This window comes from Anoplolepis gracilipes, chromosome 13 (assembly GCF_047496725.1).
Source record: "Anoplolepis gracilipes chromosome 13, ASM4749672v1, whole genome shotgun sequence".
NCBI classification, from domain to species: Eukaryota; Metazoa; Arthropoda; class Insecta; order Hymenoptera; family Formicidae; genus Anoplolepis; species Anoplolepis gracilipes.
In genome coordinates, this window is record NC_132982.1 from 1,905,016 (window position 1) to 2,025,826 (window position 120,811).

Consider the following 120,811-nt stretch of genomic DNA (forward strand, 5'->3'; position numbering starts at 1 on the left):
ACTATTATTTCTTATGTTTTCCGGAAATGACAAAATTGTCTGCAAGATATCGTAATCCCATACTTTTGCTGGAGAAGACTGACTGCATTTTATTTTTCTCTTTATTTGTTGTTGCTCAACTACTTTGTTTTATCCTCATGGATATAAATCGTTGAATGAGAACTTGTGGAATTGCGTGGCACGTTGGAAGTGTGTCGCATCTTTAATAATATTTGAAACTTTCTGCAGACAATATTGTTGATTGTTCACATGGAGAGAAGGGAGTTCATGCTCAAATGTCTGCACTTCCTTTTCACATGGCAGTAGGAGCTTGAAGACAGCATCAGGGGCTTCACAGAGAGCATCTTCAACAAAATTGGTGAGACGTGTCAGTAGCCCATATTGATGAGGTTCGTCTCCAATGTGCATGAAATATGATGAACAAATTTGACATGCAGATATCTGAGCATTTTCTTTCTTAATCTTGTGCACAATGTACCCACAAACTCTGTAAAAAAAGTATTTCTGCTCTTCAATTAGTTCTGATGATTGCATAAAAGTTGTATGGAGCGAAGTTGAGTTCCAGTCGAAAACATTCTTCACCGCTACCTCAGAATCTTAATTTTTATCGCTTTCATCTTCACTGAATTTTTTCACAATGTTATCTTTACCAATTATAATATTTTTAAAAAATCGACAAGTTCTAAGTAATCATCAAAATCATAGCAAGATTTTGGAGTAGGTTTCAAAAATTGGAATACTGAAGCTGCTTTAAGACGTGATTTAAGAAGTGATTTAAAAGAAACTGGCCTAGGCTTAGGATTGTGATAACGAATTACAGAAAACAAATTTTCTACAATGTCTTGATTGACCCTTCCAGGCATAAAGAGGTTGAATTTCTTTTCATTCAAATAAAGTTCACCGAGATCCAGAATACACTATGTTGATGACTTCACTCCTGCTTGGCAGGGTTTCGACTCATTTCCTGCTCTTAAATTTTGGGAGACGCGGATCACCAGCTTTAAACAATCTGTGGCCTTTTGGTAGGCGTCTATATAATGCCTGCTCAAAGCCAGCTGAGGTGTTCGGGCTGTCATGTACTTAAACCAATTACTCACTAGGTTGTCACAAACCAAGCAGTTGTTTGCATATTAAGGTTTTCCTTCGACGAGGTTGCAAGAAAATTCAAGGTTGCCGCTGTCTTGATGTTGAATACTGCAGTAGTCGTGCCAACTTTCATTTTGTTGAAATGATTTTTCTTTAAATGAGCTTCCTGCAATTTTGGAGCAAGCTTCCAACGCATATTTGCTTGAAAGAAACATAAATCGGACAGATCCTTTAATTTAACCATGTTGGATGGTAACCCAAACTCTTCAATTGTACCATTGTCAAGATAGATGATTCCGTTACTCCGGAGCATTTCCATGATTGCCTTGAAGACGTGCACAGGATCAGGTGTTACCCAAAGTTTTTGAGATAAATCGCATGGATGTGGAATCCAATTCACATTGGAAGAAGGTCCAACATTTATCTGAAATGCTTTCCATACATGTCTACAGCCCATATCACTCACAATAATTCGACACATAAGGCCCACGTTGTGAATTTGTTTCAAAATGGCAATCAGTTACATAGTAATTTCTCCATCGAAAGACTTCTCAGTGAAATGATAAGCCACTGTTTGTTTCCAGCGTTGCTTTATTCCACCAAGTACAAAGACCAGTGCCTTTTCAGCCACAGATTGTAAACTCCTCAAATGAATTTCTGTTTTAGCATGTTCAATAAGTTGTGTGTCATTTCCATACTGAGCCTTTTCAGACTTATAAATTTTTTATTTCGCAGCAGGAAGAGTGCAAAGTCCCAGAGTTGTCATTGTATTCTTGTCGAAATCTTTTTATCCTTGGATGGCCATCTCATCAAAGCAAAGCATACACTCTCTGTAATCGGGTTTCATAACGTTTACTTTCAGAGGTAAAATTTTCATAATCTCGATAAGAATGCCAGGACGAAATTTGATACTTTGCAAACGTTCATTTAAAGTTTATATGGATGGTAAAGGCATCTGACTATGAGAAACAAGATCATACCCAGCTGGTCGTGTAGCGAATAGAATACGTATTGCTTTCATTACAGTTTCAGATGATCACTTCGTACCTCTAGAATGTCCATGTGTAAGAGCATTAAGCTGATCTTTGTCAAATCGTTTCTTCAAATTCTCACTTAAAACATCATATCGTTTCAGAAAACGAGTGGATCTGATTTTGTTAAATACTATTTCATCTTTCAACTGTTGTACTTGTCTTCTCAGTTTTCTGATTTCCGTATCCTTATAATCATCTTCTTTGCGTTTCACAGGTGATTTAAGAGGTGAGCAAAGCGAAACATCTGCATTAGTTTCTGTCAAAGTATGCAGGACAACAGCATCATCCGTAAAATTGTCTGTAAAATTAGAAATCAATATATCATTTATTAGGATATTTATATATATCATTTATGTAGGATATTGGCCAGGCTCAGAAATAACCAGCACTACATACTTACACGTGTCTTTATCAACATCAAGGCAGTTTTTGTTGTACTTTGAGCTATCCGGAGCTATCAATTCTATGCGAAGTACATCCTTGAATTAGAAGAAAACATCGTATAATCATGATCAGTACTACTTTTCACTTTCATAGAACAAGAATCTTGATGAGTGACAAGGTTTTTAGGAGGTCTTCTTCTTGGCTGAGTAAAGAAAACTGTATTTTCTTTCCTCTTTTTTGTTGGAGACTCTAAAGAAAGGTTGTAGGAGTGGTCTAAAACAATATTATCCCGAGCTTGGGGCCGTCTTTTCAGAGAACAGCGACAGAAAATAGTAAGAACCGCATCACTTCTAAGTTTCTTTAAATTGTAATCTTTCCACTCAGATCGAGCAAAGTGAAACTACAAAATAAATGGAGACATAAGTAAAGTTTTTACTTTTTCTTCTTACTATAGAACAAAAGGAGCAGATTATACCTCACAAAGGTAGCTATTCGGGCCAAAAAAATAATTGGGTCTATCAATTTTGGCAATCCATTTTTGCCTGTATTCTTCTTTTTTTGGCAGAATTTTTAAGGCAATGTTATTGCCACTTCGACTAGAGCAGTTTATTGCACAACACAACACCTGTAAAAAACATAATAAGACTAACCTAAAAAAGGCTAATAAAGATTTATTTACTTTGGATGACATACACAAGATAAGGAAATACTAAAATAAAAAAAATTGCAGTGCTCACCATAGTGAAAAGAAATAAAATTTGTTATTTAATTAAAGATTAATTAAAGGTAGCATTAGGTTATTGATGGGAAGTTGGGAGTTAACGAAATTACATACTAAATTAACACAGCACCTGTAAGCGAAGAGAAGAATGTAAAGATATTAAAATGCAGTCACAATCTATAATATATACATGACAAATTAACAATCTTATAACATTATTAAAAAAAATAATATTAGATAAAACTTTTATGTTAAAGTATATATTGTTGCGTACGCCCCCGTATTCTTTTGCTACTGTATTTAACGTATAGAAGTTGGCTGAGTAAGAGGATCATCTTCGAGCGTGTCGTCAAGAAAGTGATTGATTGACAACGGAGTGTTGTTGTCTGACAGCTGTCGAATTACGCGGATATATTTTTCCGGTTCTTTCTGTTGAATGCATTTATTCTTATTGCTTGCTGAGTTGGCTTATATTTACATCCTAATAAAGTTCCTTTACTTATTACGTGCTCTCCTTCATTTCGCGACATGAGATTGTGAGGGACTGAGTAGCGAGTTATCAGGAAAACGTCCGACGGGCATAACATTTTGGGGGCTCGTCTGGGATCATTCGGACTACATTGGTTAATGATGACAACCGTACATTTTCCGAGAACACGTTCCCAGACGTCATCGAATATTATTCCGTCAAACAAGACAACGACGACGACAGGAAGTACGGCGCTTTAAGCTGCGATGAAAGAGATACGGCAGCTACGAGAGGAGCGGTTACAACAGACAGAATTCGAATCTCAATTGCGTCAGCGAGATGAAATACTTCGTAGATCAAAGGAGAGACTACAAGCTTCTACTTCTAACCAGCTAAGTCGCTCCGATTATTTTAATAATGATTGCGCTGCTGACGGTATCGAAAATAGATCTATAGAAGTATCTCGGGATTCTATTAACAAAGAATTAGGGTTTAAATTAAAATCGGATATTTTTGATGATACCGTTCCGCTACGAGAGTTCTTCTCACAATTTGAGTTAATTGCGCGGGCTAATCATTAGAATGACGCTACAAAAACGGTAGCCTTGGTTTCGTGTTTAAGAGGGAAGGCACGGTCCGTTTTAGAATGTGTCCAAGAAATTGAAAATCTTAACTATGCAGAGTTAAAATGTAAATTAAAGCTCCGTTTGGGGAAAGTTATTTATCTCAATCTTACTATTCGCAATTTACCAATAGAAAACAAAAATCGGGAGAAGATGAGGCTACTCTCGGTTCAGATATAGAATGACTTTCTCAGTTAGCGTATCCGGAATGCTCGCATCAAGTACAGAACAAAATAGCGTGTGCCCAATTTGTTTCGGTGTTGTCAGATAGATTTGTGAGAAAGATTCTCCAATTGGAAGGGGTAACATCTTTGAAAATGGCTGTTCAAAAGGCAATGGTGGTCAGGGTTATTCAAGAGAGTAATTATAGTAATTTTGAAAAAAAAAGAAGTATAATAATTATAATAACAATAATAATTATGACAATAATTATAGAAATTTTAGTAAAGAAAAAGAAAAATCTTATAATGTTGAAAAAAAAATTTACGGCGATAGTAACAAAAACAAAAGTGGAAATGATACAAATAATCAAAATAAATTTAAATTTGGGGAAAGGATGGCACAAGAATGTTGGCAATGTGGACAGAAAGGCCATTTTCGTGCAGAATGTCCCTCTTTAAAGGAAATTTCTAAGGAAAACTAAATTTTGTCGAACTAATTGGGGCGAGTTTGGCGAGAGGACGGGAAGCCCCAATAGAATTGAGAAATATTTTTAATTGCAAAAGAATTGATATTAAAAAAAGGAAAAATTATTTTGTTTTAAAGGATTTATTAATAAACTTAATTGTGTGTTGAGAATTGATTCAGGCTCAGATGTATCGTTAATTAGTAGTGAATTGTTTAAAAAAAGTAATCTACGAGCTTTGTTTACTGACTGCAATCATTTGAAATATCCTACAGGCGAGAAAGTTCCTGTTAAATGTAAAACCATTGTTTTAGTCGAATTAGGGAGTTGTTCAGTGAAACTTCCAGTTTTTGTAATTGATTTTAAGAAAGATTGTTTGCTAGGGACAGATTTCCTTTCAGCGATTAATTTGGAAAATATTTTTGAACCAATTTTCGGGAAAAATATTCAAGATAAGGAAGGAGGGTTTGCATGTTCTAGAATACAGAATTTTGGTGGGGATGTTCCTCCATTCTTAAAAGAACTTTTTGAAAAAAAATCACAAGAACTAGATGAGAATCAAAGAGGTCCTTTTGCTCAATTTTTGAATGAATTTCAGGATATCTTTCAGAAGAGGTATTAGCTGGAAATTGCAAGATCGAAGAACATAGAATTAATGTAGAAAATTCAAATCCGATCAAACAAGTTTCTCGACGAATTTCCTTAAGAATGCGTGATGAAGTTAATGAGATTATTAAAGACATGAAATTCAAGGGGTAATAGAGGAGTCGCAGAGTCCTTGGGTCTCCAGCAGTTATGGTTAAGAAAAAGGATGGGTCGATCAGGTTTAGTGTAGACTAGAGAAAATTAAACGCTGTTACTATTAAGGATTTTTATCCGTTACCTCGTATCGATGACATACTTGACAGTTATCTGGAAACTCATGGTTTTCTATTCTAGACTTAAAGAGTGGATATTGGCAAGTGAGGATTCGTCCAGAAGATAAGGAGAAAACGGCTTTCTCGATTGGGAATGGTCTTTGGCAGTTTACTGTCATGCCTTTTGGACTCTGCAATGCTCCTGCTACTTTTGAACGCTTGATAGAGAAGGTCTTACAGCAGTTGTTATATAAGATTTGTTTAGTGTATCTTGATGACATTATCATTTTCAGTGGAAATTTTGAAGAGATGTTAGATCGTTTGAGACAAATCTTTTTGCGTTTACACTCCGAAAAAATGTTCTTTCTTCAAAAGAAAAATTAGATATCTTGGTCATTTAATCTCTAGTGAAGGTTTGGTTACAGATCCCGAGAAGATTCTTGCTATTAGCAATTGGCCAACTCCTCGAACTAAAAAACAAGTATGAAGTTTTCTAGGATTTTGTTTAGATTATTACAGAAAATTTATAAAAGGATTTTCTTTGATAGCTAAACCATTGTTCTCGTTGACAGAAAATATAAGAAAATTCTTATGGACAGAACAATGTGAGGCAGCTTTTAAAGAATTAAAAGTATGGCTAATGACTTCTCCCATTTTATCTTTTCCAAATAATAAAAAGCAGTTTAGTTTGGACACTGACGTTTCTAATCATGGTATCGGGGCGGTGTTATCTCAGATTCAGGATGGGTCAGAAAAAGTTATAGCATATTTTAGTCGGGTATTGAATAAGTCAGAAAGAAATTATTGTGTTACTTGACGTGAATTACTAGCTGTTATGGATTCATTGAAATCGTTTCATCATTATTTATATGGGAGTAAATTTGTAGTCAGAACTTATCATATTTCATTGCGCTGGTTGATGTCATTTAGGAATTTGGAAAGGCAACTGGCACGATGGTTAGAGAAAATTCAACAATATAATTTCGAAGTTGTATATCGGAAAGGGAAGTTACATGGTAATGTTGACGGTTTGTCGAGACGCTCTTGCGAAGAATCTTTTTGTAATTATTGCACTAAAATAGATTCTAAGGATGAAGAGTTAATTGAAAGAATAATTTTAGAAGAAGATAATTTAAAAAATTGAAAAAGGGAACAAATGGAAGATCCGGCATTAGTTAAAATCTTTCTGGGAAAGGAGGTTGGTCAGCGTCCTTTTTAGCAGGAGATGGTTTTTGAAGATTCATCTGCAAAGGTTTATTGGTCGCAATGGGATTCTCTTGAATTGAAGAATGGAATTCTTTACAGGAAATGGGAATCTTTTAATTTTGGGAGTCATGTTTATCAAATGTTAATTCCTCGAAAAAAAATTCGACAAATTTTAGAAGAAGCTCATGATTCTCCTTCCGGTGAACATTTTCGCGTTAATAAAACTTTGGATAAGATAAGAAAACGGTTTTATTGGTCTTCTTGTAAACAAGATGTCGAAGATTGGATTACATCTTGTAAGGTTTGTATTACTAGGAAAGGACTTTCTGATAAGAGAAAGTCTAGTTTACAGATTTATAATGTTGGAATTCCTTTTGAGAAAGTTCAAATGGATATTCTTGGTCCATTTCCTTTGTCTTTTTTAGGAAATAAATATTTATTAGTAGTTACTGATTGTTTCACTAAATGGGTGGAAGCATTTCCGTTAAAAAATATGAAAGCTAATACTATTGCGGAGGTTAGGTTTTCGTTAATCAGGTAATTTCAAGGTATGATGTACCTGCGGAGTTACATACAAATCAAGGTAAGAGTTTTGATTCACGAATCTTTTGGGAACTATCAATTTTGTTGGGAATTAAGAAAACTAAGACAACTCCTTTTCATCCTCAATCTAATGAAGTAGTTGAACGGCAATATCAAACTTTGTTAAATTATTTAGCTAAATTTGTTATAGATAATCAGCGAGACTGGGATCGTTATATAGGTATGGGTTTATTGGCTTATAAAACTGCTAGACACAAAACTACGGGTATTTCCCCCGCTGAATTATGTTTTGGTCGAGATCTAAAATTGCTTTTAGATCTTCGAGGTAAACCTCCTGTAGATGAAGAAAATGGAGTTGAATCAGGTTATGTTATAAAATTAAAAGAGAAATTAGATAAAATCCATCATAAAGTAAGGCAACGATTAGATTTAAAATCTTCAAAATACAAGGCTTTTTATGATCGAAAGACTCCTGAGTTGCATTATGTTCCCGGTCAGAAAGTATGGTTATATAATCCTCGAAAGAAAATTAGAAAGTCTCCTAAATTGCAAAACAATTGGAAAGGTCCTTTTGAAGTGGTTAGGAAATTAAATGATGTGGTCTATTGCATACGGAAATCTTATAGACATAAAAATAAAATTGTTTATTTGGATAGATTAGCTTCTCATCATGAAAGACAGATTAGTTAATTTCATAAGAAATACTTTAAGATAATTTAAATTATGGTACATCTGAAGCCTAATTAGTTTACTTAAATTATAAGATACTCGTTGAAATTTTTCTTTTCTTTTAAAGATTTTTGAAGACATTTTAGGAAAGAATTATCTTAAGGATGTCTCGGAGCTATGGTTTCAATTGGAATTATTTGAGGACTGTCTCGATTATTTTGAGTTGTGGTTTTTCCCGTAGGATGAAAGACAAATGCCGAGGCAGGGACTTGAGGAATCTTTTAAAGATTTTAGGGCCACAGCAGACATTTTCCCCCCTCATGTCCGAAGATCTTGGATGGCAGAACAATTAAATTATTCAAATGAAATATTTTTGAAAACAAGAATTTAACATGCCAATAAAGTTAAGGACATCGTGTTGCTCGATATCCTGTTGCAGCAGCTCAGGTTAGGGCAAGAGATATACCCTTTTCTTGGAAGTTAACTAATTGGAGTTATGTCCGGTACGTCGGGACGACAATCTTGGAAGAGAGAAGGTAGTGTTGCGTGTGCCTCCGTATTCTTTTGCCACTGTATTTAACATATAGAAGTTGGCTGAGTAAGAGGATCATCTTCGAGCGCGTCGTCAAGGAAGTGATTGATTGACAACGGAGTGTTATCTGATAGCTATCGAATTACGCGGATATATTTTTCCGGTTCTTTCTGTTGAATGCATTTATCCTTATTATTGCTTGCTGAGTTGGCTTATATTTACATCCTAATAAAATTCATTTACTTATTACGTGCTCTTCTTCATTTCGCGACGTGAGATTGTGAGGGACTGAGTAACGAGTTATCATGAAGACGTCCGACGGGCGTAACAATATATATATTTATTTATATTAAATAATTGTTTATAATCCAGCAAAAAAGTCATGTGATTCATGTAAAAGTTATGAGCGAACTAACGCATACCATGCACACATTTTCAACAATCAATCAAAGACAAAAATACATGCCCAGATATTATTTTCAAATTGAAAGAACTCTATTTAACAAAAATAATATTTTAAAAATTATCTTACCTTGCTTTGCAAAGAAAATCCTTTTTTTCTTTTCTTCTAAATAATAGCAACTGCCGGCGCAGTCGCAATAGCAAAACAGAGCTATAATTTAGGCTGAAATTCATGGCAGTCAATGAGCGACGAGAACAGCTTTCGCGACCCTCTATTCATGAGTAAATCTTTTAATAAGAAAGTTATTGAAAGAAAGACGAGGTGCAGAATAGTAAAACGGAAGGGAAGAGAAGGAAAAGAGGAATTGGCGAGGCAGCCGATTTGGCGCCGGCCGTAAGGAGTGTTGGACGTGTGGGAAAGTCGGACATTTCCGATCAGATTGTCCAGTGGAAAAGGAAAACTCGGGTTAGTCGAGCTGTACGGGGGAGGTTTGGCTTGCGAAAGAGATTCCCCGGAAATTAATTTTAATGTTAGTAGTATAAGGACTACTTTAGGTCATTTTATTTATAAAGGAAAGATTAATGGAAAGAAGTGTTCTTTCAGGGTAGACACGGGCTCCGATGTGTCTATTGTGAGTAATAAAATTGTTGATGCAAAGAATGGAATTTTTAAGGGAAATATTAATTTAAAATATCCCACTGGAGAGAAAGTTCCTGTTAAATTTCAAACAGAAGTTAGAGTCGAATTGGGAAGATTTTCTTTACAATTGCCCATGATTATTGTTGATATAAATGACCAATGTTTGTTAGGAGTAGACTTTTTGAGAATGGTGAATTTAGAAAATGTGTTTGAATCAGTCTTTAGAGTTTCTGAAATAGAAGGAAAAATAGCTAGAATTGAAGAGCCTTTAGAGGGAGTTCCGGTTGCTTTGAAAGAACTCTTCGACAATAATTCTAAGAGATTGAATAATTTGGAAAGGGAGAATTTTATTGAATTTTTAAGGGAATTCGAAAATATATTTTCTGAGGATATTATTGCGGGAAATTGCAATTCAGTTAAACATGTTATAAATGTGCAAGATTCTCTCCCTATTAAACAGGTTCCCCGTAGAATTCCAATTCATTTGAGAGCAGAAGTGGATAGAAATATAGAGGAAATGAAAGCACGAGGAGTGATTGAGGAATCGCAGAGTCCATGGGTTTCCTCTGCTGTTATGGTGAAGAAGAAAGATGGTTCTATAAGATTTTGCGTTGATTATCGGAAGTTGAATGCGGTGACTATTAAAGATTCTTATCCCCTTCCCCGAATTGATGAAATTCTTGACCAATTAGCAGGTAATTCTTGGTTTTTTACCCTTGATCTTAAAAGCGGGTATTGGCAAATAAAGATCCGTCCTGAAGATAAAGAGAAAACGGCTTTTTCAATTGGTAAGGGACTTTGGCAATTTACAGTTATGCCTTTTGGTTTGTGTAACGCCTCTGCAACGTTTGAAAGATTAATGAAGAAAGTTTTGCGAAATTTGATATCGAAAATTTGTCTTGTTTATTTGGATGACGTAATAATTTTTGGAAAAACTTTTACTGAAATGATTAATAATCTTAAAATTGTATTTTCGAGATTAAGAGAAGCAAATTTAAAGATTAATCCAAAGAAATGTATTTTATTTGAAAATAAAGTAAAATATCTTGGTCATATTGTTTCTGTGGAGGATGTTACTACAGATCCTGAAAAGATTATTGCCGTGAAAGATTGGCCGATTTCCCATACCAGAAAACAATTGCGTAGTTTTCTCGGATTTTGCTCTTATTATAGGAAGTTTGTAAAAGGTTTCTCGTCTTTGGCTAAACCTCTGTATACATTAACAGAGAATAAAGTCAAGTTTGTGTGGGAAGAAAAATGTCAAGAGGCGTTTAAAAAGTTAAAGTCATTGATAAGTTCTTCTCCAATTCTTTCCTTTCCAAAGGAGGATGGTGAATTTATTCTAGATACAGACGCCTTGAAAATAGGGATTGGAGCAGTCTTGTCACAAAAGCAAGATGGCAGTGAAAAAGTGATTGCGTATTTTAGTCCTATGCTGAATAAATCAGAACGGAATTATTGTGTTACTCGCCGAGAGCTTTTGTCGATAGTAGACTCTATTAAATTTTTTCGTCATTATCTTTTGGGACGAAAGTTTTTGATTCGTACAGACCATGTTTCGTTACGATGGCTTATGTCTTTTAGAGATCTAGAAGGACAATTGGCTTGTTGGCTGGAGAGGCTCCAACAATATGAATTTGAAATTATTTATCGGAAAGGGCTTTCTCAGCAGAATGCCGATGGATTATCCAGACGATTGTGTGAGTTAAATGGCTGTGGATATTGTTCTAAAGTGGAAAAGAAGATGTCTGTCGCTCGAATTGTGCTGGAAGACAAGAGCCTTGGAGATTGGCGTCATGCACAACGGACGGATTTGAGCATCTCATTTATATTGCAAGGAAAAGAAGCGGGACAGAGACCAGCTCGTTCGCAAATTCCTATTGGAGATATCCCAGCACAGATTTATTGGTCATATTGAGACTTGTTAGTTTTAAAAGATAGAATTCTTTATAAAAGATGGGAAGCCCCAAATCTCAAATCCGGTTTTCTTCAATTTATAGTTCCTCGGAGTCGAGTGAAGGAGATTTTGGAGCAGGCACATGATTCTCCGTCGGAAAGTCATTTTGGGGTAAATAAGACTTTAGGGAAGATTCGAAAACGATTCTTTTGGGCGACTTGTAAGCAGGATATTGAAGAATGGTGTAGGACGTGCAAAATTTGTGTTTCGAAGAAAGGTCCTTTAGGAAAAGGGAAATCCCTTCTTCAGATTTATAACGTTGGTTCTCCGATGGAAAGGGTACAGATGGATATCCTTGGTCCTCTTCCATTAACGACATTAGGGAATAAGTATCTACTAGTCATTGTGGATTGCTTCACGAAGTGAGTAGAAGCCTACCCTATAAAGAATATTAGAGCTAAGACGGTGGCTGAGATTTTCGTTAGTCAATTTGTCTCCAGGCATGGGGTGCCCATTAAAATTCACACAGATCAAGGAAAAAATTTCAAATTTCAATTAGTCTCTGAATTAATGCATCTTCTTGGAATCAAGAAGACGAGAACAACTGCTCTGCATCCCCAATCTGATAGACAGGTTGAGCGTCAGCATCAGACAATAATAAATTATTTAGCTAAATATGTTTCAGAGAATCAGAAAGATTGGGATCGATGGATTCCTATGTTTCTGTTAGCATACAGATCTTCAAAGCATGAGACCACTGGAGTGACCCCTGCAGAATTATATTTTGCTCGAGAGCTTAGATTACCTATGGATTTATTACAGGGCAGTCCGAGATTTTATGAGGAGAGATTATCTCCTGAGAGAAATTTTGTGAAAAATTTGAAAGAGAAGTTAGAAGAGATTCATTCCGGTGTTAAAGAACGTATGGCCTTGAAATCTTTACAAATAAAGGCTCGGTATGATCGAAAAGTTAGAGGAGTTCTTTTTGAAGAGGGAGAGAGAGTCTGGCTGTTTAATCCTTGCAGAAGTAAAGGAAAAGCTCAAAAATTGCAAAGCAATTGGGAGGGTCCGTATTTAATAGTGAAGAAATTAAGCGAAGTAGTTTATTGTATTCAAAAGACACCTCGGCACAGGAAGAAAATAGTGCATGCAGATCGATTAGCTTCTTTTCTCGAAAGAACCTTAGAGTGAGGTAAATCGGAGCCCGGAATCTAATTTATGGATCGTTTGGTGTATAGTGTGTTAGGTAGAATGATTGCGTGTAGTATTAAGTAATATTAAGTTACTGTGTAATATCTTTTCTTTTCTTAGAGTCTTTGTCTTGGAAAGAGGATTGCCTTAAGGAAGGAATTCTTGACTGAAGCGGTTGAGCTGAACAGCGAGCTGAATTAAGGAGAGAGAGGGAAATTGTCATCCTAAGAAGACTGCCTCACCCATGGTTTTTGATCCGTTGTTTTCCCGTGGGTCATAGGACAAATGTCGAGGCAGGGACTTGGGGAGCCCCTTTGGGGACATTGGGTCCACGGAGAATACCTCCCTCTTGTTCGAAGACAAAGCGGACCGATGAAGACAAGAATTAAGGAAGAATTAATAAATACTACGATATTGGAACCTGCAACGACGTAGTTCGGTAACTCGGAGCAGCAGCTCGAGGTAGAACGGGTAGCGTCGTGGTTCCTGGAGTATCACAGTAAATCGGGACGACAATTCTTGTAGAATATGAAGTCGAGTGGGATCTAATTTTTATTTCAAGATGGTGTCTACCAGGGACCAAGAAAACGGCGAGGCACGGTAACCTGTAGCAGCCGCTCAGAGTAGGGCCACGGAATCGTCGTGGTACCCTAATAATGGAGCCTTAGATTGAGAAGATGGTCAACTCGTTACTTCAGTTATTGATTGTCGGGACGACAATCTAAATTTGACGGAGGGCAGTGTTGCGGCCCTGCTATTGGTGGGTTAAAGTTATCTTCAGAAGTTGTCTCGGAAAAGTCTCCGTTGTCAAGAAATTAATAAATAAATAACGATTGCCAGATTTTTGAATAGCTGTCGACCATGACGGACGTACTTTCGAACGGCTTCGCGAATTTCCCATTTGGTGTACATAATTTATTCTGGTTTATTAAAACGTTCTTATTCGTTCCTTTAAATAAGTGTTCTAATTATTTTGCGGCTCGCGAGTGTTGTGTGTGTGTGATTCGATTTTTATCGAATTGGTGGCTCGGACGCAACAATATATATATATATATATATATACAGGGTGTCCCAAAATAACCTTCCGTCCGTAAAATGACGTATTCCTGACACAATTTTAAGACAATTTTTCCTTTACCAAAATTTGATTTGAAGCTTAGTTTTTGAGTTATAAGCAAAAATAGTTAGCAAATCACACGTCGAGTACAGAAGGCAGATAGGAACGGCGCGGCACACCGCGAGCGCGGGCGCAGCTGACCGTTCGACGAGTGGTTACCGCCGCATGAGTCGCTAACTATTTTATCTTATAGCATAAAATTATGCTTTAAATAAAATTTTGGTAAAGAAGAAAATGTCTTATAATTACGTCAGGAATAAGTGTTCCTTAAAATAACGTTACTTTAATGACCAAAAGTTGTTCCGGATTGCCGGCCGTCGGACGTATACACTTTAATCGTCTCCGTGCGACGCTCCTTGAATTGTCGTCGACGAGTTCAGACCGATCGATATATTGATTTTCCGGGTCAGCTGAGAAAATGAATCAATATTTTTTCAAAAACGAACGACACAGACATCACGGACACAACACTTGATTGACACAATACAGATTACAGCAATAACGAGTTTATTATTTATTCACTCACTACCGATTCACCGATATATATATAGAAAACAGACTCTCTCTTTCTCTCTCTCTCTCTATATATATATATATATATATATATATATATATATATATATATATCGGTGAATCGGTAGTGAGTGAATAAATAATAAACTCGTTATTGCTGTAATCTGTATTGTGTCAATCAAGTGTTGTGTCCGTGATGTCTGTGTCGTTCGTTTTTGAAAAAATATTGATTCATTTTCTTAGCTGACCCGGAAAATCAATATATCGATCGGTCTGAACTCGTCGACGACAATTGAAAGAGCGTCTCTCTTTCTCTCTCTCTATATATATATATATATAGAGAGAGAACAGACTCTCTCTCTCTCTCTATATATATATATATATATATATATATATATATATATATATATAGAGTTTTCGGGCGTAACAATATATATGTATATATATATGTGTGAATGTGCGTGCGTGCGTGCGTGCGTGCGTGCGTGCGGGCGGGCGTGCGTGCGTGCGTGCGTGCGTGCGTGCGTGCGGGCGTACGTGCGTGCGTGCGGGCGTGCGGACGTGCGTGCGTGCGGGCGGGCGTGCGTGCGTGCGTGTGTGTGTGTGTGTGTGTGTGTGTGTAGGTCTTTATATCTGTCTTACTCATACGAACAATACCGTTTTTCTTTTCTTTTTATTTATTCTTTGTTTATTAATGCATTACTAGGAGACCGCGTTTTTTAACTTTTTATTTCCTTTCTATTTTTGTTTTATTAAATTATTTATTGTGGTGCCATAGCAAAGAACGCATTATTAGTCGCGATAAATATTACGATGCCTCAAAACTTGTGTCTTGAGATACGAGGTCGCATCGTCGGACAGTGGCAGGCCGGAAGAACAGTAGCGGAAAACGCTGCTGCGATTCCGTGCTTTGACAAAACTGTTCGACGATGGATACAACGATTTGCTGATGGTGGTGATCATGCTTTTCATGATCATTGTCAGCACAATCATAGGCCTTGTAAAACTAGGGCGGAAGAAGATGAGGCTATCGTTGCCGCAGCAGTTGAGCAACCCTTCGGCGCTGTCCAAGAGGCTCTCAACGCGGCGAACGTCCAAGTATAGGATCGGACCGCCCGGCGACGTCTGAACGAAGCTGGGTTACATTGCTACCGTCCAGCCCACAAAATTCCGCTGACTCCTGTTCATCGGGAACAGCGCATCGCGTTCGCTTTGGAGAACCTGATGACGAGCCGTGAGGAGTGGGAGACTGTGATCTGGACCGATGAAAAGGTCTTTGTATCATCTGTCGACCGCACACCTCATGTATGGCGACCAAGGAATCAAAGGTTGCATCCGAACCATGGTGTGCCTCTTCACAAAAGTGGAAGGATTTTGTGTGGAATGTGGGGCTGGATTTCGGGAATTGCAATCGGCAAATTGGTGCAAATTCCCTCGCGAATGAACTCTGCGGACTATATTCGCATACTGGAGGATGTTCTTCTTCCTACAGTACACGCAATTTTCCCACAGAGGATGTACTAGTTATCCGGTTAGTGCAGAATAACTCTGGAGTCCATACCTCACGTGAAACACGGGCATGGTTTCGGGATCATCCGGAGATTCAATTGGTCAACTGGCCTGCACGTTCACCAGATCTAAATTTGATCGAAAATGTGTGGGCACAAATGGTTCAACGATGGGAACCAAGACGGAAGAGGACGGTAGCAGTGTTAGTTAACCATGAGAGAGAAGTCTGGGAAGGGCTTCGGCATCGATCAGACTTTCTCGCAAACTTGATTGATGCGATACCAAATCGACTCAATCAAGTTATTGACCAGAACGAATACTGGACAGATTATTAAATAATATGCAGCTTTCGCGCTTATTCCGCGATCGGCCCTTTTCAGGGCTAATAAAACTTTCACACCGCGAGAAGAAGCGTCTATAGGCGTCTCACTCGTTCGTATACTCTGTATATATATATATATATATATATATATATAGGGAGTAACTGAAATAAGTTTACAAATTATAACAATTTAATATTATTTATTTATTTTAATATTAAACATACATTAGAAATTTGTTATGTATTATATTTTATATTTTATAAATAAATTTTGATAAAACATTTCTAATCAATACTCATTTACACAAAATTGCGTAAGATAGACAAGTATGCTATTGATGTTTTCACTATCTGTAAACAAAATGTACTGTACGAGAAATAACCATATAATGATAAAAAAATATAACATAGATACTGTTTACTAACTCACATTTGTAAATGTGTTCAATGATAATGTGTAGAATTTCCCAGCAGTCAACATTAATGGCTTCTCAGAACGATTGATACAAATAGTAAGTAACTTTGTATCCGGTGTATTATTGTACCAATTAGAATTGTAAAATGCATCACGTACTCTGGCACTCTAAATGTCATAAGGAATTTTTTCAGAAGGTTATATTGATTTTACATTGCAAGAAATAATTTATGATCTCAAGATGTTTCATACAACATAAGAAAAACTTTGTTTATCGATAGAACGATTATATTAATGGCATTGACTATATTCCATTATCGACAATTTGCATTGTATGAGACTATTATTTACAATTATCTAGAAACATTTATTATTTCATATCAGCAAAAACATGGATCGAAGTGGCATCACCACTCTGATATAACATTTTTTAATTATTCCTTTTAATCAAAATCTGTTATCATACACTACTCAAAGTAAAGTATAGGAAACACTTTTTATACGCTAAAAAATGAGCTATTTTTTAAACTATTGTAATCGGTGAAAAATCATCGTACGAAAGTTTAAAAAAAAGAACATTTTGAAGCTTTAACGTTTCAACTTTAACGCGTTATCAATAACTTTAAAATTTTTTTTATCTTTCTTGTTCTATGCTTTAAAAAAAAACACATTGTTTTATTCCTTAAATTTACGTATCTTTGACACTCTGCAGCTTGATTAGAAAAATTCTCTTGAATTAAAGTCAAGTAAAGTACAAAGTACTTTGCCTACAAAATATTTTTTTTAAATTTTCCTACTATTTGTTTTGATTGAATTACATGAAACTAAATCTATATTTTTCAGAAATATTGTCATTACTCAACGAAAAATCATTATAGTTTTTAAAAAGGCTTTTTAAAGCTTAAAGTTTCAGTTTTAATGTGCTATTGATAGTTTTTAAAATATTAGTTATTTTCTCACAAAGGAAGGATCGGAAGTATCTTTCTTTAATTTGAATAAGTTTTTAATATTTGTTTAAATCAAAATAAGAGACACATTATTCTATACGTGCCTATTTGGCCATTAAAAGGACGAAACACTTCTTTAAAAAGCAGTTTTTATATTTCTGAGCGAATATTGTCGAAACGGTAAAAGATATTTAAAAAATTTTAAATAAAAGTTTTATACTTTTAATTTATTTTATAACAGTGTAATCAAATATCAAATTTTGCAAAAATGTAATTTTTCGAAATCCCTCTCCACTCCTTAATTTTTGAAAATTTTTAAATTTATCTTCTAACAAAACTTGTAACATATTTAATAACAAATTCAACCATGATAAAGTTGTATTCTGAAAACGCATTTCTCAGAAATAAGCTAAAAAAACCTCTATATTGCTATACGCGCCTTATCCGTATTCACATATTCTCATGGCGCTTCCTACTCATGGCAACAGTTTTTTTTCGCACAGAAATAATTTTTTCTTTTCACTGAAATAACCATGAATTATCAATAAATAATTTATATATTAAAATTTTCATATTACATAGATAGATAGATAATTTTGATCTTCTAAACGTTATAATGACTTTCATTCTTCCGTTTTTACATATACACTGGAGACACTTAATAGTGCAGCGTACGAGGCTTTGTTGCACTTTCATAAGTTTATCACTTCTACTGTAGAATTCAGAGCCATGAGAATGTATCGTTTCGCCCATACATCAAAAACGTTCGCACTTTTAGTAATCAAAGATATGTAAAACACAATAACATGAATACGCACGAATACGACGGTTGAATTATGTAATATCGCGAGAGGCGTGAGCGTGAGTATACATGCTTTTTACGCAAGAGGGTACGCGTCTGCAGCTTTGTGTAAACGCTACGCTGCTGGGCCGTTATCCTTACTCATGTTACGAAGGCTGGACTTGGCGCGATTGAAGTAGGGATGTATTGCACTTTTTCGAGTCGCACTATTGAAAGTTTTCAGTATACTTTTCAAAATATTTTATAAAATCACACAGCCAAAACATAAAACATTATATATTTTACATAATAAAATATAATATATAGTATATAATAAAACAGAACATCATAAAATATACTATACAAAAAGAAAACCTCCGTCCAAGAATAACATAAGTATTCACTTAAAACTATACAAAAAATAAAAAAATTAAAAGAATACAATATAATTTTTGCAAAGTACTAATGCTCGTTGCACACACACGCGCGCGCGCGCGCACACTGCAGTGAATCTCTGTTTCCCATAGTATTTTCTCACCAGTACTATTTATGAAACTTTTTTTATTTATAACTTTCTAATAAACAACAAGTGACGGCTAAAACCTTTTGAATATAACTCAGAGTCATGACCATAACAGTTGTCAAGGTCAAGGTTATTGAAGCTGGGTCCTTTATTTGGGATTTTTACTCTTGAATATAAGAATTAATAAACATTAATCTTACTAAATACAAGTAGAAAAGTTCCTGTGCACCAATTAGTTTCGTAGAAAAATTTAATTTCTGCGAAACCGACGCACAACCATTCACGTTTGGCTCTTAGTCATTCTCTTTCAAAGTAGTTTGTAAACATTAAAAGAGCTTTATCAATCTCAATAATATACACACTATTTAGTTGGACACAAGAATATACACACAGTTCATTTGGATACAAGAATATACACACTGTTCATTTAGACACCGTTTACTTGGACATCATTTATTTGGACATTGTTTAGTTGAACACCGAAGACGAAAAGTCGCAAACCCATGTGGAACCGTATAATTACAGACTTTGTTATGGCATCCGAAGTACAAGACGAATATATGTTGTCCCTCGCTTTGCGTGAAAAGTCATAAACTCATGTAGAATCATATAATTGTAGATCTCGGTGTCCAAATGAACAGTGTGTATATTCTTGTGTCCAAATGAACAATGTATATATTCTTATATCCAAGTAAATAACGCGCAATTTTTTTCGTGTCCAAATAGACGGTGTCCAAATGAACAATATCCAAGTGAAGTATACTTTTACTTTTGTCACTCATATATATATATATATATACATATTATACGGTTCCACATGGGTTTGCGACTTTTCGTCTTCGGTGTCCAACTAAACTATGTCCAGATAAATGATATCCAAGTAAACGATGTCTAAATGAACAGTGTGTATATTCTTGTATCCAAATGAACTGTATGTATATTCTTGTGTCCAACTAAATAGTGTATATATTATTGAGATTAATAAAGCTCTTTTAATGTTTACAAACAACTACTTTGAAAGAGAAGGACTAAGAGCCAAACGTGAATGGTTGTGCGTCGGTTTCGCAGAAATTAAATTTTTCTACGAAACTAATTGGTGCACAGAACACGAATTTTTCTACTTTTGTCACTCATATATATATATATATATATATATATATATATATATGAGTGACAAAAATCGCCTACATATATATGTATATATATATATATATATATATATATATATATATATATATATGTAGGCGATTTAAAAAAAACTAAACAACGCGGAGACCGTAACGGTCGTATCTATGTTTTGATTTCGGGCCGTCTCTCTGAGTTATCACATCAAGAGTCGAAGCCCGAATGCGTAAAGTCTGACTCCTATCAACGCGCCGACAACAAATCACGGTGATCCGTGATTTGACAGGTAATTGGTCCTATTTTTGAGATGGGGGAAACCTTTTGGTACTGTTCGGTATAAAAGAGCGCGATACCGAGAAGAGACGGATCTTTTCCTGAAAGCACCGTATATTAAGAAGAACGAGAACCTCCGAACAAGATACGATTCGCAAACCTCTTAACAAGATACGATTCGCAATAAATATTAACGTTTAGAACGAAAAACCAGAATACACATTTATATACACCTATCCTCTCGAAATCCCGACAAGCAAAATCTTTCGTCTTCTTGCCGTCTACAACTTTTTCAGAAGTGCGATACGGACAAAGCGGGACAGACTTTTGGTAAGCTTTTTGGGGCATCGGGAGTGTGAAACGCGCGCGAGTATTGACTTTGACCGAGCGCGAGTTACGTTGCGGTGAGAGGAGGGACGTTGGATACCGCGGAGAGTGCGACGATGGAGTCATGTGCCGGGAAAGTATACAGAGTGATTGAAATAAAAGAGGCTCTTCAAAAACGAGGACTGTCCACGAGCGGGACAAAAACTGAGCTGATCAGGCGAATAAATGAAAGTGATCCGGGGATATGGAGTGAGCTTGCGGAGAAGCGGAAGGATGTCCTGAGCGAGGCCGATGAGGTCGACGGCGGTGAGGTGACCGAGGCGGATGGCGTGATGCCGGTGCGAGGGGAGCGTGGGAGCGTCGCGACGGACAAGATGATGGAGAGTGACGTCGCGATGAGGAGAGAGCTCATGTTCCTGCGCCGAGAAAGGGAGCTTATGGAAAGAGAACAGCAATTGCTTCGGCGGGAGTTGGAGATATTGCGAAATTCTCTCGCGATGACTGCAAACTCGACGATAAACGGTGACTGTCCATTACTCGGCGGCGTCGGGGGTATCAAGGAATTACAATTGTTAAAACAGACGTACAACTTGAACGAGAACGCGACACGGATTTTAATTAGCTCGAGATTAAAAGGGCAGTAGTGATATAAAGAGAGTTCTAACCCAGTTGCTCGAGGGTGGAACGGAGGCAGGGGGGGAACCGCGGGGGGATGACGTCACGCAGGTCCGCGACGCAGTTTGTAGACGAGGGGTACGCGGGGAGGAGGGAGAGGTCCGCGACGTGGTCGGTAGACGAGGGGTACGCGGAGAGGAGAGAGAGGTCCGCGGCGCGGCCGGTAGACGAGGGGTTTGCGGAGAGGGAAGAGAGGTCCGCGAGTAGGGAGATGGATAGAGAGAGACAGCGCGATAGACGTTCGCAACGCGGTAGACGGAGACGCGTGGTATAGGATAGGATAAGGAGAGCGCTATGTGCATTGTACATAGCATAGGACAATGAGAGCATGATGTGGTGGGATAAGGAGAAGACTACAATGGAAAGATAGTGTGAGAGAGAAAGAATGAGGATGAGGGGATAGGATAGCGGGAACGCGATAAGACAGAGGCTAAGGCGTACGCGAGAACGCAGATTAAATTTTTTTTTTTTATATTATTATATTATTATTATTATATATTATATTATTATTATTATTACTAATTATATATATTAAATATAATCTAATCAATACTAAGTGGAAGAGGAAGAAGGATGGGATAGATAATGAAGGCGCAAAACACAATACATATATTTATCGTAAACAAAATTTTTAATTATAAAAATGTGTATTTTTATACATATAGTGTGTGTGTGTGCGTGCGTGCGTGCATGCGTGCGTGCGTGTGTGCGTGCGTGTGTGCGTGCGTGCGCGTGCGTGTGCGTGTGCGTGTGCGTATGCGTGTCCTAAAATGCAGACTAATAGAAAAATGCATCACGTACTGTAACATAATACATGCTACAAGGAGAGGATAAAAAAGGTAATAACACACATGTATTGTAACAATAGTTTATTATAAATATGGATTGATCGAACCTTTATGATGATGATTCGACCACCAATTGAATAATTTAAATACATTTTGTAAAGCACAATTTCGTACATGTCTATCGCAACGCAGAGTAGTATCTAATTTATCTAAAGCAGGAACGTCATCATAGTCGTTATCCAATGTCTCGATAATAAGACCGATTCTCTCATCGTCTTCCAGTAAATTTGCCAACCATTCTCGTTTTTCATGTCCTTTGACATACACTCGAGAAGATGCATCTTTTAATGTCACGGCGTCAGTGATTAAACGTTTGGCTCTGTAATACGGAATGTTTCCATCTTCCCATTGCAGATTGTGATGTTTTCCAATCAACCATGCAACTTGAGATCTCTCAGATCTCGTGAGCAAACGGAATGGTGTAAGACTCGTAAAAATATAATGAGAGAGTACAGAGCCCTTTGTCAGAATCGCAATTTCTTTCACGATAAACTTTCCTTCAACGATAAATCCTTGGAAATCCACAAACGTTGGCACAACCATAATGAAATGATATTGGCGAGAACTACGACGGATAACTAATGTCAATCATCGAGTATCGCCAGTTTTATAATGTTATAATGTTATAACATTGGAGGGGATTATTCCTGATTCATGTAATTTTGCGAACAACATTTGTCAACGGGTTATATTCGACAATGCGATCGTGCAAGATGAGACAATATGCGTTAGTATTTGCGGGTACATCTAGCTTACATTCAAATTCTATTCTTACGTCCACGGTAGCATTTTTGACAGACTCGTTTTGTCGCGAGCAGTCAATGACTGTGAGAGGACCGCACTCTAGAAATTTTGCCATGGTAAATATACATTATCATTGATCCTGAGACATTAGAAATTCGATCACAACTAGTCAAATTAATAAATATTGATGCAAGAGACAGTAGTGCTGAAAAGTTATTCCACGCATTTAAAACTGAAATGTGGAAATTACAGATTCCTTTTGGAAATATTGTTGCCCTGTCATGCGACAATGCATCAGTAATGACAGGGAAACATTTATCGTTTAAAACTAAGTTAGAAGAGATGTGCAAACATGTATTAACATTTCCATGTCCTTGCCATTCAGCTGCGTTAGCTGCACACGCCGCATGTGCAAAAATACCGTCATTTTGTGACGAGTTTTTAAAAAAAATAACATATTATATTAATAGCAGTCCAAAACGTTCGGCAATTTTTCATGAATTTTGCTTTCAAGAAAGTTATCACAAAATTTTAAAATTAAGTGAAACGCGCTGGTTAGTCTCATCACACATGTGTCGAAAGACTTCTTGAATCATGGAACACAATTAAAAATTTTTTGCAAGAAATGGTTGTGAGCGATAAAACAAAATCTGGAGAGTATCTATTGTCTATGATGGATAATGTAGAAATGAAAGCTTATTTTCTTTTTCTTAAATATATTTTAAATTTCTTTAATGTATTCAACGCATTTTTTCAGTCAACAGAAACGAGAATCCATTTACTACCGTTAAAATCAGCTAAATTTCTCTCCCAAGTCTGCCAAAACTTTGTTAAAAAAGAATATATAAAAGATATAGCCACAAGTATCGATTTTTTGCAAAAAGAAATTCAGAAGGATATAAATGAAATTTTTGTTGGGTCAGAATGTCAAGAATATCTCAATAATTTAATAATAGAAGGTCATACAGATACAATTATAACCATTCGACAGAATTGTTTACAATTTTATATAACTGCTGCACAAGAAATACGTAAAAGATTGCCCATTAAACATAACTTTTTGACAAAATTACTAGTTTTTGACTCATCTATAGCTTTATTTAATAGTAATAGAGAATCATCATTCCAATATATTTCTTTTATTGCAAAAAGTCTTGGTGATTTCGATGAAGAATCTTTAAAAGAGTGGCTTGCATTGTCAACAGATTTAACTATGGAAGAAAAAACAAATATATCTAAATTAAAATTTGATGATATGTGGAAAGCAATCTTACAGCGTCAGTCAAATAATATTTACAAATATCCCAATTTGAGAAATCTTGTGAACGCTGTTCGAGCACTTCCTAATTCAAATACAGACCCGGAGAGAATGTTTTCGATTTTAACTGATTTAAAAACCAAAAAACGAAACAAACTATCTTCGACTAGTGTTAATGCCATTTGCGTAATAAAATCAGGAATGAAAACGAGAGGCGAAACAGCATGATAGTAACTGAACAGCATTTATCTCGTATGTCGTCTGATAAATTATATGCAGCTTGTCCTAAAAAAGAATAAAGTAGTTTAACTTTATATGCTGCAGATGAAGTTGCCAGTTCTTCATCTACAACGCAGTAATAATGTTGAAAAGAGACTAAATACTTTGTAATAATAATTTTTTATTTATTTATTATATATTTATATTTTTAAATTATATATAATTTTATTTATATTTTATATTTTATTTATTTATATTTTTAAATTATATATAATTTTATTTATATTTTATATTTTATTTATTTATATTTTTAAATTATATATATAGCTTTTCTCTCACCCTTTACAGCTTATTTATGACAAAATCTTTTTATTATATATATATATATATATATATATATATATATATACACACACACATATATTGTTAAAAAAAAATAAAGTTAATAAATAAATAAAAAAATAAAAATTCTTTTTATTGCTGCGTGTATATATATATACATATATATATATATATATTATAAACAGGGGGTTTTTAGTTGGTATTCCACCCGGGATCTAGGGTGGTCCAATATAACCCCTTCGGACCGGCCGGTGGGGTATGCATTTACAGGCATGCATTTAAATGCATTTACCCCCTGTCGCACAAAAAAAAATATCTAGAATTATTATATAATTATAGAATTATATATAATTATTTATTATTATTATTATAGAATTTATTTCGTAAGCTAAGATTGAGCAAATCATATGCATATAACATTTTATTTATGTTAACTTTGTATAAAAGTAAGTTTATTATATGTTACATATTTATAAGCTTTATTACATGTTTATTATGTATTTGGTAATCATATATATTGTCATACATATTTTAAAATGTTAAACAATATGTCGCAATATAAAATTATTCAAAAATAAATAATATTTATATTAATACAATAATTTTTTTACAATTATAACATGTATGATACAATATATAATAAACATGTAAGACGTATAAACATATAATAAACTTACTTTTATAAAAAGTTAATAATTGACAAATAAAATATTCTATGCATATGATCTGATTAATTTTGGTTTACGAAATAAATTCTACAATTTTATCAATTAATTAATATAATTAATTAATAGTATAATTAAATTAGTATAGTTTTGAAAATACGTTTAATTCTTGTATTATTGTATTATTATTTTTGCAATTTCTTTATAACTTTACATTTTAATTAATGGAAATATAAACTTGCACAATTTTATAATATAGAAATATATTAAATCAATTTACGCAACATTGTGTCGAACATTTAATGCAAATATTATAATTATTTTAACCAAAAAATTTAACCATGCATATTTTTAATTAAAATGTTATAGTGGACTTCCACACCACCTATGAGGTTTCACTATTGGCGCGTTAGGTTTTTGTAATGTGGACCTTCGCCTGGAGCCCTATTCTACCACATTTTGTTATTTTATACACATATATTTAACGTTTCTACATTTCTATTTACGAGGTGTGTCTTTTGCAGACATGGTGTCTTTTGCAGACATGGTGTCTTTTGCAGACATGGTGTATTTTGCAGACATGGTGTCTTTTGCAGACATGGTGTCTATTACAGACATTTTTATCTGAGAAAAATAAAAAATCCTACTATTTATTATATTATATAAATAACAATGTTTGTTATTCATATAATTATAAATATAATAAAATATAATATCATATAATAATAAAGAAAATAAATTCACTATCTTTTGTATATTATTATTATATATCGTTGCATGATGAGTGACCAGCAATATCATTAATTTCTGCAGCATATAATGTAAAACTGCTTTTCTGTTTTTAGGAGGCTTCTTATACAATTTATTCCACGACATGAGACGTAAATGTTTTTCATCAATTTTCATTTGTAGAACAGTTTCTTTTCTCGCTTTTAAAGCTGATTTAAAAACACAAATAGCGTTTACAGAAGTAGACAAAAGTTTATTTCGTTTTTTTGTTTTTAAATCTGTTAAAACGGAAAATATTCTTTCTGGATCAGTATTTGAATTTGGAAGACATCTAACAGCATTCAAAAGAGATTTGAGATTGGGATATTTGTCATTATTAGTGGAGTATTGGATTTGTAAAATTTGTTTCCACATATCATCAAAATTTAATTGTAATAGCTTTTCTTTTTCTGTTAATGTAAAATCTAAATGTAAATTAAGCCATTCTTTTTTTAATCCGTTTTCATCAAAACCGCCAAAAGTTTCAGCTATAAAAGAAATATCATTGAATGATGTTTCTCTATCAATACTTAATATAGCTATGTCAGGCTGAAAAACTTTTAATTTAGACAAAAATTTATTATTAATTGGCAATCTTTTACTAATTTCTTCAGCGGCAGTTACATAAAATTGCAAACAATTCTGTCTAACGTTTATAACTGTATCTGTGTGTCCTTTTTTAATTAATTCATTTAGGTATTCTTTGCAATCAAATCCTAAATAAATTTCTTCTAAAGATTTTTGATTTTCTTTTTCATCAAATTTAATATAATTGTATAACAATCTAAAAGCTTTGGTTTTAAAAAGTTTTTACAAACTGTGGTTAAAAATTGTAATGATTTTGGCTGCAATAAATGTATTCTAGTTTCTACAGCTTGGAAAAATGCATTAAATGAATTAAAAAAATTCAAAATATATTTTAAAAACAATAAATAAGCTTTTTTTATCTGCATTTTGGATTATAAACAATAAATATGTTCCGATCTTTGTCTTTTCACTTACGGTATTTTCATTCAGAAATAGCTTGACAATACCCCAAGACTCAATAAGTCTTTCAACACATGAGTGGTGAGAAAGCCACCGTGTATCAGACAACTTTAAAATTTTTCAATTTGTTTCTTGAAAAGAATTCGCTGAATTCTTGATAAATAGCCGAACGTTTTGAACTAGAGTTAATAAAATTTGTAATTTTTTTTATAAATAATCGGGTATTTTAGCACATGCGGCATGTGCAACCAATGCAGCCGAAAGGCATGGACATGCAAGTGTTATTAAATTTGTACAAATTTCTTTTAATTTTTTTTTAAACGAAAGATGTTTCCCTGTCATTACGGACGCATTGTCGCATGACAAGGCAACAATATTTTGAAAAGGAATATTTAATTTCCACATTTCATATTTAAATGCTTTAAATAATTTTTCTGCGCTGCAATCTCTGGCATCAATATTTATTAATTTTACTAATTGCGATTGAATGTTTAATGTTTCCTGCTCAACAAACCGAATAAGAAACGTCATCTATTTTTCATTAGAAATATCAGACGTTTCGTCTATGAAAATTGAAAATTTAGTATTTTGAATGCTGTTAACAACACGATTGGTCTCAACTGGACATATCACATTTGAAATTATATTAGTACATTTTGTTCGTCCCATACTCATATTTTTCAAAACATTATAATCTTTTCCTGTTTCTTGGAAAAGAGTCAGAATTTCATTTGCCGTTTGATATATTTTTATTGAAGATTAATGCAGCAAAGCGAATTTCTGCTATTTTCTTTCGCTCTTCAAATAACAAAAAAGATTCATTCATATTTATATCTTCATTGCATATATTTGTTTTACTTTTTTTTACACATTATTTGATGTTTTTCGGATTCTGCGTGACGATAGATCTGACACACTCCACCGGCAATAGACGTATTCAAAACGTGCAAAAAGATGAATTTATGTCTGATACTTCGCCATGGTTTAAACAGTTCGATGTCTAACCATTATAGAAAACGTTTTTGGATATTGTTTTATTTAAATTTTTATTATCATTATTTGATAATAATGATGTGTTTTCTTTAATATTATTTTTATGACACGCAGAATCCGCATGTCTTAAAACGTGATGTACTACACGAAAAATTTCTATTGCACACAATACAATGGAAAAGGCTTTCATTTAATGATACTTTACAAATCCAAGATTTAAATCGGTCATCACTAAGCCAAGCTTCTGAAAAGTTTCGCTTAGCTCGCTTCTTTTTAATTATATCACACATTTTTACAGAACGTAAAGATTGATAAAAGCTAAGACTGTAAGAATGAAAGAGATAAAAGTATAAATAAATTGGAGAAACTTACAATCTCGGGATAATTTAAAAATTATGAACAGATATTTAACACAAGCGCACTTATTATTATTTTACTTGCACTAAATAAAGTGACAAGGCAAAGGATATTACGATTGCGTGATAAAACAAATGCATCATAAATTTTCTATCGGTAATTCAGTGAATTATTACATTAGAAACATCATAGAACAAATTCGCCACAAATTTTCAAACGGCAAGATTAGTCAATTATAAGAAATTAAGATGTCATGATACGTTATCATTACATTATAACAATCAGGTCAGATGGCGCGCAGTGAATAAAAAAGATAAAAAGTAAATACCTTATCGAATTAGAGGACTCACAGATGGCAATAAAGTTTTAAATGGCGGATCTGGAACTGTCACGTAAGTAATACATTTAATTATTTTTCATATTTCTTACGAAAAATTGTATGTGCAGAAGCCAGACAATTATAAAAATACATATAAAAATGCAAATACATAAAAATAAATAATAAATATATTTTTTTATAGAAGAAGTTATACAACAAATAAAAGAAATGTCGTTGAAGTCTAAAATGGAGCAGCTGATGCAGCAGTTGTTGCAGCAGCAACAACAGCAACAACAACAGCAACAACAAATGCAACAACAATTGCATTTGTTGCAAGCGCAGCTGCAGCTGTCCCAGCAGCCACAATAACCGCAGCTCCAAGAATTGGAGCAAAAAACAAAGGAGCAGCCGCAAGAAGCGGAAAAGGATAAAGAAAGTATGTTCATTATGAAATATTTATTTTTTTAATATTTTAATTTATTTATGATTTACTTATATATATGTTTATTTGTAACGAGGATGTGGGCGCGGGAACTCTCGCGCCCGTTGGTATGTCCAACAGGGACGAATCCTAAAATATGCGGATGTGAGGAACAGCCAAGGCGGCCGAGGAAGCGGCCGAGGCAGTCGGGGTGGGCCGAGAGGCCGCTCCATAGTTAATAATTATTACTTTTAAAATTAAAAATTAATATTATATATATACTAATAAATAAAATAAAAATAATATAAAAAATATAACGTCATCTAATTAATTGTATAAGAATCCACACATCCCAGAAAAACAGGTGTACAAAAAATATCATGTCTGCAAAAGACACCATGTCTGCAAAAGACACCTCGTAAATAGAAATGTAGAAACGTTAAATATATGTGTATAAAATAACAAAATGTGGTACAATAAGGCTCCAGGCGAAGGTCCACATTACAAAAACCTAATGCGCCAATAGTGGAACCTCATAGGTGGTGTGGAAGTCCACTATAACATTTTAATTAAAAATATGCATGGTTAAATTTTTTGGTTAAAATAATTATAATATTTGCATTAAATGTTCGACACAATGTTGCGTAAATTGATTTAATATATTTCTATATTATAAAATTGTGCAAGTTTATATTTCCATTAATTAAAATGTAAAGTTATAAAAAAATTGCAAAAATAATAATACAATAATACAAGAATTAAACGTATTTTCAAAACTATACTAATTTAATTATACTATTAATTAATTATATTAATTAATTGATAAAATTGTAGAATTTATTTCGTAAACCAAAATTAATCAGATCATATGCATAGAATATTTTATTTGTCAATTATTAACTTTTTATAAAAGTAAGTTTATTATATGTTTATACGTCTTACATGTTTATTATATATTGTATCATACATGTTATAATTGTAAAAAAATTATTGTATTAATATAAATATTATTTATTTTTGAATAATTTTATATTGCGACATATTGTTTAACATTTTAAAATATGTATGACAATATATATGATTACCAAATACATAATAAACATGTAATAATGCTTATAAATATGTAACATATAATAAACTTACTTTTATACAAAGTTAACATAAATAAAATGTTATATGCATATGATTTGCTCAATCTTAGCTTACGAAATAAATTCTATAATAATAATAATAAATAATTATATATAATTCTATAATTATATAATAATTCTAGATATTTTTTTTTTGTGCGACAGGAGGTAAATGCATTTACGCATACCCCACCGGCCGGTCCGATGGGGTTATGTTGGACTCACCACCCTAGATCCCGGGTGGAATACCAACTAAAAACCCCCTGTTCATGATATATATATATATATATATATATATATATATATATATATATATATATATGTATATACACGCAGCAATCAAAAGAATTTTTAATTTTTTTATTTATTTATTAACTTTTTTTTAACAATATATGTGTGTATATATATATATATATATATATATATATATAATAAAAAGATTTTGTCATAAATAAGCTGCGAAGGATGAGAGAAAAGCTATACATATAAGACTTAAGACTCAGAGCGAGCCATGAGCTACGTCGTGTGATGCCGCGTTGCCTCGCGAACTCGGTAGAAAGTGAAAAGAGGACAGAAAACATATATCTGTCCTTCTCTACTTTCCGAAGTTAGCCGAGGCGCCGAGCTCACAACTACAGGGCTCGCGCTTGCGTGTGCGTCATGTGGAGCCGGGAGTCGCGTATTCGGCGTGGCATCACTGACTGACAGACGGACTTATTCCGAAATGGTTGGCAACGTATCGTTCACTACAATTCTCTTCTAAAAGAGATACAATGCGAGCACAATCCTCTTCCGATAAATAACACAGAGGCATATTATAAGAAGTAAATAAAATAATAAAATAGTGATAAAAAATGAAATACGTAAAATTTATCTAATTAAAAATATGTAACAAAGTTATCTTTGAAAAAACCGTTCATTAAATACGATAAATGATAAATCGCCAGGAAAATAATATAAAATCCACACTCAAAGCATGTCATATCATAAATTTCGACACGCGAATATGATAGGAGTACGCGGCTTTAGTATTGTAGCTAAAGTACTTTCACTTACGGGAAATATCGCCGCCTAGCGGTAAGTTCCGCAGTTTGTCCGCGAGTGCTTGCGAGAAAGTTTCCCGATAACGTTTCGCGAGCCATATTTAGCGGATCTTACTGTTCAGCATACGTTTGTGTGGTGGTCGGTAGACTTTTACATTTTTGCTGATAATTTTCAAATTTAATCAGATAAATATATATAAACCTCTCTTTTAAATTAATAAATGGAGAAAACAAAGACATAGAGCCAATAGCTCCAAAAATCGAACGTTCGCCACTAATTGCTTCTAATTATCGCCACTAATCGCTACTAATTATTTATTAATTCACGGCTGAAATTTCAATTTGTCCTATTCACACATTTATTTGTAACGAGATATTATTTGTTTAAATTAAAGTTTCTAATTAATTTTGTTTGTAACTTGCCTAGCTTTCTACCTTTGTTTCCTCCACTTATTTATTAATTTTCAAATTTTTACAAATGTTTTTAAATTTCGGTGGAGAAAAAAGTTTTTAAATGTTTCTTTCTCTTCTTGCTGACACTTACTATTAGTAAAAGTTAATGTAGTCTCGGTATATTAGAAAGCAATTGTTTGGCATTAATTGACTTTATTTTCCATTTTTTCTTACTGAAATTAAGTAATTTTACAAGTTTTTGTATATTTTGTTCGATAAAACATAGTGGCCACCATGAAAAAATTCTCATAGCTATTCGGTAATTTTTGATTAAATTCAATGTACTAAAAGATATAAAAAAACGTAAAGGATGAATTTTTATTGTTCCATGCAATTGTTTTGTGGCTTAAAAAGAAGTATGGAAAAATAGATAATTTTTACGTTATTTGTATCCATTAATAGGATATGTTTAAAAAATGTTTAAATGTTTAAAAAAAGGATATGTTTAAATGTTTAAAAAAATCTAACTATTATTCCATTTGTTAGAGCAAAGTTTCAGCTTTAAGAATCTTTTTTGCTCATAGCGGTATGATGATTTTAAACGGAGTTATGAGCAATCAAAGTTAAGGTGCTCACTTTTTATTTAATCGAAGGTAACTCAGTAAGACACAATCATAGACAAATTTTTAAAAAACGATTTTGTAAAGAAAACCTCAAGCTTTCACGTTAGAAATGTTAGAATTGTCGCAGAAAAATTTTGCATTTGGTCCAGCTCATAGTTTTCTGTATGTAAAAATTATCATACTCACAGAAATATATACAAGAATAACAGTAAGCTTTTAAAAGTAAAAAGTTCAACATTTAAAACTCTTTCTTTAAATTTCGTTTATTTTTAACGAAGTTACAGTTGATTGAATTTTGCCTATTTTTCAAGAAAATTTAGATGTTCCTGTAATTCTTGTAAGGAATTTATTAAATTTAATATTTAATAATAAACGAAAACTCAAAAAATTACAATAATATGTGGAGGATAAACTTACGAATTATTTTTTGGTATGTATTGTACGTTTGAACTGTGCGCGTTCTTAGGAATAATAGAAAAGTATAATATCCCGGCGTTCGTGATTGTTTTGATGGTCGCTCCTGTTTATGCAGATTCATGCCCGGACTCAAGTCAGAAGGAAACCGTCGTTTAAAGCAGTCACGTAACTTACATTTTACGAAACCCGCTTCTCAGGGCCTAATCCCACAATTCTAAAATACCGAATTCTCCACTTATCTTGGAAAACATCAGTTTTTAATATTTTTATCCTTCAATAATGACATAACTGTTTATATTTTTCTATTGATTTCAAAGGCAATTCTATTTCATATTGCTCCATCCAATGCATTGGACTATTTCATTGAATTTTCTCAAGTAACAATCAAGCGTACTGCTAAGATTATGTATTTCATTATGTATTAATGGCTATTTATTTTTTATTTTTTTCTGTCTTCCCGGAAACTACAATAAAAATAAAGGATAAACTTGTGAAAAAGTTTTGAGAATAGAGAAAGGTTGTGTTCTGAGTCCGATCCAGTTTGATCTATATATAGCAGACTTAGATCAATATATGTTTATAATATATAGAGACTTAGATTTAGAAAAATTTAAGGTAGAATGGGAATTGAGAGCGTTAAAATATGAAGAAAGAATAATTAAAAAATAAAAAAAAAATCTGATAAAAAAATGTTGGATAGAAAAAAAGGAATTATGCAGCAGAGAAAAGGAAAGGTATTTTAATATTTTAAAATGGGGAATCAAAACAATAGAAAAAATGCGTAGTAAAGCTTTAAGTATTAGTGATAGAATAAGAGAGAGAAAGAGAGAGGGATATACAAAGAAAGAAGATTCTAGGATAAGAAAAGCGAAATATAATATTAAATATAAAAAAGTAGATTTGAAAATAAGTTAGGGAATAAATAAACCGAGATATTTAAATTGTAAGAAATTAATTTTTTAAGCTGGATAATTTGTGATCGTTGTCAGGATAAAATAAGCTTAACAAAATTCCTAATATTATCTATTGCCGATTAGTCAGTGTAATTCATTAATATAGGGTGATCGACAAATATTACAATGGTTTCTCGAATCGTTGCAAGTATAAAACCGATAAAGGTCAAAGTCGTGCCTTTACAATTACCATCAATAATAAACTCCCGAAATTGAATTTCCGACTCTCTGAATAACGATTATCGAATCTCCAACTCCTAGATCCTTGCTCCTTAAGTATATAGCGATATGTCATCAAACATAGTGTCATGGGTGGGAATACACGAAAATGCCGAGTAATGTATACTTAGTGACCAAAAATTTCTTACAAAATTTACTTACGCCACTCTTTAGATAAAAATAGATTAGGTACGTGTATTAGTAAAGGTAAGATACGGAAATATGGAAAAAAGAAATAAATATTGGAAAGAAGAGAAATAGTAAAACATGTAGAATTTTTGAAATGAGTAAAGATAATATAGACCATTAAAAGAATGTGACGTGATAAAAGATTGGTTTAAAGATTTAGACAGAAATAATGAAGAAAAGTTAGCGAAAATATAGAATGATGATTTAAATAAGAAAAAAAGGAAGATTTTAAAAATATTAGGGAAAGAAAAAAGAAAAGAAATATTGAAAATGTGTGATATAAATGACTGTGAATAGTTTTTAGTCATATATATAGCTATAGTGATAAGGATAGTTGTATATATAGTTATAGAAGTGTAGAATGAGATGCAGTATGGATGGATGTGTGTAAAATATTTCCAAACCAAGTCTTTTCTTGGCCACAACTTGAAATAATAAATAAATAAATAAATATTTCTTCTGTTTCTCTTACAATAGATTTTAAATCTAGAAATAATGAATATAAAAACGATAAAACAATGGACAGTAATAATGTGTTATATAATTAATATGTTATATTGCAATGTAACTCATATTTACAATTTAACAAGACTATACGGTTCTATAGGAATTTGTATATTACTTGACTCGTCAATTGACTTTAATTCTACACGCCTTCATTAGAACAGCAATTTGAACCGAGTTTTTTAACAGCAAAACGTTACTTAAGACTATAGCACAGTATAAGTATACACAGTAGCGATAGTAAGCCATCCGACTCGGTATCAAATTTTCGTGCGCATGTGCAAATTCGTACATCAGTGTCATAAATAATCTTTAATTTTATTAGCTCTATGTTTTTTTATGAATTAGATTGAAATAATTTTTGTTTCTTTTTAAGATAAAATATTTATTGTTTTCTTGTGATATGTGTAATATTAAAATGAAGAGAGGCGGATATAGTTGCAGCATGAAAGGCTGCCAAAATATTTCTGGACGTCAATCTAGTCGCAGTTTTTTTTCCATTTCCCGAAAGATTCAGTTAGGTGAAAATAATTTTCATTAATAGATTTGTTGTTTATTGATTTATATCAAGTATTTTTTCATTAATATATTTTATACAAAACGTTTTTTAGAGCAAAAATTTAGTTGGAAAAATGTGATTGTAAAAATGATATGACACCAGAAAAATTATATGCAAATTATAAAGTTTGTGGTGATCATTTTACATTATCGATGTTTCTAAACAATTTGAAAAACAGATTACAACCACATGCAATTCCCATACCTGTAAAAAATGATAATAATATGGAATGTTTGGAGTCAAGCGGAAACAACAATTTGTATAATGATGAAAATATCTTATCAATTTCAAAAAATCAAGTATTTTGAACTCGTTGGAAATACCATCAAAAATGTGTTGAATATAATTACTATGTTTCAGTTGATAGTGATATTATGAAATCCAACTGTGAGAAGCAACTTGAATTTTCAGACCAGATTGAATGCCAATCAATATTAGGTAATAATTTTAGTTCACTATAGAATTATAATATTAGTAATATAAAATTTCAGTGAACCAGAAACAAAAAAAGTTACATATAATTATCATAATTTATATGTTTGTTTTTTTGTGATGAATGGAATATAATAAACAATTTTTTAGGTTTTGTAATTAATTTAATATTTTTTAATATTAGAGTTAACAATTAATTGATAATTAACGGGCAACATGAACAAATGCAAGTGGAATCAATGTTGCAATTAAAACATCAGTATACTGAAACAGAGCCAAAGTTTTCAAATCATTCTCCACGCAAAAAAATTTTGAGAGGCAGAATTCTTGCGTTACATCGGGAAGTTCGAAAATAAAAACAACTACAACAGAAAAATATTATAAAAAAATCTGCGAGAGAAATATTCTTGAAAGAATATTGTGAGACAACGGATAAATTTCTACCACCAGAAATTGTAAATTTCGTTAAAACTCAAATAGCTCTTAATAATCGTAAGTCAACCAGAGGACAAAAATATCCGCTTGCATTTAAAAAGTTTTGTTTAAATTTATTGTTTTGTGGAGGTATTAAGACTTATAATTCCTTTGCACAAAAATTTATTCTTCCTAATGTCAGAACTTTACAACGCATGATTGAAGAATGGAAATTTGCTCCCGGTTTGCATGATTTTGTTTTTGATGTCTTGAAGAAAAAGTTTGAGTCTTCTTCGTCATCTCTCGATAAATATTGTATTTTGTGCATTGATGAAGCATCAATTAAAGCAAATCTGCATTATAATGTAAGTCAGTAGTAAAATAAAGTAACACAGTAGTAAACTATAAAACAAATATAATAAGAAATCAACATAAAGAGAAAATTATAAACATAAACTGCTTACCATAGACATAAAAGTGTTCACGTAGAAAAAGACACATTGAAATGTGTGACTGTGCGTTCTCTCTTATTTTTACGCACATTAGCGCTAATACGCGTAGAGAGATAAAGAATAAGAGAGAACGCACAGTCACACATTTCAATGTGTCTTTTTCTACGTGGGACCTACCCCCACTCCTCAAATAAAGGTAAACGCTCGGTCTATACTTTTATGTCTATACTGCTCACCTTTCATTTTTTATGAAAATATTATTGTAAAGATCCAAACGTATCTACTACAGTTCTTATTTTTTGTATTTCAATTAATATAGATTGTTGCACTTCCAAAAATTGTCGTTGAATATCTAATTCCTTTTTTAACACTAATTTGGCTTCTTGAATATTTATCATTTTGGCAGACATCGATTGCTTTGAATCTGAAAAATATATTAAATATCAAATAATCTGAGAAATATTAGGACTTTAGCACAATGAAAAAAAAGAATAAGAAGACGCAATAACATAGGAAAGAAAGAGAGGGAAATATCTTCTATCTTTTTCTTTTCTACATTATTTTCTGTTTCTATTTCTTATGTTTTTTTCATTGTGCTAAAGCCCTTAAAAGCTTTATTAATAATAGGCCCGATTGTATGTTATTTTAGATTTAAACAAGACTTAAACATGTCTATCTTTATCTTATCTTTCTAAATAAATAAAGACAGACACATATTTAAGTCTCGCTTAAAGCTAAAATATTGTTGATGCAATCAGGCCTTAATCATATTATTAAAGTGTCACAAATCGTACTATTAAAATTATTTAAAACCGTACCATTTTGACATAATTTTTTATGTAGTGGCATATTTTCAGTTTCGTCACATTCAAAGTCTTGTATTTTGTTAACATTAATATATGGTTCTTGTACTAAATTATCAGAATAATGTTTTTCTTGATAATCATAATTTAAATTTTCTTGTAAATTGATTCCTCCTTGTGGAATATTTTCTAAACCTGCTGCTTCTGGGGTTAAGAAATCCAATAATTCTTCTTCTAATGGTGAAAAAGATATTTTTATTGGAGATCCTCCACCTGTTCCTTGATAATAATTTCTTCGCTTTGTTTCTTTTTTCAAAAATATACATTTTCCAATCTTTTCATGTCTACAAGTAAATTAGACAGTGTACAAGATATTAAATTGTTATTTTGTAATAATCGATATTTTTTTCTAAAATTTATTTATGTAATAGAAAATTTATAAGCACATGTTTTTGATACAGTTTTCCTTCCTTTTAATGCATTGATGTAGCGAAGGGTATCCCGTTTAGACCATCGACATTTAGAATGGACTGAGCATTGTGATAGTCAAGCGCGCGTCCGCTATCGAGAGAAAGAGACTACAGCTGAGGCCTCTTCTGTCTTTTTTGCTAGCATCTCATTGGTTATTTTGTTACTGGAAGGAGGCAAAATAACCAATGAGAAGCTAGCAAAAAAGACAGACATAGGCCTCAACTGTAGTCTCTCTCTCTAGATAGCGGACGCGCGCTTGACTATCGCAATGTCAGTCCATTCTAAATGTCGATGGTTTAAACACAGCACGATAAATGTTATATGTACTGGTAAACTTAAGAAATAAATGCATAAAAAAAGGAAAGAGATTGTATTGGAAAATAAGATTTATAAACTTTTTATTGTTATATTTTAATAAATATTAAAAATATATGAATAACTATTAATTTATCTTTATATTATAATAGTAAATATTATATTAATTATAATACCTTTAACCATTCAGAACTGGATTTAACGGGCCCTTCATTGGCTGTATTTATTACATTTGTCATTTTCTCTAGTAATTGTTTCTGAAAATGTATATATCAATGTATTTAATATATTTATATTATTAAAAAGAAATTGCAGATCAAGTAATATTTACCATTTCATTTTTATTTTCACCTTATTGTTGCAACCTTCTTCTTGCCACCTCGGGATGTAACTTCATCCATTCAAGTAATATTTTTTTTTTATTTTGTGTTGTATTCATTCTAGAAAAATTGATATATTGCATTAATATCATTAGAAATGTAAATTACCCTTATATTCGTGACTTTAATAAATTAATTATATACTATTATATAAAATAAATATGAGTAGAGATTGTACAAAAAATTTTAGATGTAACTACAATAATCTTACTCTATTTATTGCATACTTATCTTATTTTGTGTTGCAAAATGCTTTTTTCTTTTATGTTTCTCGTGAATGAATTCTTTTATTATTGGCACCAAATATACGTAGGCAAAGCACCATGCGCATACTGTTACATTATTTTTCACATTTTAACCAAGTCGTTAGATGGTTAAAACATTACGTGAAAAAGTTTACATTTGTTTGTAAAAAAAACACTTAAACGAATTTAATAAGTACATTATCGCAAGTAAAAATTCACGTGAAAATTTTTACGTTTTAATAATTCATACTAGATAAATTATAAACAATTAAACCATCGGCATTATATGCGTATTTTCTGCTTTGCTTACGAGTTAATAAATTATTATTATTTAAACAATACTGCATATATATATTTTTTTTAACTTTTTACGTGAACTTTTTCACGTGAAGTTATTATAGTGAAAAGTGTAAAATGAAAAAGTTCACGCGAAATTCATGATTGATGCCCAGAACTGAGCCAGTGCAAGCGAGAACTGAGAGTGCAGACGGGAATAGAAAACGGTGCAGTACAAAGCAGTGCAAAAATAATATGGCGCACCACATTTTAGCTGTTGAATTGATAGATTCATCAAATAAAAATGAAAATATAATAAATTATATAATATTTTAATTATAATAATATACTAATATAATATAATATATAATATAATAATATAATATTATATATTATTTATTAATATAATATATTATATATATTATATATTAATATAATATTATAATTATATTATATCTTTTGATCTAAAAAAAATTTCTAATTTTATACTTACAATTTAATAGCGATTTCGGTCATGCGCACTACATCACCTTAGTGCATATTAAAGGCTGCTATACAAGGTGTCCCAGAACAACCTTTCGTCCGTAAAATGACGTATTCCTGACACAATTTTAAGACAATTTTTCCTTTACCAAAATTTGATTTGAAGCTTAGTTTTTGAGTTATAAGCAAAAATAGTTAGCAAATCACACGTCGAGTACAGAAGGCAGATAAGAACGGCGCGGCACACCGCGAGCGCGGGCGCAGCTGACCGTTCGGCGAGTGGTTACCGCCGCATGAGTCGCTAACTCTTTTATCTTATAGCATAAAATTATGCTTTAAATAAAATTTTGGTAAAGAAGAAAATGTCTTATAATTACGTCAGGAATAAGTGTTCCTTAAAATAACGTTGGACGCTGCAGTCAGCTGATTGCTACACGCGATGTGTCTCTCAGCTGAGCCGGAAAATCAATATATCGATCAGTCTGAAGTCGTTGACGACAATGTCGATGACAATCGAAGGAGCGTCGCTGTCACGGAGGCGGTTATTTCTCTCTTTCTCTTTCTTTCACTCACTCTGTTCCTTCCTTTTACACACACACTCAGACATACATACATCGCGTGTAGCAATCAGCTGATCGCAGCGTCCGACGGCCGGCGATTCGGAACAACTTTTGGTCATTAAAGTAATGTTATTTTAATGAACACGTATTCCTGGCGTAATTATAAGACATTTTCTTCTTTACCAAAATTTTATTTAAAGCATAATTTTATGCTATAAGATAAAATAGTTAGCGACTCATGCGGCGGTAATCACCCGTCGGACGGTTAGCTGCGCCCGCGCTCGCGGTGCGCCGCGCCGCTCCTGCCTGCCTTCTATACTCGACGCATGATTTGCTAACTATTTTTGCTTATAACACAAAAACTACGCTTCAAATCAAATTTTGATAAAGGAAAAATTATCTTAGAATTGTGTCAGAAATACGTCATTTTATGGACGGAAGGTTGTTCTGGGACACCCTGTATATGAAGTATGTAAGTATAATGACGTAATATATAAACATTTTGATGATGAATAATGTAGTTCTACTAAAAAAAATGACGGACAAATATATCATGATTGAATTTTAATTCTTAAAATGTTTATATGATTTCTTTTTATTTAGATATCTTTAGCAGCCTTTAGTATGCACTAGTGCGGATGATAGAATTTGCTATAACTTTTAACTTTGTTTTAAAATTGCCGGCTATTTGGTTGCTCTACACTACTTGCACTACCTCCAGACCTAGCGCAGCCAGTTCAGTGAACTAATTGCAAGTTTTCCTGCACTGGAATAACGAACGATATTGGTTACACCAGTTCTGGAATAACAAATGCTTTAGTGTACACTTTTTGAACTAGTGTAGCCAGTGCAAGAATAAAAAACAAACCTTATGTCTCTCAATATTTTTGACAGTAGATTTCAACCGTCTTAGACCGATAAAGATCTCTGTGGCTTATTTCAATGTATAGTGAATTACCAAACTATTAGACTTGTGAGTAGAAACTAATGTACAGTTTAGTGACTTTGATTTGTTTGCTTGGTATTTATTAGTTGTCTTTCAGGATATATTGTGCACTATAAGTCAAGTCACTCTTCTCAAATAAAATGCTTCTTATCTTATCAAATATGAAGCATTTTTATTCGATCCACTTCTTTCTTGGTCTTATAACACAACTTTGTATATATTAGTTTAAGAGTGAGAGTTATTATACAGAATTATTGTAATATTAATGCGCACGACATTACACAACTTTATTACAAATTGCGATTTCTTTAAATTTACGCTAAAGAAGACCCAAAAAAGGAGCCGAAACGTTCATTCTTTCCTTCTATTATTGATTCATATTGATAAAAACGGTTTTATATATAATCAACTTTTTATTAATTAATTTAGTCCTTTCTAATCACGTTATTATTTATTACGATATATTTGCTCTCTATAGATAAGGTATGATGGTTAGTTTTATTCTTCAAGAGAGCTATTTTACATTTATTTACTAATAGTTGATATACTATTAAACTGTTATTAGCCATAATTTTTCTTAGAGCATCAATTATCTTACTATCTTATACAACCAAAAGCAAAACCGCACTTTTGTTTCTTATTTATATCTTTCATTTTCTAACAATCAACATTACGTAGAAAACTGTAATAACTGCAAGTGTTTCTATTATAGATAGTCATTAAACTTCTCAATTGTAACAATAAATACTTAGCAATATTATTTATTATAATTGCCTTTGTAAATTTCATAGAATGTAATTATTTTATACTTTGTGTCACTTAAAGAACAAAGAAAAATATTTTAATAAATTGACAGAACTAGATATTGTCTTCCTACTAGTCTAGTGTTTGATTAGTGATAAATAGTATTTGTTTATAATAATCATATATAAATATATATATATATATACAGTCTTTATATATACAGTCTATATATATACATATATACAGTCTTTCAAAAACCTACGGCATAACTTTAAGAAGTGATAGAGGAAGGCATAACAAGTATTTTTTGTTAAGCAAGACAAGGTCGCCGTCGCTTTGTCGTACCGGTAAGCGACGCGCAAATACGCACGCACGCACATATACATATATATATATATACATATATATGTGTATATATATATATATATACATATACATACATATATATATACATATACACGCAGCAAAAGAATTTTTATTTTTTTATTTATTTTTTACTTATTTATTTACTTTTTTTTAACAATATATGTGTATATATATATATATATTTTATATATACAGGATGTCTGGTAATAACCGCCTCACTGCTTATATACAGGTAGAGCAGATCAAACTGAGTAGAAAAGTCCTCTACCATTTTTCGATTTTCGAAATAATTATCGAAAAATTAATTAACAAAGATTGACAAATCTGGGTGAGTACAAGCGCGCGACGAGAAGGCCCATCCTACTGCTACGTGGTTACTAGGCGCTCATTGAATGATAGGAAGAGCGGTCTACGACTAGAAACGGATGCGTATGAGTAGCGCGCCTAGTAACCGCGTAGCGGTGAGACGGCCTTCTCGCCGCGCGCGCTTTACTCGCGCGGATTTGCCGATCTTTTTTAATTAATTTCTCGATAATTATTTCGAAAATCGAAAAATGATAGAAGACTTTTCTACTCAGTTTGACCTGCTCTACCTGTATATGAGTGGTGAGGCGGTTATTACCGGACACCCCGTATATACAGGGTGTCCCGTAACTCTCAATTAATACTTTAGAGGGTGAAAGAAGGTGGAATTTTGAGTAAAAAGTTCCTTTTCCGATTTTGGCTCAGACCATTATTTACCGAGTTATTAACAATTAAAGTTGTTAAACTAAACAGAAGGCGCGCGGCCGGAGTACTTAGAAGCGTAGGATGCCACCCTTTGTACTTACTGTACAGTTTCTCTATTAAAATTTTATTTTAAATTTTCTTATTAAATAATGAATAAATAAATAAATAAATAAATGAATAAATAAATAAAAAAGAATAAATACAATTAGAAATGTATACAAATTTCTAATTACTTTTTATTTTTTTTTTATTATTTCTTATTATTTTTTATTATTATGTATTATTTATTTATACATTTTTCATTTATACATTTATTCAATTATTTAATCCATAAATTCTCACGGCTAATCAAGCAATAATGGAAATAACTACAAGATGTTCGCCATGGGTATTTAGGAAGATTACTGACAAAAAAACATTATCATAGTAAATAAATTGTTCAAACACTTTTTTAAAAAATTGTCTTTACATGCATCATATACATATGATATTTACGTAATTTTTTTTCACACAAACGATGATGCTCTCAGTTTTTACTTAAACTAAAACTTTTTGAGAAATTTTTAAAACAATTTTATTTTATTTTTTATTTCAAGCTTATTACCCCTATTATTTTATTATTTCAAACTTATTGCCTCTCACGTTTCTCATTCTAGAAGAAAAATTCTTTTAAATAACTAGAAAATAAAATAATGATTTGAAGAATTGACGATGATTAATGATGAAATACTTACGTACTGATTAATTTTGGATTAAAATAATAGCGCTATCGAAATTGTAATATATAAAAATCCATCGAATTGTGACGAAAAAAATATTTTTTTTCATACAATCCGATGAATTTTTATGTAAGAATCATGTACGATATGCCAGAGAGGGGGAAAAGATGGTGGACGGAGAAAATGAGTGAAATGTGTGATTGGAGGAATAAGTGAGATTTTGAGAGGATGGGAAAGTTTGTGAAGGGAAAGGAAGGGCAAGAGAGGAAGTGAGAGGTCAGTGCCGGCCGGGAAAGTGGAGTGGAGTAGAAAGACAAATGTGGAAGAGAGATATATGGTCGGGAAATTTGAAGTGGCGAGACGGGAGTGATGACGTGGGACAATTGGAGAAGTAAAGAAAGGAGAGACAGAGTGGAGTAAGGAGGAAAGGAATGGACATGGGTGGTTGGAGGAGTGACGGTGAGGATAACAAAAGAGATGTGGATGAGAGGAGATAAAAGAGAAGACAAAAAGAAACGGGAGGAGAGACAAGGAGGTTAAGTGGTGGCAAGGGGGGCGAAAAGAGCTGCGGGGAGAGAGAGGTGTGACGGAGCAAGAAAGAACAAGGGGTACTGATGACGGAGGACAGATGGCGGTAGGCGGCGATCTGAACAGTGCGAAGCGGACAAGATAGCGGATAGATCGATGTTGTATGGGAGGTTGGTCGATATATCGATCCGGTAAAGTGGTCTAGAACACGTGTGTTGAGAGGTTAGAAGAAAGTTGGGAATTCAAAAGCAAGGAGAAGATAGTGGAGTGTGTGGACAGAAGGAAGTGATATAAGACAAGGAATAGGAAACAGTGGAGGTGCTGGTAGAGTGGAGGAAGAGAGTGGTGTGAAGAAAGAAGCGAAAGAGAGGAAATGAGGAAGAAGGAACAGGGAGAGATGGAAGAGCTGAAGGGGATTAGAAAAGAGATGAGAGAAACGATGGAATGCTTGTTGGAAATCTTAGTGGTGGTTAGGAAGATTTATGGAGAGATAGAGGTGAGGAGGGAGAGCAGGGAAGGAAAGGTGGAGTGTGAGGAAAGAGAAAAGGCGAGAGAGGAAAAAAGGGAGAGAGGGGCAGCGGAATGGCAGGGGGAGGAGAGAAGAGGAGGGAAGGGAGAGGAAAAAGGGTCGAGAGAAAGTGTCAAGTCAAGTGGAAAGCGAGAAGAGAAAGATGACAGGGAAGAAGAGGAGAGAGGAATGAAGCAGCGAGGGGAAGAGAGAGGAGGAGAGAAGGGACAAGAGAATGGAGAGAAAGAGTGGTCGGAAGAGAGTAGAGAAGAAGGACAGATAAACGAGAGGAGGATGAAGCATGAGGAGAAAGGGGAAGAGATGAGGGGACAGGAAGTGAATGAAAGAGAGGAGGGGGCGAGGAGAAAGTTCGGCGAAGAGCCAGAGGTGAGGAGGAAGAGTGGGGAAGGAAAAGTGGAGGATGAGAGGAGAGAAAGGATGAAAGAAGAAGAAAAGGAGAAAGGAGTGGCGGTAGGACAAGAGGAAGAGAGAGGAGGAAAGAAGAGAGAAGAGATGGGGCTGAGGGAGAAAGAGACAAGGAGAATGTGGGAAGAAGAGGGAATAGAAAGGGAGAGGAGAGAGCGGCGAGAGCAGAGCAGAAGAGAATAGAGAGAGTGAGACATGATGGAAGATGATAGAAGAGGATGAAGAGGAAGAGTGGGTGGAAGAGAAGGAAAAGGAGGAAAGAGAGAAGAAGCAAAAGAGGGAGAGCGTCTGGAAGAGGATGGAGGGAAGAGCGGAAAGAGCATGAAAGGAGAAAGAACGCAGGGATAGGGAGAGAAGAGAGAGAGCGAAAAGAGAGGAAAAGGAGAAAAGAAGGAAGAGAGAGAGAAATGTAGTAATATGGAAAGGAATAGAGAGGGCTAACCAAGAGGAAAGAAGATATATGGTGGAAGGGATCATTAGGAGGGAGTTAGGCAGGAAGTTGAAGATGAAATGGATAGAAGAAAGAAGAAGGGAGGATGGGACATGGATGATGTTAACGGAAATGGAGAAGAAAGAGTACGGGGAAGAGGTATTAGAGAAATAAGAAGAGATTAGAGGGAACTGGGGAGTGGGAGTGGATGAGGATCTGACAATGGAGGAGAGGAAGATGAGATGGAGGATCGGGGAGGCGGCAAGAAGAAAAAGAGCGAGAGGCAGGAAAGTGATAGCAACAAGCAGGGAACTGAGAGTGGATGGGAAGAGATGGAGATGGTTAGAAAAGGAGAAGAGATGGGAAGCGGAGGATGGAGAGGGGAGAAAGTTGAGAAGTAAAAGGAAAGAAGAAGAAGAAGAGGAAGAGTAGAAGAGAAGCAGGCGGAGAGAAGAGGAGGATGTCTGAGGAAGGGGGAGGAGAGAGGGTCGGAGAGAGAAGAGGGTAGAAGAGGGGGAGGGAGATAGATGGGAAGTAAGAGGAGAGAAGGAAAGGACGATTAGGAGAGGGATGGGAGGAGAGAAGAAGGTGATGATAATATGAAGGGGATGAGAAGAGGGTCAAGGGAAGAAAAGGAGAACAGCTCAGCCTGGAAGAGAGAGAGGAGAGGGAAACTGGAAGAGAGAAGAGGAGAGGACTGAGGGAGAGGAGAGACAGAGAGAGCAGAGAGAGAGATAGAGAAGAGGCGAGAGTGGAGAAGAAAAGGGGTGCAAGAGTAGCGGAAGAGAGAGAGGGAAGAAAGGGTAGAGAGGATGGGTCGTGGGGAAGGGAGAGGGAATCAGTATGTAAGGGTTGCAAATGGCCAGGGCCGCGGGGGAGGAGATTGAGGCAAAGAAGGGGAAAGGGTTTAGAAAGAGGTACGGTCTGTAAATATGTATATATGTAACAGTTAAAGATGTATTGTGGAAAGACGGTGAGGAGTTTTGTAAGGGGTTTGGTGGTCCCCTGAAAACACCCCGGAAACCTGCGGGATCCGGAATAAACCAATCAATCAATGTACGATATGCCAAAATGACGAAATAATCGAGTATTTAGGAAGATTAGTGGCAAATAAACCATTATCATAATAAATAAATTGTTTAAACAATTATAAATAAACTGTTATTTCCCAAACTATAAAAATGCTTTCCTAAACTTGCCTAAATAATTCCCAAACGAATGCAATAATAGGAAATGCTAAATATTGAATTTGTCTGCTAATTATATTGAACTAGTGTTGTGAGACAAGACCGGTTTTCTCGCGCATGCGCGGCCATGTTGTCTGTTAGGCTAGCATTAACAGACACGTATCTAGACAAAGGAGGTATAGTTCACCATTGAGGTAGAGAAGGATCATACAATTAATTTCCTTGACATAACATTCAAGACTGTTAATAATATTTTACTATTTGACTGGTATCACAAACCTACCTTTTCAGGAAGATATCTTAACTATTTTTCACATCACCCTCTCCACCAGAAACGGGTCACAATTGGATTAGTGGACAGAGCAATTTTCCTCTCAAATCCCAAATATCACAGTAAAAATTTAGACATGATCATTAGAATTCTTTTAGATAATAATTACCCATTAAAACTGATTTTTAATGTTATTCGGTCGCGTTTAAAATATATCATTAACAACAAAATCCTCATAAATGACACACCAAAGGACGTGAAACCGGTTTATTTCACGATACCTTATATACAAGGTTAACAGAAAAATTTAACAGTATAACGAAAAATTCAAGAATGAAACTTGCTTACCATAGTCTTAACAAAATGAACAAATTAATTAGAGCTGACAAAGATAATATTTCAGAATTAAAAACTAACGTCATATATAAAATTAAGTGTAACCATTGTGATGCCTCATATTGGCCAAACTTCCCGTAAGCTAAAAACCAGAATTACTGAGCATAAAAGATATATACATCATAATACTAACACAACCTCGGTAATCACTAACCACAGACGAGAATTTGACCATGATTTTGACTGGGATAACGTTAGAATCCTTGACGAGACTCCATTTTATACCAAGAGGCTTATCTCTGAGATGTTATTTATCAAAAGACAAAAGAACGGTCTGCAAACTGATACTGAAAATTTACCGAGTGTCTATCATGATATCATTAATACTCTTCCAAAAATATAGTGGTGGGAATAACATTATATAAACAGATAACTTGTATCATTTTTTGACACTATCCAAGCGAACTCCACAGTACAAGGAGTTGAGTCAACAAAGTACTATTAACCGTCACAAAATATTGTTAAAAGAGTGAGTGACCGTCCAACAGTTAGTGATTGGTGATTAATATATGCAGTTTTTTACTTTTTCCAATTCTAAACTTCATCAATTTTGCAGATTGCAACGATCATTGTTTTTTCACTAACAATATTACCAGGTCAGTGACTTCAATTTAATGTTGACTCCGCTCTCTGCTAAAACATTAATACATACTCATCGGAGATGATTTTATGCGAGTTAAGTCGAAGGCTTAGTTAAAAGTTTATGTAGATATTATTGATGTTTTCATGTAAAAAATTTTTTATTATTGTAATTTAATTATCGCGCTGAAGAAGACTCAAATTTGAGCTCGAAACGTCCGCATTATAATTAATTAGTTGTATTTTTATTTATAACTTTAAGTTTTAATTATTGTTAATATTTGTAGAATTTTTGTTCATGTAACTTTACGTCTTTGTGAAACATAATTTGTTATAATAATAGTTAGATACTGATTTTTATTGGGACTTATGTATGATTAAATGTTATAAAAATATTTTAAATAATTTTTTTCAAAAATTCTTTAATTTCATTTATAATTTACACCTAACAATGTTTAATTTTTAATTTGTATAATTTGCGTTATTTATTACTCATTCCAATGTTCATGACTCATACCTGCTCTTTATTGCCGATTATATTATTCTTATTTTATATTTAAGAGAGCACTGATTTTAATTATTTATTTATATATATATATATATTTCCATAAAATAATTTAAAAAATTATATTTTTCCTTAAATTACAAAAACTTACAAAATTATACGGGTGACCAATGATACACCTTTTTACATATGAAGATACTTCACTGATGCTACGTTCGCCGCGCATGCGCGAGAAAACCGGGCCCGTCTCACCACCACAGACTTCTATATAATACTAGACTGCTAACTCCTTATGTATAAGGCAGCTCTAATTTTATGTACAAACAAGTATGTATAACATCCCTTTCTGCGCATGCGCTGTGAAGGCGCGTGTTGCACGCATGTATATACATACTAAGTATGATAAACAAGCTTATATAAAAGATATAAAATAACTGCACATTTGTATCCCATAAATTAATATTTATATTTCTTACTTTTTTTACTAACACGACATGTGTTCTGACAAGAATTAGAGACCGAAAGCAGATTAGAAGTACATGTACTGATTATAATGGCGTCGGCACATGTCAGCGCATGCGCAGAAAGGGTTACCTTAGCGCTAATAGTATCTCCCCGAACGCGCTCTTAGTACATAAAATTCGAGGACACTTTATATAAGTAAAATTTAGGGAGTTAGCAGTCTAGTATTATATAGAAGTCTGTGCTCACAACACTGATTCCGGATAAGCTATACGACAGCAGCGCGACGATGTCCATGAAGTTGTTTCTTTATTTTATATGAATTTTTTTTAAACTTGACGTCGCGCCGCTACCGCGAACACTTAATATTTAATATGCTAATTACACGTTTAAACGTTTTTATCGTTTATAATAGCGAGCCTTAGTTTGAATGTAACGAGATAACATATATATCAGCTCGCAATTTTCTTTAGCTATCTGACGCAGTAACCGATCGATTCGAGACTTTACAACTTTACATTAGGCTTGTTATTAAATTAACTTTAAAACTTGATTTTTAATATTTGAATATTTTTTTCACAATTAATACAAAATAAGCATGCATAAAAATACAAAGCACAAAAGTTATTATTATATACATGTTAACTGCACAAATCTAAAACAAATTTTATTGTATTATTATATAAAGATTTATATGTAAATATTTTATATAATAAATAAAAAATGTTTATATTTATACAGTTGACATGTATATAACCCTTTGTGCTTTCTTTTTCATGTGTATACTGTTATTTTGTATTAACTGTGAAAAAAATTTTCAAATATTAAAAATCAAATTCTAAAGTTAATTTAATAACAAGCCTAATGAAATTTTTTATTATTACAGATCGGCGAAGAGGAAGAAGAGCGGGCGCCTCTGACAAGAGCAAAAGTTCATGCCTTTTTTATATAAAAAATTTTTATTAAAAATTAATAAATGACTTAAAAGTAGAAAAATGTAATTGGCCTCGAAATGCGAAAAATGCATACATATTTTTCGCAGAAAAAGTATAATCTACTTTATATGTATATTTTCTTTAAAATATTCCTATTTCTTTAAAATATTTCTATTTCTTTTTAGTAACTGCAAAATATATTCAAATACTGTATATTTTTTTTATTTTCAAAAAACAGTGAAATCTTCACAAAAAATTTTTACAAAAGAAAAAAAATACGTCAAGTTAAAATAAATTGTACGGCTCAAAAATAAATGAGATCTGTAGATAATACGCCAAGTGTTAAAGGTATATCAATTTTTGCAAAGTATCATTTGATGTAAAATTTATCGTAGTTTGAAACAGAATATGTTAGAAAATTATTTGTATTAATATGGGAACATTATATATATGCGTGTGTATATATATATATTACACACTTCGAGTACTTACTAGTCTCGAAATTGAAAAATTGTTACGCATCCATTCATTTTTCAATTATTATTCATTTCACTAGATAGATCCAGTACTCAAAGAATTAAAACTAAAGTGACGAACAAAAACTTGGCGTGCTCGGGTCGAGGCATTAAAAACTGATATGCATTGAACTGTATATTAGCAAATTTAAGTATATGTAAATAGAATTATCTTAAATTACCTTTATAATACAAATAAAATTAATTAAAAATATAGCATAGTTTTAGTAAAATGTAAACTATAAACAACTTACGATTTTAGAAAATTATTTAAAAATATAATAAAAATAGAGAATTATCTTGAATTATCAGTAAAATATAAATAAAATTAATTAGAAATCATTGTTGTAACATAAAATGTAAAAAATTTATTATAAATTTAATATTTATTATTAATTTTAATATTTATTGCGATTCTAAAAAATCTTATTTTAAGAATGACAAGTTCAAATAAAATATAAAGAAAGTATAAAAATATAAGGAAAGAGTATCGTAAATTATTGATTATTGATTACAATATATATATATATATATATATATATTGGTCGTTCGAGAGGGTGAGCCAATGGAAATTGAAGCTTTGGTTTCGCTGACTCTAGCCGTGAGTTGAGTGATTTTGAAGATGTTGTAATTAACGTTCAACCGGATTTCCTTCAGTGGCGTTCGAGTGGTTTACCGATAACTTTTACTGTTCACTTTCACAGAATGACGGGTTAAATTCGACTGGTGAAATTCGAGAGAGAGCTTGTGTTTGTTTTCTTCCAAAACCTCTCTTTTTTATAGTTTTTGGAGCAAGATTATCACTCATGTGATTCATATTATTTTCTATGTTCTCTGCTGATAGTTCTATCAGTTCCAATTGGAAACTCCTCTAACGTTGTCAGGACCCGTTTCCTGTCTTTTTTTGGTGCTTCCGGTGCATTTGGAAATCATATGGAAAAGGATGTGTTTCATTATTTTGTGAGAAGACTTAGACTTTGATATTAAGTGCATTATTATCATTTCCCAATAGGTTAGAGTCGTACTGCCCTTTTCCGTTTTTTATGATAAGAAGTCGTTATCGCGCGCTCATGATTTTGTGAGAGGACTTGGACTTTGATATTAAGTTGTTATAGCCCAAAACTATAACTAATTAATATAATAAAGATACAAATAAATATTATATATCGATAAAGCATAATCGTTAAGACAGCGATCGCGAAATGCTAACGAAATAAGCATTGCGATATCCGCATACCGCGATCAGGCGCATTAACCGCGCGTGCCGCTGATATAGCGAGCCACGCGCAAAACCAGAGACGAAGCCGGAACACCGCGGCGAGCGTTGCGAAAGAGTGCAAACCAGGAAATCCGACCTTTGGACCCACTGCGCTTGCACTCAGCGCGAGTGGAGCAACCCGACCAAATTTTAGGACGCTTGCTCAACAGTATAAAAAACCCACCCGCGCTCGGACGCGCGGGCAGTCACAAAGTGAACGAGTAATAATCATAATTGCAAGGAGCAGCCGTTTAAACCCATTAAGTGTAATCGAGCAGTGATAAAACCGAAGTACTACCTAAGTGCCGAGATCGCTAACGCATGCAGATACGCGCCTATCGACAGCGCCCGACGCCGCCACGCTCCTCGAATTATCTCCTGGCCGAACAAGCTCGGCCTACCCTACAACCGTTAATCGAAGGGGAAGGAACCTCTCTAAAAACAACTACAGTATATGGGTAAAAATATACTATATTCTTTTACTACAAAGATTCTACGTTATTAAAAAGAACGAAGCCTCCCTGCGCCCTGAATCCTGCTATCCTCTGCGGATCCCGAACCCAGTGCCGTACCCGCGGCACAACAAAGTATTATTATAATTCTCTAATAGATTAGAGTCGTACTGTCTTTTTCCGTTTTTTATGATAACAAGTTGTTATTGCGCGCTCGGTTATTACTACGACTCCGCGAGAATCGTTGAGGCAGTGTGCCCTAGTGAGTGACGTAGTGTAGACGATTAGTGTTAAAATTGAAAGGAAGGAATCGTGCAGTCGAGACGACGTAACAGGATCTATCTAGTGAAATGAATAATAATTGAAAAATGAATGGATGCGTAACAATTTTTCAATTTCGAAACTAGTAAGTACTCGAAGTGTGTAATATATATATATATATATATATATATATATATATATATATATATATACATATATACAGTCTTTCAAAAGCCTACGGCATAACTTTAAGAAGTGATAGAGGAAGGCATAACAAGTATTTTTTGTTAAGTAAGACAAGAGGTCGCCGTCGCTTTGTTGAACCAGTAAGCGACGCGCAAATATGCGTCGTACACACACGCACACACATATATATATAGGGAGTAACTGAAATAAGTTTACAAATTATAACAATTTAATATTATTTATTTATTTTAATATTAAACATACATTAGACATTTTGTTATGTATTATATTTTATATTTCATAAATAAATTTTGACAAAACATTTCTAATCAATACTCATTTACACAAAATTGCGTAAGATAGACAGATATGCCATTGATGTTTTCACTATCTGTAAACAAAATGTACTGTACGAGAAATAACCATATAATGATAGAAAAATATAACATAAATACTGTTTACTAACTCACATTTGTAAATGTGTTTAATGATAATGTGTAGAATTTCCCAGCAGTCAACATTAATGGTTTCTCAGAACGATTGATACAAATAGTAAGTAACTTTGTATCCGATGGTGTATTATTGTACCAATTAGAATTGTAAAATGCATCACGTACTCCGGAACTCTAAATGTCATAAGCAATTTTATCAGAAGGTTAGATTATTTTTACATTGCAAAAAATAATTTATATGAGCTCAAGATGTTTCATACAACATGGGAAAAACTTTGTTTATCGATAGAACGATTATATTAATGACATTGACTATATTCCATTATCGACAATTTGCATAATATGGGACTATTATCTACAATTATCTACAAGCATTTATTATTTCATAACAGCAAAAACATGGATCGAAGTGGCATCACCACTCTGATATAACATTTTTTAATTATTTCTTTTAATCAAAATCTGTTATCATACACTACTCAAAAGTAAAGTATAGAAAACATTTTTATACGCTAAAAAATGAGCTATTTTTTAAACTATTGTAATCAGTGAAAAATCATCGTACGAAAGTTTAAAAAAAAGAACATTTTGAAGCTTTAACATTTCAACTTTAACGCGTTATCAATAGCTTTAAAATTTTTTTTTATCTTCCTTGTTCTATGCTTTAAAAAAAGAACACATTGTTTTATTTCTTAAATTTACGTATCTTTGACACTCTGCAGCTTGAATAGAAAAATTCTCTTGAATTAAAGTCAAGTAAAGTACAAAGTATTTTTTTTTAAACTTTCCTACGATTTGTTTTGATCGAATTACATGAACTAAAGCTATATTTTTCAAAAATATTGTCATTACTCGACGAAAAATCATTATAGTTTTTAAAAAGGCTTTTTAAAGCTTAAAGTTTCAGTTTTAACGTACTATTGATAGTTTTTAAAAAATTAGTTATTTTCTCACAAAGGATTTAATATGTTGTTTAAGTCAAAATAAAAGACACATTATTCTATACGTGCCTATTTGGCCCTTAAAAGGACGAAACACTCTTTTGAAAAGCAGTTTTTATATTTCTGAGCAAATATTGTCGAAACGGTAAAAGATATTTAAAAAATTTTAAATAAAAGTTTTATACTTTTAATTTATTTTATAACAGTGTAATCAAATATCACATTTTGCAAAAATGTCATTTTTCGAACTCTCTCTCCACCCCTTAATTTTTGAAAATTTTAAAATTTATATATATCTTATATATATGTATGAGGTTTATAGTCTTTATCATTGTTTTTCTCGAAAACTATCACTCGTATAATAAAAATAGATAGAATATAAAACGTGTATTTTGAAGAGACTTACAACTTTTATTTGAAACATTTTTTTTTAATTTTCAGTATTTGATAAAATAATTGCAAAAAATGTCAATTTTTAACAAGTTTTGTATGTAACCTTTTAAGCGTTATTCAGGGTGATGACCTTGACAACATATGTCAAGATCAAGGACATTGAAGCATCCTCCCCTAAACAGGATATTTACCGAATTATGTAATATCGCGAGACGCGTGAGCGTGAGTATACATGCTTTTTACGCGAGAGGATACGCGTCTGCAGCTTTGTGTAAAACTACGCTACGCTGCCGTTATCCCTATTCATGTTACGGAGGCCGGACTTGGCGCGATGGAAAGAATGTATTGCACTTTTTCGAATCACACTATTGAAAATTTTCAGTGTACTTTTTACAAAATATTTTATAAAATCACACAGCCAAAACATAAAATATTATATATTTTACATAAAATGTAATATAGAGTATATAATAAACAGAACATCATAAAATATAATATACAAAAAGAAAACCTCCCAGGTAGCACATGTTCGTTTTATAAACGTTTTCTAAACGTATCCAATATTTTTTAACCGTCAAGCACCAATAAGAAACGTTTCAACAGAAACATTTTTAAAATTATAGTTTAAGAAACGTATTATTTACATTTCTATAAATTCTATTAAATTTCTATATATATAACAAAAATTAATTTTTTAATTCAAAATTATATATATACACATTATTAAGACGATACCCAGATAGCACAGACAATTAAAAGATGACGAAAAGATGTCTTTTTTAAGTTATCTTTCTGACAAGGCTAAAAGATGTCTAAAAGAATATCTTTCTATCTACAAAAAAAGTCATTTTTTTAAATATGTGTCTTCTAAAAGTCATAATTAATTTTAGTCGACAAAAAGATGTCTTTTTGATCATCTTTTCGACAAGACAAAAAAGATCTATTTTATAATATACGTGTTCCTTTGTTCGCCGCTACGTAGCGTGTTCAGACTTAAATAACTCGTATTCAAGTTTCCATAACATGTATATAAAGCCTAAAGGAACAGGCACTAAAACTATAATTTAAATTATGTTTTTTTTGTCAATTTGACTTCTGATGTAATCTCAACAAGAGATTCCAAACACAATGAAAATAGATGGATTATATCCATATATGCATTATTTTATTGAATCTGTGAATGAACAAATTTTTCACAAATAAAGGAAGAAAACCGTATTTTGACAGTTTCTTAAACATTTTTTTTGTTAGAAAATGACGTTTCCCTTAACGTTTTTTAAGTGGACATTTTAACCAATCAGAAACGTTTTCAAAAGCCGGTTCTAAAACGTTTCGCAGAAACATTTGTGAAACATTTTTGAAACGAATATGTGCTACTTGGGTTCCGTCCAAGAATAACATAAGTATTCACTTAAAACTATACAAAAAATAAAAAAATTAAAAGAATACAATATAATATTTGCAAAGTACTAATGTTCGCTGCACACACACGCGCGCGCGCACACTGCAGCGAATCTCTGTTTCCCATAGTATTTTCTCACCAGTACTATTTATGAAACATTTTTTATTTATAACTTTCTAATAAACAACAAGTGACGGCTAAAACCTTTTGAATATAACTCAGAGTCATGACCATAACATTTGTCAAGGTCAAGGTTATTGGAACTAGGTCCCCTATTCGGGATTTTTATCCTTGAATATAAGAATTAATAAACATTAGTCTCAGTAAATACAAGTAGAAAAGTTCGTGTCCTGTGCACCAATTAATTTCGCAGAAAAATTTAATTTCTGCGAAACCGACGCACAACCATTCACGTTTGGCTCTTAGTCGTTCTCTTTCAAAGTAGTTCTTTGTAAACATTAAAAGAGCTTTATCAATCTCAATAATATACACACTATTTAGTTGAACACAAGAATATACATGCAGTTCATTTGGACACAAGAATATACATACTGTTCATTTAGACACCGTTCACTTGAACATCATTTATTTGGACACCGAAGACGAAAAGTCGCAAACCCATATGGAACCGTATAATTACAGACCTTGTTATAGCATCCGAAGTACAAGGCGATATATGTTGTTCCTCGCTTTGCGTGAAAAATTATAAACTCATGTAGAATCATATAATTGTAGACCTCGGTGTCTAAATGAGCAGTGTGTATATTCTTGTGTCCAAATAAACAGTGTGTTTATTCTTGTGTCCAAATGAACAGTGCATATCAAGCGTCCGCGGTAGCGGCGCGACGTCAAGTTTAAAAAAAATTCATATAAAATAAAGAAACAACTTCATGGACATCGTCGCGCCACTGCCTAATAGCTTATCCGGAATTTTTATGTAATGTAAGTTTCGATTAAGATTTCTCAGAAACTATAGTCGTATTCAAAAATTTAACAGCATTTTTCTTATATAATGTCAACTCAAGCTTTCGATTGCGATCAATTTGAAAATGATTGGTGCAGTCAACCTTGAGAACTCGAAATCTCATACCCGAAAAGTACATTTTTATCATAAAGAATTTTAAGATTTAGATCACACGTACGCACATATCCAGAGCGAGTTTGTCCATAAAGGTGCATTTGTAACAGTTATATATGATCGTTTGATTGATTGTGAGTGTGCAAATATATGTATTTTAAAAGAAAAATTATATATCATTATTGATAAAAGCATAATAAATATAAATCAACTATAATTAACTAAATAAATAAATAATAAATAATTAATAATAAATATAATCCTTCTCTAAAAAACGCATGTCTCACTGTCTCGTTGTGAAGTGCGTTATGCGACTTGCTTCATTCGTGTTGTCTGCAACTGTCAAATTATCTTTCTTTCTTTCCAGAATACCATTGGTCTTTCATCTTGTTTCGCAAAACGAATCTGCATCCAATGATATTTCCTCCAGGTGATCGATCAATTATTTCCCATGTTTCGTTTTTGATTAGAGCTTTGAACTCTTCCTTGATGGCTATCATCCATTCTGTAGCTTCAGATCCTAATAATGCGTTCTTGAGAAAGATTTCGACAAAATTTGCCTCATCTTCGTTAGCGTTGATTTCCTCAATATCTTCACGATGATCTTCGTCCATAGAGTTCTCTTCGAGATTTTCATCGTTTGCTTCAACGTTTATGACATGATGAATCTTTCGCGGTCGTCCTCTTTGTCCAGTGCGAATAATGCGAGGTCTGCCAGGTCCTCTTTGAATCCCGAAAATCGGTGCTTGGTCTTCATCTTCACAATGATCATTTCCATCCTATCTTGCTTCTGCAATATTTGGATGTCAACTTCTTTACGTTGAATTCTCTCTTGCGCATCCGGGTTTGCGCCTATTTTCTTCGTAGCATTTTGCTCAAAGAACTCCTCTAATTTTCCGTTTTCCAAGAATTCAGGTAGAAACCTTACATCTCGCGACACCTCTACCTTTTTCTTTTCAGGTATCCAGATTCAATATGGACTCCTGCGAATATCCAACAAATATACCTTCACTTGAAAGAGGTTCAAACTTGCCTTTTCCGGGTACTTTATCGAGAACAAACACTTCGCTTCCGAATATCCTAAGATGACAAATGTTTGGACATTTTTTATACCATTTTTCGAATGCTGTTTTTCCGCTTAGTGATCTTGACGGACATCGATTTCGCAGATAATTTGCGGTAGCGACAGCTTCTGCCCAAAATGAAGACGGCAATCCTGATTGTATCAACTAACATCGGGTCATCTCTATCAAAGTACGATTCCGTCTTTCTGCGACGCCGTTTTGCTCTGGAGTGTGTGGAACAGTGAGCCTTTTTTTGATTCCACATTTCTTCAAATACTGATCGAAGTCTGTATTACAATATTCTTTTCCGTTGTCTGACTGTATACACTTAATTCTTTTTCCGGTTTGATTTTTCATCAAGTGCTTGACTTCTTGAAAAACGTCCAATACATCTGATTTCCTTTTTATAAATCTAACCTCGCACCAGCGTGTGTTATCGTCAATGAAGATAGCGAAGTATCTAGATCCGCCCATCGAATCGACGCGCATCGGACCACATACGTCTGTATGTATTATCTCCAATGTTTCCGTTTTTCTTGTAGATTCCTTGAACGGTGTTTGTGTGAGTTTTCCTTTCAAACAAACTTCACAAAACTGCAATTTTTCGTTGTTTGCTATTTGGATTCCAATTGCGGCTTCTTTTCATGTTAGTTCACAAATACTTCCCTCGTTCAGATGTCCGAGTCTTAAATGCCATTTCATGATATTTGACATCTTAATATCGACTTCAGCTTTCGCAGTAAATTGATCCTGTTCGTTTATGTAGTACAATCCATTGCGTCGTTCAGCCATTAACTTGACTTTTCCTTTATTATCTACAACCGAAGCTGAATTTCGATCAAAGATTACTTTATATCATTTTGACGTAATTTTTGGCATAGATATCAGGTTTGTTCTTAAATCAGGTACATTTAAAACGTCTTCTAAATTCGCTACTGTATTCTCAGTTCTGTTTGATGTGATTAATTTTACAGTACCTTTGCCATCGATTACAGTCGATGCATGACTTGCCAGGTTTACTGATCGGTGTTCCGCTCCTTTTAAATCTCGAAATTTACGTTTATCATTGCACATATGCGATGTGCAACCGCTGTCGAGACACCACTTGGCTGTGCGCTCAATTTCCGAGATTTGGAATGCTGAACTCGGTGCATCTACTTTCTCGGTAATAAGGAGGCTGACCTCTTCTTTTTTTTCGACATTTTTAGATTTTTCCTGAGATTTTTTCTTGCAGTCTACCGCTTTATGTCCTGTCCTGTGACAGTAAAAACATTTAAATTCAAAATTAGTTTTCGTGTTATCCTTTTTATCATTTCTCGAATCGGGCTTCTTCGAAATGTTCTTCGAATTTCTTCGATATCTTCCGCTGGCGATCATTGCATTTTCCGAATGTCCACTTATCTCATCGTGTGTTTCACTCTCTTCGAGAATCTTGATTTTTAGAGTGTCAAGATCGGGCAGCGTATCGCGAGTTTCTATCGCACATCTGAAAACTTCAAACTTATCAGGCAAGCTGTAAAGAAGCATGATGCTTAGTTGTTCCGGATCGAATTTTACATCCATCTCCTGAAGTTTTTCGACTGTTTTAATAAATACATTTATATGATCACGGATATTGTCCGTTTCGCGCATTTTCAATAGCGTCAATTTTTTGAATAAGTGAACTTTCTTAGCAGGACCTTTAGATTGATAAATACCTTCTAATTTCTGCCACAATTCGCGCGAAGTAGTACATGACTTTACTTGTTTTACCTCGGATGGACTTATTACCAAAATTAGCTTCGACATAGCCTTTTGATCCGTCTTGTCCCATACCGTGATTTGTGCCACATCTGTATTCGGTCGCATTGCTGCACCGCTCACATATTCCCATAAATCGTTTTCCACGAGCAAGGCCCTTGCTTGAATCTTCCAACTATTGTAGTTATCTTTTCCAAGCAGCTCAATTCGGTAGGTAAAACTCATGGGGAATCTTCTTGTCTTCAACTGAGTACGATTAATCTTACTTTCGTCTCGAAATTTTTTGCTTAATCATTCGACAATATGAGTCCTGGGCCCATAACCTATTGTTAATAACAAATAGCAATGTCGAACGGGAGAAGATAATTAACACAATTGGCTGCACTATTGTGAGAAAATAAAAGATATTTTATTAGTATGTAAACCGCACTAGGCACGGATATCGCGTACAGTTACCGATGAGAGGTTAGAGGTAAAGATTAGCGCGGTAGAGAACTAAGAATCGATAATAGTAAGTGATCGAGACAATCGATACAAATGAGCGAAGGTAGAGTGCGCAGCGCGCAGATTATAAAATGAGAATAATTTACAACAATTTTTTAAAAATATTTCTATTTCTTTTTAGGAACTGCAAAATATACTCAATTACTGTATATTTTTTATTTTCAAAAAGCAGTGAAATCTTCACAAAAAATTTTTACAAAAGAAAAAAAATACCTCATGTTAAAATCAATTATACGGCTCAAAAATAAATGAGATCACTATAGACAATACGCCAAGTGTTAAAGGTATATCAATTTTCGCAAAGTATCATTTGATGTAAAATTTATCGTAGTTTGAAACAGAATATGTTACAAAATTATTTATATTAATATGGGAACATTATATATATGCGTGTGTGTATATATATATTACACACTTCGAGTACTTACTAGTCTCGAAATTGAAAAATTGCTATGCATCCATTCATTTTTCAATTATTATTCATTTCACTAGATAGATCCAGTACTCAAAGAATTAAAACTAAAGTGACGAACAAAAACTTGGCGTGCCCAGGTCGAGGCATTAAAAACTGATGTGCATTGAACTGTATATATGTATTAGCAAATTTAAGTATATATAAATAGAATTATCTTAAATTACCTTTATAATACAAATAAAATTAATTAAAAATATAGCATAGCTTTAGTAAAATATAAACTATAAACAACTTACGATTTTAGAAAATTATTTAAAAATATAACAAAAATAGAGAATTATCTTGAATTATCAGTAAAATATAAATAAAATTAATTAGAAATCATTGCTATAGCATAAAATGTAAAAGATTGATTATAAATTTAATATTTATTATTAATTTTAATATTTATTGCGATTCTAAAAATTTTTATTTTAAGAATGACAAGTTCAAATAAAATATAAAGAAAGTATAAAAATATAAGTAAATATCGTAAATTATTGATTATTGGTACAATATATATATATATATATATATATATATAAAATAAGTAAAAGTAATTAAAAAATACAACATTGCTTTAGCATAAAAAGTAAAAATGTAAGCAAATTAATTACGATTTTAAAAAATTATTTTAAAAACGTATTGTAAGTCTAATAAATAAAGTAGAAGGAAGTAAAATTATAAAAAAAAATTTATACCGTCCAATGCCACATATTTAGACAAAAATATTATTTATTATACTCTACAAATTAATATTATAGAATCAGTTTTTAATGCCCCGGGCACGCCAAGTTTTTGTTCGTCACTTTAGTTTTAATTCTTTAAGTACTGGATCTATCTAGTGAAATGAATCATAATTGAAAATTGAATGGATGCATAGCAATTTTTCAATTTCGAGACTAGTAAGTACTCGAAATGTGTAATATATATATACACACACGCATATATATAATGTTCCCATATTAATATAAATAATTTTGTAACATATTCTGTTTCAAACTACGATAAATTTTACATCAAATGATACTTTGCGAAAATTGATATACCTTTAACACTTGGCGTATTGTCTATAGTGATCTCATTTATTTTTGAGCCGTATAATTGATTTTAACTTGACGTATTTTTTGTCTTTTGTAAAGATTTTTTGTGAAGTATTCTTATGTCCAAGTAAATAGCGTCCAATTTTTTTCGTGTCCAAATGGACGGTGTCGAAATAAACGGTGTCTAAATAAACAATATCCAAGTGAACGATCTAATTTTGCAACGTGTCCAATTGTATTGTATCCAAGTGAAGGTCACTCATATATATATATATATATATATATATATATATATATATATATATATATATTTTAATGGCCAGACAGACATGTATAAAAGCAAATAAAAATTATAAATATTATTTATCTTCCAAAATATGTTATATGTATATCACAAAAATACTGAATTATTAACATTACTTTCATATTATGTTTACGCAACAATAATTTATAAATTTTAAAATAATGCTGCTATCACAATCAAGAGAAAAATAGAATTTAACAGTTTACTCATGTATCAACCAACTCCAATTTCCTACTTCAAAGAAAGAATAAAAATTCCTGTTCAAAAGAGTCTCCTCCAATGACTTTAATCTTAGTACATGTTGTCATAGTCATGACCCTGAATAACATTTGAAAGGTTTCAGCTGTTAATCGTTATATATTAAAAAGTTATTAATAATTAAATTGTACGATAAAAACATTATGTTAAATACAATAATCTGAACTTTTTCGATTATAAGATCATTTTCAATACCTTATACATTTGAGAAGTAAATATGATCGTGTATTATACACAAATACATATATCCAACAAATAACGGAGCTTACTGTTGTTTTGATTTCTTCGATCAAATACGTTATCAATCGAATAATCAGTGTGTCTAACAGTTCTATATCAGTCGGTTGGAAGATTTTATGAAGTTTCAACATGCATTTGTATAAATTTTTTAATATAACACAATTTTTATTCTTTGTAGAATTTTATGAGAAAAAAGTCGTTCGTAGTTGAAAATCTATATGAAACTATATTTATCGTTTTTATTATCGCATGATTCCACATGAGTTTCAATTTTCCACGCAAAGCGAAATCATAAATGTTAACGCATACCAGAATAAAAATAATATGATTTTGAGTTAAGGGGTCATGCACAGTCAGAAATTTTGAAAAAAAATCGACTATTGGATTTTGACATTTTCTAGATAACACCTGGAAAATATTTCCTGTAAGTTTTAAGTTAATCCAAATAAAATTGACGGAGTTACAAGCATTCAAAGTATGCTCCGTACTCGATCGTTAGGAGCAAGTATAGTGCAGCAACTGTACGCAGAGAAGAATGCTTCATCGGCATCATCAAATTGATGTTTTAGAGGCTACAACTTCTTTCAAAAATTTATTATACAGGCCTGAAATGATTCTATGTAAGTTAAACTTTTTTAGGTGGGTATGTAAAAAATAAACATTTTATTTAAATGTAAACCTATTTTGAAAATTTAAACATATTTTTTCAATATTTCGAATATAAGGTTCTTAATATTTACAAACGAGCACCTATCAACTTGGCGAATAAGATCCATACGCGGACGTTAATGTGTAAATTACTTAGAAATTAATTTTTTCCGCGATATTTTTTCAAAACCTTATTTTTAAAATCGGTGATCAATATAGCTCGAAAACTACTGCAACAATTTATTTCAAACTTTACAGGCTTATTTTGGATATAAAAACTAGTCTTTGAACAAAGGATTTTTTCGATGTATAGGTTTTTTTTTACAAAAGACGAGCAGTTTTTTCATTGAAAATCAGAAATTTAATTTTAGACATCCACCATTTCAACCCAAATCAATATTTCGAATAACTGTTCGTTCAAGGAACTAGATAATTTAATATACTAAATAAATCTTTGAGAATTTTTTATTTTGGATGATCCAGGTTTGAGCAGCAATGGTCACCGCAAAACAAGTTTTTCAAAAAGATCTCTGAAAGAATATCATTTTTATTTATTAATATTTTTTAATAAAAAAATTATGTGAAGTATATAAAAAAATATTCTCTTCAGATATAAAAACTTTTTTTTAAGTCTTACAGTTTTTGAGAACAAAATTCCCCAAAATCACGTATTTTTCGGATTCCTGACTGAGCATGACCCTTTAAGTTAGGTCTTTTCTTTTTAGGTGGGTAAATAGAAGAAAGATCCTCTTTCTTTGCTTATACTTATACTATTTTGCACAAAAAGAGATTGAAATTAACATATTCTGGTGTGAGAATACTGTTTATTATACTGTTTATTATACCTTCTTTGTTAATAACTTTTTAATAAACAACAAGCGACGATTAAAATCTTTTAGATGTTATTCAGGTGAACACATGTCAAGATCAAGATTATTGAAAGAGGTTTTCTTAAACAGGAATTTTACTTTTTTAAAAAAGATTTCAAATTAATATAATTAAGTTGCAAAAAATTGTTGACTCTTTTTTCATTAAACTGTCTATATATATAAATGATATAATGTTTTACTTGAAATATAGTAAATACATGTATTATACTTCAATATAGATTAAAAATTATTCAATTTTATATTATTACCTCAGTGATGAGACATTCTCCTATATAGCAATATGCGAAAATTGTACAAAGTACACAACATATATATAAAAAATATAATATGACAGCTATAATGTTAGTCTCACCGCCATATTCTGAATTCTGAAATATAATTTGATTGATAATTATGAAGAAAATTAATTTATATAAAATATTACAAAATTAACAGAAAATAAATATATAAAGTATAATAAAAAAGAGGATAAAATATTGAGTCAAAATATTAAAAGTAAAATAAAATAAGAACTAAAACGCTGAAAACAAGCGTAAAAAAATGATAAATTAAACTTATATATACATGTTAAAAATAAACGATGTGGTACATTTTGTCAGCAAATTAAATAAAAAAAAATTAAAGAAAGCAAGCGCAATAGTACATTTGGCAATTAAGACCATCTTGAAATATTAATGTCCAATTATATACATGCAAGTCAAAATATAAAAAACGCTGTCCAAGGTGACTTTTTAAAAACAAATAGAACAATATAACGATATAGTTAAAGTCAAGGTCATTGGAGCATCCTCCCTTAAACAGGAGTTTTACTAAATAGATAGCTTTTTATAATATTATCATTTAATTTGAAGTTAAGTTTATTTTAACGAAATCTTAACGGCTAATTAAGCTTGGTATATTTGTTAAAATATCAAAAGAAAGATTGAAATAACTTATAATTTCTTCCAAAAAAAATAATTATAAATTAATAATTTTCTAATAATAATATTTAGGAATGTGCTGGATAGTGAATTTGCCGAATAATCAGATAATATTGCATTCATTGTTATCGGATGTTATTTGATAATTACACGAAGAGATTGAAAAAGTAAATATATAGTTATTTTTTATTAGTAAAAAAGGAAATTATAATAAGAGTTCTATATACACACGGAACATATACATATGTATTTGCTTTATGATGTGTAATTTTTTTGAAAAATGACAACACTATTTCAAAGTAGCGGAAAAATATCATTAATAGAATTAAATGCACTAGTGCGCACTGGTTCCTATATTAAAGGTTGTCGTATACAAATTTTCAATAGCATAAATAATAAAATACTTAATACTAAAAGTATTACCATTATTTGTATTGAATAACAATAATAATATGGTTTGTAGTATTAATTATTTTACTGTTTTAATTATCTATATTATTGTTTTGTCTAACTTTAAACGCAGCATACTAGAGCATCCAACCGAATTCAATATATAACAATCAATAGTTTGACGTGTTCATGTTTAATATATTATATAGATTGAGTCACACACACACACACACACACACACACACACACACACACACACACACGCACACGCACACGCACACGCACACGCACACGCACACGCACACGCACACGCACACGCACACGCACACGCACACGCACACGCACACGCACACGCACACGCACACGCACACGCACACGCACACGCACACGCACACGCACACGCACACGCACACGCACACACGCACCCACGCACCCACGCACCCACGCACCCACGCACCCACGCACCCACGCACCCACGCACCCACGCACCCACGCACCCACGCACCCACGCACACACGCAGACACGCACGCGCGCACGCACGCACGCGGGCATATGAAGCATGTACGATAATATTTTCTATCTTTATGTCATTATACTTACCGCAATTGTATGATACAAAGTTAAACAGAGCAAGAAAACGGTTCCCAGAGATTGTTGAAGAAATATCATATTAAAATTGTTTTCCAAAATCTCTGCTAACCTGTAAAATATATTGCATTATTAAAATTGTTAAAACATGGTTACATTATTTCTGACATTAAACTAAATTATCTTATTAAAATCTTAGAAGCGTTGTAGTACATAAACATAACATTTAAGGTGATTAAGTTACATTTATCAATTTTCTTAAATCTAACATATAGGCAATATTTTATAAATACCTATTTGTTTAAAATAAATATAATTATTTATCTAATTGTTTTTTTATTTCTTAATATTAGATTTGTTTATTTAATTTTTTTTTTCTGAATCTTAAAACCTTTATTAAACGACAATAGATATATATTTAAATTTAATAAAAAAAGAAAAAAGATAATTAAATGAAATGTAACTAAATATTGATATAATGTGAAAAAATTAAAGGAAGTGTAATTAAACACTGATAACTAAAATTAATTAAAATTAACTAACTCAATAAAAAAACAGACAATTTTTTAGCTTTTAAAATATTTTTATTTTTTTAAACATCAAAACTATAAGAACTCCTATACTTTATTTTATATATTAACACCGTTTTACATATAAATGTATTAATATCGTTTTATATGTAAATAAAAATCTCATATCTATAAGCACACGAATAAGAGTGTTTGCCAATTTATATTAGTAAAGTTTTATTACATTTATATTTTTAAAGATTGTATAAACTTTTATTAACTTGAGTTTATAAATGTAATACTCAATAAAAAGTATGGTAATTATATAGTTTAGAGGAGGCACCTTTAATGACTTTAAACTTGATATATGTTGTCAAGGTCATCATCCTGAATAACCTTCAAAGGATTTTAGCTGTCATTGTTTATTAAAAAGTTATAAACAAAAAAAGTTTCATAAATAGAACATAATTTTCCTACATTATATATATTTAATGAAGCGTACTTTTAATAAATTTATATATTAAAATATGATACATTAAATACGTGGGCGGGGAGGGCGCCTCCCCTATACCCCCAACCCACAAGTCAGTCGGAATAATGACCTTGACAACATATGTCAAGGTCAAGGTCATTGAAGGTGTCTCCCCTAAACTATAATTACCAAAAGTATTTATTACAATACAAAATTGTTTTATATACTGTACAGACATTTTTTGTAGTTAAAAACAAAATATTTTGTTACCAGAACAAAAAATCACATAAATATCACATTTTGTCATCTTAACAAAATTATCTAATTCTTTTAATGAAATTCTAATGAAAAACGGCAATTGTGAATAAAACTTTTTTTTGGTTGTTATTACTATAACTTTTCTCTCAGTGTAATAGTGACAAATTACAGAGTCCTTATTTTAACGTAACACACACACACACACACACACACGAGTGGATACAATTTGCCCATCGAGTTGTTCGGAATGGCCACCGTTAAATTTGACCACGTTAGAATTGACCATGTTCGGAATGGCCACGTTCGAAATAGTCACGTTTGGAATGACCACGTTCGTTTTGCCTATGTTCGGAATGGCCACGTTCGTTTTGCACACATTCGAAATAATCACGTTCAATTTGTCTACGTTCGTTTTGCCTACGTTCGGAATGACCACGGACAATATTGCACAAAATTCGAAATGGTCACGTTCAGAATGACCACGTTCGAAATGGCCACATTCGGAATGGCCACGTTCGAAATGGCCACGTTCGAAATGGCCACGTTCGGAATAAACATGATCGGCAATGGCCACAAAGTGATATGTGTTGTCTCTCACTTCGCGCGAAAAGTCGTAAACTCATGTGGAACAATAATTACAGAGCTCGTTACGCATCCGAAGCACAAAACAATATGTGTTGTTCCTCACTTTGTGGCCACTTTAAACATAATTTCTCCAAACGTGGTCATTCAAAATGTGGCCATTTCGAACTTCATGCAATATTTTCCGTGATCACTCCGAACGTGTGCAAAAGGAACGTGACCATTCCAAACGTGGGTAAAACGAACGTGGCCATTTCGAACGTGGCCATTCTGAACGTGGCCATTCCGAACGTGGACAAATCGAACATGGCTAATTCGAACGTGGTCAAATTTAACGATGGCAATTCCGAACGTGGTCAAATTTAACGGTGGCCATTGCGAACGTGAGTAATTTGAACTTCCCACGCACAAATGCACACACGCACACACGCACGCAGAATGTATCAAAGCGTTCGTACCAGACATTTTTTTAAAACCATGGCTTCTATCGAAAAATGCTTTACACAAAAATTTTGTGACTTCGAACCATAGGTTAGTACCATTGGTTTGACCTTAATTATAAATGTCAAGGTTATGAATAGGTCACCTTATTTTTTTAAACAGAACTACCAAAAATAATTGAATATCTACGTATTCAAATCACATAAATAATATCTACAAAGCACTTTTGAGCACGACTGCATACATAGGTGTAAATCCGGTATGCAGTCTCCACTTCGCATACTTTGGATCATACTAATTTCAGAGGCAACCATTGAACCATAAGTTCTTTGACGGTTCATAAATTTACTCACAAAATTTTTAATAAAAATTAATTTAACCGTACGATTTTGCCTCAACATTAATTACGAAAATATGCAATAAAAAAATAAAAATTGCTATGCAAAATGTAAAATTATTTTTAAATAACCTTTTATATGGTTTAAGGTCAAAATAATACAACTGCTAAATACAAAATCAATACTGCTAGATACAAAAATCATGTCCTATAACTTATGTTTAACATTTTTTTTTAATCCATAAATTTGTATCCGTGTATTTTATTTCTTTTATTCCCGTGCTGTATATTAGGCTGTAATTAAATATATGATAATATATGTTTTGTTAAATATACTTTTAATGTACATATACTAAAATGTATAATAAAATAATTAAATTTTATGATGTGCATAATTTATTCTCGTTGTTTGATACAATTTTCTAATCTCATCATTTTTAAGATAACGAAAAGGAATAAAATATATAAGCAACATTTCTTTACAAATTTTTACAATAGATGTGTGGATTTAGTTCTTTATTTTATTTTTTAAGTCAATTTTTTTACTTTTAATGGATACATAGAACCTCAAAAGAGTATATTTCATCACCAAAGAATATAATCCATCCTTCTACGTGCTAAGCCACAAGTTACATGCTAAGTCACTCTTTCATAATATGAAAATAAATTCAAAAGCTGAACAGCTGCACAAAACTGCAGGCATAATATCTCTCAATATCCTCTCAATATCCGACGGCATAAAGAAATTCATGCAAGTCTCTTAAATAACCATTATGCAAAACGATATCTTCTCACTTTGTTCTAAACTTAGCAGGAATGAAGGAACCTTATTAAAGTATATCAGAGCTTTATACGGTCTCTTTTGAAGTTCCAATGTATTATATATCATTATTATAATAATGTTAATACAATAAAAACAATACTGTTAGAAACGGATGCATTAATGTATGATTTAACAAAACTATTTTACAAATTATACAAATTTTATTGCTTTAAAGCTTTTGATAACTTCTACCTTTTCATTTTCAGTCCTGCAATGTAGTCAACTTCCTTAATAGGGAGAAAAAATCGCGCGCATAAAAAAAAACAATATACCTAAAAAAATAATACACTGAAACCTCGAAATAATGTACTGTACGGTAGAAATGCTAAACGGAAGCAACAGCTCGTTTCCAGCGTCTGAAAGAGATATGCTGATAATGGATGGTATATACACACTGAAGCTTGCCGAATCGTTGAGCGCACACAAATGATCCATGCTTTAGTGTGTTTATTCTTTTCAATGCATATTTTCTCCATACGCTGGAAACGTCTGCTGTTGCGTCTGCAATCTAGCATTTCTGTATGTGAGTCTAGTCTGTTATAATGAGATTATCTCCAATCCCGTCAAATTCAGTGATCGTTGAAAATCTAATATGTTTATTCGAATACTAGCCAGCAAAGAAACATCACACTCACAGATATACATGTTGCTGTACGCTTGGTTGCTGTCCTATTTGAGTCTAACACATATGTAAGAGATGTTGCTATTTTGACGTATACTATTTCAAGGTTCTAAGATATTATAATGCACATGCATAAATAAGCTAAGAACTCACATTATTAGATGCTGATGTCTCGATACGATGTTAGTGACATGGCGATGGTAATTTTTTCGATCTTTTAACAAATTGTCAATTTTGCATGATAATGCAGCAAATTGACCGCAAATATGAAGTGCCATGCCGAGTACAAAAGCATCTGTTCCAGCATAACCGCATATTATAAGTAACAAGGCTATCATCAGGTAGATACAAATACATAAATAAGTCCGCATATCCTTGATCTCAAAGAAAGGATAAACCGGATATGGTAACTCATATGAGAAATTACCGGATATCACTATACATACATATATTATATTATATTTAATTTTACATTGTCTTTATAATATATACTGAAACCTCTCTAGAACGCACTTCTCAAAAACGTATTGCATTCCTTTCACGCGCTAAGCCATTCCCCGTCCAGCAAAAAGTCATTGCTACGACTGGAAATTATAATGATATTCATTAATATAGCAACATTTTTAAGTATAGTATTTAATGATATGCAATATCATCATGGACATATTTTGACACAGAGATTTTGGTAACAAGTGCTGTGTTGAAACAACAAATGCTGTGTTGTTGTAAGCTAAATTTGCATTTACGACTTTTTCAATAATTACGTTTTTTTCAGTATTATGATGTTTTGCATAAAATTAAATCAATAATAATCCAATAATCAAAAAATTATTAATATAACGTTATTACAACAATATAAGTTCAATATAATGTTTTTCAAGATATTTTTTTCTGAATAGAGGATAAAGAATGCAAAATGTGTGATTAAATAAAAAATAATTCAATTTTAATAATTAAACATTAACAAGAGAACCTCACGAACCCGAAAATTCTGATTTTAATTAAACTTTGCACACATGTAAAGGGAGAAGAGGTAAATATTATAAATGAATTTAGAAATTTTTAGTTGTAGCGGAAGAACAGAAGTTTTTAAAGGGTGTAACCACTTCTCATATATAAGTGGCTTTTTGCTTTTTTCGATATATCTCGAAAATTATTGGAGATACCAAAAAATTTTTTATACAAAAGTTTTATGATAAAATCACCTTTATTTATCACGTTAGATAATATTAATTACATTTAATAAAATTAATGAAAAAGATTAATAAAATTATTAAAAAATAATTTTCAAAAGCTTTTTTCAAAAATCTTTGAAAAAAATTATTTTTTGTTTTAATTTTATTAATGTGATTAAATAAAGATATTTTTATCACAAAACTTTTGTACAAAACATTTTTTTACATTTGCAATATTTTCCGAAATATATCGAAAAAAGCAGAGAGTCGCTCTATATAAGGGATGGCTTCTTGCCTTTGGAATCATTTTTGAGCGACAATTAAAAATTTCTAAATTTATCTATTTAGTATCTTTACATGTGTGTAAAGTTTCATCAAAATTAGAATTTTCGGGTTTGTGAGATTTTCTTGTGACTTTTTGTTTTTAATTTCAATTAAATTTATATGAAAATCAATCTTTCTGTTTCTAACTAATGAGAACAATTACTAGTCTTTGGATTGTAAGATGTTTTTAGATAGGCAGATGAATGAGGAACATGAGAAATAAGAAATACTACTTTCGGTGTATTGAGGATCTAAAATTATTTTTTCTTAAATAACTACCATTATTATCTACAAAGTTATATACGATTAAAGATTAGGCGCGAATGGTCCAAAATGAATGAAGAGTACGGAAAAACTTAAAAGATGATACACCGTATAGCGGTAAATGAAGTTATTAATATCCAATGTTAGAAATAATTATATTGCATAAACATTAAATAATATTAAATAAATAAACATATTGCATAAACATTAAAAATAACATTAAAAAAATATTTAAAGTAATTTCTTAAATATTTTATAAATAATAGTATTGTATTATTAGGTAACATTTCGAAAATAAACATTTATAAAACATTATACATATATAGAGAGTGTAATATGATTACTAGATATTGTTTATGTAGGCAGCTTCTCTGGCCAATTGGAGACGATTTTTCCTCAGCAAAAATTTTCGAGTTATAAGAGATTGAAAAAGAAGGGTTTGACAAATTATATTTTTTTGGAGTTAATATAATTACAATTAATTCTTCAGTTAATTTCAGATGAAGTTTACTTTAATATAACTTTAATTTAAAATTTAGTTTTAAAGATATATAATGGCAAAAATTAAAAGTTTCCAAAAAATGATAACCTCTTTCAACATTTTCGAGGGAAAATTGTCTCCAAATTGGCCAGAGAATCCGCCTAAGGGATATCTGGTAATTACGGTACACCTCTTATATAATGTTTATAAAATACACATATAATCAATATTTCAAAATATTGCTTTTATATTTTTTGCTTACTGGACGATAACATGAGTAGGGGTAACAGCTCAGCAGCATTGTACAAAGCTGCGGACGCAATTATCCTCTCTCGCCGGCATAGAAAGACTATGCTCATGCAAGTCTTATAAGCGATTGTCAGAAAATAATATCTTCTATGGCCTTGAATTTAACAGAAGTGAAGATAAAAAAGAAGGTAACTTTATTAGAGAAGATCAGAGTCCGGTCTTTTGAGAGGTTCCAGTGTATTTGTAATAAACTGATCTTAATTGTATGTATGAAATATGCGCAGTTTATACACAGTGTGCTCAAGTTTTAAGAATTTTTCCTAACAGGATGTACTACTAAGATATAACACTATTTCTTAAACAACTTTGAAAGTAGGACAGATCTTCTTCTACATTTTACAATATATAAAAATTTCAACTTCAGTTAGCTCTACATGATAGAATGGAACGTGGTGTTATTGATATTTTATGATATGTTATTCCTTGTCGATGTCGCGATGTCGATTTTCAAAACTGGAGCAATGTACTGCAATTAAGTTTTGTATTAAACTTGAAAAAAGTATAGTAAAGCAAATTACGCTCGGTGATGAAATCGTGCTACGGAATTTAAATGGTTTGTACGATTTCGTGATGGTCGTGAATCGTTGGAAGACAACGCGACAAAGAAAAGACTGAAAGATCGTCGTGAAACTGTGCAAACTATTTGAACATTCATATAACGTCAGGCATCGAGCACAATTTACATCGTCACAAACGTTTGCACTTTCTCCGGATTTAAAATAAAATTTAATTGCAGCATGTTGCTCCATTTTTTGAAATCGTAACATCAACAACGCACAACACATCACAAAATCGTTTAATTCCATCACGTAGCGCTAACCGTCCAAAATTTTTTTTATTTTACAGGTGATCAGAATAATCCTGATATCCTTGCAAAGACGTATTCCATGTCGGATGGTGAGTTGTGCCTACCTTCGGTACTTGTCGCGTGATTTAGTAACTATTTTTTTTATAATTTAAAAAATAAGCTTCGGACAAAATTTTCGTAACGGAAAAATAATCTCAGAATTAACTCAGGAATACGTCTTTGCAAGGACCTCTGGGTTGTCCTGAATCACCCTGTATATATTGTAAAGGAAGCTCTGTTTTACCAAGTTCCATAGTTGTTAAAAAATAATGCTACTAGTACGTCCTACGAAAAATCAGTCCGCAAACTTTTTGTACACACTATGTATTGTTACGTCGTCTCGTCTGCACGATTCCTTCCTTTCACGGAATTTTAACACTAATCGTCTACACTACGACACTCACTAGGGCACACTGCCTCAACAACTCTCGTTGAGTCGTTGTAACAACCAAGCGCGCGATAACAACTTGTTATCATAAAAAACAGAAAAGGGCAGTACGACTCCAATCTATTAGAAAAATATAATAATACACTTAATATCAAAGTCCAAGTTGTCCCACAAAATCATGAGCGCGCGATAACAACTTGTTATCATGAAAAACGGAAAAGGGCAGTACGACTCTAATCTATTGGAAAATGATAATAATGCACTTAATACTAAAGTCTAAGTCCTCTCACAAAATCATGAAACACATTTTTTTCCATATGATTTCCAAATGCATTGGAAGCACAAAAAAACAGAAAACAGGTTCTTGACAACGTTAGAAGAGTTTCTAACCGATAGAACTATCAGCAGAGAACATAGAAAATAATATGACTCAGAACCATATGAGCGATAATCTTGCTCCAAAAACCATATAAAAGAGAGGTTTTGGAAGAAAACGAACGCAAGCTCTCTCTCGAATTTCACCAGTCTGTTTTAACCCGTCATTCTGTGAAAGTGAACAGTAAAAGTTATCGGTGAACTACTCGAACGCCACTGAAGGAAATCCGGTTGAACCCTGATCACAACATCTTCAAATTTATCACTCAACTCACGGCTAGAGTCAGCGAAATCAAAACTTCAATTACCATTGGCTCACCCTCTCAAACGACCACAATAGATTTTCCAAAGCTCCAGCTAAGATATTCCAAAGGTAAACTCAAGTCGCCATTTTTCACGATCGTATCAAAACCATCGGCCAGACAAAGCGTACTGCCCACTAAACACGAATAACATTTCCAATGAATTTAAATCCACTCCTTAACACACTTACACACTTCTTTATTTTGCATTTCTTTTTTTATTTTAATAAGATCATTGTAAACTTTTAATCAGAATTAAAAATTTAATAGTAGAGTCTCTCTCCCTTCTCTATTCTGATTGACGTCCTCCGCACTAATATAACACCCGCGATTAAAACACACACACACACACGCACACAACCACACGTACTCACGCGACATAAAATAGAAAATGATTGTAATTTAATAACAAACACATGTAAACACATACATATTATATACACATATTTATAACTAAACTTGATAATAATTTTATGTAATATACTTTTAAAAACTATGAATAAATTGATGTAAAATTAAATTCAATTCTCTCAATGACTTCTAACCCCTCAATCAGTTGAAAGATCGCACGTAGTCCTATCCTGCGTAATAAGGATTAATTTCCTTTACCAAAAAGGATCTTTCGACGAATGTCCGAAACAAGTAATAGCGATATTCATTATCGTTGACTTGTTTTTGGACCTGATAATTCGTTCGACTCGAAACCTACATCCTGACCCGCACGGTTTCGAGAGCTGACTATTACGCCTTTCCTTTTAACTCATCCTTCCCGAGTCTGGACGTAACAGTATCTACATGTAGGTATATATACACACACACACACATATATATATCCCTACATGTGTATACATAGTGTGTACAAAACGCGCTATTTATTTTGTGTATGTATATATATACACACAATGCAATATACAGGGTGTCCCCGAATTGGCGGATCAACTCTCGTGGGTAGATAGAGCGGTTGTTACTTGATACTAGGCACGCGGCAAGCATAAACGCAGAGCGCACTGTACGTGTCTCTTTCAGTACGCCCTTTGTACGTCCTTTGTATATCCTTTGTAGAGCGCTCCGCCTACTGTCTCATCGCACGCCTAGTATCAAGTAACAAGTAGGAGGCTTCTTCGCGCCGCGCGCTTATCCTAGCACGTATTGGCCGATCTTTATTAATTTATATCTCATTAATTATTGCGAATTTAGCAAAATGATATAAGATTTTTCTCTTCAGTCAACACGCTCTATCTACCCACGACAGTTGATCCGCCAATTCGGGGACACCCTGTATATAATAACATATACATACACATAATTATATACATAAATATAAGTAATTGCTTAGTTTTTATTATTGATTGTGAGTATAGTTCATAAACTGTTATTTATTATAAAATAATATGTATTATATAACATACTAGCCTTTTATTTTTTCAATTTATCTTAAATTTGTTTCGTGTTTTTTTTTTAATTTAACCAATTGATAACCAAATTATAAATATTACATTAAAAAATTAAATGAAATTAAATAAATGTGACAAAAATAAATTCTTGCAACATTATAAAATCATGTATTGCTTTATATTATATATTTTATTACATTATTTTATTTAAGCTATGTTTTTTTTATAGATTATTAATATAATACAGATATTTTTCAGATTAGAATGAAACATAGATGTGTATTTTGTTTTTAAAAAAATATTAAAAATGTGTCAAATATGTCTTTTTGAAAATTTGGATTTAAATCAATTGTATCATTAAAATTTGTATTATTAAAAAACGATATATATGTATAATATATAAATATATAAGTATATAAATACATGTATAAAAGTACATATACATACATATGCAAATTACCGAGCCTCAATTCTTATTTGTTCTGTCTATCGTTAGTAATCGTTATTATTTCGTTTACTACTACTTTTACAATAAATATTAAAATATTTTGGTAATTTATCAAAATTATATATATATATGTGCATGTAACTTTATTTTAGTAATTATACATATATATGTATGTATATATATAAAATTTATCATAATTATTATATATATACATATATAAAATTAAAGAGTAATATAAGAAAAGATTGATAAATACTAATACTAAATAAAATAAATAATTTGATTATTAATTTAAAACTACAATTTTATTTAAAAAATACGAATTAATTTTGCAAAATCTCTTGATGCAGTATTTTTTAAAGTTTGGAATTAGAATTTAGAATATGTTTATTCAATACATCTGTTTTCAAAAATTAAATAATAATTTAATACTTATGAATTATGAAGAGATAATACTTTTTAAATCATCATGAAATATAGCTTTAAATTTCGAGCGAGAAAATCTACATTAGGCACTTACTTGCTCTCCAATTATTAAAAAATATTCTGAAGTAATATAATATAGCCGCAAATGCTGACAAACTTATGGAAACTTTCATAAATATCATTGTCATGTGATTATAATAAAGAAATGCCATCTTTTCCTGAATACTACTATAAGTTTCCGTCAAGAAATCGTTCTCAATAGCTTTTAAAAACTTGGCCATTATTTTGCAACTCCGTCTGCATATGATTATCTTTCCCAATAATAGTGTAAAAAAAACGTTATCTGTTAAATTCGCAACAACGCGTTCCAGTTGACTAAAATTCTTGATCAAATGGCCCATTCCCATAATGCAATATATTATCATGTAAATAGTGAAGAATATGAATAGATATTGATTCACTTTAAGTGGCCACAATCCCAAGATAGTCAAAAACCATCTATTCCAAGTTATTACGTTTGACGCTCGAACGAGATCGTCTGTCTAAAAATGAGAGATAAAAGTTATGTATATGTGTATATATATATATATATTATATATATATATAATATTATTAATTATTAATATATATATATATATATATATATATATATATATATATATTCAATGAATGATGCATAACAAATTAATATCTATGAGGAATTAGATGAATTATGGAAGTTATTAGAAAACATAATGGTCATTGTTGAAGTAGATGTGTCACTACTGAAGTGGTTTTACTATACTGAACTATTAATGATAATTATTAAAAAAAATTATCAACAATAAGATATCACACACATATTAATATATGTATCTCAGATATTTGTAAACATATCTTAAGAAGAATTAATATAAAAATCTCATTATTATACATATTAATCATTAATCTTCGTACCTGCATGGTCTGTTTGACATCCATATAAGTTGAAAGCATACAGCGGACTAACCGCAAATATATCATACTAGCTTCAAAGTAAACTTTTCCCATCAAATAATGTTTATGTAAAATGAATAGATAACATCAATTTCCCTGCAAAATTAATAAACCAGCCGCGTATACTTTTTTATTGTCTTCTTAAATACAACATAATAAACAGGAATTATATAAGTATTCGCCCAAAATATCGCAGACAAACCATAATTATAGCTTTCCTGAAATGTTCTCTTCTTTTGCATATTACAAAAGCTCTATGAATGTTCTGACATGCAATAATACCTACCGTTCTCTGCCATTGTGGCTATTAATTACATTCGCCAAATGTTATTTTCTCAAAAAAAGATAAGATAAAACGAGAAATGTTCTTACTTATATAATTCCCGTTTATTACGTTGTATAGCCCGTACTGCAAAACTATTATACCCATACTGTAAAACACAATATTCAGTGTAGGACACATACATACAATTAGTAATTAATATATATTAATATAATAATAAAATAAAATTTAACAATATATTAATAATGTTCATTTATATATATATATATATATATATATATATATATATATATATATATTGTCATTCAGTTCTAACAAAAATGTAGTAGATATATTGTTATTAATAATTAAAAATTTACTTTAAACTAGATTATTTTATAAGTTTTATTTGATAAGAATATATATGTGTATATATATATATATATATATATATATATATATATACACATACATTTTCTTATCAAATAAAACTTATAAAATAATGTAGTTTAAAGTAAATTTTTAATTATTAATAACAATATATCTACTATATTTTTGTTAGAACTGAATGACAGTGCAAATAAATAAATAAAATCTAAATATTATCTTCTTATATATCGTGCAAGTGAATAAAGATTAAATATATTATAAATAAAAATATTGAGTTTTAAAATGACTACATATATGAAGTGCATAACAGATGAAAATGTCAACTCGTATCTTCCAAAAACGTGATAAAGAGAAACATGCTATCAGTAAATTTATAATCGTTTAAATACCAGACTAATCGAGAAATACGCAGCATCTTGCGTTTTGAATATATAAGGTAGGTCAAACAAAAACTGATTTTAAGAGATTACAGACATATCTTGCAACATTAGAGAGAAGAAATAAACATACATGATTAAAATACATAAAATAAATAATTTTATTTTTATTAAAAGGCTATTTAAATATGCTACAATTAAATTTTCAACCAAAACTTCTTTTCTTTAGGAAGATAGAGAGAATAAATGTAATAAATAAGTGATGTAAGTAAATGTAAATTTTAGAGAAGTATTTTTCTAAATATCTATTTTTAAGTATCTTTACTGTATCTTTCTAAATTTAATAAAATAATTTTTTAAAAAGTCGATTTAATTTTTAAATTTTAAGTTATCGATAGTGTAAAATATAATTTTCATAATTCATAAATTTTAATTATGTAATTGTTCAAAAAAGTTTAAAGTAATAGTTACTTTTCTAGTGTCTGATTACGTTATTTTTTCATATTTTAAAAATATTTTTTTCTATCCTCTCTTTTTCTGCTCCCCCTCTCCACACTCAGAGAAATGACTAAAATCATCTAAAGTATATTTAAAAAATTATTTTATAACAAAAAGTCATTTCTTAAATTATGTAATTTGATCTAGTAATTTTTGAGATATCTATTATAATATTTTATTTAATCTTTTGTATATAAGAAGATCATTTTATTAAAAAAATGCTATCTACATACGATATATATCTTTTGCACGAATAAGAATTTTTTTGAATATATAATTAAAAATACTTAATAATACGTAAATAATTTGTTATAACTTTTTTAAGAATATCTTTTCTTTTGAACTTAATTACCCTATATATTGCTCGATCAACTTTACCTGTGATAAGAATATGTAAAAGAACGATATGCAACATAAAATGCATGATAACGTCATTAACAGACTCGAACGTGTTCGCAGATAGACCATAAGAACTTGGAAATAATCATATCAGTCAACTACTCGACCTAGCCAATTCAGTGAGTTTAAAATAAATGAACACACACACACACACACACACACACACACACACACACACACACACACACACATATATATATATATATATATACATGGTATGTCCCAAAAATTCCTAGACTGAATTTTTAAATTCAATACTAGTGACGTGACTTGCCTGTACTTTTGGCAGCATGTTGAGGGAACTTATGGCGCACTGTGTGTAAAGTTTCACAAAAGCTACGTTCAAATTCAAGCAGTGTTTAAACATTTCGCATGAACGGTGTTTGTGATGGTGTGTTACTCATTGTAAAATGGATATTAATATGGAGCAACGTATTACAATTAAATTTGATTTTAAAGCCGGTTTGAATGCGACGGAAACGTCCGCCAGACTATTTTCTTTTTCCGAAGATAAAGTTGCAGTTGAAAAAAAAACCGATTTAACACGATTGAGGACATCCAAAAAGCAGTAACCGAGAAGCTGAAAATTCTGCAAGAAAACTTTATCCGTGCTATACAAAACTTGAAAATACGAACCGACTAATCCATAGCAATAAATGAAGACTATTTTGAATAACCAATATGCTAAATAAAGTATTTTTCAATTTTTTGAGCATCCAGAGCTTCTTGATTACTGATTACTTTCTCGATTACTATTTGCTGAAACTTTACATGGATAGCGCGATAAGTTCCCTCAATATACTCCTAAAGTACAGTCAAATCGCGCTACTAATATTGAATTTAAAAATTCAGTCGGGGAACTTTTGGCGCGTACCGTGTATAAGTATGTATGTATATATATATATATATATATATATATATATATATATATATATATATGTACATATATACTGGAGGAATTAAAATGGGACACCCTGTATATATATACAGGGTGTCCCATTTTAATTCCTCCAGTGAAATATCTCGAAAAATATGGAAAATTCGAAAAATATGTTTAAGACAAAAGTTGTATGGTTTCTAGGGGGACATAAGATGGTGCCGTTAGTTTGACCTTGAAGAGTGACATGAAGGTCACGTGAAGGTCATTTTGAATTTTTTAAATGGAACATTTTATATATTTTTGCATGTTCTTGTAGCTTATCGCGAGAGCTTTCCAAAACACTATGATAAAATGTTTTTTCATTAAACACTTTTCGAGTTATAAGGCTTCAAAGTTGCAATATTTTGACATAAAATACAAGATATCTCGTAAAATATTCATTTTTCGATTATCTTACCCTAATACTTTTATGCACAGAATTACGAGCTAAATCAATTGGCGTAATTAAAACACATAATTATGTTAAAGTAAAAATGTGTAACTGCTAGTTGCAAATTTAGATTTTTTCTTAAAGATAACTATGTGTTTTCTTTACACCAATTGATTCTCATTATTCTGTGCATAAAAGTATTAGGGTAAGATAATCGAGAAATGAATATTTTACGAGATATCTTGTATTTTATGTCAAAATATTGCAACTTTGAAGCCTTATAACTCGAAAAGTGTTTAATGAAAAAACATTTTATCATAATGTTTTGAAAAGTTCTCGAAGTCAGCTACAAGAATATGTAACAAAAAATATGGGGTGCCATTTAAAAAAATTGAGGTGACCTTCACGTGACCTTCAAATGATTTTTCAAGGTCAGACCAATGGTACCATCTTATGGCCCCCTCGAAACCATACAACTTTTGCCTGAAACATTTTTCTCTCCCAGGCTTGGTTTTCGAGATATTCGACTGGAGGAATTAAAATGGGATATACAGGGTGTCTAATAGCTCGCGCAACACCCTTTAAGGGAAGGTAGAGAGTGTTATTCTGAACAGAAAAATCCTGTATCAATTTACGATTTGCGTAATAATTATTAAACTATTAATTAAAAACGCTTAGCGAACGATATTATATATATATATATATATATATAAAGTGTCCGGTAATAATTGCCCCACCTCTCTAGGACTAATAGAGCAGGTCAAACTGAATATAAAAGTCCTCTACTATTTTGCGATTTGCGCAATAATTATTAAAATATTAATTAAAAACGCTCAGCGTATGAGCGCGCGCTGTATATAGCACTCAGCATATGCTGAGCGTTTTTAATTAATATTTTAATAATTATTGCACAAAAAAATTTTTTTTCAACTCCAGTGCACAACGAAGACAGAATGATGCTTGTGTCGACTTATGTTGCTTGCTGAAAAGCTCCAGATATATATTTATGTAAAATTAATGAAGACAAAAAATGAACACTATATTTATAAAACAGACATATTTATTATAATATTGAGGTTATGTTGTCACACTTAAGCCCAGTTCCACAATTTACTTTAACCAGAGTTTAACTAATAAAACCTGGTTTAACGCAGTTAAACCCTGTTTTTTGGGGGTTTAAACCGCATTAACCTGATTTAACGAGTTAAACTTCGGTTAAAGTAAGTTGTAAAACTAGAGAAGTGGACCTTAAAAATTGGAATGATCAGGCCTATACATACAGGAAATAACGCTAATACCGCGTGATGCCACGACACTCTCTGATTGATTATTTCATCTCCCACTTTCAAGTGCCCCCATTTTTCTAACGTTGCCGGAAATCACAATACTAGCTTCACCTCCGTGATCAAATCGCTAGCAGAGAGAACTCAATTCACTCGGCGTCGTTGGAGCCGTCTCCGCAGTGTTGTGCGGCACGGTACAGCGCGGCGTTGCGTTCATGAATTTTATTTTTTTTAACCTTGTTGCACCACTCTGATCTATTTGGCAAAAATATATGTAAAAATAGATAATTCAAAAATGTTTTTTGTAAAAATAGAGTAGGTGGCACTCAAAAATATCCCTCTAAAAAAAATTTTTTTAAATTCAAAAATTTTTTTAAATTCAAAAATTTTTTTACCAATTTTTTTTTATCAGAAAAACTTTTTAATTTTTTTAAACAATTGTTTCATTGATCTCCACAACATATATTTTTTTTTATGAAAATTGGTTTAGTCGGTTTCAAGAAAAATTACTTTTTTTATTTTTTCCCCCCTCTATAACTCACACAAAAATGCTATTTTAAGGTAAACGTTTGACATAATTTTATATTACATTGGTGTCAACTTATGATACTAATTTGGATCTAATATGTGCGGCAGATTTGTCTACCTTATCTGGACATACCCTTTAACATTAGTTATTTCTCAGCAAAAAAATTTATTTTTAAATATGTTGAAATTAACGTTTTTTGTACATTTAATTTTATTTTAATAGTTCAAATATATAAACAACAAAATTATTTTAATTAACTTCAAGTAAATTCTTAAGAATTCTAAAGAATTTGCAGTTGAAGAAAACACCCTGATCTAATGAAAAAAAAAAAAAAAAAAAAAAAAAATATTTTATATATTTTCAATAAATATAGATTTTGTTTATTATATTGTTTTAAACTTAAATATTAATTATATAAATATGATATATATATATATATATATATATATATATATATATATATACTTATAATTAACAAAATGGATTTATAAGTAACTTATATTACATTTAAGGCAAAAAATAATTTAGAAGATAAAAGTTTTTCATGTGCCACTAACATATATACAATGATTAACAATCAAAGAGAATATCCAAGAAATCCACGGCAAAACGCAAATCTAGTCTCTCTCCTTACTTTTTGGTAAGTATCATAGATTATGTTTATGAAAATAATTATATCAATATACATATATGTAATGTATATTTAATATTGTTCACGTGTGCGCATGCGTGCGTGTGTGAATGCGCATGCGTATACGAATACGAGTATATACAAACGTATCATAATAATCGCTTTAAAATGATGTATATTATACAGAATTTTTGCACTAAATCGAGTAATTTTTTCTTAAAAATATAATTGTATTTTAGTTACTCAATTTTTCAACAAAACAATTATGCTCAAATAATGATCCGCTGATCATGACACGCGTACATCTTGTTTAAAGAATAAATAATAAATGCTGTTATATAAATTATTTAACGGAAGAAAGCTATTCATTTTATTTACATTTGAAAACTATACAAGACTTTTGTAATAAGCGATTGTAAGATTAAGGATATAATAATTTATATATTTTAATAATTAGTTTTTTAATTCATTTTTATCAGTTTAATTTCTGATACAATCGCAACATAAAAAATTCAGACATTGAATTGATTAGTTAGAAATCGAATAGATAAATGTTTGACTCAATGAGAATCGTTTGTTTATTGACTAATTAAGATGTAGAGTTTCATTTTCCATATAAATAAAATTTTATAAATTAAATAATTTAAATTTAATTATGTTCAGGTGTTTTTGTCGCATAAATATATAAGGTGTCCCTTACTAATAATCGTATCTTATACACATACACGCGCGCGCGTGCGCGCACGCAAAGAGAAAACGAGGGAAGGAAAGGAAAAGGAAGGGAAAGAGAGGGGGAGAGAGAGAGAGAGAGAGAGAGAAAGAGAGAGAGAGAGAGAGATTATTTCAACAATTCGCACGATTTTAAAAGCATTTACGATAATTTGAAAAAATTAAGTTATACATAAAAATTTATATATTTTATACAAATTACAACGTTTAAATAATAAATAGAAATGTAAAACTTTTTTTCTTCTTTTATAAAAGATTTCAAGATTATTTTTATAACTATTGTTTTAATAAAATCATATCTTTTTTTATATAATATCAACAATTATTGAATAAATTCAACAATTATTGAATAAAGAGATAGATACAACTTATGTAAGTTGTACATATATGTATTGATTGTATATTGAATCCCAATTAATAATGTTCAATATTCTTTAAAAAGATTAATTAGAATTGTGTACAACTTTGAATTTAAATAGTTTAATAATTGCTATAGATAATAATTTATTGAAAAAGGAATAAAACTTTATGAAGAAGAAAGCATACAATTTAAATATTTACATAAATTGCATCTCTATCAACTCTTTCCATTTGAGAACTATATACAACATAGTATCAATAATATATCATTTTGAATACTTTGGAAAACTGACAATTAATATATAGGTGGACTCGAAAAATTTTTCAAACTGGATACAAAAAAGATTTAGAAGAAACTGATCTTTATGCCACCCTTACGCAAGACAGAACTAACCATTTAGGCAAGGTTATAGGCAAAGCTTGGGAAAAAGAAATAGAATTGGGTGCAAAAAAAGAAAGTGGCTCTAAGTCACAATTACTCAGAACATTATTGCGCTGTTTTAGAAAACCATTTCTAATAATTGGATTAGCGGAAGCAATTATGGAATTATTTTCTAGGTATATATATTTTTAGATATTTCTTAGTAAATAAAAAAATAAATTATCATGCAATCTAATATTATTATCCAAAAAAACGGAATTTTGATTGTATTGATTTTTTATTATATCTATTTTTCCTTGAAAATAAAAAACACGATAAAGAGTATATCAGATTACTTAAATATTACATAGTAATAATTACACACAAGTACATATACACAGAAGTAAGATAAATTCGAAGCGACGGTCAGTTTTTTCCTAACACTCTCAAAAAAACCTTTAAGATTAAAACCATAAAACTAATTTGAATATAAACTAATTTTTTTTCTTTGGTTAACAAAATAAATTAGACTTTGGATAATAAAATTGTTAAAAAATATAATCATCTGAATGAATAATTCCTTAGAATATTTTGTTAATCATCTTTCTCATATGGCCATCATCTCCGGAATTATCCTAGTATTTACAATATGAAATTTCCCATTATTAATAATACACAAATAGAAAGATTACATATCTTTCTTACATAAAAAAATAAGTTGAAAATGTAATAAACAAAAATTAATTTTTTATGTTGGATTTTATTTTCGAGAAAATCGGAATTTAAGAAAATTTAAAAAATCGAAAATTAATAATATATCCTGATAATCATCATCATCATCATTAACCAGCCATTGACGTCCACTGCTGAACATAGGCCTCCCTCATGGCTTGCCACCGTTGTCTGTCCTGTCCCGCCTGGATCCAGTTGTTTGCAACTCTTTTTAAGTCATCAGTCCAGCGTGTAGGCGGTTTTCCTCTATTACGCTTATCAGCGCGCAGCCTCCACTCCAATAACTTTTTTGTCTATCTATTGTCTTTCAGTCTGGTCACATGTCCGACCCAGTTCCATTTCGATATGGTTATTCGCTCAACAACATCTGTCACTCCGGTTCTACGCCTTAGGTCTTGATTAATAATATGGTTTCTCAAACTCAGTCCAAGCAATGACCTCTCCATTTTGCGTTGTACAACTTTAAGTTTCCTCGCTGATGTTATCGTTAAGGTCAGAGTTTCCGCACCATACGTGAGCATCGGCAGGATGCATTGATTGAACACTTTTCTTTTCTGACAGATAAGGAGGTCACTTTTAAACACGTGTTTCAACTTTTCGTAAGCTGCCCATCCGAGGTTGATTCTTTTGTGCAGTTCACGTTTGATTGTCTCTGGATATTCGAATTTCGTGGCCCAGGTACACGTATTTGTCGACCAATTCAATTTCGGTGTTTTCGATGTTTATACACTCACTCATAACAAGATTCGTCATGATCTTGGTTTTAAAAAAGTTCATTTTTAGGCCAACCCTGGAGCATGCATCTTCTAATTTATGAAGCATTTGTTTTGTCTCTCCCAGATCATTAGTTATTAGGACAATATCATCCGCGAAGCGGAAGTGACTGAGTTTTTAACCATCTATGGTCATTCCTCTTGTATCTCAATCGAGTTGTTTGAAGGCGTGTTCTAAGACGGTTATAAAATATTTTAGGAGACATAGTATCCTCCTGTCTTATACCTCTTCCGATTTCAATGCGATTGCTGACTTCATGTAGTTTAACTGCCATGGTAGCGTTTTTGTATATGTTGTAGATCAGTTTTGAGTATCTATAGTCTACTCGGCACTCTTGCAGGGCGTCTATTATAGCTTTCAGTTCGATCATATCAAAAGCTTTGTAAAAGTCCACAAACAGGAGAACTAGTGGTCTGTTATACTCGACGATTTTCTCTATAAGAATCTTAACACTTTGCAGATGATCATTTGTTCCAAAGCCAGGTCGAAATCCCACTTGTTCTTTTGGCTGGTAAAATTCAAATTTGTTTTCCAGTCTTAATGTATGATTCGAGTGAACAGTTTGTATAGGTGGCTAAGGAGAGCTATGGGACAATAGTTTTCTAGGTTTGTTTTGTCTCCCTCTTTATGGAGTAGTATAGTGGTTGCTTCTTGCCACTTGTCCGGGATATTATTCGTCTGCAAGCAGAGATTAAAGAGCGTTCGTATTTTCTTTAACAAGAAAAAGCCTCCTACTTTTATTGCTTCCACAACCACCTCGTCTTCACCGGGTGCTTTATTGTTTTTCATTCTTGATAGTGCCCCTTTAATTTCCTCATTAGTAATGTCTGGCTGTTCTTCAGATCCTTGATTTACGACACCTTTATCTTGTGTAAGTGTGTTAGGACTTAACCGTTCTGGGTTGTGGCTTGCATATAATTCGTGATAAAACTCTTCCACAATGCTCAGGATTTCATCTCGGTTCGTGATGTTACCCTGTTTGTTTTTTAGTTTGATTATTTCAGATTTGCCTTCTGTGAGACAATTTCGCAGTATTTTCATACTTCCATTCTTTTCTATAGTTTCTTGGGTTTTCCTACTGCGGTAGTTTCTGATGCCCCGTCTGATTGCTTTAGATATTTCCTTGTTTTTTGCTCTTAGCTCCGTGTTAGTGGTATTTTTATTTCCTCTCATTTCATTGCGTCTCAGGATCAGATTTTTCGTGGTCTGGCTGATTTTCTCTTCTCTTCTGCTATTGAGGCAGAATATGTTTTGGCTTTCCTTTAGCGTCTCGATTATTGCACAGTTTAGGCTGTTAATGTCTGTGTCTGAGTGATCCCTGTCCTGCAATGTGTTAGTAACGTGAGTCTCGAATCCCTGGGCATCGCTCAGTGCTGCCCGTGTTCTCTTGCGTGTTTTCTTTATCAGTTTGTATCTTTCTCTATCAAGCTCTATTTGAATCTTGCATCGTACCATTCTATGGTCACTGCCTGTCCTACAGTTGTTTAGTACTGTTACGTCTTTTACAATTTGTACCTTGTTTGTGATTATGAAGTCGATCTCATTCCGAGTTTTACCATCAGGGCTCTCCCATATCCATCTTCTGTGTGGCTTTTTGTAAAAGAAACTGTTCATTTGGTACAAGTTGTGTTGTAGTAAGAAGCCCAGCATGGTTTCCCCTTGAGCATTTCTTCCTTCGGATCCGAAGTTACCCAAGCATGTCTCGGATTTGTCCGCTCTCAGACCTACTTTAGCATTAAAATCTCCACAGGTTATGGTGAAGTGTGTTTTTGTATCATTTAAGGCTGTGGCTATATCTTCGTAAAAAGTGTCTACTTCTTCGTCTGTGTGGGATGTCGTCGGTGCGTAAACCTGTATAATACTATGTTTCGTGTTTAGTTTCAGGACTAGGTAAGCTACCCTGGTGGAGATTTTCTTAACGACTAGAATTTGATTTCTGAGGCGTTTATTAATAAGAAAGCCAATTTCTTCTTCCGATTTGTCGTCTTCTCCGACGTAGTAAAAAGAGTGACCGGATTTTAGTGTTATTAAATTTTCGCCTCACCTTCTGACTTCGCTAAGTGCGATAACGTCCCATTTGATCTTTTGTGTTTCCATTTCCAGTTCAGCTATATTTTCTTCAGACAAAAGCGTTCTTGCGTTGTACGTGACAACGCCCAATTTCTTAGTGTTGGTTCTCTTTTTTGATTTCGTTTTGATGATGGATTGTAATAGCGATTTTTTGCCTCCCTCAGAATCCTCGAGGCAGACCCTTTTAGGGGTGTGGGAGTTGCCATTGAATGATCTACCCACCTGGAGTACACTTCCGCTTGTTTGAAAATTCGCCATGATAGGGGGTTTCGGCAATACTTCGCCACGTTGGCCAGACGGGTTGGCAAAATCCTGATAATACCTTTTGCATATTTAAATTTAACTTACTAATTTTTAATTCTTAATTTTTCAATTATTATTAGTTTGTTACACATGAACTAATAAATATTTATAGTATAATAAAATTAATTATGGTTTTAAAAGTAAAAATTGTCCACAAATAACGCGAATATAAAATTCAAGTTAAAGTACTATTGCAGTAAATCTTGATCATTTCATCTCTAAAATTATTAAGAAATAACTTTGTAAGTTTCCGTCGTTTTTCATTCTTTAAAATTCTTTTATTAATGTAAAAAAATTTTTAATAATATAAAAGAAAAATACAATCATTTTAATCAAAATATCTGTCGTTTGGATCTATCATCTTTTGTTATTCTTCAGTCAGCATACAAATATGTTTCAACGCGACGAAAAAATTTTTCATTTTTAAATATGACAAAGTCGTCGATTTAGTTTCGAACTTTATTTCGAATATATGCATTGAAAAATCTATGCTGCATTGGTCAAAATAAATGATAATCAAACGACACAATGTCTGTAGAGCACGTTGAGTAGAAAAAGACTTGTCATTCCAAATCATAAAATGTTTGATTTCATAAATAGCACAAGGCCTCGTTTTATCGTGGAATGACTTTGTGTCGTTTTGGGCACACGCCAGCCGTTTCTCTCAAAGTGATTGATCCAAATAATTTAATTGGTGCACGTAGCATTCCAATGTGATTATTTGATCTGGTAGGAGTTCGTGATAAACTATTACATGTTTATCCCATCAGCTAAAGAGGAGTATCTTCTTACCAAACATGAACATGCAATATTTTATTATGAGCTCTTTCTATCAAATAATCACAGCGAAACACTATTCCAATTAAATCACTTTAAAAGAAAACAGTCAGCTTGTGCTTCAAAACGAAAACAAAAGTTATTTTGCTTCAGGCAAAAGTGTTGTTCATAAGATCAAACAAACGCTATTAAACTAACGATTTGGGACAGGAAATCTTTCTCCTCATTACATACTCTCTTCAAACATTGAGCCGCCCAATTTTAGTCAATAGATACGACGTTATATTGGTTCATGACAACGCTGGACCATATATCTCAACAATAGTCATGAAACTGAACTAGTTACAATATGAAACTCTACTTCATATTCATTAAATTTCTCACTATTAACTGACAATGAGTATCATTTCTTTAAATATCTAAATTACTTAAAATATTCAGAAATAAAGTAGCAATCAAATCTGCATTTACAGACTTAATTACCTGTAAAAATTCAAATTGGAAAAATTGCATTGTATTTGCTGATGTTTATTTTAATTATTGAAAATTTCAAATAAATTTACACACTGTAATTTAAAGTTTCATTTAAAAATCAACTTTTTTATGTGTAACAAGCTAATAATATTATAATGGTTAATATGTTAAATTCTAATTTTCTATATGATTTAGCATTAACTTCAGAAAAACTGATTAATTGCATATTAATCACTAACATCTTGCACAGAATAATATTTTTTTCATTAGCTTTAATCGTTTAACTACGTTATAGAATATATCAACCGTTGTTACTTGCTGCTTTATTGCGCTATTTTGCGAGCGATAGAAGAGAATGGAGTAACGAAGTATATTACAACGCAGTCGGTATAATTCTACTATCTATACTGGATACTTTAATTACACATTATACTGTACATTATACCATGCATATAGGATTGAAAATCAAAATAGCATGTACTGCATTATTGTATCAGAAAATATTGAAACTCTCCAATTCTGTGTTAGATAATGAGACTTCTGTTGGACAGGTAAACTAACAATAAGTGCAGAAATAAATTTAAAAACAATATTATATATATTGATAAGATGAAGGTTGAGCGAAAATCTCAACATAAATAAAAATCTAAATGATTATTACGCAAATCTGATAAATTATAATTTTATTTTATACACTCCATTTTCAGATGGTAAATTTCCTGAGTAGTGATATTACCAGATTGGAAACATCTTTAATAGATCTACATTATATTTGGATCGCGCCTATTCAAATCATATTGATTACATATATTATATTTTCCGAGGTTGGATGGGCAGCAGTGATGGGAATGTTGGTATTTTTATTATTTATTCCTTTTCAAGGTAAGTTTTTTTCAGATTTATTTAAGTCAGAGATAAATTCGTAATAATATTAAGGTTTTTGATTCATCTTATTACACAAATTAGATTATACATTAACATCAGAGATGAACAAAATATAATTTTGTTTTTATACTATAACATATCTATCATTTTAAATGCTTCATATTTTCATATTTTCATAACATAATAGTAATAGAATTGTATTTGTGAATAATTTTATATGGATTTTTGTAACATTATTTCAGCATTCTTTAAAGATTTAAAGACTTGCTTTTAATTTAATAAATTAATCACCTTCACGCATGGCACATTTCTGTTAATATCTGGTTATAAAAAATATATAGTTTATTCGTATTTATTGAGAATAGTATTCTATTATTCTTTTGGTAACTTTTTCTTAAAAATTAACAAATATTGTCACAGTAGCGTTATTAAATAGAATATATACAATTTTAGGATTTTTAGCAAAAAAAATCGCACCTTTGACGCTTAAATCAGCAGAAAGATCAGATGAGAGACTCAGACTGATGAATCAAATAATCACTGGATTACAAGTAATTAAAATGTACGTTTGGGAAATTTCTTTCTATAAGCTCGTGGAAAAAGCAAGAAAGTAAGTACACGTTCAAATTTATTTAAACATTGATAACAATTCAATTAGTTTAAATAAGATGCTGGTTAATTAAACTGGAGAAAAAAATCATAAACTTAATGTGTATATACATAACATATTGTTACGTCCAGACTCGGAAAAAGGATGAGTCAGTGAGGAACGACTTACCCATGTCAAAACCATGTCGCGCCTATTATTCAAACGCTTCTGACGAACTGCAATACCTAATACCCGTCAATGACCTCGACGGTCATTTTACTGGGTTAGTAGAGCGTTCGTTCGGTGGTCTCTTTTTGGTAAAGGAATTTAATCCCTATTACGCGGGACGGGACCTTGTGCGATCTTGCGGGAGTCAGGAATAGTACGAGAAGAGGTTAATAAATTTTAATTAACAAATAAATGTTTAAATTTATACATTTATTTTTAAAGAAATGAAAAGAATATGCGAATATATAAAAGTTCAAAAATTATAACATTTATAAAAATAAAATTTAATATTAATTATTTAAAAGTGTATTCGGTATGTGTGAGAGTGTGCGTGTTCGCGGGGTTACATAAGTACGTAGGGACATCACTCAGTTAATCGGGAAACTAGGTTAAGAGAGGTTGATTTCTAACTGGAATTTATATAATATAAAATTATTAAAATTTTAAAGGGAAGGATTAGAAAGAAATTATATTTCTTGGAATTGGACTGTGAAGGGGAAAAAGGTCTTCTACAGAGCTTGTATGGGAATGGCGATGGGAAGAACTTTATCTGGGATATACCAGGGAATAATGTCGTCCAGAGGGCTCTCAATTAAAACCGCGTGCAGTTCTTCTATGTTCATGGGACCAGGACCCATATGCATCTTTAGGGAGAGGAAATAATATAGGGGAAAATTAGGTTATTAAATTGTAACGAGGCGCCCCCGTTACTACTGCCTCATAGTTCCCGACCGAACATCAGTCGAAAGTCTGCTGCCCAGTGATCACCGACGGGCGAATGCGAGGTGCACCCTTTTTTAAATCTGAGAATCTTCGCGGCCGTTATGACCAACAGATCTCGGCGAGCAAGAGACTAACTCCCGCTCGGATCCATCCGATCGTTACCGAAGAGTCCCGCCGACTGAACGCGGAAATTCCCGAGGTCATAGCGGCGTTCGAAATTTTTAACGAACCTTCCAGAACAATTATTTAATGATACAGAAGGTTTATTAGTTAGGCGACCAAACTGGCAGAATCAGGCTTTATTCATTTATTAAATATTAAACAAGCTTCTCATGGCAACGTTTCGACCTTTGGTTTAGGTCTTTATCAAATTTAAAAAGTAAAAATTGACAATTTGCTTAAGAATTTGATGTCATACAGTATTACAAACTTAGGTACTTATCTATTAAGAACCTGACTATTGCAGAGGATGATATGCTGATCTCACTTGACGTTACCTCATTGTTCACAAACATCTCGAGAGACTTAGTATTGAAATCAATTAAAAAACGGTAAAACGAAATTTCTAATAACACAACTTTTAATTTGTACCAATTGTTACACGCAATTGAGGTCGTCATGGAACCCACTAGCTTTAGTTTTAATGGTCAGTTTTATGAACAAATTTTCGGCAGCCTGAGGGGGTCACCGCTATCACATATTTTGGCTAATTTAGTAATGGACGACTAGAGTCACATTGCTTAAAGGAACTAGATTTTGACACCCGAGTTTTTCATAGATATGTCGACGGTATTTTTGCTATTGTTCCACGTAATAAGATCGATAATATACTATTAACGTTTAACAGTTACCATCGCTTATAGTTTACTCATGAAATAGAAGTCAATAATACCTTAAACTTTCTAAATACTACGGTTTTTAAGTGTAATGGGAAACTCTTGACCAACTGGTTTCAAAAACCTACATGTTCGGGCAGATACCTGAATTATTTTTCCAGCCACTCTTTAAAAGACAAAATTAAAACGATCAATAGCCTAGTAGACCACGCGATTTTATTATCTGATGAACGTTTTCACATAAAGAATATTCAGACTGTTAAACAGATTTTAAAAAATAACTGTTATCCGGTGCATATTGTTGACCGATTCGTACACAAAAAATAATGCGTCCTTAAACAACAAAGAAATGATGTGAATGTTGATAGTGGTTCTATTGCCTTCGACATCTCCTCCTGTATTTTATTACCCTTTGTGAAGAGTCTGAGCGAGGACATAGGTAAAACAGTCTTACGTGCAGGCTTAAAAGTTATCTACACAATACCAAAAACATTTAACGTATTAATTAAATGTGGTAAAGATAGACATAATATACTTGACAGGACGGAGATTGTTTACAAAATTGACTGCAGTAATTGTGACGCAACGTACATTGGACAGACTGAAAGACATTTAAACACACGCATAAGAGAGCATATAAATAACATAAGAAAGCATGTAAGTAATCATTCGGTCATTAGCAAGCATAGGACAGAATATATGCATGACTTCAATTGGTCAAAACCGACAATATTACATTGTGAAAAGCACACCAAAAAAAGAGAAATTGCAGAAATGTTTTTTATTAACATACATAAAAATACAATCAATTTAAAAATTGACACGGAATTTAATCCCAATTTGTAACAATATTCTCAAGTATTTTTAACAATCTTTGAGCTTTGCTTGTTTTGTTTGTCACTGGTTTTAAAGGTAATTTCAGTATGCTTTTTGACATGTGCTGGTGACGTTTAATAGACAACTATGTAATAATTAATGCCCATCTTCTTGAAAGGTATGCATTTGCGATCTTTCGTTCGGATTAAGATAATTGACAACAAATAACTCGATAAGTACCTAAGTTTGTAATACTGTATGACGTCAAATTCTTACACAAATTGTCAATTTTTACTTTTTAGACTTAATAAGGACCTAAACCAAAAGTCGAAACGTTGTCATGAGAGGCTTGTTTAACATCTAATAAATGAATAAAGCCTGATTCTGCCAGTTTGGTCGCCTAACTAATAAACTTTCTGAATTATTTCATCGCTGGCGATATCATTCACTTTTTATTTAATGATAATTGTTCTGGAAGGGGGAAACCGATAGATGAGAGGGGGCGAATTAGTCAGGATAAAAAGGGTCACCGCGCAGCAATCGAGGCCAGATCCCATCCGACTCTCAACAGCGGGCTTCGCAGTCGAAAGAACCCGGAATCCAAAAAACATTGCAGAAGCTCGAATAGAGAAGTTTTATTCCGCCAAGTATGCTTCCCTATAACATCTCGCACCGGTCAGAAACCAGAGTGGAGCATATTCCGCCTCCGCCGAGAATTCTCGGCACAAAGTATCGGAGAAATTCTATCGATCAGAGTAAGCCGGAAAACCTTCACGGGATGGAGAGTACGTTGCCTCGGACGAGCGTTCTTGTCTCCGGCTTATTGAATCCTCCTCCGAACTGAATTCGCAGTCATCCTAGAAATCGCGCGAAATCGAAGGACTATCGAGATCAGCCGTCAAAACAAATGGCCGGAAACCGTCAAAACACCGGTACGTATCGCGTGACCAAAAACATAACACGTGCTTCGGCGCCACGCCAAGCCGTAGAGAAAAAAAGACCGGAACAAACGGACCCGCTCACCGACACATCAACACGACTACCCACGATCGATACCGCAAGCTAACAAGCGAGCAAGAGAATAATTGCAATATTGTAAGATTTCCAATCAGAAAACATTATACGCGAAACATCGAATTATACATGCGCCGAGTATTAACAATATCATAAGCGATCGCCGCTAAACGCACACTCACACACCGTGTTATTGTATCAACTCACACACAATATATATATATATATATATATATAACACAATAAATATATATATATATATATATATAATAAACACACAATATTATCGCATCATTTGTAATGGCAGATTCCCAAGATTATTTGAAGATGAGTTTTTTATTCAACAAAATTTCAAGGAACGTCAACATTTTTTACAAGTTTCTAATTTTTGGAAATTTCATCATATATTTATAACTAAGCTATAAATTAAAATTCTTTTCAAGTAAACTCTAAAATTAACTGAAGAATGTAGTAGTAATAATAGTAGTATGTTTCTTTCACTGCTCCAAGAAGCATAGAGCTTCAATAAAGCAACACCAGCGCACTCTATTGTGGGCCAGTGATCCTAGTTCTCTCAACTCCTTGCTGACTGTTCTTACTCTTTCTACTGTTTTTCCCCAAATTGTCCTCGTATCAGTCTTCCTCTCCTTCTCTTCCTTTGGATTTCAATTCAGCGCCTGTCTCTCAATTGCATTTGGATCTTTCCGCAATGTATATCCTAACCACTTCTATTTTCGTTCTCTCATTTGATTTACAGTAGGTGTCTCCTTGTCTCTTCTCTATAGTTCATCATTTGTGATGATATTGGACCAATATACTTCCAATATTCTTCTGAGGCATTTATTGATGAAAATCTGTATGCTACTTGTAATTGAATTAGTGACTCTCCAAGTCTCACACACATACATTAGGATTTAACGTTGCTCATAAATATTCTTATTTTAGTTCTGGTGGACAATTCGTTCGTCTTCCAGATCGGATAAAGTTGGACAAAAGCGGCATTAACCTTTTGGATGCGGGCTTTCACATTCTCTTGCGCCCTTCCCCTCTCTTCTCCGGTTATGATATTACCCAGATAGGTGAAGCTATTCACATCCTCGATGTTTTTACCATCAACTTGAAATGTGATTATTTTTTTGTATTAATGCGGAGAGATTTAGTCTTGATTGTATTTATTTTTAGGCCAAAACGTTTGCTGTCCGTCTTCAGATTGTTTAGTATTGATTCTATATTGGAAAAAGCGTGTGACAAAAGACAGCTATCATCCGCAAAGTCCAACTACTGCCTGAGGCTCCAATCCTATACCTCTTTTTTGTCTTCTTCCAATTGTCTTTTCATTACCTGGTTTATCACCAAAAAGAACAGCATGGAAAATAAAATACATCTCTGTCTTACACCAGCTTTAATCAATATGGGTTCTGATAATGTGCCCTTATCTGTTACTCCTGCTCACTAAATAAAAGGTTCTTTCAAAGTCAATAAATACTATATATATATTGACCCTCTGTTCCATGCACGATCAATAATAATAGAATATTGCGTTAAGATATTGTAACGGTTCACCTTTCCCGACGTCTCGGACAAGCTCGTTCGTTCCAGGGTTCGGGAGAAGGGGAAAACTCCAATTGACGAGAACGTTTAATTTCGGTGACAAGCGTTTTATTCAGGTGTGGTATTTACAAGCGTTCTATTTGTCGGACGAGTATGTACTATTTACATGGATGAGTAAGCGTATCTTATTTACGATGGTGCGTGCGTGCGTGCGTGCGTGCGTGCGTGCGTGCGTGCGTGCGTGCGTGCGTGCGTGCGTGCGTGCGTGCGTGCGTGCGTGCGTGCGTGCGTGTGTGTGTGTGTGTTCGCGGGTGTCTGTGTGTGGGAGTCGCAGGAGAACTTATGACTATATAGAGGTGCGAGCGGAGCATAATTTGCAATATAAACTGGTCGCGAGCACTATGTACAGGGTGTTTCTACAACATACAGATCAGTAAGTTGAATTGCCTATCTGACGATCAGCAGGGGCATGCTTTACTAACCTCGCACAATCGAAAAATAATAAAATCAGAAGATCGATCATATAATTTTTTCTTTGTGAAAGTGAAAAAATTACGTACTTTAATACCTTAAATGCAAATCCGGTAGGGAATGAAGAAACTGAAATTGGCTTTTAACGTACAATGTAATTGCAATATTTAATACTATAAATAAAATAACATAGATAACACAATTAAAATATTTGATAACACAATTAACACAATTAAAATATAATAACACAATTAACATGTGACATGTGTATTCACATTATCAATGCAAATTTTCTTCTTCATTGCTTTACAAGCTACTTAAGAATATGCTACTAGCAAATAAGTAAATAATGTCCCAACAGGATAAACATTCTACTCACACTTTTTTTGTAAGAATCATCAAAAATTTTTTTGTAAGAATTCAGTCAAAAATTTCTTACGTCCATAAATTTTTCGCGTGGGGCTTTTTGCGATACAAAGTATATAAGATTTTGCCGCAAGATCCAGAAGATTTAAAAAATAGAATTCGCAACACGTGTGCAGAAATCACTCCTCCGATGATTACCAAAGTGAAGAAAAATTTTATGCGGAGGAATTGCTTTATGTTTAGAAGAAAATAGAGGTTACATTGAACATATTATAAGCATAAAAAATGGTTTTTTGTTTAAATTTATTATATTTTATTTCTTATTTTATCTGTGTTATTATATTATTATATTTTAATTGTATTAATTGTGTTATTATATTTTAATTATGTTATCTATATGGAGAAAATTTTATATTAAAAATTACTAAGGTATGTAGTAACTGTGGACCATTAAGAACATTTCAAGTTAAAATGCTGTGTAAAACTGTAAAAATTAACGTAATTTACGTAAAAATTATATTAATTACGTCAATTTGTACAGTTTTACATAGCATTTTAACTTGGAATGTTCTTAATGGTCCACAGTTACTACATACCATATAGTTATTTTTAATATAAAATTTTTTCTGTGTGTTATTTTATTCATATTATTAAATATTACAGTTATACTGCATGTTAAAAACCGATTTCAGTTTTCTCATTCGGACTTGTATTTAAGGTATCAATCATGTAATTTTTTCACTTTTTACAAAGAAAAAATTACGTAATCGATCCCCTGATTTTATTAATTTTCGATTACGCGAGGTCGGTAAAACATGCCCCTGCCGATCGTCAGATAGGTAATTCAACTACTGATCTGTATGTTGCAAAAGCACCCTGTACAAAGCAGGTAAGCGCAGGCGTACATGCAGGCGGCGCGATACAGGCGGAAGCGCAGACGTATATACGGATACGTGTCGCAATACAAGCAGGGCGCAGGCGGCGAGATACAGGCGGAAATGCAGGTGCTATTTCCGGGCACGATCACCGGGAAACACCGGTAGAAAGAAACACCCTCCTCGCGGATCGACGGTCAGTCGGCGTCGTGGTCGCCGAGAACACCCTTCTCTCGTATCGACGGTCAGGAGTGGAGACAATCACCGGGAACACCCGGTAGAAGAAGAGAATACCCTTCTCCCGGATCGGCGCCGGCGGTCAGGAGCTAAGTCGATCACCGGGAACACCCTGTAGACGAAGAGAACACCCTTTGTATATTTTGCTTGATAAAAACATAGTGGCCACCGTGAAAAAATTTTCAAAGCTATTCGACGATTTTTTGTTAAATTCAGAGTATTTAAAGGTATAAAAAATTGTAAAAAACGAATTTTTATTCTTATTCCATGCAGTTGTTTTCTGAGTTAAAAGGAAATATGGAAAAATAGATAATTTTTACGTTATTTTTATCCATTAATAGCATGTTTAAATGTTTGTTTAAAAAATCTAACTATTACTCCATTTGATAGAGCAAAATTTCAGCTTTAAGAATCTTTTTTGCTCATAACGGTATGATGATTTTTAACGGAGTTATGAGCAATCAAAGTCAAGGTGCTCACTTTTTATTTAATCGAAGGTAACCCCAGTAAGACACAATCATAGACAAATTTTAGGAAAACAATTTTGTAGAAAAAACTTCAAGTTTTCACGTTAGAAAGATTAGAATTGTCGCAGAATTTTTTTAGAAACGTGACAGGCCGACAAAGTGAGAAAAAAATTTCGCATTTGGTCTATATCGTAGTTTTCTGCATGTAAAAATTATCAAACTCACAGAAATATTAAAATAACGGTAAGCTTTCAAAAGTAGAGATTCCAACATTTAAAATACTTTTTTAAATTTAAATTTTATTCATTTTTAACAAAGTTACAGTTGATTGAATTTTACCTATTTTTCAAAAAAATTTAGGTGTTCCTCTAATTGTTGTGAAGAGTTTATTTTTTATGAAGACATTTCTTTAGAAGGTGTCTAATTCTTTCGAGTGTACGATTTAGCACTTTTCCAAGGAAAACGTGTTATTCACTGAAAACAATATTATTCCTACCCTTACTGCTGTCACCCTTTTTTTAACAAAAAAGGAGGAGGCAATGCAAGAACGAACAAAAGAAATTGACTGAGTAATGTAACAAAGTTAACGGAGAATGCAGCAAGGAAAAGAGATCCGAGATAACTTTATTAGATCACTAGAATATTATCTCAGAGGAAAGCACCAAGATCAGTGAGAACCAAGCAAGGCGACCTGATTACTAACAAACAAGATATTTTGAAAAAATAGGTAGAACTATAAAGAATTTTTAAAAAACATAGCGACGTGGAGGCTAAAAATGACTTAGGAGGCCCAGACGAGATAGAAACTCTGGTTAAGACACGAGGAGTGGGAGTCATTTGCCCACGTTGTTATTGACCACAGATACTTTTGACTACGTTGCATTTGACCACGTTGCTTTTGATCACGTAGCTTTTGACCACGTTGCGATTGACCACGCGTCGCAATTAACCACGTTGCAATTGATCACGCATCGCAATTGACCATGTTGCGATTGACCGCGCGTTGCGATTGACCACACACACACACACACACACACACGGGGGGGAGGCGCAAGGGGGGGCCTCCGGCCCTCCCTCTCCCGCACCCATCCCGTCCACCTCATTTTGCGTAGAAAGCTGCAAACCCATGTGGTGGTTTAAAAGTAAAAGTAAAACTAAGAAATGGAAAATTATATGTATAAGAATATAATTAGTATAATGTATAAAAATCTCATTAATTAAATATATAGGATTAAACTTAAATTTAAAAGTAAAATATAAATAAACTATTAGCGGTGTTAGCGTAGCGAATGTTTCGAGCTCGAATTTGAGTCTTCCTCAGCGCAAAAATGATAATTAATAATAAAATTTTCCATGTACAAAGTGAATGACCTCGTTAAAAAACATAACAGAAAAATTGATATACATAATTAGTACTTGTTTGTTGATCGCTCAAAAAACATTTGGTGGTTGTTTGGCCAGGAAGTATTTTTTCATGTAGCATGGCGACCTGATCATAATTCTAGTTCAATCCTGGAAATATTTTATAACTTTTGTATATACAGTCCAAACTAGAAAAACCAAAATCACCACACTGTACACTTAAATGTTCTTATAATCTTACTTACAATGGTACTTACAATGTCGGGTATAGTTATAAGATGTTCAGTAAGCTTTTTATGCAACAAACGTATAGGTTTAAAAGTCAATCGGTTACTGTCAAATTTCGGATGAGCTAGTCGCTTATATACAGTGTCTCTATTTGGGAATTTTTGGTAGTGTGTTTATAATGTCATGATATACGTTAGGTAAATTTTCGATATCCGTTTGTAGATTTAAACTGTTCTTTTATCTTTTAATAAAGAGCATCTCAGAGATAAGCCTTCTACTATAAAAGGACTCCTCATCGAGTATCTTAACCTTATCCCATTCGAATTCATGGTTATGTTGTATTCTATGATTCGTGATTACTGAGTTGGTAGTAGTTTTCCTCTTTAAATATAGTTTATCCTCCGAGATTCTGGTTTTCAGTATTCTAGAGGTTTGTCCTACATAGGATGCTTCACAATCGAAACAATTAATTTTATACACTACATTCGTTTTTTAATCATTAGGGATATGGTCTACATACATATGTATGTATGTAGTAGTATGGGATGTAGCGGGTGGGAACTAGTACAGTCCCTACAAATTGTCACCTAGATCTATATATATAAGTTCTTCTATGATCCTGCTATTTTTGTTGAGGGTGCCCATAACTCGAGCCCAGCATATACTGCCAGGCTTTATGAGTTATTGACATCCTCACTATTGTCTTAATGGTATTTAATCCTCCTGTTGTTAGAGAGTGATGTCCCTCAATATATACCTTTAGAGTGCATCTTTTTCGGCAGCCATACGGGACCTACAGTTTTTTTTTAATGCCGGTTCCGAACGGCTTATATTTGAGGGAGTTTATGACAAGATACTCTTGATGGGTTGCCACTGCCATCCGAGAGATGGCGATCAAATAAAAATCGAACGAATTTGATATTTCTAGTCGGATTTGAACCCGGAATCTTTAGCACAGTGAGCCGACGCACAACTCACTGTGCCATGATCGCCACATATATATATATATATATATATATATATATATATAAACCCAAATATATATAGTTTCAAGATTTCGATTCGTAATTACAACCACATTTAACTAAATAGTTTTTTATGTTTTTCAGGCGTGAGATGAGCGTAATAAAAAAGTATTCTATTCTAAGACAATTTGCTCTTACTCTCGATTGTTATGTACCACGAGTCTGTCTTTTCATCACAATATTGGCATATGTCTTACTTGGAAATTATATTAATGCCGAAAAAGTGTACTTGATAACAGCATATTATAATGTTTTACGAAACTCAATGATTTTTGGATTTTCAATGGGTAAGATTATTATTAAAATCAACAATAGTTATTTTTTATTAAAAGTGGCATCGTACTTTTCCTTAGCAGATACCAAAAACTATTGGAAATATATTATAGCATACAAAAGCAATTCAATAATTATAATAATAATAAAGTACAGAAAAAAAGAGTAAAATATTTATAAACTTATATACTACAAATTTTTATTTTATTTGTCGATTAGATAGATTTTAATCAATGTTAACTTTATTTATCAGAAGATTTGATAATTGTTATTTACAATTAAAACTGGAAAATAATCAATGCAAGATGAGATAATTTTATGAGAATTAAAAAAAGAAATATAAATATAAAAAATATGCTTCGTATAGGTCTTCAACAAATGGTACAGGCATTGGTTTGTATTCGCCGTTTGCAAAGATTTATGATGCACACTGAGGTCACTAAAAAAAAAGAAGAGAACCAATATCAGACGAGTGAAGAATCGTTCGCACTTCGTATGATCAATGTTAATGCCAAATGGCACGGTGAGAGTAAGGACTATACGTTACGTAATGTGAACTTAACCATACTTCCTGGAAGCTTCGTGGTCATTGTCGGTCAAGTAGGGTCAGGTAAAAGTAGTCTATTGCAAGCAATACTCCAGGAGTTGCCCTTGACGAACGGAAGCATCAAAAGTCGTGGCAGAATAAATTACGTCAGTCAGCAACCATGGATTTTCGCATCGTCCGTGAAGCAAAATATTTTATTTGGGCAAACGATGGATAAATCACGTTACAATGAAGTAATCAAAGTCTGCCAAATGGAATCAGATATAAATTTGTTCCCTCAGGGCGATTGTACTATTGTAGGCGAAAGAGGAATAAATCTGAGTGGTGGCCAACGTGCCAGAATTAATTTAGCACGAGCAATTTATAAAGACGCCGATATTTATCTGTTGGATGATCCCTTATCTGCTGTGGACTCGCAAGTTAGCAGGAATCTTATTAACAACTGTATATGCAGCTATCTAAAGGTAAAAATTGTAAGACAAAATAAAATAGTTTAATATAATGTGGAAGTACGGACAACTTTCCAATTATTAAATTTCATATACAGTTTTATAAAATTGTTACAAAAAAAACTTACACTGTATCTTATAATACTAATTATTTATTAAATAAGAAAAGGAGACAAAATTAGATTGTTTCAGTTTCTATTTTACCAGCATAATAAACAAATATATCATTCTATTTTACCAGCATAATATATATATATATATACAGGGTGTCCCATTTTAATTCCTCCAGTGAAATATCTCGAAAAGTAAACGTTGCCGGAAAAAAAGTTTCAAACAAAAGTTTTAGGATTTTAAGAGAGTCATAAGATGGTACCATTGGTTTGATCTTGAATTTTCATTTGAAGGTCATGTGAAGGTCACGTCGATTTTTTTAAATAGAATACCCTATATACTATTGCATATTCTTGTAGCGTATCTCGAGAGCTTTCCAAAACACTATTATCAAATGTTTTTTCGTGAAGTACTTTTTGAGTTATAAGGCTTTAAAGTTGCAATATTTTGACTTAAAATACAAAATATCTCGTAAAATACTTAATGAAAAATACTTTATTATAGTGTTATGGAAAGCTCTCGAGGTAACCTACAAGAATATGCAATAATATATAGGGTGTCCCATTTAAAAAAATTCAAGGTAACCTTTACATAACCTTCAAACAACTATTCAAGGTCAAACTAATGGTATCATCTTATGGCCTCCTCAAAACCGTACAACTTTTGTCTTAAACATTTTTCTCTAAAATGCTCTGTTTCCAAAATAAAAGGATGGTACGGGTGGTCATGGACACCCTGTATACTTGACATAAGACTAAAGAAAATTCATTCCCTAGACACATTAATCAATTTCACAGAAAAATTAATTTTCTATAAAGTTAACACATGAGCATCTTGCATCACTTATTGACTAAATTCAAATTTGTACATACATTAGCCTATTAATCTCTTAACTTGTAAAATATTAGATCTGTTGCATTAATAATGTACAAAAGATTTGAAGGAATTGGGTTTCTATTTTATATTTTAAGTCAATAAATAAACAATTTTTCATTGATCTATTTGGTATCTAAGCAATCAATTTAATATTTTAAATCTTCTATTAGAATTGTATTGGAAGTTAATAAAAACGGATAAACTTCCGAATAGGACATATAGTATCGTAAATAAAAATTAATATCAAATGGTTCATTCAATAGAAAATCGTCTAGTATTTAATAAAATAAACGCCAATTTTTGACAATTTTATGGTTTTCACCATGAAAATGAAATTTGCGCCAATTTTCACTATTATATTCATAATCAGCACGTCAAAATACGTAAGTATACGTAGTTTCAAAAAAATTGGATATATGTCCTATTCGGAAGTACACCCATAAAAACAAATATTACACATTTTTAATCCAAAAATATTAACACCCTGTATAATCCGATATTACTATAATTTCAGTGATATTCGGCAGATTTTGTAAATTCCCGGAGCGTATATGTTGAACCTATCAAAAATAATTTAATTTAAAGCGCATGTTATATCAATATGCGAAACGTATATACTTAAGTCCTTTAAGAACGGAGACGAGATAGTCACCTTTTCTTATTTCTTATTATTCTATTATGTAACTCATTAACATATCGAAATCTCTGTTATAGATAATATTGCTCCAAATATTTTGATTTTTCATTTATGCGCTAGTCACTTCATAATTCTATAACTTCGTTAATAATTAAAATGTTAACACAAAATGTTAAATGGCTATTCTAGAGAATGTCTTAGTGTTAACTTAAGGAAATATAAAAGAATCGATGTTTGACATTCAACACAAGATAGATACTCCATGAAAATAAATTATATATTGAAAATTTAACTTATTTTGTTCAATTATTGCTAATTAGGGGAAAACAAGAATTCTGGTGACACATCAACTGCAATATCTACAACTCGCTGATCAAATTGTCGTGATGAACAATGGCAGCATCGAGCAAAAAGGTACTTTCAATCAACTTCAAGCATTAGGACTTGACTTTATGAAGTTATTGAAAACAACAGATAAAGAATGCAAAAATGATGAGATTGAACAGTCCAACAAGCAACATCGAAACTCAATGACAAACAAAATAAAAGCTGATGGAGAAGCTTCAAATGCCTCGCTGGTCGAAGCGCACGAAAAAACAATAAAAGGTCGTATATCTTGTAAAGTGTTCTTCGCTTACTTCAAAGCGAGTAAAAAACCTTTTATGATAGCTATGATGATATTAATTTTCATAGTAAATCAGATAGTAGCCACCGGTAGCGATTACTTTGTTGCATTCTGGGTAAATGTTGAATCGAGTTCATGGCACGAAATTAATAATTCTACGACAGAGTTTTTATGGAATGGTCCATTATCTCGTGATTACATGATTTATATATATAGCATAATGATAGTAATTATCATATTATTATGGCAATTTCAAACGATTATATACTTTAACGTATGTATGTGGTCTTCGGTGAATCTACACTCTGCCATGTTTCGCAGCATTTTGCGAGCTACTATGTACTTCTACAATATGAATCCAGCTGGCCGTATATTAAATAGGTAAGTAAGTAAAAAAGATAATGACTAATCGAACACAATATGTACATATATACTTATACATATATGTGAGTGCGTGTGTACATAAAACATTATATGTATAAAATATTATACATATAAAACGTTATATGTATAATATGTTTAATATTTATTTTTAATTATAAAAATATATTTTTTTAATTTTTTTTGTAATAGAGATATTATATATAATAAATTGATTAAATTTGTCTAATTTAACTTGAAAAAGTTAATTTCTTGTTTTAATTAGGTTTGCTAGAGATATTAATGTTGTGGATTTAATGCTATCGATGTGCATATTCGATATTATAGTGATCGGACTTATTTCAATCACAGTAATTGTCATGATCATAGCAGTTACTCCATGGTTGGCTATACCTTCTTTGTTTTGTACCTGCGTTTTTATTTTCTTACGTATGATATACATCTGCACAAGTCGCAATATTAAACGCCTTGAAGGGACAAGTAAGTGATATATGATTTTTATAAAGAACGATATCTATAATCGACAAATAATTATCTAATGGATCCAATCAAACAAATAATCATTCAACTAAACAATAGATCTTCAACTAAACAATAGATTCGCTTACTGAAGAAATTACAGATAATTGCTGCAAAAAAGGATATATAAATAGAAATGTTTAAATACTTTCTCAAATTCTCCCTCAATTATTTAGAAAACTTTTTGTATTAAATCAAAAATTTTAGTATGTATATTATCTTCTCTCAATGACTTGATATACATATGTGATTAGGGTCATGATCTGCATAACATTCAAAAGGTTTTAGCTCCCTTGGTCGTTTATTAAAAAGTTAACAATTAACAGTTAAAAGTTAAAAATTAACAATAAGTTGTACGATAAGAACAAGTATTACATGCGATAATTTGAATTTCCCAAATTATGAGCCTAAATTTTATATTAGTTGTAAAATGACTGTGTAGACAGGGGAAAAGCGCTGTCCATCCTTCTGCACCTCAACAACAAAAAATTTTAACTTAACTTAAATTTATTTCAATAAATATCATAACCCATGTACTACTGCGCGATAGTAATGGAAACTGCTGCCGAGTTGAAGAACAAGAACAACATATGAGCGACATATTATATTACATATTATATACAATTATATAACAAAATATACCTCATTCGCGCTAATTTGTGTCGTAAACAATCTCAAACATTATTATCACATTACCAAAGTTACTTCAAACAAAGTATACTCGAAAAGTGGCAAAGCAGCAATTGACAACACATTATTAAGAGACTAGGTTTCCTTGTCACACGCATGGTAGAAGATGTCTGTCTCTTTCTTATAACTTGACAACAGCTTAAGGGGTTAGACCACCTTAACACTTTCAAAAAATCGAATTTTTTTTTTTTTTTTGCTTAAAATATTTCTTATAGTTTTAAAAATGATATATATTAGACCCGACTTCGAAATCGCAAAGGAAAATGATGTTTCGAGTGAGTATAGTGAAGTGCGTCACCGTGTTGCGCTACGTCGTGTAAGCGGCTTATTGAAAGAGCCTGTTACCTGCAAAGGGACACTTATTCTTATGAATTTTTTTTGTACCTATACATGGCTCTGTCAAAATTTTAACCGTTATTTTATATACAAGGTCAGTTATAGAACGAACAGACGCCAAACGACGCTGAGCGTCAAAAATTGTTACGAAGAACTTTAAACGCGTTTTTCTCGAAATAGCATTTTTCAAAACGGCAGCATAACTTCGCCAATTTTTATCCAATCGACTTGAAATTTTACTCAGATCTTTATTTCAACATTATCTAGGACTGTACGTAGGATTTTTACGATATCTTAAAAATTCTCGCCGCTATCGCTTTATTTCATTCAAATTTTTGAAGCAAAAAAATGACTTTTTTTCAAATCGTTGCCATTTTAACAAAAATGCATATTTCTCCAAACGGCTACGTACATCCCTAGTTTTGAATATGTAGAAAATAAATATTTCTGTTTTTTTGTTCTATGACTAACCAGTGCTGAATAATCGTGCCCGCCGTTTTACATGTCGATCAAAACCGCATACAAAAAGATAGCCATCACGTGCTTAATTTTTATATTAAATACTTTAAAAAATATTTTTTATATTCTTCAATATACTCATAATAAACACCAAAAACGACTTTTTCCTTGTACAATATAGTTTTTTTTTTTAAATTCTTAAAAATGCTTTAAAATTTGAAGCTCCAAGGTGGTCTAACCTTGGACAAGGTGATTCTTTGATAATATTGTGAAATGTATTTTTCAACAGCTCTTTTCAGAATTAATTATCTGTCTTGATCTAGTTCCTTGTCAGCTCGGATTCTCTCAGCAAATATCTTTTCCTTAAAGAAGTCATCCATTTATAAATTTCTTTGTTCAGTGTAGTTCCCTCGCCATCTTGGCCTATCAGCCTATTGTTCCATTAGCTTATCTCTAAGTTAATATGTCCAATTGTGACCCGGGAGAAAGGTCTCCTCTATCTAAAGTTGAAGATAACACAAATTTTAACTCCCTTATGGAGGAAGAAACTAAAAGAGCAGTTGACAGTTTTTAACAATTATAAAATCTCAATTCCTTTCTCCTCTCCCCTCCTGAAAACGATGTAGATTACGAACTAGACGCAGAACTGGATAAAGACAGAGCGTTTAACAAAGTCTGTATTGCATCTTTTGGAATCTCAAAGAAAGTAAAGACAGAAGACCTCTGAATGGACAGAACTCTAACAGTAAGAACCTCCAACTGAGTTCATTTTATTAAAGTCTGACATCTCTAAAAAACAAAAAGTTATTAAATTAAAGTAAGTACTAAGAAGAGCCAAAATAAAACCTCTTTTAATGACTCTTCAAAAGAGGCAAATTCTGCTAAGAATGGTAGTAATAAACTTACATCGTTTTGTTACGTCCAGGCCCGTAGAAAAGATGGGTCAGAGGAAGGGCGTAACAGGAACTGTTCCGATGTCAAAAGTCTTATCGACGAGTGACTCGGTCGAGCGAGCTGCAGGTTAGCAAACAGGTAAACGACGAGTGTCGTTATTACCCTGTTATGCGAACGCTCTCTCGGTGGTCCCTTTTTGGTAAGAGAATCGAATCTCTTTTACGCGGGACGGGACCAAGTGTGATCTTTCACGTGGAGAGAGTGAGGGAGTTAAATAAATTTACCAATCATTTAATATTTAATTTAACATTTATTCAATTGATCCTTACCATTATACATATAACCTTATTGATATCGGCCTTAAAATTATTTGTATGAGTGTGTGTGTGTTTGTGTGTGTGGATCGCGGGTGTTACATAAGTACAGAGGTCATCAATCAGAAAAGAGGGGGAACGAGTGCGATTCTACAGATTTTATCCTGGTTGGTATTTGTTACAATAGTTTATGAAAAAAAAATATAATAATAAAGATTTGCGTAAAGTGTTATGTATGTTACGGTGCGATTTCGCACATGGTCGTGTCGTCCGATCTATGGTCTCGGTTGCACGCGAGAATCGGCGAGTCGGCGCGATTTTAGGCACTTTAAATAAAGAACAGGGTTGAATAAAGGGGAAAGAACGGCGGTGAAAGGGAAGGGAAATGGACTTACTACTTAGGCAGATTGGTTGCATTTTAGCTGCTGGTGTAGTTGTGGCCCCAGTTGTGGGTCTTGCTCGGCGGGTGGTCGTTGTTGAGCACTGACTCTAATAGATTTTAAGACGTAATCAGAACTCCCGCTGTGTAAAACGAATTGCTTGAGTCAGCGAACGACCGAAAAATCTGTGCCGAATGAATCTGACGCTGTACTATCGACTGATTTTAATTTTGTGGTGTTCGTAATGCGCGAGTCTCCCCTTTTTATATTAAATCTTGAGGGCGTGTTAACAATTTGGGCGGGAGTATTTTTAAGATTTTGAGATTTTGACGTGTAAAAAGCTGTCGTTCGGTAAGATCCTTCTCCTCCTTATTTTTGATTGTTGCTGATTGGTGGGCTCTGTACGGCTTCTTAGGAAATTTGGAGATTTTTCATTTGGTTATTTCCTGGGATTATGCAGCTGTTTTTATCCATTTATTTATTTAGGGGATCTCGCTATCGATCCTTTTCGGTCATTTCTTTGAACATTGATTTCAATGTTTAAAACATTTTTTCGTTCCGCGGCCCCCTTATGACTGGTCGGGCAATTATTGCTTTATCTTTATAGGAGGTAAAGACGTGGAGCCGACAGTGCGTAGCAGCGTTATTTGTTTCTTTCTTAAGATTATGCAGCTGTGTTTGTCGATTTATTCATTTAGAGGATCTCACTATCGGTCCTTTCCGGTCGTTTCTTTTGACATCGTTTTCAATGTTTTAAAATATTTTTCGTCACGCGATCCTTTTTATGATTAGTCGGGCGATTATTGCTTCATTTTCGTGGGAGGAAAAACGTGGAGCCGACAGTGCGTAGCGGCATTATTTGTTTCTTTCTTAAGATTATGCAGCTGTATTTGTCTGTTTCGTTGTTTAGAGGATTTCGTTATTGATCCCTTCCGGTATTTGTTTAGATATCGTTTTTAGTAGGTCTAAACATTATTTGATAATAACGGTTCTTTTCTATTGCGCGACCCGTTTTTTGTGACCGATCGGACGATTATTGTTCATTTCGTGAGAGGAAAAACGTGGAGCCGACAGGACGTAACAGTTTAATAACATAAATAACTCTATTTTATTTTATGATAGAACTTCTCAAGCCCTTGACGTGATTATATTATCGGATCAATCAACAAAACTTCCTTCTTCTATTGATCCTTTAGCTATAGGAAAAATTTTAAATAAAAAATAATAATAAATATTCTCTTAAGATTGGAATAGTGAATCGAATCTTCGCAAATCTTCTGTGTAACCCAATTTGGCTTTAGGAAAAGAAAATCGTCAGATAATCTCGGTATATATTTATTTCGGAAATTTATAATGGTTTTATCTCTTCACAATCGACTGCTTGCTTTTTCTCAACGTAAAAGAAGCTTTGGACAATATAATTCCAGACTTATTAGCCAAGAATTTAATTGAACTAGAATTACTTTCTAAGGTATGCTAGTGTCTATAAATTCATAGAATCCAAAATCATACAATTTGTTATAAATAGTCAAATTTCTAATACTTATACAGCAGGAAAAGGAGTACCACAAAGACCAATATAATTAAGCCCCTTATTATTTAATATATATGTAGCTAAATGCTTTCGCTTTCTCACCAACGATTGTCAGATTATACAATTTGCTGATGATATAACAATCTTCGTTCTTCTAATTTAGACAAGTCTCTTAAATCACTTAAAAAATTAGTAAAAATAATCTAGCTTCTTTTCTTAAAGATAAAGAATTAATGGTCTCATCTGTTAAATCAATTTTAGTAATATTTAGTAGAAAAAGAATCAAACCTAAAGGTTATTCCATTGAAATTAACAGTGAAAGGATTAATTCAATCTTCATATAAATTTCGAGGTACTTTTTTCAGATCAGTACTCGGAATAAGTTGCCTTTTTCGAGCTGATTTCCCGACCGACGCCTCCTATTCCTCACTAGCGCTCGAAGCGACGGCCGAGCCGCCGATCGCTATACTTTAGGCGCGCCTCTATAAGAAATATATTGGGGTCCATATGTTAGGCCACAAGTCGTCATTAAAATTTTTCTCTAATTCTAAACATTGTCTTAGATTATAAACTTTTTGGTCACGAACTAGTTCAATTTTTAGCTCATAAATGTAATCATTTATCTAATGTTATAAAGTTATTGAGAGATGTATGGAGGGATGCTGACTCTTATATTCTTAATATTATATCTTCAAATTTTATTAGAAGTTTATTAGAGGTTCCATTGAATATGGATGCTTTTCATTACCTTTTGCTAATCTTAGCTTAATTAACATCTTAGAAAATATTCAGCAAAAAGAGCAAAGATACTGTCTAAGTTTTAGAAAATTCACTCCTGCAAATGTTATTTACGCTGAGTTCGGTATTAGTCCTCTAAAACAAAAATTAACATTTTTAATATCGAAATATATCATCAAATCTCTTTCGTGCAATAATAATCTAGTTATAGAAAAGCTATTTGATCTCCAGAATTCTGTTCATCATAATGACAGATACAACCTTATCAATAGATTTCCCAGGTAGCACTGTTCGTTTTCTAAACGTTTTCTAAACGTATCTAATACGAAAAGATGCGTTTAGAAAACGTTATAAAATGTTTATAAAACGAACATGTGCTACTTGGGTTTATATTATACAAAGCTATCTCTCTCTCAAAAAAAATATGTCTCAAAAATCGCTACTTTTAATATCCTCTTTAGCCATCAATTTTCGTACGACATTTCTATCTTTTTAACAAACACTTACGAGGTTTCCTCCTCTAAATCAGAAAAAATTAAAAAAGCAAATTTTCCTCAAATCATTTTCAAACTTCTCTCAAACATTTAATTAATAATAGACACGTCTTTTTCGCAGATGCTTCCAAAAGGGATTCGTTTACGTATGTAGGTTTCGCCTTTTACTCACCTTCACTGAATACCCAGAAAATGTTTAGAACTAGCTGGACTCTATTTTTACAGGTGACAATTTCCTCTTCCTGAAACCAAATTGGGTTACCTTAGCTATAACACGTTGTATAGTCTTCATTTTGGAAAATAATCTTGAGAAAATCTCGAATTTTACAGATTTACGTAACGTCATAGATGTAATCTTCTTTAAGGAAATTGTTAGAGATTATACTATTACCTACTATTAATCCTAAAAGAGAGACTCAGAGTGGCCTCTGATCGATCCATGTACAGGGTGTCCAGTAATTACCGTCCCATCTCTCTAAAGCAGATAGAGCAAGTCAAACTAAACATAAAAATCCTCTACCATTTTGCAATCTTCGTAATAATTACCGAGAAATTAATTAACAAAGATTGACAAATCCGCGCGAGTACAAGCGCGCGGCGAGAAGGCCCATCCCATTGCTACGCCGTTACTAGGCGGGCTACTCATACACAGCCATTACCAGTCGTAGAGCGCTCCTCCTATCATTTACTGCGCGCCTAGTAACCGCGTAATAGTGGGATAGGCCTTCTCACCGCGCGCTTATACTTGCGCGGATTTGTCAGTATTTGTTAATTATATGTATAATTTCTCAGTAATTATTACGAAAATTGCAAAATGGTAGAGGACTTTTATCTTCAGTTCGACCTGCTTTATCTGCCCTAGAGAAGTGGGATGGTAATTACCGAACGCCCTGTATATAACTTTACTTGCCAAAAGAGCAATTGGTAGAAAACTTTCTCCTTTCTTACTATCACACTCTGATATTTATTGTTTCTTCCGAGAAAAACAGATTAATTCTAAGAATTCTTCCGCGAAACAGCCCGAAAGAAAGGCTCCCATTACTTTAAATACTATTTTCTTTCTAATTTATCTCCTTGGTTCAAGAAAATGAATTTAAACAGATCAGAAATTGTCATTTCAAGAATTAAATTAAATCATTATAATCTTAATTCTAGTCTTTTCAGATGCAACATGGGCAGCTCCCCTATTTGTGACTGTGGTACAGCTATACAAGACATTGAACATATCCTCTGGAATTGTTCCTTCCTTAGCCATTACCGTTCTTTCCTTTTAGTAAAACTCCGAAAAAAATGAAAGCTCCTCCTCCCTATAATATTTTTACCATATTAAAGAATCTTTCTATTCAAATTATATTAGCTATCTCCAATTTCCTTCAAAATAGCTACATACATCTTTAGCTCATCAAAATTTTACTACTACTTCTATCAATATTGTAACTCCAAACAAATTATTAAATCTAAAATCTTGCGAAAGATTTCTGACAGGATAAACAATGCTGTTTTGTGCCAACAACATTTAAGAAGAAGAAATATATAGTCTATAATAAATATTTACAATCTGTCGCAACTTCCAGTTAACGTTGATATTGATCTTGACCTTTAAATAGAATCAAGGCTTGACGTTTACATAGCTCATTATTTATTAAAAAGTTATAAAAAAGACTACATAAAAATAGAATATAGATTTCTTTGACATTGTATAGATAAATTGCTTTACCTAGAAGGTTGGTTAAAAAGGAAACATATAATAATAAACTTCGTTTCATATTGCAGACAGTATAGAGTATACCTCGTTTTGCATCAAAAGTTGAAAACCTATGTGAACAATGCTATTGATTTTATTTGTGCAATTCCACATCGTACAGTTTCACATCAGTTTCTAACTTAACGCGAAGTCTACATCACCTAGTGCTTTTAACGAAACAAAGTCTATTATCATACGATTTTACATGAATTTCTCACTTTCCAAGCAAAACGAGGTATCTATAAGGTGTTAGTTTTTAAAAATAAAAATTAGGTTTAGGTTAAAGCTAAGTTAGTTTTTTAAAGAAGGATGCAGGAGGAGGAACTTAATTGTTCTCTTGTCGTATTCACTTAAATATAATTAATATAAACTACATAACATCACAGAGAAAAAGACAACAGAAGCTAGCACAGGTTGTAAGGGCGCAAATAAAAACTCAATTTTTTTCATAAAAACACATTTACTTGGACGTTGGTCCATCTTTAATTTAGACATGTTTGTATTTGCCATTTCTATGAGATACACCCTATTTCTAATCTGCAAATCATTATAAAAGCAAAGACATTAATAAAATACAAATCCATATCGATTAAATCTATTACAAATTTGATTGATCTAAGCATTGAAATCTAAAAATAACCTAAAATTCTCTTTAATTAATTGTGAACAGATTGACCCGTATTCTGAGCTCACATTTATTGTTAAATGCGCCTCTAAATGTGCCTTAGATGACGCGTTAAATGTGGCCGTATTCTATGCGCACATTTAGCAGCGCATTTAGAGGCGGACTGTCAGCTTTAACCTAAAAGCGCAATTTTATGGTGGAAATCCTATTCTGAGTCACATTTATAGCACATTTATGCCATATCGATAGATGTGCCGCTAAATGTGGTCGGAGGTACATTTTAACAAGTAATACTAACTACAATACGATTAACTACTTTAATTGATTTTATCAGTATATGATTGATTTTGTTAGTAAAATTGATGTATATCGAGTTTCTTACAATTAATAGAGATTTTACACAGCAATAATTATGATATTTGGACAATAAAAATTTTCTTTATCTTAACAGCACATCAGTATGTAAAATGAAGTGTATATAAATTGCAAAAAGTTATAAAACTAAAAATTATATAAAAAATACAAAATATATACAAAAGTACGAAAGTACTTCATATATCATGGATGTATTGAAAAATATTGATCATGCGATCAAAATTTGGGAAATAAATGCAGTACATGAACGTAAGTCGCGAGTGTTTCGAAATAGAATAGATGCTTTTGAAATTTATAATGAAGTTGTAAATTTATCTTATGCCACGTAATTGACCGCGTGACAACCAATCACAGTGCCGTCATAAACAAATAATTCTCATGTTGTATGACATGATAGTCATAAAAGGACCTCTAAGCTAAAGGCGCTATAAATGTGCGATGAGAATATGACCAACTTTAGTCGTATTACTAGGACATTTATCAACGCCTCTACAAGTGGTCTATAAATGTGCCACTAAATGTGTGCTCAGAATACGGGCCATTAGCGTACATGAGCTTATATGTATAAAGATCAGAAGATTTCTAAATTGATTATTTTTTAGTTGAATAAGCAAATTAATCTTTCCAATCTTTGAACCGGTTTGACGTGTAACAATTTATGATAATAAAATAACGTATACAATAAATGTAAACAATATTGGGTTTTGTGTTTTTTTTTTACATTATAGCTGAGAAAACATCAGTTAATGCAGAAAAGTTTCACATTAAAGAACTTTTTTTATTTAATTATACATTTGTAATTATTTTATAAGTCAGTGCTCGGAGTTAGTTTCCCTTTTCGGGACGATTTCCTATTCCTCCACTCGAGGCTCGACGGCCGAACCGCCGATCGCTATACTTCAGGCGCGTCTCTGTAAGAAATATATTGTGGTCCGTTACGCTGCAAATCGTCATTAAAATTTTTTTCACTAAATAAGTTTGATTTTTTTAAATAATTATAAATAATAATTAAAATTATATTAATAAAAAATAAATAAAATAATAATAAATAATAAATAATAAATAATATAACAATAATATATAATAAATATGTATATGTACAGGGTGTCCCATAATTCGCGAACCACCCGTTACGTGCAGGTAGAGTAGGTTAAACTGAGTAAAAAAATTATCTACCATTTTGCAATTTTTGCAATAGTTAATGAGATATTAATTGTAAGAGATCAGCCAATCGGCGCCCGGCAGGAGCGGCACGAAGAAGCCTTCCACTGTTACTTGATACTAGGCGCGCCGACGAAGCGGTGGGAGGAACGCTTTGCATTAACAACATGAAGAGTCACACACATAGTCACCCACACATATCGGCACGCCTAGTATCAAGTAACAGTGGGAGGTTTCTTCGTGCCACTCCTGCCGGGTGCCAATTGGCTGATCTCTTATAATTAATATCTCATTAATTATTGCGAAAATTGCAAAATGGTACGTAACTTTTTTACTCAGTTTAATCTAGTCTACCTGTACCTGACGGGTGGTTCGCGAATATATATATATATATATATATATATATATATACAGGATGTCTCATAACTAACGAGCCAACGCTCGTGAGCGGGTAGAGCGGGTTAAATGGAATAGAAAAGTCCTGTACCATTTTGCGATTTTCAGAATAATTATTGAGAAATTAATTTGTAAAGATCGGCAAATCCGGCGCGAGTATCAGCCTGCTGCAAAAAAGATGGCGAGAAGGACGGCCCACCGCTAGGCCGGTTGCTAAATAATAATCGCTAATCTATTGTTCTTATCAACGCTTCTCGTTTATGCTCCTGGTAACCGCGAGGCAATTGCGCCTATTTACGCCGCTTAGCGACCGTCCTTAGGGCCTGTATATATATATATGTATATATATATATATATATATATATATATATGTATATACACATACATATATACAGGGTGTCCCAGAGCACTTGTGCCAACGCTCGTGAGTAGGTAGGGCACAGTAAACTAAACAAAAAAGTCTTATACTATTTTGCGATATTCGTAATAATAATCGGAATATTTAATATTAAAGTTAGACAAATAAGAGCGCGCTAACGTAAAACGGCGCGGTAACCATGGGCAGCGGCGCGCTGTCGCTCTCGCCCCCCCCCCTCACCGCGCGTCTGCCAATGCTGGATACGCTGGGCCGTGCTATAACTTGAACGGCTCGAGCGCCCGCCTCATTGCGTCTCAACGCGCTCTTATTTGCCTAACTTTAATATTAAATATTTTGATTATTATTACGAATATCGCAAAATGGTATACGACCTTTTTGCTCAGTTTACTGTGCTCTACCTACTCACGAGCGTTGGCACAAGTACTCTGGGACACTCTGTATAATCTTGTCTATGAATAAAGGAAGGCTTAAAACTAGTATCGGCTTCCTTATCGGACATGTGGCGCTGAGAGTCCATCTTTTCAACCGCGGAGAAAATAGGGAAAAGGGCATTCATATTCTATGTAACTGTCCCGTCCTAGTACTAAAAAGATATAAGTACCTGGGTAGTATGTTCTTAAATCCTCAAGACCTAGAAAAAATAAGGGTCTGCAATCTACATAGCCTGGGAGTTAATGATGGGCTGGGGCTGTAGTCATCCTTAATAAATAGCGAGATCACAGAAGAACTTTCAGATCTAGGTGACAGTAGAGGCTTTATAAGTCCTTCCCGCTCTAATACTATTGTACTACTACTACTACTACTTCTACTACTATAAATATAATAAAATAGCTTTACATAACATATTAATAATAAAATTTTTAATATCTTTACTTATAATTTATTTGATTTATTATTATATATTATTGTTATATTATTTGTTATTATATTTATTATTTATTAATATAATTTTATTTATTATTTATAATGAGTTATAAAAATAAAAATTATTTAGCAAGAAAAATTTTAATGACAATTTATGGCGTAACATACGGACCCTAATGTATTTCTTATAGAGATGCGTCTGAAGTATAGCGATCGGCAGCTCATTATCAGCCGTGGAGCCTCAAGCGCTAGTGGGGGAATAGGAGGCGTCGCTTCAGAAATCGCTTCAAAAAGGGCAATTAACTCCGAGCACTGGTCTATCTAGTTTAATTGTGATCTTTTAATATAACAAATCTTTTGTACTATTTTATTGTAATAAATTAGAATTATTCTTACATTCATATATATAAATAAAAAATAATAAATTTTTATGAATAATGTTATATGCCTAATATAAAAGTCGACTATAAATATCGTCTATATAATAAACTATTATAAATTAGAATTAAATAAAATAATAAAGAACAATTATTTAGCGCGCTCGCCGATCTTCGATCATCTCAGTGCATCTCTGCAAGGTTTAACAACGATCAGAGCTTTTAATGCCGAAAATATATTGATGGCGGACTTATGTAGTCATCAAGATCTTCATTCATCTGCCTGCTTTCTCTTCTTAGCTACATCTCGAGCGTTTGGCTTTTATATTGATATAATTTGTCAACTTTACATCGGAGTAATAATTGTAGCTTTCACGATCTTCGAAGATTTAGCAATAGTCGGTAACATCGGCTTGACGATCACACAGATTATGTCGTTGATAAACATGTTGCAATGGGGAATTAGACAAACGGCTGAACTAGAAAGCCAGTTGACCTCAATAGAAAGAATTCTTGAGTATAGCCATTTGGAAGAAGAGCCAATGATCGATAGTAAATCGGAAACTAAACTATCGGACAATTGGCCAATGAAAGGCCTTGTAGAATTCAAGAATGTGAATTTAAAATACAGTCCTCAAGGCGATTACATCCTTAGAGACATCAATTTTACCGTCTTACCAAAAGAAAAGATTGGTATCGTCGGCAGAACCGGCGCAGGAAAATCATCTCTAATTAACGCTCTCTTTCGTCTAGCCTATATAGAGGGAGAGATTCATATAGATGATGTATCCACCAGCGCGATTACCCTGCACAATTTTCGATCAAAAATCAGTATTATTCCTCAAGAACCATTCTTATTCAGTGGCAGTCTACGACGAAATCTCGATCCATTCGATCAACATTCTGATGCTATGTTATGGCAGGCTCTTCAGGATGTTGAATTAAAGGAAATAATCTCTGAGATGGCTGGCGGATTAAATACGAAAATATCCGATGAGGGATCAAATTTCAGCGTAGGTCAGAGACAATTGTTTTGTGTCGCACGAGCTATTATCAAGAATAATCGAATTATAGTACTAGATGAAGCAACTGCTAATATTGATCCTTATACGGATTCTCTTATACAACAAACAGTTAAAACAAAATTTATAAACTGCACTGTATTTACTATAGCTCATAGATTGAATACCATTATGGATAGCGATAGAATATTTGTAATGGATACTGGGCGTCTAGTGGTAAGTAGTCTGTAGTTGAAGAATTAAAAGAAAAGATAATTTCAATAATTTTAGCAATACAAACTTGATTGTTTTTCACCATTCCCGAGAAAAATAAATAGATAAAGTAGTTAAAGACGTAACTTTTAATATTTAAAAATAATAGGCATCTACACGCACGCACGCACGCACGCACGCACGCACGCACACACTAATAATTCACAATCTATATAAATATATAGCTCAAGCATTGTCTACCTCTCCTATAGTAAAACCATGTCGACAGATTAGACAAAGACGAATGTGCTCAGTACCGTAAATCTATCTTTGTTCATTCTCTACAGAGATCCGCTCCTCTCTTAAGATTATAGAAAAAAACGGATCTACGATACTAACAATAAGCATTTATGTCTTATTTTTAACAATAACCTGCGGACAAGAAATTTAGAGGTTTTGAGATCGCGCTCCATTCTCTTTACTATAACTCTTTTTAATTTTTTTATTGTTACAAAGAAAAATCTTTAGACTATTTATATTTTAATACGCAGAATATTTGCTAAACATATCTTTAAAAAATCTAAAGATACACCTTTTTTAAAAAGTATATCCTTGTTCAGAAAAATACAATAAATATTATTACAGATTTTTTCCTAAACGTGATTTTTGTGATTCAAAGTTTATTCATTTGAAAGTCATCATATCCTAATATGGTTAAATTCGCCTTTAACTTTTTTTGTAGTTTTTTTCATCAAAAGAAACATTTTACATGATTAAATTAAAGAAAACATCCTATATAGAGTAAAGCACATCAGCTGAATGTGCCTTGACATTTGACACTGGTGCAACTTCCTGTTGCCAAGTATATACTATGTACATACGCAAATACACATGCGCGCAAACATATAAGCATACGTATGCATGCATACACACAAATACGTATACATATACATATATGCGTGCGCGCGTGTGTATGTGTCCTAAATAAAAGTATGATTGCGAAATGAAATTTTTAGACATTAATTTCAGGAATGTGACCATCCATATATTCTTTTAAAACAAAAAGGACGTTTTTATAATATGGTATGGCAAACTGGTTCCGTGATGGCTGAAAATCTTATTGATATAGCTACAAAAGTAAGTAATGCGTTAATAACAGAAGCATAACAATTATCATAAAAGTTTCATATTTAATTTATTTTTCTGAAGTGATATGCTATAGAAATATGTATAGAAATATATATTTATCAAAGAAAAGTTTAATTTATTGTTATAAATTTTGCTATTAATAAAGTTATTATTCTTGTTTATAGAGTTTCTATGAAAAAGAAAGAGCGCCATCCAGATAATTACAATTTTCAATTATGTACCTTTGTCAAAATAATGTTTCGCCACACATATATTTAATGATAAAATTGTCAGTACAACTTTAGCAAATACAACGCATATATTATACTAATAAAATTATTTTTGATGACTCTTACATATGTTATATTTTATTGATCTTCTCTTATCCACCATATTTCTAATTTGATATTATGTATCTATTAGAAAATCTACAAAAAGAAAAATATTAATAGATAATAAAAATAAGATCTCATATACATAAAGTAAGACAGATAAATATTTATTTCAAAAGAGCCTTGCTCAATGACCTTGAATTTGACATATACATATTGTCAAAAACACAATTTAAGTAATTTTAAAAAGATTTTAATCGTTATTTATTTTTCATTAAAAAGTTAGTAATAAAGTTATTAATTAAAAAAATTTGTAACGGCACGCCGTTACTAATGGTCTCGGGGCCGAACGCCCGCCCCCAATTATTGAGACT

At 32.4% G+C, this 120,811-nt stretch overlaps 2 protein-coding genes and 1 long non-coding RNA gene across 15 annotated transcripts; 1 reads left to right on the plus strand and 2 right to left on the minus strand.

Annotated features, from left to right (window-relative positions):
* Positions 1–36,378: 36,378 nt before the first annotated feature.
* Positions 36,379–49,246, minus strand: LOC140672559 (uncharacterized). The gene is made up of 6 exons (XR_012047916.1): positions 48,674–49,246; positions 38,576–38,684; positions 38,421–38,501; positions 37,474–37,802; positions 36,892–37,079; positions 36,379–36,556 (listed from the first exon to the last, which is right to left on the minus strand). It is a non-coding gene; the product is annotated as an uncharacterized lncRNA (long non-coding RNA).
* A 2,521-nt stretch (positions 49,247–51,767) lies between these two features.
* Positions 51,768–120,472, plus strand: LOC140672216 (probable multidrug resistance-associated protein lethal(2)03659). 11 transcript variants are annotated; one of them, XM_072904146.1, is made up of 14 exons: positions 52,406–52,550; positions 83,214–83,341; positions 84,728–84,979; positions 90,208–90,463; positions 90,620–90,794; positions 91,251–91,407; positions 101,670–101,872; positions 102,226–102,869; positions 104,799–105,084; positions 105,172–105,484; positions 105,750–105,964; positions 117,923–119,001; positions 120,007–120,114; positions 120,291–120,472. In XM_072904146.1, the coding sequence occupies exons 1-14, from the start codon at positions 52,521–52,523 to the stop codon at positions 120,324–120,326; spliced, it is 3,882 nt and encodes a 1,293-aa protein (XP_072760247.1). In that variant the 5' UTR covers positions 52,406–52,520; the 3' UTR covers positions 120,327–120,472. The 11 variants fall into 11 exon arrangements, 10 of the variants coding, with proteins under 10 accessions (XP_072760252.1, XP_072760247.1, XP_072760243.1 ...); XM_072904142.1 differs by having other exon boundaries at positions 104,799–104,892; positions 104,953–105,484; XM_072904144.1 differs by lacking the exon at positions 52,406–52,550 and adding exons at positions 78,505–78,741; positions 79,640–79,698 and having other exon boundaries at positions 104,799–105,484; positions 120,291–120,471.
* Positions 52,932–77,734, minus strand: LOC140672218 (odorant receptor 4-like). 3 transcript variants are annotated; one of them, XM_072904154.1, is made up of 7 exons: positions 77,615–77,734; positions 76,773–77,220; positions 70,099–70,240; positions 65,914–66,013; positions 64,251–64,370; positions 53,062–53,217; positions 52,932–52,982 (listed from the first exon to the last, which is right to left on the minus strand). In XM_072904154.1, the coding sequence occupies exons 1-7, from the start codon at positions 77,705–77,707 to the stop codon at positions 52,932–52,934; spliced, it is 1,110 nt and encodes a 369-aa protein (XP_072760255.1). In that variant the 5' UTR covers positions 77,708–77,734. The 3 variants fall into 3 exon arrangements, with proteins under 3 accessions (XP_072760255.1, XP_072760253.1, XP_072760254.1); XM_072904152.1 differs by having other exon boundaries at positions 70,099–70,381; XM_072904153.1 differs by lacking the exon at positions 64,251–64,370 and having other exon boundaries at positions 70,099–70,381.
* Positions 120,473–120,811: the final 339 nt, after the last annotated feature.

What these genes read in the sequence shown, in the direction of transcription:
- LOC140672216 (XM_072904141.1), top strand. Translation starts at nt 52,521, where the DNA reads ATGCGTAACAATTTTTCAATTTCGAAACTA. An exon ending in GTCTCTCTCCTTACTTTTTG is followed by an intron (nt 83,342 to 84,727) that starts GTAAGTATCATA and finishes ATTAATATATAG; the next exon opens with GTGGACTCGAAAAATTTTTC. An exon ending in TTATTGATATAGCTACAAAA is followed by an intron (nt 120,115 to 120,290) that starts GTAAGTAATGCG and finishes TCTTGTTTATAG; the next exon opens with AGTTTCTATGAAAAAGAAAG.
- LOC140672218 (XM_072904152.1), bottom strand. Translation starts at nt 77,707, where the DNA reads ATGGGAAAAGTTTACTTTGAAGCTAGTATGATATATTTGCGGTTAGTC. An exon ending in ATGTCAAACAGACCATGCAG is followed by an intron (nt 77,221 to 77,614) that starts GTACGAAGATTA and finishes TCTCATTTTTAG; the next exon opens with ACAGACGATCTCGTTCGAGC. An exon ending in TTTTAATAATTGGAGAGCAA is followed by an intron (nt 70,382 to 76,772) that starts GTAAGTGCCTAA and finishes ATGTATGTATAG; the next exon opens with TGATATCCGGTAATTTCTCA.